This window comes from Pelobates fuscus, chromosome 10, assembly GCF_036172605.1.
Source record: "Pelobates fuscus isolate aPelFus1 chromosome 10, aPelFus1.pri, whole genome shotgun sequence".
Classification (NCBI taxonomy): domain Eukaryota; kingdom Metazoa; phylum Chordata; class Amphibia; order Anura; family Pelobatidae; genus Pelobates; species Pelobates fuscus.
Genome location: NC_086326.1, coordinates 106,705,460 through 106,810,534, shown reverse-complemented (window position 1 = coordinate 106,810,534; position 105,075 = coordinate 106,705,460). Strand labels below are relative to the sequence as shown.

Genomic DNA, 105,075 nt, shown 5'->3' with positions numbered 1-105,075 from the left:
TGGTTCTTATCATCCATCACATTCTATGTTTCTACACTACCCTGCCCTTCTCACCCTCCATTCCAGCTAGGAGCTAGTGCCAGCCACTAGCCTGCTCCGCAATGGACCTGCCCAGTGGCTAGCTACCCGTGCCCACTCAGTGTGAGTGTATGCTTGGGTGTCAGGGGTAACCACTGGACAGAGAGAAATAAAAATGAAGTGATAGACAGAATAAGATATGTATACCTGAACTTATAGTGGCCGGGCTTAACGTGCACCTGGAGAGCAGCACAGCTCCCACTAAAGCCTGCAAGTGCCGCGTGTCTGCCGGTGGTATGCCAATGGGTCGTTGTGTGTGTGTCTCTGCATGGGTTTGTAAGTGTGCATGAGTCTTCACAAAGGCCAATGTTTTTGAGTGTGAATGTGTCTGCATGAGTCAGTGACTGTCTGTCGGCATGGGTCAGTGTGAGAGTGTGTGTGTGTGTCCGCATGGGTCAGTGAGTTGCATGAGTATTCACAAAGGCCAACATTTTTACTAAAAAAAAAAATTTTAAATTGTGGGAGAGAATTTCTATTTATGTAGGCATGTTTATAAGCAAAAACCTAAAAAGGTTATGGTGGGGAAAAAATTGTGATTGAAAAGCCATAAGACTTGCTTTTCCGACAGAAATCACAAATCTGCAGTGATGCTACAACCGCAAAGGATTCAGGGTGGGCATATGCAAATTAGTTCAACAAAGAATCACATTTTTGCCTCATTCCATTTTAAACATGGATTCCTTTGATTTTGTGTTTGCTGTATACAACAGCTTTGAAACACAACTTAGGAAAAGATTAAAAAGTCAGTGAGCCACTCATGGACAGCTGTTTCATTGTTAATGCAAATCATCAGCATGAGGTTGTATTAACTATCCACAGAGTTCTGGAGGAATCCTTTCTAGTTCTTCTTTTAGTTATTGGTATTTTTCCACCTTCTCATGTACGTTCTTCCTGATGTTCTTGTCACTGGGTACTGCCACATCCACCACGACTGCAGTCTTCCGTTCCTTGTCTACCACCACGATGTTGAGTTGGTTTGCCAGCACTTGCTTGTCTGTCTGGATCTTGAAGTCCCACAGGATCTTAGCCCTGTCATTCTCAACTAACCTTTGTGGTATCCTTCATCTGGACTTAGGCAGGTCCAATCCATATTCTGTGCAGACATTTCGGTACACAATCCCAGCAACTTGGTTGTGTATGCTGTCCCTGCTAACATAATGCATCCGGCTACTAGGTGTCTCAGAGGTCTATTTGCACAATCTGCACCTTGGGTCTTGCCTGGTGTGGTAAACTTCAGCTTCTATTGATCTGGTGCCAAGTGCCTGTTCCTGTACTGCTAGGATTAGTGTCTCAGTGCGGTCTTTCAATCCTGCCTTTTCCAACCACTGGTAGAATTTTATCATGTGAGCCACATCCACTATCTAATGGTTGTACACCCTATGGGGAGGTTTATCAAAGGAACCTACTCTATCTGTTGAAGTCTCAGGCATTCCATTAGAAGTTCATCCTTGGCAGCCATCTTCGTGATGTGATTGTGGATGCTCTCTGTTTCATCCAGGACTGTGGCCTTGACACTCATCAGGTCCTGATCTCCTTCCTTCCGGCCAGATGCTGGATTTCAGGTGTAATTCTCCATTCATAGTGAGTAGTTTCCTGGTCTTGACATCCATGGTGACTAGTACTTCTCTTGGCCAGGTTATTTCAGCTGTGTACCTGATGACTGGTAAGGCATATGTGTTGATGGCGTGGATCTTGTTCTTGCCATTGAGCTGGGACTTCAGGACCTGTCAGACTCTTTGGAGGTACTTGGATGTTGCTATCCTCCTTGCCGCTTCCTTATGGTTGCCATGCGTTTGTGCTACCCCAGGTAATTGTAGCTGTTCTGTACACGACTGAGTACCTAGACCTGCTTGAATTAGGGATCGACTGATTATTGGTCTGGCCGATATTCTGAAATTTTTGGCAATATTGGTCTCGGCCTATAAAGATACCGATATTGCTGATGATGCAGACCAGGCCCATGACAACCAAGACGATTGTCATGGGCCTGGAGGGCCCGCAGCAAGCTCTTACTTACCTTTCCAGCATCTCCCCTGTCTAAATCTTGCGAGTCCCGTGGCCCTCAGAGCGTTGCCATGGGTTACCACGGCAACGCTCCGAGCGGCACACAGGCCGCGAGAGTTAGACAGGGAAGCTGAAGGGAAGGGAAGCAAGAGTGTGCTGGGCCCCCTCTGCACAGTCCATGCCACCAGACCACCAGGGAATGCCATATCCCCCCTCCCTGGCCAGGTAAGAAGCAGAGAGGGGAACTAAAATAAAAGATTTAAAATGAAATATCTAAAAAAATTAAAAATAATGTTAAAAAAAATAAAAATGCCCGCCACCCCCATTTTATACACATTACATACCTATACACACACACAGACACACTCTCTGCATTCATTATATACACACACACTACACAAACACACTGCATTCACTATACTCTCACTACACACACACACTCTGCATTCACTATATACACACTACACAAACACACTGCATTCACTATACTCTCACTACACACACACTGCATTCACTATACACACACTACACAAACACACTGCATTCCCTATACTCACACCACAAACACACTCTGCATTCACTATATACACTACACAAACACACTGCATTCACTATACTCACACTACACAAACACTCTGCATTCACTATATACACTACACAAACACACTGCATTCACTATACTCACACTACATTCACTATACTTACACTACACACACACACACACACACACACTCTGCATTCACCTTACGCATACTACACACACTGCATTCACTTTACACACTACATTCACTATACTCACACCCACACACACTCTGCATTCATTATATACACACTACACAAACACACACACTCTGCATTCACTATATACACACTACACAAACACTGCATTCACTAATAAAATACTATCACTGCATCCACTACACAAAACATATATTCTTGAAAACATAACTTCTGACTGGCATGTGTATTTTGTGCATTTACATTAATAAAAAAAGATTTGCAAATAAATAAACAACATGTTCAGTTAATTTAGATTTGTGTAGAACTAGTTTAATTTTTCAAAACGGTAAATGTACAGAATATCGGTAAGTTATCAGCTATCGGCATGAAAGTTCACAGATAATCGGTATCGATTCTAAAAAAATCAATATCGGTCAATCCCTTGATTGAATATATATAACATTTTTATGTCCTGATGAAAGTTTACTGAAGTGAACTGAAACGTTGACTTTGGATTAAAAGCTATTCTTATTGTTATACAAGTCCTTGAGTGCTGGCTTTACTTGGTAATTGTATTTTTGTGCAGCTGAGCACTGGGCATCTAACAAAAGAGGAAAAGCTGGAGTGCAAAACCCCAACAAACTGTTTGTGTGTGTATATAATGCTAAAGAAACAAACATTATAGGGATAGTGTTAAAACCACCATCTAGGCCCCCTTGCTCCACTTAATATAGCAAAATCTTACCTTTATTTCAGTCTGCTGCTGCTGGCTATGTCCCTAATCTGCCTCCTTGGCAGACATAATCAGAAGTGGTGATCTCAGCCAATCACAATGCTTTCACATAGAAGAGCATTGGATTGGCTGAGCTTGTCAAGGAGGCAGATTGGGGCAGAGCCAGCACAAGCAAAACACATCCCTGGCCAATCAGCATCTCCTCTTAGAAATGCATTGATTCAATGCATCTTTATGAGCAATGTTCAGTGCAGAGGGTCGAGACACTGAATGACAGTGGCACTGACCCAGCAAGCACCTCTAGTAGCCATATGAGGAATGGAGGTATCCCTAGGCTTTAATGTAAACATTGTCTTTTCTTTGAAAAGTGTTTACTGCAAAAATCCTGAAGAGAATGATTATACTCACAAGAACAAATACAATAACCTGTAGTTGTAATGGTGACTATAGTGACCATTTTTGAAGCCCTAATTTGAATACAATCAGACTTGTTTTTCTTAATATATTTCTCCTTTGAAGCATGAAACCTTTCCTTGAAAATTGCTGGTTGTCACAGTTGTTTTGCACTTTGGCCTAGATTCCTTAATAACAATATAGCTTTTGAATATCAAGGGCCTGCAGCCTGTTTTGAAAATGCAATGAGTTACTTACTAGGAGGTTTATTTACTAAACTCCAAATTGTAGGGATTAAAATACAAATGGCAAAATTAAGGAAAAATAGCATATCTGGAAAAAGTCTCCTAATCTGCTATAGTCACATTTTTCAAATGAGATTTTAATTTGGTACAATTCAGAATTAACTGAATAAGCCCTAAAAGGACAGAGACACTCTAGGCACCATAGCTATTTAATCTTATTGAAATGTTTATTGGAATTTTGCAAACTTGTTACCGGGATTATATATTTCAAGCTAAAATATCAAACTGGTAAAAAAAACACTGCCAAATTTAGTAAATCCATTCCTAAATGTATTCCTAAGGGAAAACAGCATATAGGCAAAGCACTTAACGTTGCTCTGCATTTTGGTAGCCCTGAGTTAGGATGGCCTCGGTGTGCATTTATGCCAGAATGACTATCTCGTCTTATATGCGCACACATCACTGACACTCTCCTCTACTGACTAACCCACCCTCATCATGATTTCATACCTCCTAATTTTGGAAAGTATACAAATTCAGCTGCATATTTCCTGTTAGGGACCCCTGCCCTCCTGGCATTGTCCTCTGCTGCTTTATGTCTTAGAAATTATTCAAAAGTGTAAGCTGAACACACGCTACTGCTAGAGTTCTCCTTCAATGCTCTGTTCAAGTGGATACCTCTTTTGCTTAGTGACAAATAGTACGTCAGCTATTTTAGCCTAAAACATGTATTGGTTTTACACTGCCGAGTCTTTGAGGGTTATATATAAAAAACTGTCATATGCAAGTTCAGTTTTGCATGGAGCATTCATTTTCTTATATAAAACTGTTACTACAGGGCATGGGGAAAAATTTCAATAAGAATGGGGTGGGGAAGGGGTGGGCATTTGGCATCCTCAGTGGTGTGTTTGCCTGTCTCTAGTGTGTCTATAAGTGGGATACCAGAAGAAAAAAAGCCTAGGAAAGAATATTGGCATGTGTTTGGAGGCTGCTTTTGCGATTGTGTGTAGAGCGAGCTGACTGTGCTGTGGTACTTTGCGTAAATAAGTCTGTTTCAGACATGTATTTGTAGTGAAAATGTGTGGCTAGGGGCCTTAGAAAGAGAGAGAGAGAGAGTGTGTGTGTATAGGAGCATAGTTTTTAGGGGATGTAGTGAGCGTGTATATAGGGCAGGGCGGATTAAAGGGATTCTCTAGTGCCAGGAAAACAAATCCGCTTTCCTCGCACTGTAGAATCCTACAGTGCCCCCTCCCTCCATCCTACGTCGCTGAATGGGTTAAAACCACTTCAGTCACTTACCTGAATCCAGCGCCGCCCACGCACCTCCCCCACCGACGTCAGCCACGCTCGCATTAGGATTTCCCATAGGAAAGCATTATTTAATGCTTTCCAAACGGGGAAAAATCTGACGCTGGAGGTCCTCATGCATAGTGCCGTCTAAGCACCCGGAAGTCTTGTAGACAGCCACTAGAGGAGGACTTAACCCTGCAAGGTAATTATTGCAGTTCCTCAGAAACTGCAATAATTACCACTGTAGGGTTAAGTGACATGAGACATTGCACCCAGACCACTTCAATGAGCTGAAGTGGTCTGGGTGCCTTGTGCTGACCATTATGATGGGCCTAATTACAGAATCTTATCGACTTAAAACACAAACAGTTATACCTCTTAAGCGTCATGTATCTGGTGGAAGTGGTGCTGGAGAGAAACTCACAGGATATAGGTATAAGAAAACACATACCCTATGCTAATCTCTCACTTTCATATTTCAAGTAAATCCATACCTCTAAACTAAACCTTCTGAGAGCTGTGACGGCTGGGGATTAAGAATGTTGCTTCTCATTCTGTACATTTGTGGTTATGCATGACAGCATATGTTGCTCGGCCAACCATTGCCAATTACTTCCTCGTTCCCCCCTATCAGTTTCTTTTTGTGACGTTCCCTAAAAATCTCTATTTTTACATATGGTTCCTGTAGATTTCTGTGGGAATGTTACTAAGTGAGAGTTAGCTAAGGTAGTTTGTTTTTAACTGTCTGAAAAAAAAAAAAAAAACTATTCAGCTGGAGATTTTCCACCTTCAAGAGATGCTACTAGATAGTTTAGAATAGCTGTGTATGTATCACCTGCCTTTTTAAAGGGACATTGTACGCACCCAGACTACGTCAGCTAGCTGAAGTGGCCTGGGTGCAATGTCCTTTTTGCACCTAGTGCAGCAATGAAAAACATTGCAGTTCCAGAGAAACTGCCATGTTTACATTGCAGCTCTAAGTCTGTCCAAAGTGGCTGTCTACTATATAGCTTCCTGGATAGAAACTGACCTTTGGTCTGTTATCTGAAGCAGGACGTCCTCACACTCTGCATGAGGACCTCCCGCGTCAGATTTGTCATTGATTCAATGCTTTTCTATGGGAAGGTCTAATGCGCGCGCTGCATTTGCTGCGCATGCGCATTAGTGCCCGCTTATTGTGGGCTGTGAGAGGGGGCCGAGCCAGGAGTGAGGGGCATTGGCGCTGGGAAAAGGTAAGTAAAGGGTTTTATAACATCTGTATAGGAGGAATAAGCACCTAGTATTGAAAAGTAATCCTGGTGAGATCAACTCCAATGGTAAGCCATGGAATTGGGACCATGTCTTCATGCAGTAAAGTTTCCTTAGGGAGAGCAGACTAAAAGGATTGACAAGTGGGACTTGCTATAATGAACTGCAGGCCAGAAGAGGACTTCTCTTTCTAAATGCCTTGTGTAATTTGTATAGCCTTTCTTTCCTAAATGATGTAGAAATAACCAACCTATGGCTTTACAAAAGCACACTATGAGAGCAATAGCTCTTCCCTGTGCACTAAAAACTGTTTTGGCATGGAAATGTCATACTTGCTGAAGTTATGGCTTGAATAACATTTTGCAGTGTATTATCTTCTGCCGTCACAGTTTGTAATCTTTTCGGCGCAGCTGATGAAATGTGTCCTGAAAATGTCAAACTATTGACATGCACCTTTAAATCGAAGTCAGCTCCATTAGTGACTCTTAGACCAAATTTAGTAATAAAGTATCAGCACTTATAAAATGTAGTCCCAGGATATATTCCAATATACCCATCATTTTTTTTTTTTTTGGATAGCCACTACATTATTAATCCTTACAGCTAAAAGTTTTTTTGTTTTTTTTTTAACCCCTTAAGGACACATGACATGTGTGACATGTCATGATTCCCTTTTATTCCAGAAGTTTGGTCCTTAAGGGGTTAAACTATTTGCCTGTTGGCTGCTAGAGCGAATTCCAGTCAGAATTTAGCCATTTTCACAGAATTTTGTCAATTTTGGATAGATAACCCTGCAAATAACTATACCTATTTACTAAACTCTGAATTGTAGCAAACTGAAATCTGAATGGTAAACATTAGGTAAAAGGAGCCAACCTCCACAACTGAAAACAGACAACCCACTGACAAATTCCACTCTGGCAGTATGGTGTACACTACGCTACCCCTCCTAACTAACCATGAACCTGAACCCACTGACTCCCATATTATTCAACACAGACCTGGCCAGCAGCCATGAGACCTAAAAAGCTTTCAGACCCACGACTGGCCCATTGTATGAGAGTGGTGCACAACCCAGAATTTGAAGCCACTGACAGATCTTCCCGAAAGGGGTACCGTCTGGCCTTGACTGATTCCGATACTTTTTAATACAGACCTACTATTCCTCCATTAAGTCCAAATCGCTCATACATAGAGGAGTCACACAATATGAAACACTCTGCTTAAATAGGAAGTATGTACACATACTCAATGCTGCTCCTGGGAGATAACATGCCTTAAAAGTTTATTGCCAGATGGGAGAGGGACACAGGGAGACACTGACTTAACAGGAATGGGAAAAGATGTTCGCATTGACGCATAAAGGTTCCATAAGCTCTTAAATTTAGGAAACATGCTATAAAATATTGACACACTGCTACAGAACCCCAGACTTTATCCACCACATAGATAGCAGGATCACAGAGTAGTGCTAGAGATGTGGGGCAGACACAGGGACGAGGCTGCACATTTGGTGGTCATGTCCACCTCTCACCCATTTCTGGAAAATTATAAATTCCAAAATCTGTAGCATCACAAACTCAGATCTCCCGTTTCAACCAATGCCCTTGCTCCTACAGGGGTGTGCCGACCTTCCAACAATGGGTGGCTAGGGTGGAGGAGATCAGTGCTATGGAGATCTAAGAGGCATGGAAGATAAGTGTGACCTGACATGGGCCCCGTGTTACGACTTTGTGTCAAACTTTGGTAAGACACCTTAATTGACGGACGATCCTTAACAGTACCTATGACTCAGACTCCAACGCAGATGCCCGCCTATACTGGCCTAACACCCGCTCATCCCACCCACCCTTTTTTCCTCTCTCTCCCACCACTCGCCTGTCTTTTCCCCTCTCTCAACTGTCTATGCCACTCTCAGATACATGCCTAATTTATTCTTGAGCACATATAGTACTCTGCTAATCTTACGGCATCCCTCCTATTCTTACCAGCCTACCCGCAATCAAGTATATACTTGGCAAAGTAGATAATGGCTTTCATAATGAGATATGAGAGGTGGGAGGTAGGAGATAAGATACTAGGAAAAGCTACTTAAAGGAACACTAACCCGTGTTGGTTTTGTTGTTCGGGTATACCCCATACCCAGCATATCCCATATCCAAATTTCACCACCCTCAACTCTCCAATCTCGCAGAAACCTCCACTGCCTTGATCTCAAGCATTTCTCCACCAAACTTCATACTCTCCTTTTACCCATCTCAAATCTCATTTGCCCTAACTCTGCAACCTCACTCTACAACTAGACATCATGGAACCTCTCAAACTTTGCAACTCACTTCACTGAGAAGATTTCGACAATCAGGGAAGAGATCTCCAACCGCTCTCCCTCCCCTTCCAATACACCACCCAACCCCACTCCCTCCGCTGTTCTATGCTCATTCGCACCTACTACAATGGAAGAGGTTTCTGCTCTGCTCCCACCCTTCCGCCCCACCACCTGTTCCTTTGATCCTATTCCCTCATATCTCATCCGCACTCTGTTTCCCTCTCTTGCTCTTACTCTCACTAAAATGTTCAATCTCTCCCTTTCCTCCGGCACATTTCCTTCACCCTTCAAGCACACAACCATAACACCTATTCTGAAAAAGCCCAACCTTGACCCCAATTCCCCATCCAACTACCGCCCATTTGCCTCCAAGATCATTGAGAGAGTTGTGTATGCGAGATTGACAGAATTCCTCGAATCCAACTCTCTGCTTGACCCGCTTCTGTCTGGATTCCATGCTCGTCATTATGTTGAAACAGCTGTGACCAAAGTACTCAACAATTTAATTGCTGCTAAATCTTACGGTCAATACTCTATCCTAATTCTCCTTGATCTTTCTGCTGCCTTTGACACTGTTGATCATCAACAGCTTCTTCCCATTCTTCATAATCTCGATCTACGGGATACTGCTCTCTTCTAGTGCTCTTCCTACCTAGGATTGATTTACAGAACTGAGAGGGGAGGAAGCATATATGAGTAATTACATCACTGAAATAAAGTGCATGCCCCCTCATTACGTGGGTATGTGCGATTGGCTAGTAATGAAACTACCCACATGGGCTACACCTTTATAAGGAAGATTACATTCAGTGTTATTTTTTCCTCTGACTAAGCTGCACACATGAATGCATTTAAACGCACGTTGGGTTTTTGATCCTTTGGGCACTTATCACTTTGTACCTACCACTTGATGTCTATGTGTATATAGTCATGACCTCCAACCCCTCTCTGTTGGCGTTCCCCAAGGTCCTGTCCTTGGTCGCCTACTGTTCTCCATCTATACTGCTTCCCTTGGTAAACTAATCAGTTTCTTTGGTTTCCATTATCATTTATATGCAGATGACACACAAATCTACTTGTCCTCTACTGATCTCTCTCCGCCCATCCTGACTCGTGTCTCTGACTGCCGCTCTGCAATTTACAACTGGATGGCTTCTCACTTTCTTAAACTCAACCTGTCCAAAACAGAACTTCTGGTCTTTCCTCCCTCAAGTGTTGCTACTCCCGTGTCTGTCTCCCTCTGAGTCACTGGCGCCACCATCACCTCTACCTCGCAGGCTCACTACCTAGGTGTTCTCTTTGACTCCAACCTCTCCTTCACCCCTCATGTCCAGTCGATCGACAAATCCTGCCGCTTCCATATCAAAAACATAGCTCGCATCTGCAATCCCCTTCTCAGTGGTCTTATGTGTTCCCAGATTGCACCGCTGCAATCTATAACAAATGCGGCGGCCAGGCTCATTTTCCTGTCCACCTGCACCTCCCCCCTCTGTCAGTCTCTACATGGGCTTCATGTTAGATATAGGGCTCAATTTAAGATTCTGGTGCTTGCTTACAAGTCCCTACATAATGCTGCTCCAACCTACCTATCCTCCCTAATACACAAATATGTTCCGTCGAGGTCCCTGCGCTCTGCCGAAGACCTACGTCTCTCCTCTGTCCGTACTCCCACATCTGATGCTCGCCTCCAAGACTTCCGTTAGACTTTCAAGCAGTCTCCACTCCTTCAAAAAAATCTTTGAAAACACACTTCTTCAGGAAAGCATATCATTTACATTGTTAGCGGGTTTTCAACACCCCCAAATAACTTATTAAATTCTCAGTGAATACTTTTCTAGCAAACTATTTTATTACCCCTACTTATACCCTTTGGGTCTCTCTACCCCACTTCCTCTAGCATGTAATCTCACTGAGCAGGGCCCCCAATCCCTCTGTTCCTGTGCGTCCATTTGTCTAGTTACAGTTACGTGTCGGTTAGGCCACCCATTGTACTGCACTATGGAATTTGCTGGCGCTATATAAATAATAATTGTCCCACTCAAATCACTGCAGATTGGAGTTTAGTGAATAAATCTCATTAATATCTGTTGCAGTGTAACACAAGTCATCTAGGGTCTACTAAAGATAGGGTTACCAGATCCACCATGTTTTTCAGGGACACATAATTTTTTTCATATTTATGAAAAGCCCATTGCAAAGAGTAGCCCTGCAGTATGTATAATACAGAGGTGGCATGTGTCCCTGCAATCAAGGTGGATCTGGTAACCCTAAATAAAGACCCATAATACAATGCCTTCCCATACAGTCTAACAGAGTGGCTCGCTGTCCTACTTCCGCCAGCCACGTCGGTCAACATTACGTGTAGCTTGTTTCTATCCGAGTTACCCAAATGTCAAACTCCGGTCACGCCCCATCACGGCGGCCTCCGATTGGGCGAAGCTGAATGTCTTATCTTATTTCCGTCTCATTTCCTATGGAGGCTGCGGCGGCCATCTTTAAATAGGTCAACAGGGCCCTATGAGCATAGGGAATAAAGGGTGACTTTAAAACCCAATAGTGGTTAAAGTGAGCATAATGTGTAGCTGTGTACATGCTGATATAGGTTCAGTTTAACCGAGAATAGAGTCTTATTGGTTATTATAATACTTGTCAGGGAAATAAACACAAATAAAAACCTGTAGTGTGACTCCTGTAAAATACATCAATAAAAGTCAGCGCTCTTGACAGCCCATAGCGCAACATGTTTAATGAGCCCCATCCATGTATTTGCTGATGGAGGTATTCCCATTTTCTGACTCTCTTTCCCTCCCATCGTCCTCCTCCTTTGCCCTGAGTAAAGATGGCGGGCATGCTTCCGTCACCTAAGCCTAGGACTCCGCCCCTACAGCGCACACCCTCTGTGTATGACGTATTTTCTGGTTCCGGTGTCCCGGTTTTGGCTTGTCCAGCTCGGTGTCTCTAGATGGCGGAGGTGCGCGCGGGTCCCGCCGCTTCCGGTCCCTCTCCGGGTTCCGGTTCCGGTTCGGTGTCCCCGTCCTTATCACCCCCGCCTCCACCAGGACCGGGGCCTGGGTCCACGCCCCCGCTCCCGCCGCCCCCTCCCCCTCCCGGCACCGGGCCCGCTCCACCAAGGGAAGGATCCAATAGCTCCTCGGGGTCCGCCTCCGGTTCGGCCAGGGAGGGCTGGCTCTTCAAATGGACCAATTACATCAAGGGCTACCAGAGGCGCTGGTTCGTGCTGAGCAATGGGCTGCTCTCCTATTACCGGTAAAGGACCTGTGGAAGGCATCAATAATCAATACTGACATGTACTGCTCTCTATTGATCATCTTCTGTCCCACTGCCATTAAAACCCTCACTGCTGACAGTGGCACATCGATAATCAATATCTGATATAAACTTATAATGTCATTGCTAATCAATAAATGTTGTTTGACAGTGGACTCGAGTATACTTTGTGATCCAGTGTCACTGGATACAGTCTGCCATTGCTAATCAATAAATATTGTTTGAAAGTGGACAAGAGTATACTTTGTGATCCAATGTCACTGGATACAGTCTGCCATTGCTAATCAATAAATATTGTTTGACAGTGGACAATAGTATACTTTGTGTTCCAATGTCACTGGATACAGTCTGCCATTGCTAATCAATAAATGTTGTTTGACAGTGGACACGAGTATACTTTGTGATCCAGTGTCACTGGATACAGTCTGCCATTGCTAATCAATAAATGTTGTTTGACAGTGGACAAAAGTATACTTTGTAAACCAGTGTCACTGGATACAGTCTATCATTACCAATCAACAAATGTTGTGTCTTATGACAGTCATGAGTTTACTTTCTAATCCAGTGCCACTTAATACAGTCTCCATTACTAATCAATAAATATTGTGTCTTATGACAGTCATGAGTTTACTTTGTAATCCAGTGCCACTTAATACAGTCTCCATTACTAATTAATAAATATTGTGTCTTATGACAGCGGACATGAGTACACATACCTTGATCCAATGTCACTTCATACCTGTTACTAATCTATATTGTCTCATGTCTGTGATCACGAGTTTAATGTACTTTGTATACTTAGTACTCTGCCATTACTAATCTTTAAATATTATATATTAAATCACAGATTGTGAGTGCAGTATTCTTTGTGATCCTATGTCACAAAAAAAAGCAAATAGCAAATATAACTTTCATTCTGGTAGGTGCATAAGGTCACTAGGAGTGTCCCTTTTGTTAAACACCAACCGTAATGATGTTACTTAATTCATTCTGCCATTGCTAATCAATATCGTTGCATCTATTGATTGTGATAAATAGTGTGCTTGGTGGTTCAGTATTGCTTAGTAGTGCAAGCTGTCATTAGTAATTATTTGTGTGTCTTATTACTGTTTTCATGAGTTGAATGTACTTTGTACAGTGTGCCATTTCTGATCACTGCTGCTTGCAGTGACAGTAGCCCAGTACATAGTAACTTTCCATGTGTGAAGTATATCTTGGACGAATGTGACATCTTACTCTACAAACAGTCTACCGAGTGTCAGTAGAACACTAATAATCATGCAGCACTAATGGATTTTTTGTGTGTGTCAATTCTGCTTTTGTGCAACCCCTCATGCATTTGTAATGATTTGGGTGATTGCGATTCAGGTAGCACGCGGCAGCTGCAATACCAAACCTCAGCTATCCCTGTATTATCCATTGAAAGGTTTCAGAAGTTGGTATATTGGCAAGCTTCAATGATAGGCATTACTTCATTAACCCCTTAAGGATCAAACTTCTGGAATAAAAGGGAATCATGACGTGTCAGACACGTCATGTGTCCTTAAGGGGTTAAACAGTGTTGATTTTAAATAACAAGAACTTTGTTTAATGGATAATTGTTTTACAAATGCATAATCAAGAGGAATTTTACCTTTTATCATGTTATCTTCTTGTTTGTATCAATTAGATGCATTGGGGATATTGACAAGAAATTTAGTAACTTATTTTCTTCCTGTGAATTTTACAGATGTAGAATTTTCAGGTGATACATTTTATTATTTGCTGATTCAAAAGATTGTAGAGTTGATTGATCGTATTTTCAACTCACCTTGCCATAGACTAGCTATAATTTATTTAAAGCAGCTGCCTCCAGTGCCACCTGGATGTCAAGAGTTGGCATTGATTGAATGGAGAAAAAAAAGTCTCTCAATAATTCGTGTTTAGCTTTGATTTCTTTCAGCATTGCTGGCATTTTGTAATTGATCAACAGAGGGCATTCCACAGAGGGGATATAATAGAATATTACAAACATATTCAGGGCCAATACAAACCATTGCCTGTAAATCTATTCATAAACAGGACTATACGTAGGAGACAAGTTTACACATTTAGACTTGAAGAAAGGAGATTTAGTCTAAAGCCAAGGAAAATGTTTTTTACCGTACAAACAAAAAGGATGTGGAAGAGTTGGTTTTATCAGTTTGTACAGATGTTTAACCCCTTAAGGACACATGACATGTGTGACATGTCATGATTCCCTTTTATTCCAGAAGTTTGGTCCTTAAGGGGTTAAACTGCATCTGGATAAACACTTGCAAAAGCTTAATATTCAGGGATCTAACTTTTAATTTGTGGGGTAGTAGCTTTATGATCCAAGTAGAGCTCTGACTGCCATTCAGGGATCAAGAAGAACTTTTTTTCAGTTTGTTGAAAAATTTGAAATACTTCAAACTAGGATTATTTTGGATCAACAGCAAAAACAGATTTAAGAAAGGATGAACTTGATTGACACATGGTTTTTTTTTAGCCTATCTAACAATAGCTGTTAAACCCCCTGAATGCACAATTTGCAGCTAAGCAATTAATGTTTTAATAAGCAGGTACTCACCTTAGTCACATTTTTATTGTACTAGGGCAAATAACACAGTTCAGCTAGTAAATTAAATGCAAGTGAAGGAATGAATATGTGATATATTGTGTTCCTCATTTTTCTATTCTGTGTGTATTTGAAAGTATTTTTTACTTATACGGATCAATTATCAATTATACTGATCAATCAATGAGCGACATCGCTCAGTTGCGGTATTTAAAGGGCTATGAACAGCACTCACTTGGAGCCCTGTTCACACCTCTTCTGTCAGTCTGTGAGCACAGCATGACGGCATAGACCGCTTTGTGGTCCTTAAAGGGACACTATAGGCACCCAGACCACTTCAGCTCATTGAAGTGGTCTGGGTGCAGTGTCCTAGGCCCCTTAACCCTGCTATAGTAATTTATTGTAGTTTCTGATGAACTGCAATAATTACATTGCAGAGTTCACTCCACCTCGAGTGTCTACCAGACAGCCACGAGAGGCACTTCCTGACGTCATGGCTAGCATGTGGTCCAATCACAGACTTCTCATAGAGAAGCCTGTGATTGGACCAATTTGCTGGTTCTGAGCACATCCATACTCTCCAGGCATGTGGGGAGGAGGGAGGGTTGGTCTTTAAAAAAAAAAAAAAAAAAAAAACGGGAGAGCTAACTTACAACAGATGTAATTTATGCATACAAGGGACATTAGGCTGACAGAGAGTTCTGGGCTGCAACTAGTGTCCAGCACACAATTACCAATATATCTGTATGTGCAATTTTTTAGGTTGAAACACGGCACATACTGACTTCTACCATCATGACCTCTTTAAATCACTGAAATGATTATGGTGGTTGTAGTAACCCTTTAAGTGAAGGCATTCTTGGCACTTATTCCCTTTAAGGCCAATGAACAAATGCCCTATGTAATTAATACATTTATAATTCAAATGCTGCCATATTGGGACTACAGGGGCACTCCATTATTTACCTATACCTGATCTATAACTATTGAAAACATGCCAGGTATTCGAAGTCTTATCTGGTGTATTTAATGTAATGACACAAGAGCTACAGTAAATGGACTTTTGAGAGTGTGTGTTGAATTTTAAAACTAAGTGCTTTAGTTAGTTTAGGGCATGTATAATTGCTGTTTCTCAATAGTACAGTTGTGCAATCCGATAAAGGCTAAAAAGTTTGTCGTGTTTGGTTTCTCAGTGAACAAATTTATGAAATGCGAAAACGCTTAAAGGGCATTATTTTCTTGTCTTCCTTAGTCAAATTATCTCATTTGATTCACTTCTCTTTATGCGGATTTTGTTGAACTGGGTCACTGTAATAAAAAATTTCTTATGAGTTTAAAATTTAGGGAAATTAAGACTTTTATAAAAACGTATTCGCTGGACAATATAAGATGTTTTATTTTGATTTAACCCTTAATGTCGGTGAATTTGCCTAATGAATGTAAACTAAATAAAAGTCTCAGGATCTGAAGATAGATCGGGGCTCTCAAATAAAAAAAAAAAAAATATATATATATATATATGTGTATATGTGTATATATATATGTATGAAAAAATATGTGGCTTGGCACTCACCCAGTCTCAAATATATAGTCTTGGTGCTATCCCACGTTAGGAAATGTATGTAGCAATAAGAGATGCACTCTCCGGTCTTGGTAAATAATCAATTTGTATTTATTCCAAAAAAGGTTTACATCATCAGATCGACGTTTCGACCCTACAGAGTCTTCCTCAATAAGAGTGCATCTCTTATTGCTATATATATATATATACATATATGGTATGTAGGTTTTCCAACCTTGAAAAAGACCTGCAGAGGTCGAAACGTTGGTTTTGGTTTGTACCTGGATTGAATAAAACTACACATTTTTTCACAAAGACCTGAGTGTGCATTCTACATTCTCTATTTTCGTACATATACATATATACATACACACACACACACACACACACACACACACACACACACCTTCAACTTTTCAGTCCTTTATCTGGACTGTTTTCCCAAGACAAATGACAGAAGCATACACAGACATTTAAAAAGTGCTGCTAAAAGTTTATTCAGGAAGAAGTTGAATGGGTGACCCCAAAATGACATCACTACTCATAGTAAAAAAAACAACCCAGAGTGTAAACGCAACAAACCAGAACAGAGAATCAGATCAAGGTGCAAAGACAAGCCAAAATAAACTTTGTGTGTTTAACAAACATGCTGTGAAGTAGATATGTGAACAAAAACATATCAAGTTACATAGAAGATACAATGAAAATATGTAGTAGGTACATTGAAAGAGAAACATAGCTTTAAAGCGGCACTGTCATGCCGAATCCCGTTTTTTTTTTTTTTTTTAACCCGCCTCCACTACATCCAATTGACCCCCTAGTCACCCCCAAATGCCCCTAAGGTCCCCCACATTACCTATTTTTAAATCTTTATTTTCTGCCCCGATCTTTATTCAGGGCGCCGCCATCTTTGTGTGGGTAGGTGAAGTCCCTGTGAGACACGTCATCTACCCACACTACACAGACTGTGAGATTCCCGCACATGCCCAGTGAAACACCTGGACATGCGAACGGGAATTTCATCTATTCATTCATTCATTCATCAGACAGACGAATGAATGAATAGAAAAAATCAGATGAACAAACTAACACTGAGTATCAGTGTTCGTTTGTTCGTTCAGTTTATTACAAGGAGGGAGCTACCGGCGTGCAGCTCCCTCCTTGTAATATGTAACTTTAGAAGCGGCAGGGAGCAGAGCTCCCCACCACTTCATAAGCCCCCCAGGTCCCCCCCTCACTCTATGGGGGTCAATATGACCCCCATAATAGCACAAGGGAGATTAAAATCTCCCCAATGCCCCTACTCGCTATACCGCCTGTGGCTGCTCACTGTAAAAAAAAAAAATGGTAATAAGGGAGAGGGGGGACCTACTGTCCTCCCCCCCTGGCCCCCACCCCTGCGCGGTGGGTGGGGGCCCTAATAAAACAATAAGGGGGGGACCTACTGTCCTCCCCCCCTGGCCCCCACCCCTGAGCGGTGGGTGGGGGCCCTGATAAAACAATAAGGGGGGGGACCTACTGTCCTCCCCCCTGGCCCCCACCCCTGAGTGGTGGGTGGGGGCCCTAATAAAATAATAAGGGGGGGGACCTACTGTCCTCCCCCCCTGGCCCCCACCCCTGCGCGGTGGGTGGGGGCCCTAATAAAACAATAAGGGGGGGACCTACTGTCCTCCCCCCCCCCCTGGCCCCCACCCCTGCGCGGTGGGTGGGGGCCCTAAATTAAGCCCCCCCCATCAAGGTGACTAGGGGTCCCAAGCCCCTAGTCACCCCCCCCACCCAAAACATTCTATCCCCTACCTACCCCCCTCACCCTAAAAATAGTGAGGGGGGAATAAAATAACATTAATAATAACATTTGACGTCTTCTTTTTTCTAAATTCTTCTTTCTTCAGCCCCCAAAAAGGCCAAATAAAAATCCTTCATACCCGTCTCACTTTAAAAAAAAAAAAAAAAAAATCGCAAAAAAAAATTAATCCATGTTCACCCATGGAGGGCACGCCACGTACTGAGCTCCGCAGGGCGGGTCAAGGCTTATAAAGCCTTGCCCCGCCCTGCAATTAGGCTTAGAACACACTGATTGGTTGGTTTAAGCCAATCAGAGTGCTCTGTGTCATTTTACACAGCGTGGGAAAATTCAAAAGAACTTTCCCACGCTGTGTAAAATGACATAGATCACTGTGATTGGATGGTTTTAAAGCCATCCAATCACAGTGCTCTGTGTCATTTTACAGCGTGGGAAAGTGCGACGGGTATGATGGATTTTTATTTGGCTTTTTTGGGGGCTGAAGAAAGAAGAATTTAGAAAAAAGAAGATGTCAAATGGTAAGTTTAATTTTTTTTTTTTACAGGTTAGTTATTTTATTCCCCCCCTCACTATTTTTAGGGTGAGGGAGGTAGGTAGGGGATAGAATGTTTTTGGGGGGGGGTGACTAGGGGCTTGGGACCCCTAGTCACCTTGATGGGGGGGGGTTCATTTAGGGCCCCCACCCACCGCTCAGGGGTGGGGGCCAGGGGGGGAGGACAGTAGGTCCCCCCCCTTATTCTTTTATTAGGGCCCCCACCCACCGCGCAGGGGTGGGGGCCAGGGGGGGAGGACAGTAGGTCCCCCTTATTGTTTTATTAGGGCCCCCACCCACCGCGCAGGGGTGGGGGCCAGGGGGGGAGGACAGTAGGTCCCCCCCCCTTATTGTTTTATTGGGGCCCCCACCCACCGCGCAGGGGGGAGGACAGTAGGTCCCCCCCATCTTTAACCCCCGCGCGGGTGGGGGGGTTTATTAGTTTTTTTATTTTAAAGTGAGCAGCCACAGGCTGCTCACTGCTTACTAGACATGCCCCTACTCGCGGTATAGCGAGTAGGGGCATATTATTTACTAATACTAAGTAATCTTTACTTAGTATTGGTACATTTGGCTGAAAGACCAATTTAGGTCTTTCAGCCTTTTAGTAGATAGCTCCCTGATACCGTGGGAATTAGGGAGTTATCTACTAAGTGGCTGCAAGATGCAGCCGCGGCAATGAATAGGATCGGAGTTTCATTCATTAGAATGAAATTCCGATACGATCAAAGTACCGAATTGCATCCTAACACCAATGGAGAAACTCTTCTCATTCTGTTAGGATGCAATTCGGCAGTTTTGCCGGCGTTCTGTCTAAGTGACAGGACGTTCGGCAATACTGACAGGAAGCATTGTGGGAACAGGGAGGAAAGCTAGGGATCATGGGAAAATTGCTCTGACCAGCGGAAATGAAGCACACTTTTCTCCTCCGCTGGTCTGAGCTGGTCAAGCGGAGAAATCCTCCATAAGACAAAGAGTCCTTACTTTGTCTTATGATTTTAAAGAAAACTAAAGAAGACAGGAAGAAAAGAATAACAGATCCTGAGAGAGGGGGAGAAGAGGAAGAGATTGAGGAAAGTTAAGTTCGGCATGACAGTGCCGCTTTAATTCAGGCAAAAAGACCAAACACAAACAAGCTTACTGGCAGTGGCTGCATATTACATAAGCTGAGATATACATGCAATCAAATTAAAGTGATACTCTAAGCAGCAAAATAACTTTAACTTAGTGACGCAGCTTTAGTGTATAGATCATAACTCTGCAGTCTCACTGCTCAATTCTGTCATTTAGGAGTTAGAGCACTTTTTTGTTTCTATTTATGCAGCCTTAGCCACATATCCTCTGCCTGTGACTCACACAACCTCCATGTAAAAAAAGTTTCATTTTCGATCAGATCAGAGTGTTTACTTTTAATCACACATTGGAGGCTTCTGCAGGATCTAGCAGGGTAATACCAGAGCAAGACATGAGAAATTATAAATTAAACACACTGCAAAAGGGAAGCTGAAAAATGTAGACTAATTTTCAGGAAGTGTTTGGAGAGACTGTAGGTCACATGCAGGTGAGGTTTGCTTAGGACTGCATAAAAAAAAATAATTCAACTCCTAAATGGCAGTGAGACTGCAGGAGTGTAATTAACCCCTTCAGGACCATACTGTTTTAGCCATGTTGTACGTTAAGGACCAGAGCGGTATTGTGGTATTTGTGATTAGCTGTAATTGTCTACTCTCTCATTTACTGTTCCCATACAAATGATATATTACATATGATATTATTTGTATCATGTAGTATAATTTACTTTAAAAAAAAAAAAAAAAAGGTTTTTTACTGTTACTTGAAAAATCTTTTACTTACCTACAAAAGCTAATGGAAAAAACTGCTAAATAGATTCAAAATTGTCCTGAGTTTAAAAACACCCAGTGTTTACATGCTTGCTTGCTTTTTTTTGCAAGTTATAGGGCAATAAGTACAAGTAGGACATGGCTGTTTCAAAATATATATTTTTAATATTGATCAATAGTGACATTGTAACATTGTTATCTGTCATAAATCTCTGATTCACACCTCACATGCAGGGACGTCTGCCTGGACTGTTAGCCGCGAGGCAAAAAAGGCATTTGCCTTGGGTGGCATTTTCCAGGGGGCGGCAAAAAAAGCCGCCCCCAAATGCCCAGGGCAAGTGTCTTGTTAGCATTGCGGCTAACAGTCCAGGCGGGCGGCTAAGTAAAAATCTGTGAGGGTGGCGCTGGCGAAGGAGCACTTTCCTCTGAGCTCTCTGCTCAGCTCCCTCGCGATCCGAAGAGTGATGCCGAAAGCCGGAATATGAAGTCATATTCCGGCTCCCAGCATCACTCTGCGGTGCGCGAAGGAGCTGAGCAGAGAGCTCACTAATCAGTGCTCCCTCGCCAGCCCCGCCCACCCAGCAGCCACTGGACCCACAGGGAAAGGGGGTTGAGAAAAAAAAAGTGAGTGTCTGTTAGTGTGTGAGTGTCTGTTAGTGTGTGAGTGTCTGTTAGTGTGTGAGTGTCTGTTAGTGTGTGAGTGTCTGTTAGTGTGTGAGTGTCTGTTAGTGTGTGAGTGTCTGTTAGTGTGTGAGTGTCTGTTAGTGTGTGAGTGTCTGTTAGTGTGTGAGTGTCTGTTAGTGTGTGAGTGTCTGTTAGTGTGTGAGTGTCTGTTAGTGTGTGAGTGTCTGTTAGTGTGTGAGTGTCTGTTAGTGTGTGAGTGTCTGTTAGTTTGTGTGAGTGTCTGTTAGTTTGTGTGAGTGTCTGTTAGTGTGTGTGAGTGTCTGTTAGTGTGTGTGAGTGTGTCTGTTAGTGTGTGTGAGTGTGTCTGTTAGTGTGTGTGAGTGTGTCTGTTAGTGTGTGTGAGTGTGTCTGTTAGTGTGTGTGAGTGTGTCTGTTAGTGTGTGTGAGTGTGTCTGTTAGTGTGTGAGTGTGTCTGTTAGTGTGTGAGTGTGTCTGTTAGTGTGTGAGTGTGTCTGTTAGTGTGTGAGTGTGTCTGTTAGTGTGTGAGTGTGTCTGTTAGTGTGTGAGTGTGTCTGTTAGTGTGTGAGTGTGTCTGTTAGTGTGTGTGTGTGTCTGTTAGTGTGTGTGTGTGTGTCTGTTAGTGTGTGTGTGTGTGTCTGTTAGTGTGTGTGTGTGTGTCTGTTAGTGTGTGTGTGTGTGTCTGTTAGTGTGTGTGTGTGTGTCTGATACAGTAAACCGTATCACAACAATGATATCATCAATGAAAGTGCCATTTGTGTGTGAAAAATGCAAAAAATTTAATCTCTGTGATATGTTTTACTGTTTTGAAACAGTAATATTTGTGTTCAGCGAAGTCTCCAGAGTAAAATAGTACCCCCTATGTACAGGTTTTAAGATGTCATAGAAAGTTACAGGGTTAAATACAGTGCTATCAAATTAAATTCTCTGGACTTTCGACCTGGGTTGTCAGGCAGGTCCCTCAAATTGCAATCAATAAAATTACTTAATTATGTAAAAATATTGCATGTAGAATTAAAATAAATACATATATACACATATTTATATATTTGAAGTGTACGTGTATATTTATGAAATTATGTCATTTTGTATATGGATATCTATCTATATATTTCGTATTATAATTATATATATATATATATATATATATATATATATATATATATATATATATATAATATTTTTTTTTGTATTTTTTTCATTCTAAGTGTATTTTGAGATATATATTATTTTTTTTTAAATTTATTTAATTATTATTTATATTATAATGCTATTTCTAACTGGATGGCTGCCCACTTCCTTAAACTCAACTTGACCAAAACTGAAATTCTGGTCTTTCCTCCCTCAAGTGTTGTTACTCCTGTGTCTGTCTCCCTCCAAGTCAATGGTGCTACCATCAGCTCCACCACGCAGGCTCGCTGCCTAGGTGTTCTCTTTGACTCCGACCTCTCCTTCACGCCTTATGTTCAGTCTATCGCTAAATCCTGCAGCTTCCATATCAAAAACCTTGCACGAATCCGATCCTACTTAACGCAAGATGCAACTAAGGTGCTGGTCCATTCCACTTTCCTTTCTCGCCTTGACTACTGTAATTCGCTTCTCAGTGGTCTTACATGCTCCCAACTTGCGCTGTTACAGTCCATAATGAATGCGGCGGCGAGGCTCATTTTCCTGTCCGCACGCACCACCCACACCTCACCCTTCTGTCAGTCCCTACATTGGCCTCCTGTAAGATATATGGCTCAATTAAAAATTTTGGTTCTTGCTTTTTAAATCTCTACATAATGTTTCTCCCACCTATCTATCCTCCCTAATATACAAGTATGTCCCGTCTAGGCCCTTACGCTCTACTGAAGACTTACGTCTATCTTCTGTCCGTACTCCCACCTCTGATGCTCGCCATCAAAACTTCTCGAGGGCAGCATCGTTCCTGTGGAACTCACTTCCCTCCTCCGTTAGATGCTTACCCAGTCTCCACTCTTTCAAAAAAATCATTGAAAACCCACTTCTTGGGGCGGAGCCTGACTGCCGAGCAGGGTAGACGTGCTGTACATCAGCTCCTGCAAGAAAAGGCGATATTGGGGATAAATACCCCCGAACACCAACTCACCCACCAGTCAGAGGGCATGGGACGAGCTGGGGAAACCCGGGGGCATCAAAGGAACCCACAAGCGAGACTCTCAATGCCTGGGATCCCACGCAAAGCACATGGGGCCTACATGCGACCGAGCCAGGGAGAGATGGCCGCTCTCCTGGATGGTAACACCGCTCACACGACCTTCAATGCACTCGCCTTCCTCCCTCCCCCCCCCCCGCCGGCGGGGGACATCCCGGTCCACACTAGACACCAGGGCTGCCAACTGACACAGCCTACCAAGCCTGAACCAATACCTCAAAGAGACAGCTCCTCGCATGGCGAGTCCAAGATGGCGGCAAAAGGCATACTAGCTAAAATGGCGAACATAGTACCTACAGAAACTACTGGAGGCCCACTGGAACCGCTTGAAAAACGGCTAGACAAGCTCTTTCGTGCCTTCTTGCTGACGCATGAGCATAGACAGGCTAAGACCGCAGAGGAGAGCAGGGAAGAAGGAGCACGGAGGTTCCAGCCCTGCAAAGCTTAGCTCTCCACAGCCCGCTCAGCGCATCCAGGGAAGAAAGCCCACCAAACCACGGCCCGTCCACGTCCTGGGAAACACAGTACCCAGTTCTGTACACCTAAACGGAAGGCACCCTGGAAACAAGCTACACGCCACAGGCGGGAACACCCTCGCTCTCAAACCAAGCATACTGCCAGCTGGGATATCACTCGCGGAATCAAGCAGGACCGAAGTGCTGGGAAATGCGAAGGTGCTCTCGCAGAGGTCTTGGGCCATTGGAGTGGCATGATCTGGACTCCCCTGCTGTATCCCATATCACGTCTGCCGATAGTGGGGGTAGGCTGACGCTTCAACTTCAGCACCAGAAGGGCTCGCAGTTTCGGACTGACGCTATTGAAACCCTATAACTGCTAGCCTGGGACACATGCCTAACTAACACGGTACCACACCATGAAAACTTGGGAATAATGTACCCGAGCTTACACGTGCCTAACGTTGGTTCCCTACACTGTTAACATGCTAGTGCTCAGACATGCTACGTTGGCTCCACAATCTTTAACCCTAACCCTGAGTAGTTACACTCGATATGTTAACAAGGGCTAGCCCACCTGACATTATCTAACCCACCCAAAAAACAAACAATAACATCATGCTGAAACGTGAGGGATGTCTAATATGACTCTTATCTTGTCTATGTGCCGTCCGCTTCCATAATATGAGGGGTATGATGCCTGATGCTTATTGCATTTAAATCCCCTGCTATGTCCCCCATGTGAATATAAATGTTTTAGCCGGTACTAGCTTGAGACAACACAAGCTTACCTGCATACATACTTGAGTGTTGCCATACTGGGTGTAGCGGCACCCCGGTGTAGTAGGGGTTTACGCCGCTGAGAAGGTGTCCTTTCCCCCTCAAGCCGAAGTCAGCTAAAGCATAACAGGTTCCCAATAATTACGAATCCAAGTAATAGCCATCCCCTCCAAGCACGAGACGAGACTCTGTGTTGAGGGTCAAAGTAGGAATAACGTTTATTCTGTAACTCGGGCTTTTATGCCGTACAACAACTCCTCCCCGTATCCGGAGGAGATAATGCATTTACAGTGGGAGTCACTCCCACTGTACCGGGCAGAATATTTTACAATTATTACAGGTTTAATAACACACACAATATGTAACGAAAATACAATGTGCTACGTGTATTAGGGAACGGAGATCTAAGGGAACAATATACGTGAAAATCCCCTAGATCGGTTGGGCCGTTCGCTAGATACACGTTTGCACCATTTACGCATGAACAATATAATATAAACAAAAAGTCTCTCTTGGATCCGGTGTCTTGATTTCGGTACTCTGGATCTGTCGACCAGCATGGACGTACGTTATCGGTAAGGGTGAAATTCGTCGTGTGGAAAGTTCGGTCATTAGTCCATGCGGTCAAAATGGCCGCGACCCATTGTTCTCTCCACGTGGCGGTGTGTACCGTACGGATCCATAAGCACCCGAAATCCCCAATAATCCACATACAACAGCAATTATCCGAGATGGTATCTGCCACTCCAAAAGGGGTCTGTCACACGGCTCCCTCCTAGTGGTACACTCCGGCAGACCTGGCTTGATCCTTTCGGATTAACTTAGGGATGACCGGAATTCACTTGTCCGGAGAATTGTCAAGTTGTCGGGACAACCCATCGGCGTTGCCATTTAGCTTACCGGGTCGATAGCTGATGGTGAAATTGTACGTTTGCAGGGCCAAGCTCCATCTTAGCAATCGGCCATTGTCTCCTGCGACCCGGTTAAGCCATACCAATGGATTGTGGTCGGTTACCAAGGAAAATTCTTGTCCATACAAATAAGGGGTTAGTTTTTTCAATGCCCATACCAGGGCCAGGCACTCTTTCTCTACGGCCGCATAACTCACTTCCCTCGGTAACAACTTTCGGCTGAGGTATGCGACCGGATGCTCCTTTCCATCTTCCCCGATTTGGCTCAGCACAGCCCCCAGTCCATACATGGAAGCGTCTGTATGTACAAGGAAACGTTTGTTAGATACTGGGGCAGCCAAGACAGGAGCATTAACAAGTGCATGTTTGAGCGATTGGAATGCGGCTTCACAAGCGGGAGACCACAGGACCTGTCTGGGTAAATTCTTCTTGGTCAAGTCAGTCAAGGGCTTGGCTACCGTACTATAATCAGGGACAAAGCGCCTATAATACCCGGCGGTCCCTAAGAAGGCCAATACTTGGGTCTTGGTATTAGGTGTGGGCCAGTTCGCTACTGCTTCAACCTTGGCAGGCTCCGGCCTCTGGTTTCCACACCCTACTCGGTGACCCAGGTATTGGACCTCGGCCATTCCTAAATGGCACTTCTCGGGTTTTAGTGTCAGGCCCGCGGCCCGAATCTTATCTAATACTACCCCTACGTGGACTAAATGTTCTTCCCAAGACTCACTGTAGATCGCAATGTCATCCAGGTATGCACACGCAAACTCCTGGAATCCATCGAGGAGCCGATCCACCATTCGCTGGAACGTAGCCGGGGCATTTTTCATCCCGAATGGCATGACCTTAAATTGGTATAGACCAAACGGGGTGACAAAGGCCGACTTGGGGACGGCATCCTCGGCCAGGGGAATCTGCCAATAACCCTTGCAGAGGTCTATGGTAGAGAGATAGTTACCTGGCTATGCGATCTAATAGTTCGTCTACCCGGGGCATAGGGTAAGCGTCAGTGGTAGTTTTCTCATTCAGTCGTCGGTAGTCGACGCAGAACCGAGTGGTTCCGTCTTTCTTGGGGACTAGGACTACGGGAGAGGCCCAGGGACTGTCTGATGGTTCAATGACCCCTAGCTGGGTCATTTCCCGTATTTCCTTTAGCATCCTGTCCCGGACGGCTTCCGGAATACGGTAAGGGGGTTGTCGGAGGGGGGCCTGCCCTGGGGTTTCTACCTTGTGTATGGCCAGGGTGGTGTATCCTGGCTCCTGGGAGAAGGTACTCTGTTTCTCCCATAGGAGCTGTCTAGCTTGCTCCAGCTCCGTAGGGTTCAGTCGCTCTCCCAGCTTCACTAGGCTAACTGGGTCGGGGTGAGTCTCCCCTTCTAGCAGGTCAGGTAGGGGTAAGTTTTCGGGGTCATCAGTAGCTGGGGCACAAACAGCGTGAATATCTTCTTGCCGTTCTTGGTACTCCTTCAGCATGTTCACATGAAAGGATCGTTGGATCCGTTCATATGCACAGCTGGCAATAAGGTAGGTGGTGTCACAGAGTTGGGCTAAAACCTTGTAAGGACCCTGCCACGCAGCTTGCAGTTTGTTGTCCTTCACCGGTTTTAGCACCAATACCTTCTGCCCTATTTGGAATAGTCGTTGCCGGGCACCCCTATTGTACCATCGTTTCTGTCGCCCCTGGGCCGCCTGGAGATTCTCCCTTACCAATAGGGAGAGTTGCTCCATGCGGTCCCGGAGTTCCAGGACATATGGCACAATAGGTGTCCCTGCCTGTTCGGTCTCCCCTTCCCAGTGGTCCCGAATGAGATCGAGGGGTCCTCGCACCCTCCTCCCATACAATAACTCAAAGGGAGAGAAACCCGTAGATTCTTGGGGGACCTCCCTATAGGCAAATAACAGGTGGGGTAGGAATCTTTCCCAGTCTCTGCAACCGTCCGTAAAGGTCCTCAACATTTGTTTGAGAGTCCCATTAAAGCGCTCACAGAGACCGTTAGTTTGGGGGTGGTATGGGGAACTGAGCAGGGGTTTAATGTGGCACACTTTCCATAACTGCTGTGTGAGTATGGCCGTGAACTGGGTTCCCTGGTCAGATAGGATTTCTTTAGGGAACCCCACCCGAGTGAATATCTTAACCAAGGCATCGGCTACTGTCTCCGCTTCAATATTTGACAGGGGTACTGCCTCTGGGTACCGGGTCCCATAGTCCACCACAGTAAGAATGTACTTCTTACCGGATGGGCTGGGTCGTGCTAGGGGGCCTACAATGTCGACGGCGACCCTATAGAAAGGTTCCCCAATGATCGGCATCGACATTAATTTGGCCTTTGGGCGATCCCCCCTCTTACCCACCCGTTGGCAAGTGTCACAGGTTCTGCAATATTGTCGCACGTCCCGGTTAAACCCTGGCCAGAAGAAATTCTGGGTAATCCTATGGCCCGTGCGACGTACTCCTAAATGGCCAGCTAAGGGTATATCATGAGCTATCCTCATGATCTCTTGTCGGTACTTTTTCGGTAGCACTAGTTGCTTCTGTGGGACGGGGTTTTTACCTGTTGCGGGCTCCTGGGGGATCCTATACAGTCTATCCCCCACCCACTCGTAGCTTTCCCCATCTGTCCCTGGTTCCTTTTTGTCAGCCTTATCCCTATACTTTCGTAGAGTGACGTCTTCCCGCGTCTCCCTCCCAAAAGTCTCAGGGGTATCCCAGTCTAAGGGGGTCTGTCCTAAGGTCACAGTCGGAGGGTTAGATCTTACCTGGGTCTCCACGACCGGCGGACCGATTCCAATGGCACGAGCCTGAGCTCGGGTGGTGACAGGACAGGCTCCAGCAGGGCCTTGAGGAGCAAAAGCGGACAACAGCGGGGCTAAATCATTTCCCAAGAGTACTTCCGCTGGTAGCCCTTTCATCAGGCCCACATTCACTTGGCCAGCTCCCACCCCCCAATCCAAATGCACTCGGGCCGTGGGGAGGCGATGCACCGCACCCCCGGCCACTCTAACGGCCACCGTTTGTCCAGTATGCTCCTTTTCGGGGACCAGGTCGTGTTGAATCAAGGTTAAGGTGGCCCCAGTGTCTCGTAATCCACTGACAACTTGTCCATTTACTCGGCCGGTTTGTCGGTGATGTTGACGGTTGTCTACAGCAGCCGCATATAGGGGGTTGGCCTCGTGCAAAATTTCCCATTGCTCTTCCCCCAGGGGCTGGGCTTCAATGCAATGGGCCCCCGGGGTAAAGGGCCGGGTGTTCCCTTCAGCGGGCTTCCTCCACAAAGTTTGTCGAGCTGGATCAAGTGGGCATTTGTCTCTCAGGTGGCCCACCTGTTGGCACCTATGGCACCGCCGGCGGTCCGGGACACTGGACTGGGCGAAGCGGGAGGAAGTGTTGTAGCTAGGTTGGAGTAGGGCCGACGGGGCGGCTTTCTACTCGGGCAGCTGTCTTTTGGACCGAGAGATCGGGTTTGCGGGCGTCTGCGTACTCGTCGGCCAACCATGCGGCTTCGGGTAGGGTAAGGGGTCTCCTATCCCGAATCCACTCTCTGAGCTCCTTGTCCACCTTTTCAAAAAAATGCTCCAACAAAAACAACTGTAAGACCTCCTCCGCGGTGGTAGCTTGGCACCCATCCATCCAGTGGCCAGCCGTGCGTTGTAATCGGCAGGCCCATTCGGTGTAGGAGTCACTGGTTTGCTTTCGGGATTCTCGGAAGCGTCTCCGATATGCTTCGGGGGTTACTGCATATCGGGACAATAGAGCTTCCTTTACCAATCGATAGTTTCCCACCTCATGGTCCGGGATCGCCCGGAAAGCATCACTGGCGCGTCCGGATAATTTGCCAGACAAAATTTTGACCCACTCCTCGGAGGGTACTTTATGCAAGGCACATTGACGTTCAAAGTCCGCTAGGTATTGGTCAATCTCCCCCTCTGTTTCCACAAAATTTTTAAAAGCGGCAAAGTGTACTTTCCTCTTTTCCTCGGGAGTTTGGAAAGTCCCAGCAATTGGACTGGCGCTGGTGGAAGTCTGGCGCCGGTTGGCATCGACCGCCGCAATTACTTGGGTTACAATCCTAGGTGAGGGGTTTGGTCTGTAGTGAGCCAGCCTTACCCTCACCTCGTGGTCGAATCGTTCGTCTTCCGTGGTTCGGACCAATGCGATCTCCGGTTCTGGGTTTGGTTCGACACCCAGTTCGCCATTATGCTCAGCTAAGTCTAATGCGACCAACTCTGCCAAAATGTCTCGTTTCTTTTTGTTGCTAGCCGAACGACCACGGCTCTCCAACAAGTCTTTTAGGGTAGATCGTTTCAACCTTCCGTAGTAGGCCTCCATCCTGTTTGCTCTCGGTAGCTGTCCTTCTGGGGTGAAAGAACGATCCCGCCGCTGCCACCAATTGTAGCGGCACCCCGGTGTAGTAGGGGTTTACGCCGCTGAGAAGGTGTCCTTTCCCCCTCAAGCCGAAGTCAGCTAAAGCATAACAGGTTCCCAATAATTACGAATCCAAGTAATAGCCATCCCCTCCAAGCACGAGACGAGACTCTGTGTTGAGGGTCAAAGTAGGAATAACGTTTATTCTGTAACTCGGGCTTTTATGCCGTACAACAACTCCTCCCCGTATCCGGAGGAGATAATGCATTTACAGTGGGAGTCACTCCCACTGTACCGGGCAGAATATTTTACAATTATTACAGGTTTAATAACACACACAATATGTAACGAAAATACAATGTGCTACGTGTATTAGGGAACGGAGATCTAAGGGAACAATATACGTGAAAATCCCCTAGATCGGTTGGGCCGTTCGCTAGATACACGTTTGCACCATTTACGCATGAACAATATAATATAAACAAAAAGTCTCTCTTGGATCCGGTGTCTTGATTTCGGTACTCTGGATCTGTCGACCAGCATGGACGTACGTTATCGGTAAGGGTGAAATTCGTCGTGTGGAAAGTTCGGTCATTAGTCCATGCGGTCAAAATGGCCGCGACCCATTGTTCTCTCCACGTGGCGGTGTGTACCGTACGGATCCATAAGCACCCGAAATCCCCAATAATCCACATACAACAGCAATTATCCGAGATGGTATCTGCCACTCCAAAAGGGGTCTGTCACACTGGGGCTGGAGGGTATCTTTATCAGACTTTGTAATAGCTACTGCCCGTTTTTTTTGAGAGGCACATTTAGTCTATCTCTCTCTTTTTCTATTTTGGGCATTTATATTGCTATGAACTATAGATACCTCCTATTACTCTCTGTACAGGCTCCCCCCTTAGCTCCCTGAGCTTCTTATATCTCTTTATCTATTGGAGTGTGTTTATTTTTGTTTATTATTTTTTGTTCTTGTTTATGATTAATACATGTAACGGATCGCCTGGCACCCCGACTGGGTACCTCCGTTGAAGGATGCTCCTAGCGCTTCCTGAGGACTCCAAGCACCCTGGCAGACACCACAATCACCGTATCAGAGAAGCATATGAATCCTCTCAAGCCTCTGAATGCTGTAGACAGTTGAATAGGAACCATACGAATAGGTTTGCACTCCTAGCAGTCAAACTGGAACAGCATACAATAAATCCTCCCCCAATAATGAGACGACACTTCACTTTGAGGGTTAAACAGGAACTCTGGATTGGCTCATCCAGCCTGGCTTTTATTTCCATCTCACACATACAGGCCACACCCAGGGGGAGGCATAAAATGACCAATAGTATCACGGGTGCAACCCACACATCACCTCCCCTTAGTGTGACACATAATCCCATTATGCATACAGTTTAAAATATACTTTTTACACAACTTTCATAACTCTAAAACCATACATCACATTCACATAAAACATATCCACAATCAATCCATTCAGGGGAACAACATATTAAAAAATGGCATGAATCCGACCAGGGGTTCAAAAGTTACTAAAAGTATCTTTTGTCCCTTACTAGCCGCATGGCAAACCGGTTTAGACAGACAGGTTTTACATAGGCCTCTATCCTGGAGACAAAGAGGGAAGTAATCCAATTATCCAGGGCTAGAAGCAGACTCCATTAACCACATGGTTACAGAAAGACATAAAACACTTTAAAATACAGAAAGTTACCTTTTATCCATAACACACAGACATTTCACATATCCCCAGATAGCTGGGATCTGAGCGCACAAAACTACCGAATAGCGCGCAGATCCTATTCACACAGTACAATTGCCATGGAGCTAAAGTCTTTCCCATAGTCTTTCATTATATGAATAGGCTCCATGGTATAGCTATCTGGGTTAACACATTCACATAAAGTCTGGTCCATAGTCCAAAGGCAAGAGGCGGGCAAGCAGCCCCCTCCAAGGACACGTGGCGAGATCGGTTTCGCCACACTTCTCCCCTTTACCCCCCAGACTAACAGGGTATCTGACCTCCTGCCGGTCAGTGCCCTTGTTAGTCCCGCAGCCCACCCACAAAACAGAAACAGCAGTACAGCCCACCCACAATAAATGGTTACTACACCTGAGTAAGAGAAAAACTTGTCCAGGTCCAGGTGCCTCACCATGGCTGTGTGGGGGACTGGTAGGCTGTTTTTGTGGGTTGCTGAGTGGGCAGAGCCCAGCGGTACTCTGCCCTGGTGCCAGCACTACCCCGGGAGTAGTCTGGTTGGGGCCTGGTTGCTGGAGACCGACTGTCTCCCCTTTAGATGCACAGCTCTGCTGCTGGAGACCGACTGTCTCACCTTTAGACTGTCTCACCTTTAGACCTTTAGACCGTCTCCCCTTTGGATACTCTAAGCTGTCGCTGGGGAGAGGGGGTAACAGGCTCCTCTCCTGATAGAACACTCTGCCGCTGGGGAAAGGAGACTGAGCTCTCTATTCCCTGCACATTACTGATCCGCCGCTGGGGAGAAGTGGTAGCAAGCTCCTCTCCCATACATACTTCCATACTCTGTGGAGGGAGACCGACTGTCTCTACTCCCAATACAGTGTCCTGCTGCTGGGGAAAGGAGACTGGGCTCTCTCTTCCCTGCTGGACACTCTGCTGCTGGGGAATGGAGACTGGGCTCTCTATTCCCTGTACATTAATAATCTGCTGCTGGGGAGAGGTGGTAACAATCTCCTCTCCCATACATACTTCCAGTCTCTGCGGAGGGAGACAGACTGTCTCTCCTCCCAACACAGAGTCCTGCTGTTGGGGAAAGGAGGCTGGGCTCTCTATTCCCTGCTGGATACTCTGCCGCTGGGGAATGGAGACTGGGCTCCCAATTCCCAACAAATCACACTGCCGCTGGGGAGGGAGGACGGCCCCTTCAGCTCCCTGTAACTTGGGCGCAGAGACCACGGTCCCATCTGCGCTGGTGTGGGGCTTACTATCTCACCTTGGTGAGCTGTGCTGCCGCTGGGGAGAGGGAATAACAGGCTCCTCTCCCTGAACCGTAGACTGCCGCTGGGGAGCAAGGACGGCCCCTTCAGCTCCCTGTAGCTTGGCCGCAGAGACCACGGTCCCATCTGCGCTGGTGAGGGGCTTACTATCTCCCCTTGGTGAGCTGTGCTGCCGCTGGGGAGAGGGAATAACAGGCTCCTCTCCCTGAACCGTAGACTGCCACTGGGGAGGAAGGACGACACCTTCAGCTCCCTTTTTGTCTGCTAGATACTGCAGATACGCTGCCGCTGCTTTCCTTGTGCTCTGTATGTATTTCTCCTCCGGGGTTCTGGTCCAAAGAAAGCCAGCAGCATTTTCAGCATAGCGTCAAACTCCTCTTGACTGTAACTGGGCGCCATGCTTGCTCTGCTGAAGTTGCTTCTTTTGTAGATAGGGGCGCTGTACGGGTACTAGCGTTGCCCTCACTTTGTAATCCAAACGAACTGTGTCTCCGAGCTGCTTTACCTCACACTAGGACGCCATCCCACCGCTGCCACCAATGTAACGGATCGCCTGGCACCCCGACTGGGTACCTCCGTTGAAGGATGCTCCTAGCGTTTCCTGTGGCCTCCAAGCACTGCAGCAGACACCACAACCACCGAATCAGAGAAGAGTATAAATCCTCTCAAGCATATGAATGCTGTAGACAGTTGAATAGGAAACCATACGAATAGGTTTACACTCCTAGCAGTCAAACTGGAACAGCATACAATAAATCCTCCCCCAATAATGAGACGACACTTCACTTTGAGGGTTAAACAGGAACTCTGGATTGGCTCATCCAGCCTGGCTTTTATTTCCATCTCACACATACAGGCCACACCCAGGGGGAGGCATAAAATGACCAATAGTATCACTGGTGCAACCCACACATCCCTTCCCCTTAGTGTGACACATAATCCCATTATGCATACAGTTTAAAATATACCGTATATACTCGAGTATAAGCCGAGTTTTTCAGCACATTTTTTGTGCTGAAAAACCCCAACTCGGCTTATACTCGAGTCAATAGTCTGTATTATGACAATTTGCATTGCCATAATACAGACTGGGGCTGTCAGAGAGTTTACTTACCTCTCCTGCAGCTCCTGTCAGCTCTCTCCTCCTCCGCGCCGTCCATTCAGCACCTCGGTCAGCTCCCAGTGTAAGTCTCTCGCGAGACTTACACTGTGAGCTGGCAGAAGAGCTGAACGGACGGCGCAGAGGAGGAGAGAGCTGACAGGAGCTGCAGGAGAGGTAAGTAAACTCTCTGCAGCCCCCACAGCCCCCCACTGAACTACCAATGCTGGACCACCAGGGAAGGAGAGCCCCCCTCCCTGTCATGTATCAAGCAGGGAGGGGGGACGAAAAAATATAATAATAACATTTTAAAAATAAAAAAATAAGGAAGAAATAATAATAATAAAAAATATTAACATAATTAAAAAAATAATAAAATTGCCCACCCCCCACCAAGGCTCTGCATCACACACACCACATTCATACACACACCCTGCATTCATACACACACCCTGCATTCATACACACACACACACTGCACTCATACACACACACACACTGCACTCATACACACACACACACTGCACTCATACACACACACACACTGCACTCATACACACACACACACTGCACTCATACACACACACACACTGCACTCATACACACACAAACTGCATTCATACACACACTGCACTCATACACACACTGCACTCATACACACACTGCACTCATACACACACTGCACTCATACACACACTGCACTCATACACACACTGCACTCATACACACACTGCACTCATACACACACTGCACTCATACACACACTGCACTCATACACACACTGCACTCATACACACACTGCACTCATACACACACACTGCACTCATACACACACACTGCACACATACACACACACTGCACACATACACACACACTGCACACATACACACACACTGCACACATACACACACACTGCACACATACACACACACTGCACACATACACACACACTGCACACATACACACACACTGCACACATACACACACACTGCACACATACACACACACTGCACACATACACACACACTGCACACATACACACACACTGCACACATACACACACACTGCACACATACACACACACTGCACACATACACACACACTGCACACATACACACACACACACTGCACACATACACACACACACACTGCACACATACACACACACACACTGCACACATACACATACACACACTGCACACATACACATACACACACTGCACACATACACATGCACACATACACATGCACACATACACATGCACACACTGCACTCATACACACACTGCACTCATACACACACTGCACTCATACACACACTGCACTCATACACACACTGCACACATACACACACTGCACACATACACACACTGCACTCATACACACACTGCACACATACACACACTGCACACATACACACACTGCATTCATTATACACACACTGCATTCATTATACACACACTGTAAATAAATATTCAATTAATATATTTTTTTTAGGATCTAATTTTATTTAGAAATTTACCAGTAGCTGCTGCATTTCCCACCCTAGTCTTATACTCGAGTCAATAAGTTTTCCCAGTTTTTTGGGGGTAAAATTAGGGGCCTCGGCTTATATTCGGGTCGGCTTATACTCTAGTATATACGGTACTTTTAACACAACTTTCATAACTCTAAAACCATATATCACATTCACATAAAAATACATATCCACAATCAATCCATTCAGGGGAACAACATATTAAAAAATGGCATGAATCCGACCAGGGGTTCAAAAGTTACTAAAGTATCTTTTGTCCCTTACTAGCCGCATGGCAAACCGGTTTAGACAGGTTTTACATAGGCCTCTATCATGGAGACAAAGAGGGAAGTAATCCAATTATCCAGGGCTAGAAGCAGACTCCATTAACCACATGGTTACAGAAAGACATAAAACACTTTAAAATACAGAAAGTTACTTTTTATCCATAACACACAGACATTTCACATATCCTCAGATAGCTGGGATCTGAGCGCACAAAACTACCGAATAGCGCGCAGATCCTATTCACACAGTACAATTGCCATGGAGCTAAAGTCTTTCCCATAGTCTTTCATTATATGAATAGGCTCCATGGTATAGCTATCTGGGTTAACACATTCACATAAAGTCTGGTCCATAGTCCAAAGGCAAGAGGCGGGCAAGCAGCCCCCTCCAAGGACACGTGGCGAGGTCGGTTTCGCCACAATACATTTTATATATTTTTAAAGTAACAGGTTACTCAGACCTATATCTCATTAGTGTATCCTGGACTTTGTGTCCAAGGATCACTTTATCTTCTTTCTGTAGTACATTATAAGGGTTACCCCCTTTCGAGGTATGGTCTGGACACACTGAAAAGTCAGTGTCTAAGGGATACTTTCTTTTTCTTTTTTAGTTGACTATTACGGGATGAATTGAATTTGAACCAATTTTTGGATTGAAAAAACAGTGTGTATCAGAATGCCCTTTAAGTTTGCATTCCTTCTGTAGCTAATCAGTTGAGGCTGTTGAAACTAGCTGGAAGTTTTGTCATTTTGTAGGATCTTCTAGATGTTCCTGATATACACGGGAATGATTTGTTAACTACCACTGAAGCGTTGAGGTAATGTGATCCTTGCTGGAGTAGAAGTACTGGTGTCAGTTGCTTGCTCAAAATTTGCATATTTGCTTTTGTATAAGACTCTATTAACAACCCCCCAGGTGGTAATCCCTTTCAAGAAACTTGGTTCTCATGGTTTCAGTTTATTGCAAAGCAATAGAGGAATTAGAGTTGTTCTATATAAGTCAAGTGGTTGCAAGGAGGGAGTGCCAAAATTAGTCTCTTCAAAAGTGTCCAACCGTTTTCCAATCGACTCTAGGAAACCCTCCACCTCGCAGGTACAATTGGGTGACCAGGGGGGTGTCTCACTTTTATGTACTTTTGGCACGGTAAATGACACCGTACATCTGGGATGTTCCTCAAGCAAATAGTCCTGAAAGTTCTGGTAAGGTTTACCATCATTGCACTCCCCTCCTGTGGGTCACCAGTACACTGGTGCACCTGCCCAGGATCAGAGCCGGTGCAAGGATTTTTGCCGCCCTAGACAAAATATAAATTTGCCGCCCCCCATGTGACATCACAATGCCCCACCCATATGATCTGCCATATGAACTAACGCCAGTGCTGCACACAGTGTGTGTTTACATTAAAAAGCCTGCAGGGACCAGCTATAGACACCAGAACCACTTCATTAAGCTATAGTGTCCCTTTAACCCCTTAAGGACCAAACTTCTGGAATAAAAGGGAATCATGACATGTCACACATGTCATGTGTCCTTAAGGGGTTAATGTGAGGTAAATTATAGATTAGTGTCACTAATAATATACTAGATTGCCTACTTACAATTAGATGAGGATGATGATGGGCTGCAGTTTGGCTCCACTGGTCTGGTGTAGAACAGGATCTCTGGAGGCTGTTTGCAACTGTGGTCACAAAATTAAATGTTCTGGGAGAATTGGAAGCAGCTCCATTTTTTGGGGGCCTCTTACACAGCTCAAGGTCTGGGCCCCAGTGCCTGACGGTGAGTATGCCCATAAGGCCCACTCATAAGTCCACTTATATGTTCCACCCACCCATGAGTTCGCTCACAGGGAGTGGAGTGTGTAGGGGATGTGTTATGTGTTATTGTAGAGGATATAATATGTGTGCTTATGGTATGTAGTGTATAGGGATACCAGTTTGTGCAGGTGATGCAGTGTGTATTTGTGTATAAGGGATGTGTTATGTGTTATGTTTCTGGTTGTGTGTAAGGGATGCATTGTGTGAATCTGTGTTTGTATGCATAAGGGATGCAAGGTGTGTGTATGTATGTGTGTGCATTGAGTGTAAGAGATGCATTGTGTTTCTGTGTGTATGTAAGAAAAACAGTGTGTGTTTGCATGTGTGTGTAAGGGTTTGCATTGTATGTTTCTGTGTATGTGTGCAAATGATGCATTGTCTTTGTGTGTAAGGGTTGCATTGTGTGTGTAATGGATGCATTGTGTGTTTCTCTGTGTGTAAGGGAAGCATGTTGTGTTTCTGTGTATGTATAGGGAAGCATGTTGTGTTTCTGTGTATGTATAGGGATGCATTGTGTGTTTCTGTGTATGTATAGGGATGCATTGTGTGTGTGTGTGTGTGTGCGCGTAGTGTGAAAGAGCTCCCTGTCTTGCCCCCTGTCCTATAGAGCTGTCCCTTCTGTCCCTTAGAGCTCTCCCCTGCCCCTTAGTGGTCTCTCCTCTCCCCCACCCTCCCCTAGCGGTCTCTTCTCACACTCACCCACCCTCCCTGTGTTCTTCTCACTCCTCCCTCTGTGTGTTCTCCTCACCCCCCTGTGTTCTTCTTACCCCCCCCTCCTCCCTGTGTTCTTCTTACCCCCTCCTCCCTGTGTTCTTCTTACTTCCCCCCCTTGTTCTTATTACTCCCCCTTGTTCTTCTTACCCCCTTCTTCTTATTACTCCCCCCTTCTTCGTACCCCCCTTCTTCTTCTTAACCCTCCTTCTTCTTCTTAACCCTCCTTCTTCTTCTTACCCCTCTTCTTCTTCTTACCCCTCTTCTTCTAACCCCTCTTCTTCTTCTTACCCCTCTTCTTCTTCTTACCCCTCTTCTTCTTCTTACCCCTCTTCTTCTTCTTACCCCTCTTCTTCTTCTTACACCCCTCTTCTTCTTCTTACCCCCTTCTTCTTCTTACCCCCTTCTTCTTCTTACCCCCTTCTTCTTCTTACACCCCCCTTCTTCTTCTTACACCCCCCTTCTTCTTCTTACCCCCTCTTCTTCTTACCCCCCTTCTTCTAATTACTCCCCCCTCTTCTTCTTCTTACCCCCCTCTTTTTCTTATCTCCCCTCCTTCTTACTTCCCCTTCTTCTTACTTCCCCTTCTTCTTACTCCCCCTTTTTCTTACTCCCCCCTCTTCTTACTCCCCCTTCTTCTTCTTACCCCTTCTTCGTCTTACTCTCCACTATTCTTCTTCTTACTCCCCCCTCTTTTTCTTACTCCCTCCTCTTCTTCTTCTTACTCCCCCCTCTTTTTTTCTTACTCCCCCCTTCTTCTTTTTACCCCCTCTTTCTTATCTCCCCTCCTTCTTACTCCCCTCCCCTCTTCTTCCCCCCTCTTTTTCTTTTCTCCCCTCCTTCTTACACTCCCCTCTCCCCTCTTACTCCCCGCTCCCCTCCTCTTACTCCCCCCACCCCTCCTCTTACTCCCCCCTCCCCTCTTCTTACTCTCCCCCCTCCCCTCTTCTTACTCTCCCCCCTCCCCTCTTCTTACTCTCCCCCCTCCCCTCTTCTTACCCCCCTCGTCTTACTCCCCCCTCGTTTTACTCCCCCCCCTCGTCTTACTCCCCCCCTCCCCTCGTCTTACTCCCCCCCTCCCCTCGTCTTACTCCCCCCCTCCCCTCGTCTTACTCCCCCCCTCGTCTTACTCCCCCCCTCTTCTTACTCCCCCCTCCCCTCTTCTTACTCCCCCCCTCTTCTTACTCCCCCCCCTCTTCTTACTCCCCCCTCCCCTCTTCTTACTCCCCCCCTCCCTCCCCTCTTCTTACTTCCCCCCTCCCTTCCCTCTTCTTACTTCCCCCCTCCCTCCCCTCTTCTTACTTCCCCCCTCCCTCCCCTCTTCTTACTTCCCCCCCTCCCTCCCCTCTTCTTACTTCCCCCCTCCCTCCCCTCTTCTTACTTCCCCCCTCCCTCCTCTCTTCTTACTTCCCCCCTCCCTCCTCTCTTCTGACTTCCCCCCTCCCTCCCCTCTTCTGACTTCCCCCCTCCCTCCCCTCTTCTTACTTCCCCCCTCCCTCCCCTCTTCTTACTTCCCCCCTCCCTCCCCTCTTCTTACTTCCCCCCTCCCTCCCCTCTTCTTACTTCCCCCCCCTCCCTCCCCTCTTCTTACTTCCCCCCCCCCCTCCCTCCCCTCTTCTTACTTCCCCCCCTCCCTCCCCTCTTCTTACTTCCCCCCCTCCCTCCCCTCTTCTTACTTCCTCCCTCCCTCCCTCCCTCCCCTCTTCTTACTTCCTCCCTCCCTCCCCTCTTCTTACTTCCTCCCTCCCTCCCCTCTTCTTACTTCCTCCCTCCCTCCCTCCCCTCTTCTTACTTCCTCCCTCCCTCCCTCCCTCCCCTCTTCTTACTTCCTCCCTCCCTCCCTCCCTCCCTCCCTCCCTCCCCTCTTCTTACTTCCTCCCTCCCTCCCTCCCTCCCCTCTTCTTACTTCCTCCCTCCCTCCCTCCCCTCTTCTTACTTCCTCCCTCCCTCCCTCCCCTCTTCTTACTTCCTCCCTCCCTCCCCTCTTCTTACTTCCTCCCTCCCTCCCCTCTTCTTACTTCCTCCCTCCCTCCCCTCTTCTTACTTCCCCCTTCCCTCCCCTCTTCTTACTTCCCCCTTCCCTCCCCTCTTCTTACTTCCCCCTTCCCTCCCCTCTTCTTACTTCCCCCTTCCCTCCCCTCTTCTTACTTCCCCCTTCCCTCCCCTCTTCTTACTTCCCCCCTCCCCTGTAGCGTGGCCGAGCTGCTCTCCGGTCCGCGGTCCCGGCCAGAGTGATGGGAAGGTGCACGTTCAGTGCACCTTCCCATCCTGTTCTGCGCAGAGTTTCTGTTTCCTGTAACCGGCCGGACTGAAAGGAAGGTGCACACTGAACGTGCACCTTCCTTTCAGTCCGGCCGGTTACAGGAAACAGAAACTCCGCGCGGAACAGGAGTTTCTGTTTCCTGTAACCGGCTGGACTGACAGGAAGTGCACACTCAGTGTGCACCTTCCCATCACTCCGGCCGGGACCGCGGACCGGAGAGCAGCTCGGCCACGCTACAGGGGAGGGGAGGGGGGAATCTGTTCTGCAGCCGCCTGAGCGCTCTTTACAGAGCGCTCGGCGGCTGCAGCATTTAAAGGGCCGGCCCGCCGCGGCCGGTCTTAATGGGATTTAGGGCGGCCTGGGGGGCAATTGCTTCCCTGCCCCACGGCCCAGCCCGCCCCTGGTGGTAATCCCTTTCAAGAAACTTGGTTCTCATGGTTTCAGTTTATTGCAAAGCAATAGAGGAATTAGAGTTGTTCTATATAAGTCAAGTGGTTGCAAGGAGGGAGTGCCAAAATTAGTCTCTTCAAAAGTGTCCAACCATTTTCCAATCAACTCTAGGAAACCCTCCACCTCGCAGATACAATTGGGTGACCAGGGGGGTGTCTCACTTTTATGTACTTTTGGCACGGTAAATGACACCGTACATCTGGGATTTTCCTCAAGCAAATAGTCCTGAAAGTTCTGGTAAGGTTTACCTGCACTGTTATCGTTAAAGTAGATTATAGGGTCAGGAACACAAACATGTATTCCTGACCCTATAGTGTTAACACCACCATCTAGCCCCCCTGGGCCCCTCATGCCTCCGTAAAAAATCTTACTGTATTCAAGCCTGAAGCTGTAAATCTGCATGCTGTTAGACTCAGAAAAACAAGCAGTCTGCTGACATGTGGTAGCCTGATCCAATCACAGTGCTTCCCCATAGGATTGGCTGAGACTGAAACAGAAAATACAGTGTTTACATGAGAGAGGCTGCAGGTAGCTATAGTTCTCACCTGAACAACCTCATTAAGCTGAAGTTGTTCAGGTGACTATAGTGTCCCTTTAATTAGTGCTTTATATCTCAGCTCTGTAGTTAATAATCACTATAACCTTCATCTTCAGGCGCTTAGTGATGGAAAGATCAGTTGCAAGGTTTTGTAAACCCCGTCTCTATCTGCAGGACACATCTGAATGAATTTCTGTCAAGCAACTGTTGACTCTCAATGATTGAATACAAACTTTTATTCTAAGATTTGTTGGCTTGGCTGTCAAATGTCCCTTTTAAGAATAATGTCCTTGGTGATCTGTGTTGTTGGTTGATGCTAAAATAATTCCACCAGTCTCCATTTACTGGTATAATTATTTTATTAATGTCAGAGGTGGGAACAAACGAGAGATCCTGAGATAGCACAAACGCCTCTTCATCAGACGAGTAATATGTTAAAAATTGGTATCCTAACCGCTTGTGACAAGGCCATCCCTGTAGTCCTATATGTTTGGCTCTTTTGTCCCCTTCTGGTAAAAGAATATTTTAAATCTGATACAGCATTCTGTAGTAGACCTAAGCTTGGGTCTTTAAAAAAAAAAAAAAAAAAGGCACTACAATAGTAACAAGTGTGTCTGAGGTTTCTACTGGTGTATCCGGTGCTGTGACTGGTGTTCCAAAAAAAAAAAAACCTTACTTTCGTTCCCAACCCAAGGTCATGTTCTCCCTGTAGCCTGATCCTCCTCTGGTAACATAACTTCCCCTCACTGAAGGGGATTGATTGTTCCAGAGGACTTGGATGGCAAGAGTGGGGGTTGTTCCCTATTGGCAGTATATTGACAGCATGTTATGTGTACTAACTAAAGACGCCAAATATGGGCAGAAATAACATTAGCCATGCTATTTAATGACTCTGCTGGTAGCGGAGTTAGGCATCCTGCATCAACCTCAGATATTTCTATATGTGCATCATTTCAAACTAAAAAGTCGCACATGCAGGCTCCAAGCAGTGGTTTTGGTGCTTGGAGTAACCATTTTAAATCTGCATACCTTTCTTTTTCATTTCAAATAGCTGCAGTCCTGTGAAAATATTTATTTCGGAAGCTGGTGGTAACCAATCAGCATGAAGTGCATATTTCTGTTATAGAATTTTTGTACTTCAGCTGCTGCAGAACGTCTTTAACCGACATTTCAGTTTGCTATCAGTACACATCACATTGATATGCCATTTATCATAGGACATCACTGTGGCGGAACCATCCTCGCCACTGTCCACTGGAGAAGCCTGGTTGCTCGCCTGCTCCCTTTAGGCTATGGCCCGGCATTTAAAACCTTTTATTTTCCTTGCAGAAAGGCTTATTCGTGCCTTTCTGGCGGGGTGTTCGGTAGATTCAATCTACCGAACAAAGTACCGAACGATCGTCCACCTGGGAACTGGAGTATGTCGTCAATTGACCGCCCAGAAGCTGCAGTTAACCGCAGCTTAATTGACAAACGCTGGGTGGCCTTTGTTCGTTTGCCGAACTCGTGGCAGCGGCCATTTTAACTCCCGAACGGCCAGCGGTGTTCAGCGCCCAAACTATGGAACTGGAAACGGACACTTATTTGCGCGAACACCGCTGAGCCGCCAGCCTCCTTACCTCTGCATTCGGTAGTGTAACCGAATGCCTGTTCATTCGGTAGTTTAACCGTATGAACAGCATCACCCCAGATAGCCATGTAACGAAAGACTATGGGAAAGACTTTGGCTCCATGCCGATTGAACTGTATGTATGATATCTGAGCGCTATTCGGTAATAATGTGCGCTCAGATCTAAGCTATCGTGGGATATGTAGAATGTGTATGTTTTATGTGATAAATGTAACCGTATGTAATTTTATGTCTTTTTTCTGAAAATGTGTGTAATGAAGTCTTGCCTCTGTCCTTGGAGATAATTGGATTACTTCCCAATTACCTCCAGGATAGAGAGGAGGGATTACTATGTATTGTGGGAATGTTTTTACACTGTATGTCTGTAATTGGTCAGTGTCTGTCCTGTATCCCAGTCTTCCATCTATCCCCTAGGGGTGTGTCCACCAAGTGGGAGACCTGCATAAAAGCCGGGCAGGTAGCCCCAGTAAATGAGATTCTGCTTGACCCTCAAAACGAAGTGTCGTCTCGTTATTGGGGGAATTGGATTGTATGCTGCTTCAGACCGATTGCCAGGAGTGTAAGCTGTTCGCATGTTTTTTCCTGTTTGGTTGTTTCCAGCATTCGTGTGTTTCCCGTTCGGGAGTTGGGGCATTCCTGTGTTTGCAGTTCAGGAGATTGGTGCTTGCAGTAGATGCTCGTCTATCTGGAAAGGGGAAGATCGCCTAAACGGGTTTAACCCTTGTGTTTAGAAACGGTCCGTTACAATCACCCTACCACCTAAAAACATCTGGTAGCTAATTGGACGAGAAGTCCCCATTGTATTACTGATTCATACCTTCCAACAGTCGGTAGGGGAGAATTGGGATGGGGTGGGCATCCCCAGTGTCATGACCCACATCATTGACCGGCTGCCTGGACAGCTCTCAGGCTTCAGGATCATGCATGGAGCGCTGGTGAAACTCCATACATGGTCCTAGTGTCCACTGCAGTGTGGAGTGCTGTTCTGCTTAGGGACCCAACATTCTGTTAATAGACCGAGACCGCATAGGACAGGCTGCACATCCACTGATCATCAGCTGCTGGTTATTTGTGTTGTTACAGCCAGCACACTCCACACACATCTCATACAGGCAGCATACACAACAAGTGCTTTCAGTACTCACCACAGGCACATGACACAGTCAGCCACAAATAACACATGACATACAGCCAGCACTTACCACACCTAGATGACACACACAGATGACACGCAGCAAGCGCACGCATAGAAACCTATAGAATGTGACGGCAGATAAGAACCATTCGGCCCAACTAGCCTGCCCAATTTTCTAAATTATTTCAATAAGTCCCTGGCCTTATCTAATATCTAGGGCAGCCTTATGTCTAACCCATGCATGCTTAATCTAACTCACTGTTATCTACTACTTCAGCTAGAAGGCTAGTCCATGCATCCACTACCCTCTCAGTAAAGTAATACTTCCTGATATTATTTTAAACCTTTGCTCCTCTAATTTAAGAATGTCCTGCTGTTTTGGTAGTTTTTTCTATTTTATACTCTGCTCCTTTACTGTGTTGATTCCCTTTATATGTTTAAATGTTTCTATCATATGCTCCCTGTCTTGTCTTTTCTCCAAGCTATACATATTAAGATCCTTTAACCTTTCCTTGTAAGCTTTATCCTGCAATCCATGAGCCAGTTTAGTAGCCCTTCTCTGAACTCTTTACAAAGTATCAATATCCTTCTGAAGATAGGTCTCCAGTACTGTGTACAATACTCCAAGTGAGGTCTCACCAGTGTTCTGTACAATGGCATGAGCTCTTTCTACTGCTAATACCTCTCCCTATACAACCAAGCATTCTGCTAGCATTTCCTGCTACTCTGTTACTTTGTCTGCCTAGATTTAAGTCATCTGACATAATGATCCCTAAATCCCTTTCCTCAGATGTTGAGGTTAGGACTGTATTAAATATTATATATACTGCTCTTGGGCTTTTAAGCCCTAGATGCATTGTCTTGCACTTATCCACATTAAATGTTAGTTGCCACAACTCTGACCATTTTTCTAGTTCACCTAAATTATTTGCCATTTGGCTTATCCCTGCAGGAACATCAACCTTGTTGCAAATCTTGGTATCATCAGCAAAAAGACATACATTGCCATCAAGACCTTCTGCAATATGACTAATAAAATTATTAAAGAGAATGGGTCAAGTACAGATCCCTGAGGTACCTCACTGGTTGCAAGACCTTGCTTTGAATATATATATATATATATATATATATATATATATATATATATATATATATATATATATATATATATATATTGACTACAACCCTCTGTTGCCTGTCATTCAGCCACTGCCTTACCCATTCAACAATATTGGAATCCAAACTTAAAGATTGCAGTTTATTGATAAGCCTTCTATGTGCAACAGTGTCAAGCCTTACTGAAATCTAGGTAAGCAATGTCTACTGCACCACCCTGATCTATAATTTTAGTTACCAAATCAAAGAAAATCAAGATAATCAATAAGTATGACATGATTTCCCTGAAATAAACCCACGTTATTTCTAATCTTGAAATCCATGTGACTTTAGATATTTAACAATCCTGTTTTTAACATGGTTTCCATTACTTTCCCCACTACTGAAGTAAGGCTTAATGGCCTATAGTTACACACCACACACATACAATGAAAAAGGTGGAAATTATGAGAGAGCAGAGGGTGAGCTACACAGGATAATTCTCAAATGCAAAATATATCCAAATGGCAAAACTGAGACATAAATAGCTGTGTTGTGATTAGAGCAGAGTTAGATTCCCAGGGCTCTTGGCAGGAACCCAGTGTTTTTAAATGTAATATTTAAATGTATTTTTTTTTGTCAGGACAAGTAGGTAGTTATGATGGGTAGTAGATTGGGCTACCACCTTGGACAAGCACCATGACCACAGTGATTTGAAGTGGTCATGGTGCCCTGAGTCTGTATGTGCAGTGTTTTGTTGTGAAACGCAAAAGACACAGAGTTTAACCACTCTTCTTCCAAAGGTATAACTCCACCTCCATGTTTTTCTAATAACTTCACCAATGACACTGCAGGAACAAGGGCTCCTGCTGGATAATGTTAAAGGAACACGATATCAGGAACATAAATATGTTTTCCTAACCCTATAGTGTTAAGTAAGAAAACTTACCTTATTTCCAGCACCGCATGGGCCTGTCGGGGCTGGCTCCGCACACGGTCCGCCACCTTGGCTGACCTATTGCATTTCTTGACATGTAGCATTCTGGCAAACAAATGTATTTAAAGGGACAGAGTAGGCACCCAGACCACTTTATCTCATTGAAGTGGTCTGGGTGCTGTCCCTTTTGCACTTAGTGCTGCAATTTAAAACATTGATCACAATTCCTTAGAATTCATAGGAACTGTACTTATCTTGGCACCTTTCACACACAGGCCTGTAGGATTAAAATTATTTTTGGACATGGTTTGTAAGTTAAAACATTAGAAGAAACTATCCCGGAGGTTTCAGATATGAACAGAAAATCTTTACTGTCATATAAACCTGTAAAGCCTTCTAACCAATTTGGAATACTTTTGATATTTAATTTTATTCAATATAGTCATCAAATAAAGCAAAATGTTAAAAAATTTTGACCAGTTTTAAGGAGTGACCCTTTGTTACCCGTACATAAAATGTTACCATACAAACCAGCTATTGTATACCTTCTCTAAAGAAAAGTCTAAAAACCATACACTTTCCTACATAAAGAGGTTTTCTTTGGTTGTGGCTCATGTATAGATTGTAGAGCCGCCAAGAGCTATATAAGGTGTGTAACAACTTTTTAAAGATCCACATAATCTTGAAAAAAAAAGTGTAAAATTGAAAATGTAATCACCTGTTTTCCGAAAAACTTTGTTCTGCACATGCAAACTCTATTATGTGGGGAGGACTAAACGTCCCCTACATGTGAGGATTGGGAAACCGGTTAGAAACATAAGGAATGGCTTCGAAAAACCCAATGTTTCACTTAAAGGTACATTGTAGGCACCCAGCCCACTTCAGCTAATTGAAGTAGTCTCGGTGCAGTGTCTCTTTTGCACCTAGTGCTGCAATGCAAAACATTGCAGTTCCAGAGAACTGCAATGGTAACATTGCAGCTCTAAGTCTGCACTCAGTGGCTGTCAGACCAGAGAGCCACTAGAGTTCACTAGAGGTCTTCCGGAATCGGTCTGGTAACTGACACTGGACGTCCTAACGCTCTGCTTGAGGACCTCGAGCGTCAGATTTTACCCCATAGGAAAGCATTGATTCAGTGCTTTCCTATGGGGAGGTCTAATGCGCGCGCAGCCATCGATGCGCATTAGGTGTCCCGCCAGCTGTCGTCGGTGGGGGAGGAGTGTGGGTGGAGACTGACCCAGCGACATCTGCGCTGGATTCCGGTAAGTGACTGAAGGGATTTTAACACCTTTAGCGCCTAGGGAGGGGGGCACTGTAGGGACCTATAGTGCCAGGAAAACGTCTTTGTTATACTGTCACTATAGTAACCCTTTAACCTTCCCTTCCATTCCCTCCCCCCCGTGTGTCAGGGAATAGAAATACTATGGTACATACTGTTTTGTCATCAGAATCTGCCCTGTCATTGGTATCAGCTGAGATAATCTGTTGGCTGCCAAAGGTTATGATGGGAAAGCACCTATAAAGAGCTACAGATAATATTACACAGACTTTAACTCATTCGAGTGTGAGATGGGGCAGCTCTGTTATGCTTTGCATGTAAGGTTCTGTTGCACCTGAACAAAAAAAACAGAGGGCAGACACATACATTCTTTTATTTTCCTCTCTAGTATTAAAATAACTTTTCCAGCTGAACTTGTAAGAATGTACCCAGACAATCCTTTTGCTGTTATAGATGTTCATGGTAATGCTTTAAAAAAAAAAAAAAAAAAAAAACATATTCGACAAAACGCACTCACTCTGATTGAGTGACAGACAGGCACACACACACCCCTTCTCTGACTGACACACACACCCCTTCTCTGACTGGCACACATACCTTCTCTGACTGGCGCGCACACACACACGCACCTTCTCTGACTGGCGCGCACACACACACACGCACCTTCTCTGACTGGCGCACACACACACCTTTTCTGACTAGCACACACACACCTTTTCTGACTAGCACACACACACCTTTTCTGACTAGCACACACACACCTTTTCTGACTAGCACACACACACCTTTTCTGACTAGCACACACACACCTTTTCTGACTAGCACACACACACCTTTTCTGACTAGCACACACACACCTTTTCTGACTAGCACACACACACCTTTTCTGACTAGCACACACACACCTTTTCTGACTAGCACACACACACCTTTTCTGACTAGCACACACACACCTTTTCTGACTAGCACACACACACCTTTTCTGACTAGCACACACACACCTTTTCTGACTAGCACACACACACCTTTTCTGACTAGCACACACACACCTTTTCTGACTAGCACACACACACCTTTTCTGACTAGCACACACACACCTTTTCTGACTAGCACACACACACCTTTTCTGACTAGCACACACACACCTTTTCTGACTAGCACACACACACCTTTTCTGACTAGCACACACACACCTTTTCTGACTAGCACACACACACCTTTTCTGACTAGCACACACACACCTTTTCTGACTAGCACACACACACCTTTTCTGACTAGCACACACACACCTTTTCTGACTAGCACACACACACCTTTTCTGACTAGCACACACACACCTTTTCTGACTGGCGCGCGCACACACACACCTTTTCTGACTGGCGCGCGCACACACACACCTTTTCTGACTGGCGCGCGCACACACACACCTTTTCTGACTGGCGCGCGCACACACACACCTTTTCTGACTGGCGCGCGCACACACACACCTTTTTTGACTGGCGCGCGCACACACACACCTTTTCTGACTGGCGCGCGCACACACACACCTTTTCTGACTGGCGCGCGCACACACACACCTTTTCTGAATGGGGCGCGCACACACACACACCTTTTCTGACTGGGGCGCGCACACACACACACCTTTTCTGACTGGCGCGCGCACACACACACCTTTTCTGACTGGCGCGCGCACACACACACCTTTTCTGACTGGCGCGCGCACACACACACCTTTTCTGACTGGCGCGCGCACACACACACCTTTTCTGACTGGCGCGCGCACACACACACCTTTTCTGACTGGCGCGCGCACACACACACCTTTTCTGACTGGCGCGCGCACACACACACCTTTTCTGACTGGCGCGCGCACACACACCTTTTCTGACTGGCGCGCGCACACACACCTTTTCTGACTGGCGCGCGCACACACACCTTTTCTGACTGGCGCGCACACACACACCTTTTCTGACTGGCGCGCACACACACACCTTTTCTGACTGGCACGCACACACACACCTTTTCTGACTGGCACGCACACACACACACCTTTTCTGACTGGCGCGCACACACACACACCTTTTCTGACTGGCGCGCACACACACACCTTTTCTGACTGGCGCGCACACACACACCTTTTCTGACTGGCGCGCACACACACACCTTTTCTGACTGGCGCGCACACACACACCTTTTCTGACTGGCGCGCACACACACACCTTTTCTGACTGGCGCGCACACACACACCTTTTCTGACTGGCGCGCACACACACACCTTTTCTGACTGGCGCGCACACACACACCTTCTCTGACTGGCACACACCTTCTCTAAAATGGCGCGCACACACACCTTCTCTGACTGGCGTAGGCACACACACACACACACACACACCTTCTCTGACTGGCGCGCGCACACTCACACCGTCTCTCATTGTTCCCTTGACACTCCCCCTTTTCCAGTTGTACCCACTTCTCTTTCATTCCTTCCAGTGACAGGAGGAATATGTCACTCCCTAGCATGGAATGAACCTCTAAACACCGAGAACCAAAATTGTCCATGTTGTGCCACATACCCATGAGTTAGAATTATACCATCCCTGAACAAAGTGATGTTACATGATTTGGTGTGGCTGAAAAATGGTTTCTGTGCAGGGCTTGCCCATTAAATAGTTATAGGGATTATGTTTCTAATGCTATATTTAGTCCTACATCTATTTTAAACGGCAGAGGAGCTGGAAAAGTACCTTTTAGCCGCCAGTCTGCAGAAAATGCATAACATGCAGGTGACTGCATTGAAATATTTGAATCTACTTTATGCACCCGTAAATATGTCTTCATTATTTTTAGCCACTTTTCTTATGTTCTAAAAAGGAATTTTCTAAATAATGTTCCTGGATAGCAGACTTATTTTCACACTTACCCCCCCCCCCCCAAAAAAAAAAAATCTTTATAGACCAGAAAAAAATAGAAAAATACATGCTGTGTTGTCATAAATGCCTATGCGGCTTTTTTTGTAAAAAAATGTTTTTGTTTTTTACTGAGAGAGAAACTCTGGGGAGCATGTTCTAAAGAACAAACGGAAAAAGCAGTGAAAAGACATTCAAAAAAAATAAATAAAAAAGCCTTGTCCGCATTCATAAATAACTTTATTTATAGTGCATAAAAGGTGGCTTCCTCCACAGACCCCAGTTATGACTCTTGTTTATGCACAAGACTACAATAGTGACCTTGCTTCTTGCATGCCCAGAAGACGAAGAAGGGAAGAGTTCCAAAAGAGAGCGACCAGGAGGTGCATAGATCTCTTTTTGCCCTCTTGTATAACTTAATTTTTTTTAACAAAGAATGAATAATTGGCTTTGTGTATGTATTTGGTCTTTTTTGTAAATGACAATTCTTTATCTCCGGAGCTATTGTCTCATTATAATGCTAGATGATGCTTGTCCAATCAAAGATCCACTGCTTTTCTATTAGCATGGTTTATAGAGCTTCTTTGGACTTGTAGATCTGGCACAGAACTACCTGCTGATTACCTCAAATTTCTATGCAATTCAACAAATTCATTCTGACTTGCAATCCTAGTAGGAAATTATGAGGGTTATTTATAAAAATTGTCTCTTCTGCAAATTGAACAAATGTTGAAATAAGCGAGTCGGCAATACAGTGAACTTGGTGGTTCCACTGGTTTTCATGGCGAGTATGCACGGACACACAGATGTACACCAACACACACAAATGTTCACATACAAACACAAACTGATACAACACTGAGAAAAAAAGAAAACCCATATTGACAACCACCTTCCTGTGGACACTGACTGCACCACTGGTAGTTCTGCTCCTAGAATGTGGGACAGGTCCGAGGACTTATTTTTGCTGGGACAGGAGCCCAAAACATGGGACTCACCCAGCAAATTTAGGGCAGTTGACAACTACACATGTTTAGTACTTTAGACCACGTTTCAGAAAACAATACTTTTTAACACAAATCCCATAACATTGCAGCTTTTGAGAGACATTCCAGGTATGGGAAATAGTATGGAAAGTCCCAGGGATATGGTACTTTTTTTTTTTTCTTTCTAAACGTTAGAAAGGTTTAGGCAACATTTCGCTCAATAAGAATCATTACATTGTGTTATCTTAAGGCCAACAGAATTATAGGGCTTTTAGTTGCACTTCATCTGGAATTATTATTACTACCGTATTGTTGTTGTTGGTGGTATTTATATAGCGACAGCTTATTCCGCAGCGCTTTACAATAAAAGGGTAATTTACCAAATGAGACAATAACAAAACGTAACAGCAACAATAGATAGTTGAGGACCCTGCTCAAACAAGCTTACAGTGTAGAGGAGGTTGGGTATAAAAACACAATGGGGGGGCGGAGCCTAACCGCTTAACAGACCAGACGTGCCTGACTAGGGCTCCTGCATCTGGGGTCACAATCCGGGGTAATCCAGCCCCAATAAGCGACATTAGCCTACCGCAACCTATCCCACACGACCCGGGAGAGGCTGCTGCATCGGACGGTACCTCTCCCGACCAAATCGTTGCTGAAAAGAGGTTTGCGGCCTACACGTGGAAGAGGCCTGGGGAGACGGCCGCCCCCCAGACTCACTAATCGTGGCTGGACACCTCGGGGAACACCGCCCCCCCCCCCCTGGAGCGACGAGGGTTATCTCGGTCCGCACCAGCTCACCTCACCTACCGCACAGACTGCTGTCGGCTACATCTAGGGTCGCTGGTCGTCCAGTGAGCCCTCGCAACATGGCGGACGCACTTACCATCAGAACCACGCAACAGCTTAGTCTAGACGGGAGCGCTATACTGGATGGCATGCTACAACGCGTAGATGAACACTTCACCCGATTCTGGGAGAAGCTAGCGGAACATATGTGGACAGCAATTGGGGAGCAGAAGAACATGCAACCACAAGTGGGTAAGAGGGAGAAGGGGATCCCACAGGGCATTAACTCCCACCACATCCCCAACCCACGTAAATATGGCCCACCAACGAAGTTGACCAAGCAAACATACTTCTCATACCACCCCCAAAGGGGACAGTGGACAGGGACTACCATACAACGCACGACTTCCCAGAACTCCCTGTACAATAAAGCGGCAACTGGCAATGGCCGCCCCACAAGCCTTCCCGGGCCGAGGACCAATAGGAGCAACCCTCCCAGGCACCGACCACACCGCCGAAGAGCAAGCCACCGCAGGCGGTGGCGAAACACCCAAGCTCTACACGGCACCCGACAGAGGATCAACCCGGCCTCACAGAGTTACCGAGTTGGTGGATTAAAGGTGCAGGCCTTCACGAAAGCCTGGGGCCGGCAGGCGGCCGCCACATGTCCGCAACCTATTGCCACCGGAGGCGACCCCCTGACCGTGGGGGCCAACATATGCAGCACCTTTGACCAGCAAGCCTATGCTCTGAAATCCTGGAACACAGAAACCTACCAGGCCACAGTACAGCTTCTTGCAGCACGCGATCAAACCGGAGCGGAGCTCTGGCCCTCCCCAGTTGCAGAGACTGTCTCTCCCACTTGGCCCTTGTGCGGGGTCGGCTGACCCGGGACTGGAACTGGTATAATAGTAGGTGACACTGGCGGACGACCCAAGCCCAAGAACGAACCTGCATTCCTATAATCTGTCACCGCTGGTTTATTTACACCAGGTTGGAAGCATCCACCTGCTGGCAACCCCCCCTCCCGGGGCATTGACTGAGCTACTTAATGCTTGGACTGCATTTGAATTGCAGGTCTGCTACACAACCCTGCTGCCACTATGCCTTACAGACCCTGCACACTGTACTTCCTATTTTGTCTTAGTGATGTTGTTCTTCTTTTTTCTCCCTTTTTTAAGCCTATGCCTAGCCTAACCAGCCCCTATTAGTTTGCGTGCCTCCCAGCCTGTTCGGCAAGTAATTGTATTACCTTAAATGTAACTAAGCACCGCCTGAATGGAACAGATAGGCGTAGATGAGCAAGCGTTGACTCCTGCCAAAATCAAAATGTCTAGTAACCTACAGCGACTGTTACTACTCACTTAAGCGATTTATTATGAAAGCTGTAGTCATAACGTGTACCTAGCCTGTACAGTTAATTTAACTTTCACAAGGGGCCTGCTATATGTTACCCAGCGTGTACCTAGACAGAATTGTCACAAATATTCGCGGTTGAACCCCGCTTAGCATGTAACCTACTTCTAACACGAACTTAAGCAAACGCACCGTTAGCGATGTTTAGCCTAGTTAATGTGACTCACGGAATCGTTATTTTAGATTGCTCCTTAACATAACGTGTTTAATATACGCTTCAATTTAAAGTATAGGCATAAGCATTATCACACTTTAGACCATTTTGTTATATCTTGTTTAGCCATGAACACCAGACCTGTCTATGAAGCCTATCTTTATTACTTTTGTTTCTCAACCAAGCTTGTATCACTCTGTTTACATGACTGCTTCACATAAAAAGAAAAAAAAAACCCATGGCAATCTTTCTTTGAGGTGCATTGCACACCATCTTGATATTATTAACTCATGTTACCCCACAATGCCTCCTCTTTCTCTTTTGTACCCCATAACGCATATGCCATAATAAAAGAAAGATTTACAAAAAAAAGCACAATAGGAAGGGGATTGAGAGCGACAGCAAATAGACATGGTGGGAAAGTGGCAGAACTGGAGGTGAGAGTGGAATGTGACCCTATAGGAGAGAGCGAGAGGAAGGTTTGAGAGATAGGAGTTACTCTTGGAGGCCATAAGCATTCCTGAAAAGATGGGTTTTGAGGGACTAATTAAAAGATTAAAGACTAAGGGAAAGTCTGACAGGGGTAGGCAGGCTGTTCCAAAGGAAAGTAGCTGCCCGTGAGAAGTCTTGCAGGTGTGAATTTGCAGTAAGATTGTGAGCAGCAGACAGGAGAAGGTCACTAATAGAGTGGAGAGACCGATAGGGGGCATGCCTATGAATCAGTGCAGAAATGTAAGAGGTGCTAGAGTTGGTTGGAGCTTTATAGTTGAGGGTTAGTATTTTAAATTGACATCTGTAGGGAACAGGATGCCAGTGTAAGGATTGACATAGGGGTGAGGTGTGCGAGGAGAGAAAGATCAGCCTGGCAGCAGCATTCACCACAGATTGTAGGGGGGCAAGACTGCTTCTGAGGAGACCAATTAGGAGAGAATTACAATAATCGTGAGAGATTAGTAGAGCATTAACAAGCTCCTTGGCAGCATCTTGCGTAATGCCTCGGTTCGGTACGGTTCGCTATTTTGGGTGTTTCCATTATGAAAGTGGTCCATATAAGCGAACCGTACCGATCCATTCAGGGTCCTGCTTCAGATGTAAGGCCATAGGAAATTGAACGGTTCGGTTAGGGGGAAGCTACTATACAATCCATTGATTGGTGGACAGGAAGAGCATTTTTTCTAAACCCCGCATGGTCCCTGAAGGTCTGGCTTGAAGTGGAAACGCTCACCAGAATGGGCTGGACCATTCAAAACCTTCCAAACTGTACCGACCCAAACCGATCCGCTCAGTGGAAACGAGACATTTGAGTTCCCTACAATCCACACTTTATACTAGAGAATTTTGAGTTGAAAATGGAATTACAAACTTTGTGGCAACAGCAAGTGTTTTAGAAAATTTCTCCTAAAAAGATTATAACTCAACTATGGTCACAGCTGGACTATTTTTGCCTTAAAAAAAAGAATACAAACCTTTATTCCTAATACTATAGTGTCCCTAATTTTGTAGAATGAGTTACCATGGCCATGCTCTGCGCGTCACACAGGCCTCGAGAAGGTAAGAGTGTGCTGTGCCCCCCTGCTGAGCCCATGCCACCAGACCACCAGGGAATGCCATATCACCCCTCCCTGGCCAGGTAAGAAGCAGGGACGGGGGGACTAAAACATAACTTTTTAAAAAATATTTTTTTTAAAAAAGTTAAAAAAAAATGCCCTCCCCCCTACTTCCCCCAATTTTACACACTTAACATACCTACACAAGCACACACTACACAAATACACACACTCTGCATTCATTATATACACACACTACACAAATATTCACAGCAAAAAACACACTACACAAACACACACACTCTGCATTCATTATATACACACTACACAAATTTTCACAGCAAAAAACACTACACAAATACACTCCATTCACTATACACCGTACACAAACACACACTGCATTCACTATCACACACTACACAAACACACACACTGCATTCATTATATACACACACTATACAAACCACTCTCTGCATTCACTATACACATACTACACAAACACACTGCATCCACTGCACACACACATATATTCTTGAAAACAAAAAATTCTGACTGGCATGTATATTTTGTGCATTTAACTTAATAAAAAAATTTTTTGCAAAAAAATAAATAAATAAAAAACAAGTTCAGTTAACGGTAGATTTGTGTGGAAATAATTTATATTTTTTTTAAACAGTAAATGTACAGAAAATCGGTATCAGTTAGTTATCGGCCTGAAAGTTCACAGATTATCGGTATCTAAAAAATCAATATTGGTTGATTCCTTATATTTACAGCTGCTATAAACTAAAATCTGAAAATGTAATTGGAGGGTTATAAAATAAGTAGGCACCAAAGGTATATTTGCAAATAAGGGGCTGGGTTTAAGTATGTAAGATCTGAGATTACTTCCTCTAAGTTCTGCAATGTGTAAATTGAGAATTGTACCTCACCACCCACAATCACCGCTCAGTTTCACTAGCAGATCTGAAGTCCAACTGTTTGGCTCTGACAGCCTTGAGTGCCGTGCAAAGCCACCTTGAGTGTCATAGTTTGATAACCCCTGTTCTAGAAGAATATTTTAATGAAAAACCTTACAGATGTATACTGTCTATTGTGAGGGCTCATAGTGTACTATTTCATTTAACACAAAGGGTTCTTGTGCCCAAATCTTGTCCAACAGATTTGTATTTGAGTTTATTTTTAGCTAATATTTATGTGATTTATAAACTTAAACTTTATATATATAGAAAACACAGAAAAGGTAAAGGAATCTGGAGTGAATGCTCAAATCACCACAGATGTGAATCACTCCAAATCACACCAAAATAAATATAATACAAATATCGTGAAAGTAATGGTGAGGGCAAACTAAATACTAGATAAAATCAAATGACAATAGATGAGAGGCAATATTACCATATATTACTGTCTGTTGGGCTTGTCCTAAAAAAATAACATAAAGGACATAGTATAGCCTGTTTACACATAACAAATAATAAGTATAAAAATGCCCACTCACGTGGTGCTGAGCCGTTCAAAAGTGGCTCAGACTATCAGCGCCTTGTAAAGTAATATTGGAGACTGTAGTGCTGCAAGCAGGTTTTTCAATGCATAAATTCCGTCTTGTAGAATTGATGTCAGACAGGAAAAGCAGGTAAGTGAAAAAACTTTTATTGCTAAAAACACAGCATAGGAATCTCGTCCCCCAATTGCAATACAAATTTAAAATAAAAAATCTTATTTTCTCACATTTTTTTTAAAATTTTATTTATAATAAATTATGTTCCATATATGAATAGTTATTGATAAATTAAAGCCCTGTTTCTCCAGAACAAAATGATATATAATAAGTGTGGGTGCACTTAATGTGACAGCGGTGAATTACGGTTGAACAGACATATAGCGCAAATACCAGTTTTTGTTTACGTTTTGTTTTGATCAGAACGTGCACTATTGACTCCGTCCTGAAGGGGTTAATTTGTTTTTATTATTGTAGCCAAATATAAATGGGAGAGTAAATTTATTATTTTTATGGCTTATTTTTGTTAATAATAGTTCTCTATTAGTTTTACTTGTTTGTTCTATCACATCATCTATACTTGCTTTTATGAGATAGTGAGCGCTTGTTCTTCAATTTTGTTTTTGTATTAAGTATTTTGTGAACAGGCTGTAAAATCCCAGTAGTGTGTTATCTGTCCTGTAGGAGTTATTGAGGCTTATTGTCATTTTTGTTGTGGATCCAGTTTGCCATGACTTGTGATTGCTTAAATATAAGAGTTGAGATTAACGTATATTTGTATTTATTTATTTATTATTCAGATCCAAGGCAGAGATGCGCCACACTTGCCGTGGCACTATAAATCTCGCCACAGCCAACATCTCTGTAGAAGATTCATGTAACTTTGTGATTTCCAATGGTGGGGCCCAAACATATCACTTGAAGGCCAGCTCTGAAGTGGAACGCCAGAGATGGATCACTGCCCTGGAGCTTGCTAAGGCCCGTGCAGTCAAGATGCAGGCAGAGTCCGGTAAGCTTGATGAAGAGGGAAACTATTAATTGAGGGAAATATCAGTTCAGTGGAGCTGATTTTGCCAGTATATTGAAGTGAACAGTAGTTAATGTCACATATAAACACCATACTGTAATTTGTATTTTTTCCCCTCTTAAATAGACCCCGTATAGAACATTTCTGAATTGTCCATCCCCAATAATTTTTATTTAATCTTTTAATGTAATTTCCCCCCCCCCCCTTTTTTAATCTGCTCTTTCACCCAGATGAGTCAGGAGATGAGGACTCTGCTCAGACAGACAAGGCTGAGGTACACAGCACACTCCGTGCTCTCTCGGGTAAAGTGGAAGATTTGGGTACGTGCAATGACCTAATTGCGAAGCATGGAACAGCCCTACAACGATCACTGAGTGAACTGGAAAGCCTGCGCTTACCCCAGGACAGCTCTGACAAAATCAAACAAGTCAACGAGCGAGCCACACTCTTCAGGATCACCTCCAATGCCATGATAAATGTGAGAAGGGAAAGGGAGGGGAGAAACAGTATTTATTCAGGATTAATGCCCAACACTTGAAACACAAGAGAGGAGGGCACTAAAGAAGGTAAAACACTGAGGTGTTCTACTGAAAAGAAATAGAAAGCTAAACGGAAATGTGTGTATATATATATATATATATATATATATATATATATATATATATATATATATATATATATATATATAACTATATCATTTTAATATTTATACATATATTTTTTTTAATGGTAATATGAATAGGTTCTAAACGCTTGTAGACTTGCCAGCCTTTCTTCTTTCACCGTGCATAATATCACAGTCACAAGTAAACTCCAATTTTGAAATATAGATTTAAAAAAAAAAATTTTTTAATTCTTTATTTAAGAGAGATGTAATACAACGAAATCAGGACTTTTTTTAAAATGTAAATATTTTATTTTGAAAAAAACAGTACAGAAGATGGTGTTTTACACCTCCTCTGAAATTCTTTATAATGGAGATACATTTACAGAGAACATATGATTACTTTTATAGTTTTATAATGAGGAGAACAAAGACAACAAAACATTTTTAAACACAGAATAAGGATGATGTAAAAGAAGCAGGGAGACTGGTTGTAGGCTTGAGGATCATACCTGCTTACTTAATCATACCTGTCTTCAATGGCTCTTTTAAGCAACCCCCAGGAGCTCTTCTGTTAGCTCCTTTCTTCTCGCATAACAATCAGGCAGTCACATGAAGTGCTGGGTAGCTCATTTTAATTTTTCTCCAAACACCAGACAAAACTTAGTGAAGGGAAAAACAATGTAGATTTTATTGGACACCAGTTTATATAGTCATAGCATAGGGCCCATAATGTCCAGGAAGGAGGCTGGCCTCCAAGATCTTCCATACTCTCTGTTAAATTAGCATTAGATGACATGGGAGTTCCATTGAGCAGCCATTGAGGTCATGACAGAGTGGACTTTGGCCTAAACATGTTACAGATGCTATATGCATTGCAAATATGGCGGCGTTCTTAAATGAACCCATCTTGGAGGTCTGCACACAAAGCAACAAATTATGCTGAAAAAGCAGTAATGCTAAATTTTTAATTTTCCATAGCTGATTCTCAGATTGGATATTTTTCCAAAAATTCAAAGATGATTACAAAGGTATTTACATATGCGTAGTGAATCCTAATGCAGTGTATAATTTACTAACATCTGCAGTAGCAAGATTGGCTATTACTGTCCAGTTCGTAAGACCTTACCCCTCTCTTATATGCCTAAAATCCCATCTTTTACACTTTATTACAGTGGATTTCCTAATCATTTTACACCCTGTGATACACATCTCTATACCTCTAAGCCAAATATCCAGCTTTAATTCCAAACTCCATGATGCACCATGGCTAATTGTTGAAATAAATTTTCATGCTTTGTTTACCTTCATTCTTTTTTTTTTTTTTTTTTTTTAACGATACATTCCTTTTTCTAAGGCCTGTCGAGACTTTATGTCTCTTGCGGAGAGTCACAGTAAACGCTGGCAGAGAGCTTTGCAGTATGAAAGAGACCAGAGGCTTCGTTTGGAAGAGACGCTTGAACAACTGGCAAAGCAGCACAACCACCTGGAGCGGGCATTCCGTGGAGCCACTGTGCTGCCAGCAGAGACCCATACTGGGGCCTCCAAAGGTGAGATTCCAGAGTTTGTCTCAAGTATCTCCTCTGACTAAAATTTGTTTCACATGCGTTTACACGATTTTTGACACATTCAAAATGTTTCCGTTGTGCTTTTTCAGACCCCTGCGGGGCGGGGAAAGGGGACCTCAGTGATGAGGACGACGAGAATGAATTTTTTGATGCCCCAGAAATTATCAGTAGTTCTTCACAAGATGGTCTTGGGCACAGGTGAGAATGGAACATATTTTGGTAGAGATTATGCTAATAATAAATTAAGAAAATAAATGTGTTTAGTCAATCTCTTTAAGTTAAAACAATTGTCATACTTATATTTCCATAATACTCGTGTATCAAAAATGAATAATTTTGCAAAGGGGACTGCATACAATACACTCTGTTAAAATCAATTGAATTAATATATTCTGACACCTTAAAACTAGGCAAAATTCAGATGAGTTTGAAACCATAAGTAGGACCTTTTCAAAGGTGTTTAGAAATTTCCAGGTGCTATGTGTACATATGAAGACTCCTTGAAAGGACTGGGCTACAACATACAAAGTTAACACAAAAACTAGGACTACTACACATGCGAGCTAGTCTCATTGGACTTGGGCAATGCACCTATGTCTCCTCCCTCCCGAAATATATACCTGACAGAAATGGGAGGGTGTCAAAGGCCATTAAGACTGTAATGTTAAAACGGGTGTTCAAGCTGGTTCAACATTTGAAGTAATGAAAAAAGCCTAATTCTGCAGAAATGCTTTTTTAGATTCAGTAGAGATGTTTTGGGCTCACGTTTATCCTCATCACCAAAGAAAGGGATGTGTAAGTAGCTTTACAACAAACAAGACTAGTGTGTATTCACTGAAATATATATCAATATATATATATTCGATTGTGAGGAAATGTAGCAAGCATTTGTAAAAGTGGCTGTGAAGATGGCTTATTTACCACTGCTACGTTTTTTTTTATTTATTTAAATCCATAATTTTTTTAAAATGTGCATCATTGTTAGACATCTGGGTGAAGAACTTGATGAGAGCAACATATTGGGCAACATGACCCTTACTTCATTACTGTGGTGACCGTTCTGCTTTATCAGTATAAATACAACCACATTTGTTAATCTAGCGTTAGTTTACTATATGTTAAATAGCCTTTATTTCTCTGTTTGTAAAAATATATATATATATATATATATATATATATATATATATATATATTTTTTTTTTTTATTATTATTAAAAATTTTGTTCTTGGTGGGAAAACCCATAAATGCTTTTAAACATGTAAAATAGAAAAACAGCTGCAAAAACAAACATTTATGAATTGTCTCAAAATAAAAAAAATCTTGCCTTTTGCAGGCGTTCTGGAAGTAACATAAGCACAGCGAGCTATGATATAATGGAGGAACACGTAAGCATTTGAATTCTGAATTAAAGATGCAACCTCTAAGGCAGAGCACACATGTATGCTACATGTATCTCATGGAGTGATTGTGACAGGGCTAGAGAGTATAGTGTGTATGTGTGTTTGTTAGTTTGATTGTGGATAATATGTATGGAATTGGGTCACGCTGACTAGAGGTTTGCAGGAAAAGAAGTAAAAACATGCAGAGCACCATGAGAAGCTCCTTATTGGAGCCTATTCTTTGTCTGGGTTGGGTCATCCTCCTATTTCCGCTTGTAGCTTGTCAGCATTCATGCAATGTGAATTTAGAAGAGTATCTTGTGATCTCAATGTTACCACAGTCTCTCTGTCTACCTCTTATACCTGCTATTATCTATATATCCCTGCATTTAAATGACACTTTTCATTTGCTATGTTTATTACATTTTATGAAATGTTTTTTTTTGTTGTTTTGTTTTTAGCAAGTTTCATTTCTTCACAAAAATGCAAGGATAATAAAAGCAACTAAATGCTCAGCGGTAAAACAGTGAGGGGGGGGGGGAGGAGAAACCTCAAGTACAAAATCTAACAAGTAAAATTTTTGTATTAATACTGTTATGTGTTATTTGTAAATGGTAGAAAGGCCAACAGGTCATCATGGTCTTGATGTAGTGATTACCTGTGATGGGACACTCAAACTTAACCTACTAAAAACTGTAATTTCCTGACGTAAGTTGTTTGGCATACATAGAGCAAATGTGATGGAATAGTGACTATGCGAGTAACATAAATCCATAACCAGCTTCTGTAAATGCCAGGGTTTTGTCGAATGTATGTTTATGGTGGGTGCAAGTAGAACATTGTTGAAATTGAGATCGGGATAGCATGACTGCTATGAGGTTATCACCCCCTGACCGGCGCCTGAACCTTTATCCCAGTACCGGGGTTTGAAACCCATCGTATTTGAGTGTAATGGTTAACGTACCTATCTTGGTAACCAAGATGGTCTCTAAGAGAGAGACCTGGAAAGTACACCCTACAGAGATAGGACAAACGGATTACTATGAAGCGTGCGTAGATAATAGAGAAAGTGGAAGGAAGGCCGTAACTCCACTTACCCTTAGTAATAGAAAAGTGCGCGTATTTGACTGTAAGGGAAAAGCCTGACTGTGACCTATTAGTAATAAATGTAAATCTGAGATCTATAAACAGAGGAGCAACGTACAAGGTTACAGTAGCCAGTAAAGATTAGTGAGAACAAGTGAGGTACTTCTATACAAACGTAACAACCAACTTGAGAGAAGTCGACTCCCCTTAGACAGAAAATGTAGAGAAAGAACGTAAATGATCATGAAAATATAACTTCATTGAAATAGTAGAATGTATACATAGGGTGCACCATGTGTGGGTCAAGTATAAAGGGCCAAGACACTTGACGTCCCGAGAATAGGGGTTATTGCGTACCCGATAGGAGTGGTAAGGCTGAGTGATAAGGGATCGATTGAACCTAACCTGTCAAAATAAGCGTAGCTGCAATGAAGGACTACTTACCTGTAACGTAGGTAGTATAGAATGGCGAGACTTGGTGACAGTGAATTATAGGTGACCACTAAAGGTCCAAATTGAAATACCTTATAAAAGCAAGAGGAGTACATTGTACATTGAGAAACTGGAGTCTGACGAACACGTGCGCCATACTTATGTTATGTTAATATTTATATAGCGCCAACAAATTCCACAGGTCTTTACAGTGGGTGGACGAACAAACATGTAGTTGTAACCAGACAAGTTGGACACCCAGGAACAGAGGGGATGAGGGCCCTTCTCAATGAGCTAGAAGGAGTGGGGTAAAGTGACACAAAAGGTAAGGATAGTATTAGACTAATGACAGTTGCAAGAGAGGAATCAGTCGGGAGCTATTAAGTTTAATTGATACGCTTTTATGAAGAAGTGGATTTTTAATGATTTTTTGAAGGAGTGGAGACTGCGTGAGCCTCTAACGGAGGAGGGAAGTCCAGAATTTTAAAATGAGCCATATATCTTACAGGAAGGCAATGTAGGGACTGACAGAAGGGTGAGGCGTGGGAGGTGCGGGCGGACAGGAAGATGAGCCTCGCTACAGCATTCATTATGGACTGTAATGGCGCAAGTTGGGAGTATGTAAGACCACTGAGAAGCGGATTACCATATTCAAGGCGAGAAAGAACAGTGGAATGGACCAGCACCTTAGTCGCATCTGGCGTTAAGTAGGGTCGGAATGTTTTTGAGATGGAAGTGGCAGGATTTGGCGATAGACTGAACATGAGGCGTGAAGAAGAGGTCAGAGTCAAAGAGAACACCTAGGCAGCGAGCTTGCGTGGTGGAGCTGATGGTAGCACAGTTGACTTGGAAGGAGGCAAACACAGGAGTAGCAACACAAGTTACATAGCTGAAAAGAGACTTGCGTCTATCAAGTTCAGCCTTCCTCACATATGTTTTTGCTGTTGATCCAAAAGAAGGCAAAACAACTAGTCTGAAGCGCTTCCAATTTTGGAACAAACTAGGAACAAATTCCTTCTTGACCCCAAAATAGCAGTCAGATGTCTCCTTGGATCAAGCGGCTATTACCCCACTAATTAGAAATTATAACCCTGTATGTTATGTTTTTGCAAGTATGTATCCAATTGCAGTTTAAATATCTGTATGGACCTGTATGGATCTGTATGACAAAACCACCTCTTCAGGCAAATAATTCCATATCTTTTTTGCTCTTACTGTAAAAAAAAAAACTTTTCTTTGCTTTAGATGAAATCTCCTTTCTTCCAGCCTAAATGTGTGACCTTGTGTCCTATGTATAGTCCTGTTTATGAACAGATTTCCAGATAAAGGTTTGTACTGGTCCGAATAGATTTGTATAATGTTATCATATCCCCTCTCAGGCGGCAATTTTTCAAACTAAAGAGATTTAAATGGATCACTATAGTGTCAGGAAAACATAGCGGTTTTCATGACACTATAGTGCCCTGAGAGTTCCCCCACCCTCAGGGTCCCCCTCCCGTGGCCCTGAAAGGGTTAAAACCCCTTCAGCTGCTTACCTTATTTCAGCGCCGGGTGATCTCTCCTCCCCTGCAGACGTCAGCTCCCTCTGCCGACGTCAGCGGAGCCGAATGCGCATGCGCGGCAAGTGCCTTTCCTATGGATGCTCTGCGCCATTGAGGCATAATATGCCTCCAGCGTGGCAGATGCGCCTCTAGTGGCTGTCCGGAAGACAGCCACTAGAGGCTGGTTTAACCCCAAATGTAAACATAGCAGTTAAAACCTGAGGGACATTGTACCCAGACCACTTCATTGAGCTGAAATGGTCTGGGTGACTTTAGTGTCACTTTACATTTTGTAACCTTTCTTCGTAACTAAAATGCTCCATTCCTTTTATCAATTTTGTAGCTTGTCTCTGCATTTTTTTCTAGTTCCATGATATCTTTCTTTAGAACAGGTGCAACAGGTGTTAGCAATTCTTAAAGTAGTGGGTTTAAATCGGCGTACAGTGTGAACTTCAAAAGAAGAAAAGGATAGGGCAGGGGGAGTTATGATTGGTTGAAAGGTACATTGAGGAGAGAAAAAAGGATGCTTACACCACCTTCTTTTTGTGTCTGGGAGTGTGAGCGAATTGTAGCCCACCAAAACATAAAGAGCCAGGAGTAGCGCTATCAGAGGGGGACAGCCAGGTCTCTGTAAGTGCAAATAGCGTGAGTGAGTTTGGGTTGAAAAAGTTGTGTATGGCTGTTGATTTTAAATTAATGCAGACAGAGCGGGCGTTCCAGAGTGCACACTGAAAGTTGGTAAGTGAGGGTAAAGGGCAGGGTATTGGGATGAGGTTTGTGGGGTTTCTGGTTTTCTTAGTGTGTAGAGAAGGTGAAGGGCCCTGGATTGGGAGAGACATCACCAGCTGCTAGAAGCAGGAGGAGAGAAAGTGACAGGAGGTGTAAATGGGTTTTGTATACATGGGGTCTAGGATGAGATCGATTTGTGGGTAGGAGTGAGAGACCTACCTACCAAACGGGGCCTAAGGTAAAATTGTTCTAAACATATGAGTGACAACCAACAAATTGTTGCAAACAATTTAGAGATAAATAAAGTAGTCGACTGGGGTAATACTGTTGAAAAAGGTTAGCATAAGTGACTAGAATTAACCAGGTGACATACATACATTTAACAGCAAAGAACATGAGCTTAAACCCTACATAAATTATGTAGTAAATAAAATTCTAATAAAGATTAAACTCTAGATTGTATGTGAATTGTAAACCTGTAACAAGACCGTATTTGTTGGCAGGTAATTGCCCAATGCGTAGGCTCGTGTTGGCCTAATATAAATTTGGGATAGCACGGAGACGGATAAGTGAGTAGTGGTATTGGAGAGGACACAAAATTTTAGGTAATTAAAACGATGTCAATGAGAACATATGGTGAAAGTGTTTATGTGGAAAGTAAAACGTGTTCAGATAATTTGGGCAGTATTGTCAACATGCTAAAAAGTTATTGGAAGTAAACCAATACCAACAACCCTTACGTAACGAACAACTAAATCTAGAGCAAAACCTTAATTTGCAGAAAAACTCCTATGTAGAGATGGTGTTAAATGTGTACGGTAAACGTATATACAGTAAAAATTTTGTTTAACCGAGTGTATGTATATACCCAAGTTTGAGCCTGACGTAACTTTAATCCAGTCGACTGTGACACCTAGCCATATATGGGACTAATTAGAATTCCATATAAGTCGAATAACTTATAAGTCGTATAAGAGAGGACCTAATACTCTCTGTGGAAAGAGGTATCACTGTGATGCTATGAATGACTGAAATAGGCTGATTACTATAGTGAGTTAACTGAATTACTGGCGTGAGCCGCTCTAGGGCATGACCAGCTTGTTCGTGGTATATGCAGCCTTTCCAGCCGTGGCCGGGAAGATGGTGCCTCCATGCCTTTAAGCTCAACCGCCAAATTTAAGCAGGGCCTTGGGAGTGGCGGGGACAGGGGATTCTACGGGGGACCTGGAATGACTGGGTTGGAGTGTCTGTTAGAGATAGAACGTTACCTGGAACTATTTCTTGCAGCATCCTGTAAGGAATTAATGAGTTAACCATGCAAAACTTTGATGTAAATTGATAATATCCCTTAAGTTGAGCTGGCTCGCTAATTAGTACTGATTGGCGAAGAAATTAACTACCCAGTGACCGGTGAGGCCGTACTAGTTGCCAAATGACTATGATAGGCTCTACCTATGATTGGGGCCGTGTGGGCTTGTAGCTACGATGCGTTATAGCGAGGTGTTGGCCTCTCGGTGACAGTAAAAGAGTCAATATGTGTGGCCGTAACGTGAGTCCCTGACTATGACCCTGCAGAAGAGTATGCGAGGCACTAACTATGAGTGTTGGCCTCGCGGACTCGTATGTTCGATTATTTTAGACTACGGCCAGCTCCTATCCCTAAAAGCCAGGTCTCTTACCCTAGGCTGGGCTTGTCTCTTTGTTAATGAGCGTAAACATACGTGCGTGAACAAACGGATAGAATCAGAGAGAGAAACTGCCGATTGTTATGTGAACCGAAAAATAGAAGGGAAATACAGTGACTAACAGAAGGGAAAAAATTTGCTCTTAATGAGCGGAACATGAAGAGGAGAGTCTGATTGTGGTTTAAATTTATAGATGATATGTGTCTGTATGATAAATACATTATAATAGTTTACCTGTTAATAGTTTACTACTTTCTCCCAGCGGTAAACTAGCAGAGGGGAATGAGCGGACCGGCGTGCGGGCGGCTCTGCCGAATGAGCGGGCGTGCAAACGGCTCTGTAGAATTGGGGGTCGGTCTGGCGTGCAGCTCTGCGGCTCAGCTTGTCCTTCTCCTGTGCCGTCTCAGCGCCGGGAGGAAGTAGTTACAGTTCTTCTCGGTGCGCAGAGATAGTGAGACAGGAGGAGGAGGGGACTAGCTGACAAATCCAAGGCGCCAGGAAAAAATTCTTAGCAGCCATGACGACCTGGCGCCTGGGATTTGTCGAGCCCTGCCATAAGATTCCTATAGGTGTAAAATCTAAACGGAAAAACAGCATGACATAAAGTCAATATCCCTATGGATATCTTCAAACGTAAAGTAACATAGTAAAACGTACGTAATATTAATTTGCGTAACGTGAGATTGAATGCGCATGGAGGACCTTGCGACGGTCAGGTGTGCAGAGACAAGCCCCTTGTAAATGTTAAGGGTTTGACTTGTATTCGGTGGTCGTAATAAAGTCAGAGTGAGGCCTCGACATTTGACTTGAAACAAGTGGGAAACTCTAGCTTACCATATCTTTTAGTAGACATGCTAATGGATTACACTTGAATCGCATTCGTAGTGATTGATGTAGACGTGTTTGATTGGTAGCCCATGTATTTGAAACATACCTATTGTAAGTTTAACATCACATGACGTTTGAAACATAGTATTACTGTAACAGAAGGATGATCAGTACTATAATCTGAATTGGTACTGAAATTAATGAGTACACCTGGACGGATTATACCTGGGTGTACTGTAATCCCACTAATGGGTCGCCAAAGTAATGTGTAGTAAACACAAATGATGAATTACCAGCAGCCTAATGGAGTAATTGTAAAAGCTGGAAAGCAGATAGTACTACAGAAGTCACTGAATGAACGTAAACGTATTGAGGACCTAACGTGGGTCCGATGAAATGCCAAAATAATCACAAAGTGTAAACGTAAAGGCAGAGTGAGGCCTTAATATACGTGTTTAACAAAAAATATAAACGTAAGGAATAAAATACCTGGAACAGAATTGCTGGAGGAACACCGCTGTTCTTGGTTTCTCCAGTAAGTTTGCTACTAAATTGATATGGGCACGTGGTGTAATGGGAGAACAAAGTCAGTACAGAGATGGGAAAAAAATATATCTAGAAAAGGCTTGTGCACTTAAATAGTGTTTAACCTAGCGTTATTCTAAACAGGCGTATGTGACCACCCAGTGCTATTAAATCGTGAACTGGACCAATTTTATAATAGACTATAAATCCTTACAAATGGATATGTGAATTTAAAATGTGCAGTTAATGTAAGAACATCGGTTAAGTACTGATCTGGGAACAACATTGAAACACACAGATGAAGGTAGTGAGCGGAACACCAAAAGCAAGTTTATTTAAGCAAACCACATATTCATTAATAAGTGCAGGAAACATCATATCGAAAAGCCTGCAATGGAGTGAAATTCAGCACCTGCTGAAACGAACAGTGAACCCTGTACCAAGCCTTATGGTTTACAAAAAACAGAAGAACTGTGAAATTAAGAGACTGCCCAACCGAATGGTTTTAAACGAAAGCTTAAGTGTCAGCATCTAGGTAGGTTAAGATTGAAACGAATGAACGCATGATTAAAACAACATACGAATGTAACAAAGTAAAAGAACATATGGCTTGAACCAGACAAATGAACAGGATAAGTGAACACACAGGCTGTATGGGAACAAGTGGAATCCTTGCAAACCTGAGTATTAAACACTAGGGATCGACCGATTTTCGGTATTTTCGGCAGTATCAGTGTCAGCCAATAGAGATACTGATATTGCCGATAATACATACCAGGACTGCCGGGCCCATTACAAGCCCGGCGGTCCTGGGGGGGCCTGCAGCAAGTGCTTACTTGCCTTCCCAGCAGCTACCTTCAGCTCTCCTGTGTAAATTTTGCGAGTCCAGGGGCCGTCAGAGCGTTGCCATGGGTTACCATGGCAACGCTCCGCGTGGCACAGGCTGCGAGAGTTAGACAGGGGAGCTGAAGGGAGTTGCTGGGAAGTTAAGTAAGCACTTGCTGCGGGTCCCCACTGTACTTTCCATGCCACTGGACCACAATATTTAAAAATAAAAATAAATGCCCTCCCCCCAAATTACATACCTACCTACAGAAACACACACACTGCATTATATACACACTACACAAACACACACTCTGCATTCATTATATACACACACTACACAAACACACACACACACTCTGCATTCATTATATACACACACTACACAAACACACACACACACACTCTGCATTCATTATATATACACACACACTACACAAACACACACACTCTGCATTCATTATATATACACACTGCACAATAACACTGCATTCACTATACACACACTTTTTTTATTGTTTTACCACTGAGAATTTAGTTTTCATTTTTGCTTTTTTGTGTGTATTCTATATTAAACACAGCTTACCTTCTATATTTTAATTCTATTTTACTAGTAGATAGTGGGTCACCTACAGAGTAAGCCGCTATTTTATATTTTGATTTATTTTTGATACTCCTAGCGCTTGTAGACTTATTTTCAGTAAGTTTCACTTCATCTGGCTGAGCAACCATGCTGGATCAGATTCTGCTGTTATCCTACTACTGACAATGTAACTTGCCTGCTGCATGTTCACATAGGGAAGTCATATCATCACCTTGTATGACAGTGGGCAGCTCTGTCTGTGTTTGTCTGCCTGCTGTTTCACCTAAAGCTCCCCCACATCATAAGATGTTGACAGAAAAATTGTAGGTGCTATGGATATCTGGCTCTTCTAATTTTGCACAGCCAGTTGGCTTTCACTCTATTGCCTTCTGCATCAACACAATCGGCTTGCTATTTTCTACTTTTTCTTCTGTTTTCTATCTCCATCCATTGCCTGTACAGTTTTGCATTCTTTATCTGCAGTGTATTTGTCCAGTTATATTTCCTTAATTTTAAAACATCATACTTCTCAATGTGATCTATAACCTCTCCCAGCAGGTGCGTCCCCCTTCTGAAGATCTGAGAAGAGAAAGACGTACTCGAATCCCACACAAACCCAACTACAGCCTTAATCTGTGGAGTGTCATGAAGAATTGTATTGGGAAAGAACTCAGCAAGATTCCCATGCCTGTGAGTACGAGAAGGGCTGCTCTGTCGATCATATCACATTGTATAATACCATGTTAACAATCAGGACTGCCATCAGGGGTTACAGTTCTATATTAGCCACTTACCTGGCTGTGATGTGTTCCCATTCTCCTCCCGTGTGTCAGTGCTGGGAAGAAGTGATTTCTTACCAGCATGTGAAGGAAGCAGTGAGGAAGGGAAACACAGCCTTGTGTGGAATAGACCCCATGGAAGCCACGGTCCCACTGCTGAAAAAAATAAAGTTAGAAACAGGTGGTGTCTGAAATCAAATTGTATTTCAATAATTTTGTGAGTGTGAGTGTGTGTGTGGATGTTGTTGGGTTTAATTGTGCACTATGTGTATATATGTGTTGCAACGTGTATCTGTGTTTTAGCTTGTCTGTCAATGTGTGTGGCAGTGTGGAATTGTGTTTTTTTTTGTATGTGCATGTTTCTAGGAAATTGTGCTCTCCACAATTTTAAAGGGTAATCCAGACGTGGACCCCTTGCTCACGGTGCCTAGAGAGATATCAGCTATGCCTCACTGATGATGCCTAACAAGGTTGAAACGATCGTCTGGGGTTGCTGTATCTCTCGTGCAGAGGGAACTTGCTGGCATTTCGGATCTGGACTGCCCGTACAGGTGGGACCAGTCTGATATGCTTCAGAGATGTTCTCTCTGCAATGGCACAAGATGAGCTAAAACCAGCTTGAGTTCTGAGCGGGGACCCACCGAAGGGCAGGCTATTTTAGCTGCTGTCCGTCCTCTGTGCACTCTTGCGACTTGTTTTTTGCTCTCCATGTTTCTAGGAAGGCATATGTATGTGCTTGTGTAAGTGCGCGCATGTTGGGGACCTTGGCTAGTGGTTTGGTCAGGTGCCCTAAGATTTCTGACAACCATGTAAACTGTGGTTGTTCTACCCATAATTTTTATGTGTTTTTTTTTTTTTTTGTGAAAAAATTTGCAATGTGGATTCTCAAGATATCTTCTTGTGGGGGCGGAGCCTAGCTTCCAGGCTGAACAGACGTGCAGAAACCAAGCTCCTGACCAAAACTGCCATTTAGGTAAAAAAAAAAATATTGAGCACGTCTTCGATCTGGAGGAAAACAAGCAAAGAGGGGACACCCGGGGGAACACTTTGACACCCGAATCAAGTTTGTCACTAACCGGGAACCCTGAAACCTTGCCGAGGCCTACCTGGGACCGAAACGGGGAGAGGCGGCCGCTCTCCTCGCTAGAGAACAGGCCTACAGACTGCTCTCACCTCCCAACTCCTACCCCCCCCCCATCTGGACCGGCGGGGGTCATCCCGGTCCAAACAGGGCGACTGGACCACAAGCTACAAAACTAGAGCCAAGAGGCCAGACCGGGAAAACCTGGTGAGCCACGCGGCACCTCAAGATGGCCGCCGCGACACAATCCCAGTGCATCCCTGCAAGCCAGACAGACCAGAGCTGGAAGGAGACCTTTGAGGCTCACTTCAACGCTATTTGCCAAGCCTTCTGGGACCGCATTGCCCAGCGTGAATCCCTGCCTACACCGCCCGAGATGGAACCCACCTGCCAGGTAGCAGCGGACTCCTGTCCATCTTCTGGGCTGGGAGCCCAACTGGAGAAACCTCCAGGCCGCAGTCCAACCACCCGCGGGGAAGACCCACGATCCAACCTCACGTCGAAGGCGGATCCACGGACAGAGGGCGCTAGCTCCCATAATAGCCCGGAGCCGTAAGGACGAGGACCCGTTCCGCTACACACAGCGTCTGCACCACGAGCAGGGCAACCCACACTCCCGCATACCGGAGAGAGGCATCGATATAGCCGACCGGGAACCAGATTTTCCACGGTGGCATGCACAGGGCATTGGCTGAGGACGGCTAATTATATACTTAACGGTCCATCTACTGAAGCCCAACACCGGTCTGGACTCTGACAAACCTAATGTGGACACTGTTAACCTATGTAAAGTATGGCTTACACACGCTCACCCACACTATAGACGGCGAGGATAACCTCCCACCATAGCTTTAGCTTTGTTATTATTATTGTTTAAGCTGACGCCCAAACCAGCTTGCTCTTAAAGCCTGAGAACACTACCTTACCTTACCTTACATGACACTAAGCTGCATACAACGTGAATAATTTTATACACTCATTTAAATATAAATTCGTGTTAACCCCTCAAATGATGCAAAGTAATGTCTTTTTCAGATTTCACTACTACGCCACATGTATCATTAAATGTACTGCAACCCTCGCATTCGCTGTTGTGGCGATGCAGGATCCACTGCAACTTTATGCACGAGCAAAAATAAAGAATAAAAAAAAAAAAAAAAAAAGATATCTTCTTGTGTACTCAACTTGTGAAGATCCCTGGGTTATTCCATTACAGGTTTTATAATGCATGTATAATGAATAGTAAACTTTTTTTCTGAGCTGTTCAGGATATATATATATATATATATATATATATATATATCTCCTGAAGTTGTAGGAGGGGTTACCCGGCTATTTAAACTCAGGCCCCCTACACCACAGGGCTGATGCTGCCTGGTTCATTTCTACTTCCGGTTCAAAGGTCATCAACACAGACTGCCTAAAACTCCAAACAAGCTGGTCTGGGCCTACTGTGGGTCCCACGCCGATCAGATCAAGTTTTTCCCTGCTCCAACAACTCCCATCCTGCTGTTCCAGCCACATGCGGTCAGAGACTCCCACGCTGATTGGTCCAAGTTCTCCCTGCTCCAACAACTCCCATCACGCTGTTCCAGCCACATGCAGTCAGAGACTCCCACGTCGATCTGACCAAGTTCTCCCTGCTCCAACAACTCCCATGACGCTGTTTCAGCCACACGCAGTCAGAGACTACTCACCTCCTCTTTAGAACTGGCTGTTTGTTCCTGCCAGTGCTATGAGACCCCTTACCGGCTTCCCAGGCCTTTTCCTGGACCAAACCTCAGTGTCCAGCAAGTCTGGGTACTTTCCAGCCGCATAGCTGACCTCTCACCTCACCGCAAGCTTCAGGGTCAAGTCGTTTGTTTCCTGTACCAGTCAAATCCACTAACCGTGAGTCTGCCTGTACGGGCCAAATCCATGAACACACAATTGTTCACATGTTTACGTTCTTACATACCGTCCATTCTGGACTTTTTCCCGTTCAGGACTTAAGTCAGTTCACCTACTCCTGCCTGCTCTTTGTTCCATTCCTATTCGTTAGTTTCTTTTCGTCAAATTTCTACCAAACTAGTCTCCAGTCTATCTCAGTTACATGCTTCCATCTAGCGGCCACCACAATCATAGTACCAATTCGTTAGTTTTACACTGTTCCCTGATACATGAAATGTCCAGGTTCTTTTTTGAAAGTTTTTAGCCTGCTACTAGTTATCCTTACACGCCCCCTGTAGTTCGGTTATCTTTGCTATATTTCTTGTTATTATTTACGATTGTGCACGGTTATGGTCAGTTTCCCATTACTAATTCAGCTCTGGTAAGCGTTTAATATTTGCTACGTATATTGCATTACCATCATGTATCGCATATGTCTTATTTTATCACTCATGGACTTGGTACTATTCTGAGGCAGTCATCAAGATCACATGTGTTACCATGTGTTATGGCCAATCTGTATACTTGCTCCCATGATAGGTATATTACTTATTTGGCGGACGACCACCTATTCGCTAAACCTTTTTTGTAACACACCACACTCCTATGTTCAGTATATGCATAGTCATGTTCCCTGGGACAAACCCTAGTGTACCAGGCTTTACCATACCATCATATGTTCCCCCTGACTCTACGTCAAAATCACATATTACGCAAAAGGTTATTTACTCATCGCTGCTATATTCTACTCAAGCAAGTTCATCATCCTAACCGACCCTTGCTATTCAGGCATAGTATCACCAAACCTACAGCAAATCCACTCCTAACTGTTCTATGTTACATCAGCCAACGCTGGCACGCAATTCCTCCGCCAGGCCGTACACAGGCCCACGCCCGGGGATCCTTAATTCCCCACACATACACACCCCTTCCCATGCTGGCACGACCATAATTAAATATTCTACCGGGATAGCTCAAAACTGCCCTCGTATTCCCTATCCCCCTATATGTATTTTAGCTACAGAAGTCACAGTACCAATTAGCGGTCACTCATGACTCTGCCTATCCCTCATTATTGTCGCAGTATTTGTTAAACACTCCCCATGGTCTCTGGTAATGGCCTAGGATCCTCACCCTACTCACTTATAGGGATATTTGATTTATGTCCTATGAATCTTGTACCCACCATCGTAGGGTCAGGATTCTAACAACTATGTCCTCAGGTTACCTATTCATATACCTATCCTCAGGTTACCTATTCATATACCAGCCTCAAGAACAACCATCCTGATTACGTGTATTTCGTTCACAGTAAGTCAAGCCCAATTCCAGTTCCAACTTGCCTCCCACCATCATTTCCATTTAGGTTCTCCAATATCTCATTCCTCTGGCAAGGAAACCACATTCTACCCCAAGCAAGTTATGTTTACCCACCTCGCTACTACCCATCACATGTCCCATTCTCAGATCTGGTATGTCAACTGGCGGCCTGGTTCCCAGCTATGCCAGTAACCAGCCTCATCATTATCAATTCCGTGAGGCCAACACCCATCTTCTACACATAGCTAACGCCTCACATCAACCTCTCCAGCTTACGAGTTAGGGCCTCACCCAGCATGGCCTCTTATATTGACTCTTTTTACAGTCCCCGAGAGGCCAACGTTCTTGCCACACCTTTCAGTGACCCCTGCCAACTAGGCCAAATCACATGAAGTCAAACAGTTGATATCCACTCTTGTTGCCTCCATACATAACATCAACGATGGACTACAGAGACTGGAATCTCCACAGGCACTGACGCACATCCCAGCCACAGGACTCCCAAATCCCTCTCATGGTTATGTTATCCTTTCAAATCCTGCCCCTAGCACATCGGTTTACATTTTTACTCCCTCGTACTTTGTGTCCCTGACCATACGCAAAGACATCTGGAAAGGTTAATTTAGTCTACTTACTGATTGCCTCCCACGATGTCTTAGAGTACAAGTCTTACTACTACGATGATCTGTACATCGTTCTATACACCAGAATCCCAGACTCAATCAGAAACTCACTATCCCAGAATTCATCCTAGCCTTCAGACTTTCGTGATGTAAGTGGCTCTACTTCTCCTCACCATAGAGAAGGTTTGCATCGACAACCTTTAGTTTTACCTCTAAGCACACCCTTTACGTCACTCAGTCGACTTCTACATCAAGCTTTCCACACACCAGTTCCACACAGGTCTGGTCACACTCCTATCTGGTATTCACGAGTGTCAGAACCTTCTGTCCGCATTAATAGACCCCGCAACACAATCACGCTGCTATAGAAGGTATTCAACCATATTAATTACCCACCCCTAGCCTCAACTCATTGATTTCCTCTAAGGAATTCTCCCAGCACTATGCAAAAGGGGTTGACCAGAGCTTGGGTGGGCAAGACAGACATTTCCTATGCCTCCAAGCTTCTACCTATTCAGCCATCCCAAGGGCATGTTCATGGCATTTTATGGAGGGATTGTCATGAATTTCCCACACGTGTAACTTTTAGAGCAAAGAGTAACCCCAAGCTGTTTGTCTTATTTGCTAACACACTATGTTGACTAACACTCAATATTAGCGAATGTCCTGCAGTCACCCGTTATCTTAGATAACTTCCTCGCGATAGAACGCCCTCACTCCGCTCTGGTTAGTATTCACAAGACGATGGCACTTTTCCTCACTATGGGTTCCACTTTCATGAACTGACCGTCTCATTTCCCAGTTACATGGACCAATGCGTCCGCACACACTGATTTCACAGCCAATTTGGTGACTTTTGGTTTTGAGATGTCTGGCCAGTTGAGACTCTCTGACAATAAAGCAGCTGGCTATACCCAGATTCCATGGCTTAATACTGCACTAACTCGCCTCATGGCATTTGGCAGATTTCTGGATTGAGCTGTCCTCTCTGATTATACATTACGAGCATACAATAGAGATTTCACCTTTACAACAAGTTTACCACCGATTACCATAATACCAATATTAGTTCACTAGTTGCCATTGCGACACTCCTCTCCTTTTTGCCCACACAATTTATAAAATCTCTCTTAACACTACAAAACTTACCTGGCTGGAATACACCATATCTTGTACCATCTTAGTACCAAACAGTTCACATCCTCTTACCAAATGTAATACGTAGGGACATAAGGACTATCCTACGGACAATAAGGCCCATCCTAGTACCAAACAGTTCACATCCTCTTACCATATGTAATACGTAGGGACATAAGGACTATCCTACGGACAATAAGGTGCCGGTCAAAATGTCAGACTCACTGGACCAAATCTCAATATGCCCCTATTTAACTGCAGGGCAAACCACTCACTACAGCTAAATTCATAATGTACCTCAGAACCCTCTTAACTAGGCGGGGACTCAACCCCAATGCCTTTTCGGGACATTCCTCCAGAATCAGGGCAGCATCAGCTGCTTCCAGACAAATGTCCCTGCTCACACCATAAACATTAGGACGCTGGAAATCCATAGTATATTACTAGATACATACCACAACCAGAGCTAGCGTTGAGTAGGACAAGCCTTTATGAATCTTGCAACGTAAAGATGTGTAATAAGGTATCTTATATAACTTTTTGCACTCTTTTATTACAGGCCTACCCGATACGTCGGTTTCGGCACACCACAACCGACTTGCTCATATATCTAACTTATCGTGTATACGGCTTTTGTCCCCGACTACAAATATATATATATATGATTTTTTTTTGTTTGTTTTTTTTCTCTAAATGAACCATTGAAAATCACCTATAACCTGTGTTAAAGGGTTACTCCAACCATCATAACCATAACAGAATGCTGTAGGTGTACTCGGGTGCCATTGTTCGGTAATGGGGCAAAGCGTTTTACAACAGTTTGCCTTTTTACTTCGTCCTGCCTGGCGCTTGGTCTCCTTTGAAGCAGAGTTTATTACATCCAGCTTCTCCAAAGCTGGTCTTACACCTCTGGCATCAAAGAAGTTAAACTCTGTATATGCAGCGTTTCACAGATACCACTGCACATACAGACTCCAGGCATCATGATCACTTCAAATCACTGAAATAGTTGTGGTGCCTAGAATAACTTGAGGATAAATAGCAACATAGTTTTACTTGTACTTTCCTCTGTATGCTGTTTCTATGCTGACTGCCAGGGACAAGTAAAGAGTTTATAATAATGATTATCAGGAAGCTAAGATAGACACTAAGTTGCAGGATAAAGTGTTTTAATATTCACTCTTCACAAATACATAATAAATATATCCGCTAAGTAAACATAATACTAAAATCCTTGGCATTTTTACTTTGATGAATTTTACTCTGTTCTGAAAAGATTCTCTATGTACAAAGATTACATTTCTGCTGGGCAGTCCTAAACCTTTTTACATTTCTTGTCTAGGTTAACTTTAACGAGCCGCTCTCCATGCTCCAGCGTCTGACAGAGGATCTGGAGTACCACACCCTGCTGGATCGGGGGGCTCAGAGCGAGAGTGCTCTCGAACAGCTTTGTCTTGTAGCAGCTTTCACCGTTTCTTCGTACTCCACCACTGTCTTCCGCACCAGCAAACCCTTCAACCCCTTGCTCGGAGAGACCTTTGAACTGGATCGAATGGAAGACAGTGGGTATCGCTCTCTCTGTGAGCAGGTGTGTTAATGGGACACTTTAGGGATAGAATAAAATTACTTGAGCCAGAGCAGTTTTCTTTGTGTCAATAAAATATGCTCTTCGGGAATTGTGACACAACCTTCATGGCTGTGTGATGTTTATGTGAAGAAGTACAATTATGATTTCAGGTCCCATATACTTGTACTGGTTTTAAATGCACAATCCATGAATACAATGTACTGACAGAATTACATGTCAATGTAGAGATCAAACAGGTTTTCAGATATTTTAGTACATTTTGTCCATTTACCCCATCTCTGTGCATTTCTGTATTCATTTGCTGTAGAACAGAACAATGGTACCGCATACTATTTTATAAACTGGGCAGAGTCAGTTAAGAACTTGGTCAATATTTCCATTGCAGTTGTACAAACATAATCAGTAGATTTATTTATGTGATCAGAATTCACTCTGTATACAATGTGTAGGCAACTGCTATTATTTGAATGAAAATGCACCAGCTTTCAGCATAATGTGGCAAACAAAATCTGCAGACTACTTTAATGCCACTTGATTAATATACAGTTGCCTGTGTGAGAAAAGAAATCTACATAGAAAAATTGCAATACCTGAAATCGCTGGATGCTTGGTGCCTGCAATAGAGTGCATCAACTGCCCCCTGCCATTGCTGTTTACCTGGCTCTTTTCTTCATGAAGCATTGTGACTCCTAGGCTGTTTGGATGTGGTGTAACATCTTGTTTTCTGGGAAACAATTTATGCAAGCACTGTCTTAAAGTTTAGACACGATTAAGTCCCAGATATCCAAGAACACTCCTGCAGTTAGCTTCAACTTATATAATGGGAGAAAATACATAAATTATATATATATATATATATCTACATAAAGTGATATTCAAAAGTTCATTCACACATGTGAGAAATAATATGTCTGTGATAATTCAGATTAAAAGTGTGGATATGATTTTCGAATAGCCTCTCTCGAGTCATGGCAACTTCCTGAAGTTTGTGTATTCAGCATTCATGTTTAAAATGAAGAGACAGGAGAAAAATAGTACACTATGCATATTGTTATACTTTTTAAATAGAAAGCATTTAAAAGGCGTATACTGCAAGCTGAGGCTCATGTGGTACAGGAATGGCGTCAAACTCTCATTCTGTACAAAGGTGACGCCAGAAACCTTTCCTTCTGGTTCTGAGCGAAGTGATCGTTCTCTCCCACGTAGCCCCAAACAACATTAAACCAGTCTGGCAGGTTCTCAGTAGAAGAAGAATAGTATACTGTGCCATGGGCTTTTTAAAGAAGGGACTCTGAAAGGAAAAGTATAATAATAATGTTAACGCATGTAGCTTAATAATTTACAAGTTATACAATATCAGTATGATAAATACCACACTACTGACTGTAATTAAAAAATATTGCGTTGACTTGTACAATATTGAGGAGCTTGCATCATTTACAGTTGAACACTTTAAGTTTAAGTTGTAGCATAGTAATAGTAATAAAAATTTATAAATTATCGAGGATAATAAAAACTATTTTAAAGTAAGATGAAAGTTAAAAATATACTTTTTCAAATCTTTCTTCATGTGTTTTCAACCATATAAATTTGATAGCACATGTAATTATAGGAAATTCAATCATTTATCTCTGAAATATCACTGGAAGAATGTGAATAATTGATAACGTATTATTCCGTTTACATTGTCACTTGGTTTGTGTATCACATGGCATACAAAGATAACTTTAAATTCTTAAATTTTTTATTTACTTAATGGATTACTCCAATTACCATGGCTTCCTCTACTTTTAGATGCGGCCATGGTGGTAGGAATCTGTATATGCACCACTTCAGCTTGAAACGTTACGCTTTCAGAGAATCTGCACTTTTGTGCTCAGGGCTAACAACTTGGGCAGTCCAGAACTGTGCAAAATTAATGTCTGTCGTCAGCGTGCACATCCCAACAGGCATAATGAGCTGTAGTGTTCACTCCGCTCATCCTTTGGGGCGATCCCTCCAGTGACTATTTATTTTAAATTTACTCCCCTACCCAGCTCAGAGCACACACCTGCACTCCGGGCAGGTAAAGCTGTAAAATAAATTGCTTCTCTACAAAAAATTTGATTGAACAATGGAGAGGGAGACTGGGGACAGGAAAGCTAGAGGAATTCAGCGAGATGAGCTTTGCAGTAGTTAATGCAATACAACTCTAAAAACATAAACTACAGTTCAGTTTTTTTGCTTTAAAGGACCACTATAGTGCCAGGAAAACAAACTTGTTTTCCTGGCACTATAGTGCCCTGAGGGTGCCCCCACCCTCAGGGTCCCACTCCCGCCGGGCTAAAGGGGAAGGAAGGGGTTAAACACTTACCTTTCTCCAGCGCCGGGCTCCCTCTGCGCTGGGGACTCTCCTCCCTCTTCTGATGTCATCGGCTGAATGCGCATGGGCAGCAAGAGCCGCGCGCGCATTCAGCCAGTCCATAGGAAAGCATTCTCAATGCTTTCCTATGGACGCTGGTGTCCTCTCACTGTGAAAATCACAGCGAGAAGCCACTAGAGGCTGGATTAACCCATATGTAAACATAGCAGTTTATCTGCAGCTATTATGTTTACAGTAAAACGGGTTAATCCTAGATGGACCTGGCACCCAGCCCACTTCATTGAACTGAAGTGGTCTGGGTGCCTATAGTGGTCCTTTAAAGGAATACTACATAACCATAACAACCAATAGCAGGAGCTTCCATCTCCAGAAGAGCCTGCGTCTGGTTAAGCTGTTATTCTCTTTTAATAATAAGCAGTCAAATGATTTGCTATCAGTTTGATTTTGTACCTGGGCACTACTCCCTGCATCTTCCCCCCTGGTACTGAGAGCAAGAAGCTTCTGCAAGGTCTTCTGAGCCAAGCCTTGCATAGTGGATGACCTATTCTAAAAAATGTATTGGTTTGTAAACAATGTGAACCATAGAGCAATGGCAATGCATACGTTTTTTTTTTTTTTTTACAGCACATTACATAAAGTATAGAGCTAGGAAAGCAATGTGAAAGAATAAGCTATGTCCTGGAGCTGTTGAGATAATGTGGGTCTTGTGCACAACTAAACCTTCTTATATCTTTAGGTCAGTCATCACCCTCCTGCAGCTGCACACCATGCTGACTCTCGTCATGGCTGGACCTTGCGACAGGAGATAAAAATTACTAGCAAATTTAGGGGAAAATATCTCTCCATCATGCCATTGGGTGAGAGAAAGATATAAGTAAGGGGGGTGGGCCAATGAGGGGAAGAGGTGGGAGTGATTTTTAATTGGCTATTGTTTCCATTTTTATAATCATATTGTTACTCCGTAGGTACCATTCACTGTATATTTCACAACTCTGGGAATCATTATACATGGAAGAAAGTGACCACAACTGTTCACAACATAATTGTTGGCAAACTGTGGATTGACCAGGTAAAATAATGCAAATCAAATCTTTTTTTACTCTTGTTTTTCTTCCACTTTTTATTTTTTTACATTTTGTTTTCTCTTATTTTTTTCCCTGCAGTCCGGAGAGATAGAGATTGTCAATCACAAGACGGGCGATAAGTGTAAACTCAAGTTTGCACCATATAGCTATTTTTCCCGAGATGTGGCTCGAAAGGTAAATTTGAGACTACCTTCTTTTAGTTTTCATTTGACATGCGACATTTGCTACATAGTTCACTTCTAAAACGGACTGAAAGAGGCTCAAGTCCATCAAGTTCAGCCCCTCACACATGGTTTCTTTTTCGAAAAAATTTAAAACAACCCAGTTTGAATCAAATTCCAATTGTGCCCCAAAATGAAGGGATACCATTCTTTGTCTTCAAAATGGTAATCTAGTTTCTTCTTGTCTTCTCCTATATATATTAATTCCAGGTGACTGGGGAGGTGATGGATGCAGCTGGCAGAGTACATTATACCCTGATGGGGACTTGGGACGAGCGCATGGAGTGTGCACCAGCATCACTTACTGGAAGTGGATCTGAGAATGGAGGCGATAAAGCTCCAGAGAGCAGGACATTGCTGTGGAGGAGGAACCCTCTTCCGTCAGTACAGGCTATCTTGAAACCCTCTGTGTACCATAACAAATGTTTGTTTTTTGGTTTTCTTTATCCCTTCTCTTTTATATTCACAGTAAAAATGCAGAATACATGTATTACTTCTCCGAGCTGGCACTTACTTTAAATGCCCTTGAAGATGGCACTGCCCCAACAGACAGTCGTCTACGGCCAGACCAACGACTTATGGAGAACGGTAACTGGGATGAGGCCAATGCTGAAAAACAGAGACTTGAAGAGAAACAAAGAAGCACAAGACGCAGAAGAGAGGCAGAAAGAGAGAGGGCTGGAGAAGAAGGTAAGTAAACTGGTATTCTAAATGTTTTTTTCCCCACAGTCGCCCTTCAAAAGCATAGAAAATTCTTAATATATGAAGTCATTGTTGATAAATTTTAACATTAAAGCTTAAGTCATTTCTTTAACATCTAAAATCATACGCATGGGCAAGTCAGGCTAAAGTAATCTCATATGTAGGAGTGCGGATAGTTCAATCTGCCGGATTGACTGCTGTGGTCGGACTGTCTTGTAACATAATAGCTATAATATTGTATTATAATAGTAATAATACTTTAAAGAGAAACTGTCACTTATAAGGATTTTTAATATTATGTTTACTTATTTATATATTTAACAGATATGTATTTGTGATATGTGAAACAAATGTAATCAATTGTAGAAAACCAAACCCATCTATCCTAGAACCAGGTGCCTTCACCTTTACTCTCTCATTCATTATTGTATGCTTTGTCCTTTGCACTGGTCAGTAAGCATTGAGAAAGCACACAGAGGAGAGTAGAAATTAAACTTTGCCTTGTTTAAATTGGATTGTTATGTAATTTGCTAAATCTTATCTATAAAGTTTAAAATAAAACCATAACGCACGTTATAGGGGATTTCGGGTGTTTTTTTTTTTTGTAAGTTCCTGACAAGTGACGTTCCTCCTTTAAATAAAGATATCAGCGCACAATCGCCCATGGCAACATCCGTGAATACAAGGATGATTTTAGATGGATATTTTAACAAAGTAATGTCCTGAATGTGGAGAGAATCAGGGGCAATTATGTCTTTGTAAATGAAATAGACAGCCTTATTCTAAAATTCTTAAACATCTCCATCATGAATATCCCGTGGTGATCAAATCAGAATACAAAGAATATTGCTATATACAGGTGTTGTGTTGTTTTACTGCCTCCACAATAACATTTGTTCTTTAAAAAGCTGTAAAGGACATGTAGTCTAGAGTATATTGTAGATGACCTTCTGTTAAAGAATACTTACTTGAAACCGTTTATAGTATTGTAGCATCGTTTCTTAACCATAAGCAGCTAATATTATTTATTTACCTAATTCTTCACTGTGATGCTCTCCTCCCAGGGTCTCCAGTAGATACATATAAGCCCATGTGGTTTGACCGAAAGATGGATCCTGTGAGCAAAGAGATGACACACATTTGCAATGGCACATACTGGGAAACCAAGGAACGTCAGGAATGGGGGAATTGCCCAGACATCTTCTGAAGAACTCTGGCAACATCTTGCTCTCTTCCCAGATTCTCTCTTGCTCCATCCTTTACTGATCCCCGTCCTCTACCTGCAGCGATGCCTTACTGACCCTAGTCCTGACTCCTCTGGACAGAGCAATGCTCTGCAGGTCCCTGGCTAATGAGGGGATAATGGAGTGTGACACTCTGTAGGTCTTGCAGGGTTTATATGTCACTATAAACATTAACAGTGGTTTTTCACCATTGCTTCACATGAGGAACATATCTCACTGTATGCACATACTCATCACTTGGGGATGTATACCATTAAGCATCCAAAGGACCATAAAATGACACCTACTCCTAAATGGCAATTTGCCTTGCAATATATTCCCCCAGTGTCAAAAATATGTTCCCAAAATTACCTTATCAAAAAGGACATCATGAATAGAGGTATTTCTTAGGAGTCTAACTTTTTTATTTTTTTTTTCAATTTTTCCCAGACCTGCAGAGCATAGTGCGTCCCCTTAGCCCTCTGAACCATCTCACAGCCCCCACTCTGAGCACTAGGGTGGGTGGGGGTGTTGTCTGCCTTATGTTTGAGTTAATTTCTTTGTGATTTTTGTGTTGTGTGAATACATTTTGTGAAAGAGAGGGTGTTAACATTTTTGAAGACCTTTGGTATGATTTCTTTACTTTTTGTTTTTTTCTTCCCCCTTTTTTATTTTTTTTGTGGTGCACAATTGAGGATTTGCTGTCAAGACAATTATAGATAATCCTAAATTGAGTGTGTATGTATGTCTGTGTATGTATGTGTGTGAATATTATATATACATATATGTGTGTGTGTATATACAATATACACACACGCAAACCTATATATACACACATAATGTATGTGTGTATAAATTTTCATTTCTCCTATCGCTCTACCTCTCAATGCGTGTCTCTCCCCTTCTCTAAATCTCTGTGCAAATACTAAATTAAATAAAAATCATATGACACATTAAACGGATTCTTTTTCTTTTTCTTTTTTACCCCACAACTGTTTATTTTAGTATTGTACCGACCCCCTAAAAATTTTACTGTTCTTATGAACTTCTCCGTATTAATATTCATTACATTACAGATCTAAATCAAGGGTAAGGCAACGTGATTTGTAAATTTAGTACAAATTTACTTTTATATGTAACCCACAATGCAAAAACTATTTATATTCGATCACTATACACACAACTAAGCAGCAAAAAAAAGTCAAAAGCTGGTCACTTTTCTGAAATCCGCAAAAGCAAAGTTAACTACAATAACATGTAGCTCACACAAAAGTGTATTCCTCAAAACAAAAACAAATCCGTATAGGATAGTGTACTTATGTTTTATTTAGTCAATGTAAAAATATTAAATATACTAACAAATTTCAAACTCTTATGTAGAAGAGATAAATAGCTCTTTGTTTTGAAGTGTAAGTTTATGTTTTCCATCCACTCACGGGGACTAAATGCAGATGATGATCAGTCACTATGTAGGGCAAACTGCTGAAAGGCTTCAATGGTGTTATATTTTAATTCTGGGGTCTTCGAATAGCACATAAATAAGGATACCTACTTACAAATGATGTGGTATTATTATTATTAAGTGGTGGTAGAGGTATTATCCCCACCACAAGGTATATCCTGATCATAGCTGCAGACAAATCACCCTTAAAAGTGTACTTAGAATAAAATGGTATTTTTTAAGTCAATATTTGTTTTTATAAACTTATTTCAACGTTTATGCATCTATTATTATATTTGAGTTTTTAGATGTATTTGATAGGCAGGAGACCTTAGGATTGTTGATCCACACCTACCATAAGATTTTAAACATTTTGTTTGGGAACATAGGGAATCAATACATTTTAAGATTGTCACAGTTCCACCTTATTTATTGAAAAAGTGCAATCAATGGTCACACGATTTTTTGATCCTGGGTTAGTTTTCCCCAACTTGAATTATTTATGGCTTGTGGGTTTAGGTAACCTTTGGTATAGTCAGGAAATGCAATACTATGTTTGAATTATTCTGTAATTAAAATGAACAATTATATATTTGTAAGGTGTGAAAATTAAATGTGAAAATTGTCACCATGCAACGTGGCTCCTTCATCTTAGCTCCCTGTCTTTCTTTTGCATCTGGTACTAAGCATAGAAAAATAAATACAGAGAAGAGGAGAAATGAGCCAATCCATATTATTAAGAATTGCCTGGAACAGAAGGCAAATTTCAAATTTATGGCCAATGCAGCTGAACTGGAAAAAAGTATCAAAGTCAGCTATGCTTCCAATCCCGGTGTTTTTGGTCTAAAATTTTAAATTAATTTTAAAATTCCCAACAATCGTATACTTGCCAGAGAAGTGACAGTGCCCTTTTAATGAATGCAGTACTGTTACTTATGGCTATGCACATCTCGTTTAGGAGGATAACAAAGGGTAACTGTTTTATTAAAACATTTTAAACAGAAACTTTTTGGTTATATAGAAAGCGAAAAGCACAGTTTTTATTTTTTTTCTGTTTGATCCACTTTAATACTAATAAACAGAATTACTTATATGTGTAATAACTATATATGTAAAAAAAAAAAAAAAAAAAAACCAGAAATTTTGGAAATCTTTTATTTTGTGAAACAAAATATGGAAATTCTCAGAAAAAAAAAACAGAGGGGAGTACACATACAAAGTAAAAGTTATTTTGTTATGTTTAGTACATAAGACACAGTGTGTATAAAAGTATTAAGCGCAAAATAAAAGTACAGCTTACTCAGTAAATGATAAACTATTTTTCGTTACAAATGGAACTACAATGTATAGATATGTTAAAAACATAGGAACTATAAAAAACGTTTTTGCCAGTACATGAAAACAAGCAACCACCCCCCCAGAAAATCAAAGAAACCATCAACATAAGAAAATTGAGAAAATGATTTGTCTAATCCAGCACTCCTTTCCATTAAAGAGACACTTCAAATGCCTAAAACATTTGCTTTCTGAAGTGGTTTAGGCATGTTTAGGAGGTCCCCATTCATAAGGCACTTTAGCTGCCATGCTGCCAGCCAGTAGGGCTTCCTCTGAGTACTCAGTACTATATAGTTCTCTAGTACAGTGGTTCCCAACCCAGTCCTCAAGTACCCCTCAACAGTCCAGGAAAGAAAAAAAAACACTTAAAACACAACTGGGTAATCCCTAAATTCTAGACCCGTTAGGGGGTACTTGATGACTGGGTTAGGAACCCCTGCTCTAGTAGTCAGTTTTCTCATAGGAAAGCATTGGCCAATACTTGCATGTGAGAAGAATCTGATTTTAATTTTAATCTCATTAAGTATTTTTAATGTCTTAATTACACCTCTGGCATGCAAAGATGTTTGTCATTCTGGTAGCATTTTTGTAAAAGCATAGAAATCAATTTACATAAATATACATGTAGACTATATATATATATATATATATATATATATTATTTATTTATTTATTTAAAAAAATAGATTTTCTCACCCTTCCTGGTGGTATGTTTATTCCTCCTCATTCTCAGGTCCTCTACCAGAGGCTTGGGACTTTGAGGGTTCTGCACAGTATATTAGCTGTTCCTAGAACTGCACTCTTCTGGACAGCAATCTCAGATGTCCCACCTGGAATCTGTTGAAGCCACTCCCTCAACTTGGGAGTCACAGCCCCAAGTGCTCCTATCACAACTGAGACTACTACTGCCTTCACTTTCCACATCCTTTCTAGTTCTTCTTTCAGTCCTTGGTATTTCTCCACCTTCTTATGTTCTAGTGACGGGGTATTGCCACATCCACCACGACTGCAGTCTTTCATTCCTTGTCTACCACCACGATGTTGGGTTGGTTGGCCAGCACTTGCTTGTCTGTCTGGATTTTGAAGTCCCACAGGATCTTAGCCCTGTCTCCCATCTGGACTTAGGCAGGTCCAATCCATATTCTGTACAGATGTTTCGATACACAATCCCAGCAACTTGGTTGTGTCTCTCAGTGTATGCTGTTTCTGCTAACATCTTGCATCCGGCTGCTAGGTGCTGGACCGTCTCAGAGGCCTCTTTGCACAGTGTGCACCTTGGGTCTTGCCTGGTCTGGTAGACTCCTGTGGGGATATTTATGGGATAATAATAGTAAACAGTTGAGAATTGCCCACTATTTCAATTCTCAGATCCCAAAGATCGTTATCGTGTAAGTGAAATGTATTCCATATAAATAAAATCACAATTTCGTCCTCAGTTAAGTATTCTTCAGGGATGAGGCCTATAATTTGGTTTTGGAAACCAAATGTATAGTACTCAGCATCCAATGCTAGACCTAATAATGTTCCTTTTGGTAAAGTAACACTATTGGGTGTAACATTGTTGACCATTATATAAGTGGGATTCTTGCCAATACTTACCATTGGTGTATGCGTTACCACCATCCCTAATTGTTGTATCCTGTTGGATAAACAGATTAGGGCATCAGAGTTTTCTAATCTCTGACCCTCCTTGACCTGTAGGGGTAAAAGAAAGTTACTTGTCCCTTAGGGAATGGTTATGTCATCAGGTACTTGGATACAAGGATTACCTTTTAACCTTGTCCACAAGTTGGAATTAATCAGGTCAAGGTGTATGGCAAAGCGATGTATGACATTATTGCCAATGTAAACCGGATAGCGAGGTTCGTCTATCACTAGGAATAAATGTTTAAAGGGAAACTCCAGTGCCAGGAAAACAATCCGTTTTCCTGGCACTGGAGGGTCCCTCTCCCTCCCACCCCCAATCCCCGGTTACTGAAGGGGTGAAAACCCCTTCAGTCACTTAGCTCAGGCAGCGACATGTCCCACGTCGCTGCCTGCTCCTCCCCCGCCGCTTCACCTTCTTCCTCCGTCGGCCAGTGGGCGAGACTGATCCCGCCCACCGGGCGAGGAGTCCCAATGCGCATGCGCGGCATTGGCGCACCCCATAGGAAAGCATTGAAAATTAATTTCAATGCTTCCCTATGGGGAATAGAGCGACGCTGGAGGTCCTCACACAGCGTGAGGACGTCCAGCGACGCTCTAGCACAGATAATCTGTGCTAGGGACCAGGAAGTTCCCTCTAGTGGCTGTCTAGTAGAAAGCCACTAGGGGAGGACTTAACCCTGCAAGGTAATTATTGCAGTTTCTAAAAAAAACTGCAATAATTACACTTGCAGGGTTAAGGGTAGTGGGAGTTGGCACCCAGACCACTCCAATGAGCAGAAGTGGTCTGGGTGCCTGGAGTGTCCCTTTAACTGTCTTATTTCCAATGGAAATAGATAGTAAACATTTTGCTATCACATTGTGACTCTCTGATTCGCCATCCAGGTTCTGGATCCACCTGTCATGTGGGGAAGCGTACTTGATCATTTTAGGATTAGCGATCTGTTTTAACAGACTTCTGCTAATATAGCTGTTCTCACTCTTTAAGTCGAGCTTTGCATTCCTACTTCTTCCTAAGTCATTTATTTGCATAGGAAAGAATAAGTTATTAACCCTTTCAATTCTGGCAAGGAATTGAGCATGACCTGCCAGATCGACAGATTCAACATAATCCCTGTGGAGAGAAATGGTTAAAACATCACCTTCCAGAGAGACATTCTGGATCCTCTCTGGAGCAATTCTTACGGAATGCTCATCTACAGGTGCGATTGCATCATTCACCTGCAGGATAGTCACGTCAGGTGACGTACTATTCCTAAAATGTACCTCATTCGAGTCAGGTCTTTCTTCTATCACATGGCAGTTACGATCAGATTGTACATGTGATTTCTCATAGGTTATAGGAACCATAGCTTGCGACCATACAATTCCATTTACACTGTCAATAATTGTGTTAAGTCTTCTGAGTATGTCTATACCCAGAATCAGTCGGTTATAGGGGAGATCTACCACTATCACCAGGTGTCTAAAGGTTTTGTTACCTATTTTAAACTTTAACCAGGTATTGCCAATAACATGAAGTGCATTTCCTCCTACACTCAACAGAGCATTGGGGAAATCTCTTAGCTTCGGCTTATCTGTTGCTAAGACCATTACCTGCTGGAAGTAGGTATTGGATAAGATAGTAGCTTGTAAACCAGTATCTATTAACCCTTTGAAAGGCTGGGGTAGCGAATCCTGTATTTCTACAGACATGTAGTACCTTCCTTCATGTTCTTCTAATTCACATAAGAATTTAGAATGTGTCAACATATTACTCGTTTTACATACATTACCGGTCACAGCAGTAGTTTCTACCTGTACTGAGGAATGCTCAGTCTTACCCACAGGCCCATCCTTTTTAGGAATATCTTGAACTGTCAAGCGGGAACTAGTGGTCGGCATCTCATCAGTTAACCCTTTCAGGGCTGGATCCTGGAAACTTGGGGCTGCTGGGGCTATTTTAGCCTTTGGCTGAAATGAAAAAGCAGAGGAAGACGTTGCGCCTCCTTCACCCGGAAGTGAAGTGACGGGATAGGCAATAGGTTTCCTAACACAACTATTGTTTATTTGATTGTTAGTACCTGGAAAGGAAACCGGGTTAGGAATTACATCTACTGATAACCTAGCCTGTTTAGTTACAGTAGCTATATTTGCTGCGGCACTTGTTGCTGCTGCAGTTGCACAGGTAGCTCTGCAATTGAAGCTGTCCCTAAAAAAAGGATTGATAGCAAAGACTTGGTTAATCTTTGTTATTTCTTCCATTAATTTGCCCATCTGGTCTGTCAACTGACCAACCAGACGACGCAAATTATTTCCCCCATTGCCGTTTTGTCTTTGCCCATTAGAATTTGGCTGGGATGGCTGAGACTGTTGGGAGTTATTGGAAGCAGATTGGTTGTTTCTGTTTCCATATCTCCTATTTCCCTGAGGATTCCTTCTCTATTGGGAATTGCCTTGGTTCTTATTAACCCAGGGGCATTTATTCCCATTGGCATTGGATTTTTCAGAGCAGGGCCGGACTGGGAATTAAAAGCAGCCCTGGAAAAAAATTATTTACCAGCCCCATAATGCGTCGCGCCAGCATAGTGTGCAGATACAGAGTTAGAAAAGAGAACTTAAAATTAAAATTATTACTCCGTGAAAAAAGCACATATAGGCTAAAAAAAAAAAGAGTGCAGATTTATTTTAAGCAGACGTGCCTTTGCATATAACCAATGTTTCAGTCCAACTACCATGACATATTAAGGAAAGCTTGGTAATGGGACTGAAATGGTGAATGTATGTAGGGCACAACTGTAAAAAATGACGTTATCTTGTTTATTTTGAGGTCCTGTGGGTGCACTCTTCACTTTAAATATGTTATTGTGCTGGATTATGCACCTAGCAACAAGACTGGGCCAATATCTGCTTATTACATATTGTACATATCAATGACATTTCTTAGTGTATTATGCATATATAAATGTACATTAATATATGTGTAAATGTAATAGGCATAATTATATATATATATATATATATATATAATATAAATCAGTGGCGGATCCAGAGCCTGGTCTCAGGAGGGGCACCTATAGATTATTTAAAGAAATAATCCATGCACAATAACCACTACTGCTCTGTGTAGTGGGTATGGTGCCAGGAGTGCCGGGACCCGCTCCCAGAGTAAGTAGTCAAACCATTTAAGTACAGTTTGACAACTTACCTGGGGTCTGCTGGGATATGGGGCTGTAGTAGGGTATAGGAGCAGTGGTGCAATGTGTGAGGGGTGCAATGTGTGTGTGAAAGGTTCAGTGTGTAGGGTGCGTGGGGCAATGTGTGTATGGGTGGCTGTGTGTGTAGGGGAATGTGTGTGAATGTGTATGGTGTGTGTGGGCAGTGTTTGTATGGGGCTAGAGTTCACTCTCACCACTTGGACCACCAGGAATCCCTGGTGGTCGCAGTGGTGAGAGTGAACTCTAGCCCGTAGCTCCAGGGCTAGAGTTTCCCTGTGGCACTCTCCCTCCCCCTCTGTCTCTCTCTATTCACCCCTCTTTCTCCCCTTGTGTCTCACTCTCCCCCCCTCTGTCTCTTTCTCCCTCCTTTCCCTGTGGCACTCTCCCAACCCCTCTGTCTCTCTCTATTCACCCCTCTTTCTCCCCTTGTGTCTCACTCTCCCCCCTCTGTCTCTCTCTCTCTCTATTCACCCCCCCCTCTGTCTCTCTCTCTCTCTATTCACCCCCCTCTGTCTCTCTCTCTCTATTCACCCCCCTCTGTCTCTCTCTCTCTATTCACCCCCGTCTCTCTCTCTCTCTCTCTCTATTCACCCCCGTCTCTCTCTCTCTATTCACCCCCCTCTGCCTCTCTCTCTATTCACCCCCCGTCTCTCTCTATTCACCCCCTCTGTCTCTCTCTCTATTCACCCCCTCTCTCTCTCTATTCACCCCCTCTGTCTCTCTCTCTCTATTCACCCCCTCTGTCTCTCTCTCTCTATTCACCCCCCTCTGTCTCTCTCTCTATTCACCCCCTCTGTCTCTCTATTCAACCCCCTCTGTCTCTCTCTTCACTCCCCCCTGTGTCTCTCTCTCTATTCACCCCCTCTGTCTCTCTCTATTCACCCCCCCTCTGTCTCTCTCTCTCTCCACCCCCCTTCTGTCTCTCTCTCTCCACCCCCCTCTGTCTCTCTCTCTCCACCCCCCCTCTGTCTCTCTCTCTCCACCCCCCCCTCTGTCTCTCTCTCTTCACCCCCCTCTGTCTCTCTCTCTTCACCCCCCTCTGTCTCTCTCTTCACCCCCTGTCTCTCTCTCTCTTCACCCCCCTGTCTCTCTCTCTCTTCACCCCCCCGTCTCTCTCTCTCTTCACCCCCCCGTCTCTCTCTCTCTTCACCCCCCCGTCTCTCTCTCTCTTCACCCCCCTCTGTCTCTCTCTCTATTCACCCCCTCTGTCTCTCTCTATTCACCCCCTCTGTCTCTCTCTCTCTCTCTCTCTATTCACCCCCCTCTGTCTCTCTCTCTCTCTATTCACCCCCCTCTGTCTCTCTCTCTATTCACCCCCCTCTGTCTCTCTCTCTATTCACCCCCTCTGTCTCTCTATTCACCCCCCTCTGTCTCTCTCTTCACTCCCCCCTGTGTGTCTCTCTCTCTTCACCCCCCTGTCTCTCTCTCTCTCTTCACCCCCCCGTATCTCTCTCTCTCTTCACCCCCCCGTCTCTCTCTCTCTTCACCCCCCGTCTCTCTCTCTCTTCACCCCCCTCTGTCTCTCTCTCTATTCACCCCCCGTCTCTCTCTCTCTTCACCCCCCTCTGTCTCTCTCTCTATTCACCCCCTCTCTCTCTCTCTATTCACCCCCTCTGTCTCTCTCTCTCTCTATTCACCCCCCTCTGTCTCTCTCTCTCTCTCTATTCACCCCCCTCTGTCTCTCTCTCTATTCACCCCCTCTGTCTCTCTCTCTCTCTCTATTCACCCCCCTCTGTCTCTCTCTCTATTCACCCCCTCTGTCTCTCTATTCACCCCCCTCTGTCTCTCTCTTCACTCCCCCCTGTGTGTCTCTCTCTCTCCACCCCCCCTCTGTCTCTCTCTCTCCACCCCCCCTCTGTCTCTCTCTCTCCACCCCCCCTCTGTCTCTCTCTCTCTTCACCCCCCCTCTGTCTCTCTCTCTTCACCCCCTGTCTCTCTCTCTCTTCACACCCCCTGTCTCTCTCTCTCTTCACACCCCCTGTCTCTCTCTCTCTTCACCCCCCCTGTCTCTCTCTCTGTTCACCCCCCTGTCTCTCTCTCTCTTCACCCCCCCTCTGTCTCTCTCTATTCACCCCCTCTCTCTCTCTATTCACCCCCTCTGTCTCTCTCTCTATTCACCCCCTCTGTCTCTCTCTCTCTATTCACCCCCTCTGTCTCTCTCTCTATTCACCCCCTCTGTCTCTCTCTTCACCCCCCCTCTGTCTCTCTCTCTTCACCCCCTCTGTCTCTCTCTCTTCACCCCCCTCTGTCTCTCTCTCTCTTCACACCCCCTCTGTCTCTCTCTCTCTCTTCACACCCCCCTCTGTCTCTCTCTCTCTCTTTTCACCCCCCCCTTACTCTCTCTTTCTTTTCACCCTCCCTCCTCTGTCGTTCTCTCTAATAACCCCCCCACTTCCATCCCCCCCACCCACCTGAGAGGAGTCAGGGGGCCAGCCGCATTGCACGCTGCAGCCTCGCCGGTCCGGCAGCACTGTTAATGCTGAGGGCTGAAGGGGGAGGGAGCATATCTCTACCATGCTCCCTCGCGGTTCCCACAATCCCCAGCACGGATGCTACTGGGGATTGTGGGAACCGCGAGGGAGCATGGTAGAGAGACATGCTCCTCCCTCAGCCCTCAGCATTAGGTGTGCCGCCGGACCGGCAAGGCTGCAGCGTGCAATGCGGCCGCCTGCCGGCCGGCCCCCTCAAGGTGTGTGCCACCGGACCGGCCACCCAGTGGCACATATATTGCCAGAGCAGCCCCCAGGTGCCGCGGCCCACCGGGAAATTTCCCGGTATCCCGGTGGGCCAGTCCGGCCCTGTTTCAGAGTTATCAGAGGAATTTGCAGAATTGCTTCTGGCGTTTTCCTGTTTCTGAGGTTTTGGTGTTTTCAAAACCTCGGAATAGGTCCTCTTTTTCTGTTGGGTTTCTAAACCTAACTGTATTTTAGTCTCTGACACCATTTTATCACCAGGTTTCTTAACCTTTGGCTGATTTTCGTCATGTGCATGGTGTATAGTATACAATTTCATGCACTGACTGACTAGCCATTCTAATGGTAACTTACAATCGTAATCTCTTGCGAGATTTATTTGTATGTTTACTGGCATGGCATGAAAATACAGATCTTTGAAGTCTGTGCTTTCATACCTGGGTTTTCTTTTGGCCACAGAGTGCATTTTTAAGAATTATTAAAAATTCTCTGGGGCTTTGATCTGGACGGCATTTTAAGTTATAAAGCGCCTTCTTTGCAGAAGCAATGGTTTTATACTTATCATATTCCATGATTATTTCATATTTCATCTTGGACCAGGACATTAACTGCATAGCTTGAAGACTTTCTAGATAAACACGGCACATTGAATCAAAGTACTGCCATAGTCACTGACATCCTCTTCCACTGCTTGCATTCGGCCTGTCAGTGTAGCCATATACTCCTTCACTGTAGAGATGTCCACAGAAAAAAGTTTTTATATCTGATAGTAGGGCTTTGATATCTGCCTTGCATGCAGGTAGATGGTCAGTCTGCATTTAGGCGCCCATGCCCTTGTTCTCCAGTATCCATGCACCACCTGGTTCTTTAGATGTTCTTGTTTCCGAAGTTACCGGAGCTGATAGTCCAGGTGATGCCAGTTTCACAGAGCAACTCCTAAATGTTACAAGTCTCTATTTCCTTGGTTAACCTTTGCCTGTCTGATCCTGTCTTGGATTCCTGAATTAACCCTTGCCTTTCTGGTGCTACTTGTATTTTCCTACTTAGGACTTTCTGTTTGCTTTCTGGTCCTGTTTGGACTATCCTGCTAAATACTCTCATTTTGCCTCCTGGTCCTGGCCCTGCACTGTATAGCATTGTCCCTTGACAAAAAGTGACTTATTGTTCATAGACTATCTGTTAGGTGACTTTGCTTTGTCCTTTCTCTGCATACTGAACCCATTACACATGCCATTACACTCTGGCACCATCTTTGGCACATGACCACTCAGAGTTTAGCAGAGCAGATGCCCAATGTTGGAGGTTTTGATGAAGGAGCTGTTACTCACCATCTTTGAACATCTCGCTAAGGTCACCCTGTTTTGGAGTATGAATTTTGTGAGTTATATACTATATATGAAATAGTACACCACGGAGCTCTACAAGACGTGTCCGCTCAGTTTGACTTCTGGCATTAAGTTTCTAGGCAATTTGAGCTCATCTATGTGATTGGATCAGGCAGGTTAGCCTTCCCTTCTCACGTGCATCAATGAGCCTTGGGCGCCAGTGACCCTGACATTGGTTCACCAGTCGTCCTTCCTTGCACCAATTTTTAGGTTGGTACTACCCACTACATATTGGGAACTCCCCACAAGACTTTTTGTTTTTGAGATGCTCTGATCCAGTTGTCTAGCCATCACTATTTGACACTTGTCAAAGTCACTCAGATCTTTTTGCTTGCCCATTTTCAGCCCAGTAATGTCACAGTAACAACAAGCTGAATGTATGAATTGTATGCTCGGTGAAATGACGTGAATTTATGTCAGGGCTTGAAAGGAAACTCACTTTTCATGATTTTTCATTTATGTACTTATTCCTATATTAAAGAAATATGTATTGTGAGGTGTGAAAATTCAAATTAAATATATTAAATCAACATCTTTTTATGCTGTAACTGGGTGCCTCCATTGTGGTTTCCTGTCAATCATGTAAACTCTGTCACTTGCACCTGGGATTCAGTGTAGGCTAGAGAAAACATACAAAGAAGAGGAAAATATATATATTTTTTCCATTTCTCCTCTTCATTTGCAATGTTTTCCTTGAATTGAATTATAATGTAAGTTGTTTATTCTTTAGTATGATCATAAAAGAGAAAAAAAAGAGCATCTCATGAAGAAAGTTAAAGGGACACTATAGTCACCAAAACAACTACAGCTTATTAAATTTGTTCTGGTGAGTAGAATCATTACCTTCAGGCTTTTTGCTGTAAACACTGTCTTTTCAGAGAAAAAGCAGTGTTTACATTACAGCCTAGTGATAACTCCACTGGCCATTCCTCAGATGTCTGTTAGAGATCCTTCCTGGGTCATGGCTGCCTGAAATGCATCCAAACATTCAGTGTCTCCTCCCTCTGCATGCAGACACTTAACTTTCCTCACAGAGATTCATTGATTCAATTCATCTCTATGAGGAGATGCTGATTGGCCAGGGCTGTGTTTGAATTGTGCTGGCTCTGCCCCTGATCTGCCTCTTTGTCAGTCTCAGCCAATCCTATGGGAAAGCATTGTGATTGGATCAGGCCACCACTTCTGATGATGTCAGCAGACAGCTTGTTTTTTTTTTTTTAGGCATGCAGATCTACAGCTTCAGGTTTAAATACAGTAGGATGTTGCTATATTTAGGGATGCAGGAGCGGTCCATGGGGGCTAGATGGTGATTTTAACACTATATGGTCAGGAATACATGTTTGTTTTCCTGACCCTATAGTGATCCTTTAATCACTGTAGTCAGTAATCATTTGATATTGATACCGGAGAAACTGACGGAAGCGAAGCACAGAGAGATGGACACAGGTTTCTTCAGGAAGGAAGAGATTCTTTATTGGATCACCGATTGGGACTCAGAGGGACTAGCGTCACCAAAATACAACAAGTTCTGAGCCCCGGACAATAGTGCAGGCTCCTTATATAGGCACATAACTCCTCCCATATTAAGCTCCACCCGCACATTCTCTTGACCAATCAATACAAATAAGAATTAACTTCCTGCTTGACCGCATGGCTTGTCCAGCACAATGGAGGAGGGGGAATACTACATCCTGTATTCTTGCACATGCTCCGTACATTACTGATCGTATCTTGCCTCGTGCAACCAACTGATCGATACGTCAGCATATGCACGTACACATGCCACGTGGTAATCTCGGCCTACTAAATTTATTTTTACCGAGATTCCACCACATTCCCCCCTTTGATGCCTCTTGATATTTCACAATTACTTGAGGCATCACTTAACCTTAGTTTGCATACACCGCAAGTTACCCTGAACCAGACCAGACTTATCTTATGATGTGAATCTTCAACACTCATCTTCCTGCATTGGTTCTCCCTGATCTAGAGCCTCATATTTATAAATTGCCATTATCTGTGCAGCAGCCTTCCTCTCTGCTATATTTTCTATCAGGCTTTGCACAGACCTAACTACTAAGGGTATAAGACACGGCAGGAGTAGACACAACATTAAAATCAGTAGGACTCCACCTACCACTGCCTTAAGCCCTCCAAACCACTCATACCAGCTACCAAACCAACTACTTGGATTATACCCTTTCCATACCTGAGTAGGCACATGCGCTAGTTTAACCATATGGCTAGTAAGCTCAGCTATTGCTTGCCCTTCGTCATCTATTTGAAGACAGCAATTGCTCCGGTTAAACTTCCCACATACACCTCCCTCTACTGCCAAAAGGTAATCCAAGGCTAACCTATTTTGGTAGACTGCTGTCCTCATCCTGGTATTATGCTTCGCTAGAAGATTGAGCGCTTGTGATGTCTCGTTAGTAATAATCTCAACCACCGCCTGTAATCTTATAATACGGTTGAGCATATAAATAGGGGTTCTATAACCAAAGGTACCATCTTCTGCCCACGTGGCTGGCCCATAATAATCTATGATACGCTGGGGAGGCCATTCATTATCTTCCCAGGCACCTATCTCTATGGGTCCCCTTTTCTTCCTATGATTCACATCATACACTTTAACACCTAAAGTCTCACCTGTTTCAATCGGTAACAAGAAGAAGGATGGTTTGAGCATACCCAACACACATGCCCCTTCCCAGTCCTGTGGCAACTCCGAATAGGCTTTCTTACCACAGATCCAGTACAAATTTGCTGGGGCTCTCCAGGTAGATGTGATGGATAAATCAAACCACACATCCTTTAAATTGGCGTATCTAGCAAACGGGTTAGATGGTTCTGAGACATTTGAAGCCGACCACCAAGTTGTATTCTTTGTATCATCATCATAAGCTTTTTGCCCTAGACAAGTTAATTCTCCTACAGAAGTATTATACATTATTCCTTTCCTTGCTATGCAAACATAACCTATGATGGAGGTCTTTAATCTCCACTCAGATTTACCTCTAACACTCATATGATAATCGGCTTGTGTAGATATTAATTGGTCAACTTCCTCAGAACCGGACATTACCTCCTTTGCTTCCCAAGGCCATTGGTCTCCCATGTTAGTACCTCCACACACATAGCAGTTGTTAACATTAAGACTACCGGCAATACTTTCAGCTAAATCAATGAACAGGTTTTTAGCATTATGGGGGATCTTATTATCTATGCTCATCTCTTCATAAAAGGAATGGTATACTTGATGAGTTTGGGAGGATACCGTATCAGTCTCTATCCCTATAAACAATACTGTCCCAGGATCTAAACCCGTCCCGTATATTTGAAACCCAAATAAATTGCCATACTTGTCTAAGTACTTATCGGGGTTATTTATAAGTATATGGACTGGGTTGCATTCCATAGACTTACAATATGGGCTGGTAGGCAACTTAGTCACTATCATGTCTTTGTCTACTGTCTGTCCCCAAGTCGCCCACCCCACACAAGACCAATATGGGCAAAAGTTATAGTCTCTATTTGGGCATCTAGGACTCACATATTTATTTTTACTACTGGGACAAATATATTTATCATTAGACCCATACGTCCTCTCCCATCTAAGATCCCCACATACATTCCACGGCTTTCTACCACTTGATATCGCCTTACACGCATCAAATAGCAGAACACCCGAAGAATGTACGGATTCTAACACCGTCTTATTAATTAGGGTCCCCTGAGGATCTCCATTCCTGAGAGTCAACCAAATTGTACGGGGTTGATACTCTGGACTGAAGCACGTAGGTTCTCCTATTCCTAAATGGCACACACTATAGTCTATATTTAGGTATCTACATCTTGATACATCTCCTTTACACTCGTATTGTGAATGCCAAATTAGGGTTTGGGAAATATGGTTACCTGTTCTTGTAGTCTTAATGCATACCTCACAGCTAGGAGTGTCGGTACCTCTACCTTCCTGAATATAAAAATACACATAAATAAGCATTATCATCAACACATCTTTCGCCGTCATCCTCAGTCTTCGTCCGTGCGAAGGCACCTCAGCTTCCAGGATGTAAGGGCTGCAGGGAATGGAGTTCTGCTCGTCTTCACAGGAGTCCCTTCGAGACTTTCCCTGGCTTATATACTATACGTTGGTGGGCGGACAGGCTTTATTATGGCCTTCTCACTCACGCACCAAATCCCAAAAATAATAAAATTTTGTAATCCACAATAGTTCCTCGTTACTCCGACTGAGTCGTGCGTTTTAACCGGATCTTGCAGGGATTCTCTGGATCTGCTGTAACTTGCCAAGAATCGACTGCTGCTGGTTTAACCCTGGAGTGATGTATCCACGGAGTCACTTCGGCTACTTTTATCGCTGTAGGGGTAGACAAAAGAACAACATAAGGACCTCTCCACTTGGGCCCTAACGGTACATTATTCCACTCTTTAATCCACACTTGGTCTCCTGGATGGTAACTATGAACAGGGGGATAAATATTCACAGGTAATCTATCTTGTACCCATTTCTGTACCTCCTCCATAGTCTTACCCAACTCTACAACCTGCTGCCGGGTAATTCCTTCTCCCAACTGACTCAAGTCCCCCCTTAAGTTACCAAGTACGGGAGGTGGTCGCCCATACATGATTTCAAAAGGAGAGAGGCCCATCCTTCTGGTAGGGGTACTGCGGATTCGCAATAAAGCTATGGGTAAGAGAACGTTCCACTTAAGTTGGGTTTCCTGACACATTTTAGCCAACTGATTCTTAATAGTTCTATTCATTCTCTCTACCTTACCAGAACTCTGGGGTCTATATGCTGTATGAAGCCTCCACTTTATACCAAGCATATGAGTCAGTTGTTGTAGGCACTGATGAACAAAAGCTGGACCATTGTCCGATCCTATAGAGCAGGGTAGTCCATATCGGGGTATTATTTCTCGTAGCAGGAATCTCACAACTTCTCCTGCTTTCTCTGTACGAGTAGGACATGCTTCTACCCAGCCTGAATAGGTGCACACAATTACCAGCAGGTAACGATGTCCACCCGATTTAGGCATCACTGTAAAGTCAATTTGTAAATCGGACATGGGGAGTCCCCCCATAAACTGGACTCCTGGTGGCTTTACTGGTCCTTGTCTTGCATTATTTTTAGCACACGTTACACATCTTCGTACAATGGCCTGAGTCAAGTTGGACAATCTTGGTATGTAGAAATGTTTTCTGAGAGATTCTTCTGTGCTGTCTCTCCCAGAATGTGTCCCGTTGTGATAATTTTGGACAATTTCTACCGCTAGTGATGCTGGTATGACTATTCTTCCATCTTCTAGCTGATACCACTTGTTCTCCAAATACTTTCCTGGTTCAGTTTTTAACCACTCCTCTTCTTGAGCTGTATAAACTGGAGTCCATTGAGACAGTGGAGTTGGTATAAGAGCAGCTATATGCCCCACATATTCCTGTCTTCCTGATTCAGCAGCACGCTTAGCTGCACTATCTGCCATCCGATTTCCTTTGGTTACATCACCATCTCCTCTCAGATGCGCTCGACAATGTATGATACCGACTTCTTTCGGCTCCCACACTGCTTCCAATAGTTGTAGGATTTCAGCTGCGTACTTGATTTCTTTGCCTTCTGAATTCAGTAGTCCTCTTTCTTTATATAAAGCTCCGTGGGCATGAGTGGTTAAAAACGCATACTTGGAGTCCGTGTAGATGTTCACTCTTAAACCTTCAGCCAATTGTAACGCTCGTGTCAGTGCTATCAATTCTGCCTTTTGTGCTGATGTTCCTTTCGCCAGTGGCCGAGCTTCTATCACCTTGTCTATTGTTGTTACTGCATATCCTGCATAGCGGATCCCTTCTTTCACATAACTACTGCCGTCGGTATAATATTGAACATCGGGGTTCTGGATGGGAAAATCACGAAGATCTGGTCTACTTGAGAATACTTCATCCATTACTTCCAAACAATCATGTTGACTTTCAGTAGGTTGTGGCAAAAGGGTAGCTGGATTTAAGGTGTTTACAGTCTCTAAATGCACTCTTGGGTTTTCACACAACATTGCTTGATACTTGGTCATACGGCTGTTACTAAACCAATGATTTCCTTTGTAATCCAACAACGTCTGTACTGCATGTGGGACTCGTACATAAAGTTCTTGACCCAGAGTGAGTTTATCAGCTTCAGCTACTAGCAGGGCGGCTGCAGCTACGGCTCTTAGACAAGGTGGAAGTCCGCTGGCCACTGCATCCAGTTGCTTAGACATATAGGCAACAGGTCTTTGCCATGATCCCAAGTACTGTGTCAATACTCCCACAGCCATTCTTCTTTGCTCATGTACATACAGGTAGAATGGTCGTGTGTGATCAGGTAGACCTAATGCTGGGGCACTCATCAAAGCCTTCTTCACATCTTCAAATGCCGTTTGCTGTTCTTGAGTCCATAAGAAGGGGTCGTGCTCTGTACCTTTGATAGCTGCGTACAGAGGTTTTGCCAGTATCGCGTAGCTGGGAATCCATATCCTACAGAAGCCTGCTGCCCCCAAGAATTCTCGCACTTGTCTTCTATTCTTGGGTATCGGTATTTGGCACACAGCTTCTTTTCTCTCTGGCCCCATAATTCTTTGACCTTCAGAGATATGGAATCCCAGATATTTGACAGTTGGCAAACACAACTGAGCCTTCTTTCTAGACACCTTGTATCCTGCCTTCCAGAGAATGTGTAGTAGATCGTGCGTTGCTTGCTGACATATTTCTTTTGTAACTGCTGCTATCAACAAGTCATCTACATACTGTAACAATACACACTCTCCTGGGATGGACTCGAAATCCAGTAGATCTTGACTTAGAGCTGAACCAAATAGGGTAGGTGAATTTTTAAACCCTTGGGGCAGTCTTGTCCAGGTCATTTGGCGTTTTGAGCCCGTGACAGCGTTCTCCCATTGGAAAGCGAAAATACATTGACTTTCTGCGGCAATTCGGAGGCAAGAGAAGGCATCTTTGAGGTCTAAGACTGTAAAGTAAGTAGCCCCGCCCGGAATTAAAGCAAGCAGGTTATATGGATTGGGTACAACTGGATGTATACTAACAACCGCATCATTGACTGCTCTCAAGTCCTGCACAGGTCGATACTCATCTGTGCCGGGCTTTTGAACAGGCAGCAATGGGGTGTTCCAGGGGGAAGTACAGAATTTTAGGATACCATACCGTATGAACTTATCCAGATAAGATTGGATGTTCTTCTTAGCCTTCTGCGGGATGTGATATTGTCTTAGGCTCACTGGATAAACCCCAAGTTTTAGTTCAATTTTAATAGGTGGAATATTGCGGGCCAGTCCTGGTGGGTTGTTCTCTGCCCAAACTCCTGGTATGTTGAATAAGGACTCATCACTCCTAGGGTTTTGGCTAGTCAACGCTGTATAAAGTCGCCACTCTTCTTCCTTTGGCACAGATAATGTCATAATACCTGAAGGTCCATTAAACTTTAAGGAACGTAATCTGCGCTTGTAATTTTGATAGCATATCACGTCCCAGCAATTGGACTGGACATTCAGGCATATAAAGGAATTGATGTTTTACTACGTGGCCTCCCAATGTACAGAGTCGACTTTTAAGAACCGGTTTTTCAGCACTTCTTCCAGTTGCTCCTATTACAGTAATAGTCCTTCCAGATGGAGGAGCAACTAGATTAGTCACCACTGAATGTTCAGCACCAGTGTCGATCATGAACGCACTCCTTTTTCCCCCTATTGATACATCGACCATAGGCTCCGCTCGACCAAGGGGGATGGAGCCCGGTCGGTATCAATAGTCCTCCATGACCGTGTCAGCCAATCCTACAAAGTCCCTGCCTTCTCTATCGCGGGACCTTTGCGCTGCTGGGAAATACCTATCTTCCCTAACACTTCCTCTGTTCCCATTGCTCCCTCTATTACCATTACTCCCTCCGGGGCCTCCTCTACCTCTCGCTCTGCCTCTAAAGTTTCCATAACCTGTCCTAGGTCTGTCTCTCTCACACTGTTCTCTTCGAGGACACTCATTTCTCCAATGCCCTTCTTCCCTACAGTATGCGCACTGATTTCTACTTAGAGGTTCCTCATTCCACTTACTATCGCCTCTATCTGGGCCCCGTCTATCTACGCCTGCGATCGCTACCGCTAGCATGTCTGCCTTTCTACGCATCTTGCGCTCTTCCTCTTTCTTACTTTCTGTTTCCCTGTTCATGTATACTTTATTCGCTACCTCCATTAGTTGGGTGATAGACATACCTGCAAACCCTTCTAACTTCTGTAGCTTGCGCTTAATATCTCCGTAAGCTTGGCTGACAAAGGCGGAGTTCACCATTCGGGAATTATCTGCGTCTTCCGGATTAAAGGGGGTATACAAGCGGTATGCCTCCAATAATCGGTCATAAAAGACACTGGGCGCTTCATCACTTTTCTGAATCACCTCAACTGTCTTCGACATATTAATGGCTTTCTTTCCTCCGGCTTTCATGCCAGCAATTATAGCGTCTCTATAGGCTCTGAGTTGAACCATATCAGCACCATTTACATTCCAATCGGGATCGGTGTTGGGATAATGTGTTGCGGCCCATGCTGATGGATTGGCTTGGTTTAAAGTACGGGCTTTATCCTCTAGCGCTTTAATGGCCGCTTGATTAATTCTTGTCCTTTCCTCATTGTTGAACAAAGTCATTAATAACTGCTGGCAATCAGCCCATGTCGGGTTATGTGTCTGTACTATTGAGGTGAACAGATCAGTCATAGCTTGTGGTTTCTCAGTATACGAGGAATTGTGGGTCTTCCAATTTAAGAGATCGGTTGTCGTGAACGGGACATATACGAAGACTGGGTCAGCATGTGCCATTTGGCCTGCGGCATCGATATAGGCTGGCCCGGGATTCAGACGAAGAGGCATCTGATAATGTTTTAATTGTTGGGTACCGGTCAGTTGTCGGGTTTGTATGGGGCTACGTGGAGGGGCGTCAGTTATGGGTTCCAGTCGGGGAGAAATAGGGTATGAGGATGTGGGAGCTTGGGAAAAGGTTGTAAATAAAACACTTCGAGCCGAGCTAGAAGAAGCTTGACCGGAAGTCTGAAGTGGCGCCAAATCAGGATATTCGGATCTAATGGGGGTTGGCTCTGATTCCGGAAGGGGAGATTTAGTACGAGAGGGGGTGGATTCTGTACTGGAGGAGGAAGCGGAAGTGGATGAGGGCAATGAGGGAAGGGTTGCAGGACTTCCTGCATTTGCGTCACTTCCTCTTAACGGAAAGTAAGGGGGCGGCAAAGGGATCTCGGACTCAGGGGGCGTGTCCAAAATGGGCCTAACACCAGTCCTAGTGGACAAACAAGTCCTAGCTACCATGAGGCGACATTGCTCCTCGTGGCATGTCTGAAGCCATTTTGGCGAGTCATTTACGGCCTGTCTCCAACAATCAATATAAGGAAACTGGCCGTAAAGTTCAGGCCTACCCGATACAGCCACGTGTAAGCG

The 105,075-nt window shown here is 43.8% G+C and overlaps 1 protein-coding gene across 2 annotated transcripts; it reads left to right on the top strand.

Moving 5' to 3' along the window:
* The first annotated feature begins 11,947 nt into the window (after nt 1-11,947).
* OSBP (oxysterol binding protein) lies at nt 11,948-84,834 on the top strand. 2 transcript variants are annotated; one of them, XM_063434775.1, is made up of 14 exons: nt 11,948-12,304; nt 57,814-58,022; nt 58,271-58,518; nt 60,002-60,194; nt 60,302-60,410; nt 61,547-61,598; nt 70,385-70,516; nt 78,038-78,283; nt 81,382-81,502; nt 81,611-81,714; nt 81,809-81,904; nt 82,162-82,331; nt 82,421-82,641; nt 83,718-84,834. In XM_063434775.1, the coding sequence occupies exons 1-14, from the start codon at nt 12,000-12,002 to the stop codon at nt 83,858-83,860; spliced, it is 2,349 nt and encodes a 782-aa protein (XP_063290845.1). In that variant the 5' UTR covers nt 11,948-11,999; the 3' UTR covers nt 83,861-84,834. The 2 variants fall into 2 exon arrangements, with proteins under 2 accessions (XP_063290845.1, XP_063290844.1); XM_063434774.1 differs by having other exon boundaries at nt 70,382-70,516.
* The last annotated feature ends 20,241 nt before the right edge of the window (nt 84,835-105,075 follow it).

Coding starts and splice junctions, on each gene's coding strand:
- OSBP (XM_063434774.1), top strand. CDS start 12,000: ATGGCGGAGGTGCGCGCGGGTCCCGCCGCTTCCGGTCCCTCTCCGGGT. Junction 60,195..60,301: donor CCATACTGGGGCCTCCAAAG/GTGAGATTCCAG, acceptor GTGCTTTTTCAG/ACCCCTGCGGGGCGGGGAAA. Junction 61,599..70,381: donor ATGATATAATGGAGGAACAC/GTAAGCATTTGA, acceptor AACCTCTCCCAG/CAGGTGCGTCCCCCTTCTGA.